This window comes from Lipophrys pholis, assembly GCF_963383615.2.
Source record: "Lipophrys pholis genome assembly, chromosome: 12".
Taxonomy (NCBI): Eukaryota; Metazoa; Chordata; class Actinopteri; order Blenniiformes; family Blenniidae; genus Lipophrys; species Lipophrys pholis.
In genome coordinates, this window is record NC_137641.1 from 20252441 (window position 1) to 20394878 (window position 142438).

General features: G+C 40.9%; 9 protein-coding genes across 14 annotated transcripts; 4 read left to right on the top strand and 5 right to left on the bottom strand.

Annotated features, from left to right (window-relative positions):
• Window positions 1-6987: 6987 nt before the first annotated feature.
• Window positions 6988-17197, bottom strand: nt5c2l1 (5'-nucleotidase, cytosolic II, like 1). Its single transcript, XM_080476570.1, has 17 exons — window positions 16894-17197; window positions 15452-15525; window positions 15231-15348; window positions 15039-15134; window positions 14302-14393; window positions 14092-14149; window positions 13100-13193; window positions 12935-12988; window positions 12754-12837; window positions 12599-12634; window positions 12390-12497; window positions 12215-12281; window positions 11756-11926; window positions 11612-11663; window positions 10445-10499; window positions 9769-9945; window positions 6988-9682 (listed from the first exon to the last, which is right to left on the bottom strand). Exons 1-17 carry the CDS (start codon window positions 16953-16955, stop codon window positions 9605-9607), a joined length of 1476 nt encoding a protein of 491 aa, XP_080332696.1. The 5' UTR covers window positions 16956-17197; the 3' UTR covers window positions 6988-9604.
• A 1550-nt stretch (window positions 17198-18747) lies between these two features.
• Window positions 18748-33201, bottom strand: slc2a11l (solute carrier family 2 member 11, like; the record flags this gene model as incomplete). The annotated part of the gene is given in 17 exon segments (XM_080477626.1): window positions 18748-18963; window positions 19604-19654; window positions 19749-19850; window positions 21073-21260; window positions 21356-21504; window positions 21662-21791; window positions 28239-28314; window positions 28386-28487; window positions 28764-28874; window positions 29059-29246; window positions 29391-29539; window positions 29955-30084; window positions 32217-32298; window positions 32302-32341; window positions 32439-32599; window positions 33000-33098; window positions 33187-33201. Coding segments are annotated over 17 exon segments (1989 nt in total).
• Window positions 33202-57715: 24514 nt separating this feature from the next.
• kcnn2 (potassium calcium-activated channel subfamily N member 2) lies at window positions 57716-87528 on the top strand (the record flags this gene model as incomplete). Its single annotated transcript, XM_080476573.1, has 8 exons — window positions 57716-58534; window positions 58945-59040; window positions 74573-74991; window positions 75256-75397; window positions 76824-76934; window positions 77038-77165; window positions 82120-82189; window positions 85464-87528. The coding sequence occupies 8 exons, from the start codon at window positions 57716-57718 to the stop codon at window positions 85737-85739; spliced, it is 2061 nt and encodes a 686-aa protein (XP_080332699.1). The 3' UTR covers window positions 85740-87528.
• Window positions 87529-89353: 1825 nt separating this feature from the next.
• On the top strand, window positions 89354-95991 carry drg1 (developmentally regulated GTP binding protein 1). The gene is made up of 9 exons (XM_080477708.1): window positions 89354-89527; window positions 91295-91418; window positions 91504-91679; window positions 91766-91835; window positions 92489-92658; window positions 92974-93104; window positions 94311-94478; window positions 94565-94687; window positions 95631-95991. Exons 1-9 carry the CDS (start codon window positions 89489-89491, stop codon window positions 95728-95730), a joined length of 1101 nt encoding a protein of 366 aa, XP_080333834.1. The 5' UTR covers window positions 89354-89488; the 3' UTR covers window positions 95731-95991.
• A 6512-nt stretch (window positions 95992-102503) lies between these two features.
• stard7 (StAR related lipid transfer domain containing 7) lies at window positions 102504-108301 on the bottom strand. Of its 2 annotated transcripts, none has more exons than XM_080477536.1 (9): window positions 108217-108301; window positions 107339-107792; window positions 106573-106733; window positions 106422-106471; window positions 105947-106057; window positions 105441-105523; window positions 105234-105333; window positions 105063-105147; window positions 102504-104699 (listed from the first exon to the last, which is right to left on the bottom strand). In XM_080477536.1, exons 2-9 carry the CDS (start codon window positions 107785-107787, stop codon window positions 104521-104523), a joined length of 1218 nt encoding a protein of 405 aa, XP_080333662.1. In that variant the 5' UTR covers window positions 107788-107792; window positions 108217-108301; the 3' UTR covers window positions 102504-104520. The 2 variants fall into 2 exon arrangements, with proteins under 2 accessions (XP_080333662.1, XP_080333663.1); XM_080477537.1 differs by having other exon boundaries at window positions 108253-108291.
• Window positions 108302-113524: 5223 nt separating this feature from the next.
• slc20a1b (solute carrier family 20 member 1b) lies at window positions 113525-125916 on the top strand. The gene is made up of 11 exons (XM_080477320.1): window positions 113525-113849; window positions 115221-115946; window positions 116163-116303; window positions 116952-117037; window positions 117323-117419; window positions 121232-121351; window positions 122556-122834; window positions 123256-123895; window positions 123992-124177; window positions 124308-124392; window positions 124986-125916. The coding sequence occupies exons 2-11, from the start codon at window positions 115598-115600 to the stop codon at window positions 125142-125144; spliced, it is 2142 nt and encodes a 713-aa protein (XP_080333446.1). The 5' UTR covers window positions 113525-113849; window positions 115221-115597; the 3' UTR covers window positions 125145-125916.
• A 695-nt stretch (window positions 125917-126611) lies between these two features.
• Window positions 126612-131411, bottom strand: LOC308118089 (uncharacterized protein). Of its 4 annotated transcripts, none has more exons than XM_080477322.1 (13): window positions 131301-131402; window positions 131108-131161; window positions 130989-131015; window positions 130453-130503; window positions 130338-130370; window positions 130217-130237; window positions 130097-130132; window positions 129963-129998; window positions 129817-129849; window positions 129674-129688; window positions 129501-129539; window positions 129380-129412; window positions 126612-128154 (listed from the first exon to the last, which is right to left on the bottom strand). In XM_080477322.1, the coding sequence occupies exons 1-13, from the start codon at window positions 131353-131355 to the stop codon at window positions 128141-128143; spliced, it is 447 nt and encodes a 148-aa protein (XP_080333448.1). In that variant the 5' UTR covers window positions 131356-131402; the 3' UTR covers window positions 126612-128140. The 4 variants fall into 4 exon arrangements, 2 of the variants coding, with proteins under 2 accessions (XP_080333448.1, XP_080333447.1); XM_080477321.1 differs by having other exon boundaries at window positions 129963-130001; XR_013935861.1 differs by lacking the exon at window positions 129674-129688 and having other exon boundaries at window positions 126614-128154; window positions 129809-129849; window positions 129963-130001; window positions 131301-131411.
• Window positions 131412-132283: 872 nt separating this feature from the next.
• Window positions 132284-137883, bottom strand: pcyox1 (prenylcysteine oxidase 1). Of its 2 annotated transcripts, XM_080476383.1 has the most exons (8): window positions 137681-137881; window positions 137406-137551; window positions 137027-137233; window positions 136748-136922; window positions 136444-136655; window positions 135366-135518; window positions 134788-135271; window positions 132284-132870 (listed from the first exon to the last, which is right to left on the bottom strand). In XM_080476383.1, the coding sequence occupies exons 2-8, from the start codon at window positions 137515-137517 to the stop codon at window positions 132855-132857; spliced, it is 1359 nt and encodes a 452-aa protein (XP_080332509.1). In that variant the 5' UTR covers window positions 137518-137551; window positions 137681-137881; the 3' UTR covers window positions 132284-132854. The 2 variants fall into 2 exon arrangements, with proteins under 2 accessions (XP_080332509.1, XP_080332508.1); XM_080476382.1 differs by lacking the exon at window positions 132284-132870 and having other exon boundaries at window positions 134430-135271; window positions 137681-137883.
• A 981-nt stretch (window positions 137884-138864) lies between these two features.
• fam136a (family with sequence similarity 136 member A) lies at window positions 138865-141700 on the top strand. Its single transcript, XM_080477689.1, has 3 exons — window positions 138865-139147; window positions 139241-139381; window positions 140990-141700. Exons 1-3 carry the CDS (start codon window positions 139061-139063, stop codon window positions 141176-141178), a joined length of 417 nt encoding a protein of 138 aa, XP_080333815.1. The 5' UTR covers window positions 138865-139060; the 3' UTR covers window positions 141179-141700.
• The last annotated feature ends 738 nt before the right edge of the window (window positions 141701-142438 follow it).

The window sequence follows — 142438 nt, forward strand, 5'->3', positions numbered from 1 at the left end:
CGGGTCCGCCTCCAGCACCGTGTGATCCGATCCCAGCATTGATCCCTCACATGCACGCTCATAGCCGCCTATTCTCACTTTCAGAAACTTATTTCATCATTACGCCTTTGTTTTGGCTTTTAATCATGTTTATTCAGACTTCTATACACTGAAGCATTTAGGATAGATCGGAATAAAGAGCCGCAATCCCCCCCCATGCACCTGTCTTATATTATATTAAATCGATCATTTAAATTTAATTTGGTCAATACGGGCCTGATCCTTACTTCTCTTCTGGGGATAAGCCGGGTTTAGTCCATATTCGGGCTAATTAATACTTCACTCTCCCCCCAAGAGACTAATTCCACACAAAGTGTAATCCCTTTTATTAGTGCACAAAAGATTTTTTTGCGGCCCAAAGTAAATAAAGTAATTAGTGATGAAGCGTGCAGATACTACAGTGCGGGTGGAGATGACGAGAAATTTGTGAATGGGACACATTTAATCAGGTATTCGTTGTACGGCGTGACGCGTCGCGGCGCGCGGCCAATCCGGAGCGCGCTGGAAATGTTGAACACGCAGAAAGCGAACCAATGGCGCGTCACATAGCAAAGACTAGCGCAAGAAGAGGCCAATCGGCGGGAGGCATGCAAACGAGGAATTTGCTCCGGCAGGCTCTGAATGTCAAGTAGTCAAAGATGGTGTCCGGATCTGCGAGGCCGTGTGCTCGTGCATGGGAAGACTTTGCCGTTTTCTCCCCCCTTTTCTCTCCCGCAGATTCCACCCGCGGCCCGGCGGGATGACGGCGTGGATCCCCGGAGGAGCGCAGCCGCGGACGGTGGTTTGTGGAGAGGGTTGCTTTTCTTTGTTTTACGGACAACTTTTTTTTTTCTCTCTCTCTCCCTGCCCATTACGGATCGTCCCTCCCTTGGCTTAGATAGTATTCATGGTTCTGGAGGAGGTCGGTGGTGGTGGTGGTGGTGGAGGGAGCAGCAGCAGCAGCAGCAGGAGGAGGAGGAGGAGGAGGAGGAGGAGGAGCAGGAGGAAGAGTGGTGGTCGTGGTGGTGGTGGTGCTGGGGGAGGTTGTGTCCGCTGTTGAGTTGTAACCGATTTTCCTCCCGTTTAAATTGCTCGGCGCAGGAAAAAACAAAAAAAAACAAAAACAAAAAAAACAACAACTTGGAAGTTGCAGAGGTGGAGATGCGAGGATCGGGCGCGTTGTGTTTCGATGCGAAGCCGCAGTCGGGAGTTGTGGGTCGATCCGCGCGCCGCTGCGCATCTGGAGGCGAGAAGGAGAAAAGAAAAAAAAAAAAAAAAAAAACTTGACCAGGACGCGATTTAACGCCGCGTCCAAACCGCGTCCCGCACCTTGATCGTGGCGCAAAGCCTCTCTCCAAAAGGACGGACATTTTTCGCTGTGATTGTGTGCGCGTACGTGCACGCGTTCGTGCATGCGCGGGGCGCGCATGTGTGCGTGTGTTGAGCCTATATGCTGTTGTGCAATCTAACAAGTCGTCAGTATTGTGCTGAGGGGGTTTGTGAGCTTTCAGAGCAGATCCGGTGGAGAAGGAGGCGCACAGGCCGCTCACTCCCCCGGTATGGCGGATAACGCGCAGAAAGCTCCCGAGAACAGGTAGTATCCTTGAAAATACTGCAACTTTCAAGCGTTGTTTTTTTTTTTGTGGTTGTTGTTGTTTCTTTTTTTTTTTTTTACATGAACTATTAAGAGGAATGAGGAACGGTGAGGCTTCGTGGTATTCTGGAGGATTCCAGCCCTCTCTTTTTTTTTTTCTGTCATGCTATAGATTCTGTAGGTTGTGTAACAACGTTATTGTGCAAAGTTGCAGGACCTCCTTTGCTTTCACTGTCAGGATTGTTGCACTTTATCTTAAAGCGTTTTCACTGTAAAGAAGCAAAGTAACTTTTTTAAATTTTATTTTATTTTACCCTAGTTGCCTAAAAAATAAAATAAAAAGTCTGTTAGGATATTTTCTGCTTTTGGTTGATTAATAATCCCAGTTTAGAGTCTTTTCTTCTTCTTCTTCTTCTTTTCCTGAAAATGTGTTTAGTTATATTTTCAACATGATGGTTAATCATGAGATTGTAAGCAGTCTGTAACTCCCTGAAAGCTTGTGAGAGTGTGTGCCCCCCCCTACCCCACACCCCACCCTACACCCCCACCCCCCCGGGTTTCCAACCTCCCATTTCTCCACCAAAATTAGAATGCATGTCATTCACTGCAGAGAATAGTATGGGCCCACATGCTGGGAAATTCCCATTCTCCCAGGGCGAGAGTAACCAATGCTGTTTAAAGTGAGGAAGTTCATTTAACTCCACAACTGAAAAGTGATATAGGTAATCTGTAACATCCTAACCTTTTTTTTTTTTTTTTCTTTCTTTCTTTCTTTCTTTCTGGTTTTCTTTCCCCACAGAAGTGTGATTACATTAATGTGCACATTATTAGCAGGGATGTGAGGGAGGGAGGAAAACTTTAAAGGCCAGTTTTCCTCTGCAGGATTCCAGTGTAGTTTCTACATTTGATCCAAATGAGCAAATAAGAATTTATAGGTACATTACTATGAGTTGGGTTTTTTTTTTTTCATTTTATTTAATTTTTTCTGTAAGTGAATGGATTTTCAGAGCGGTGGGTGGTTGAGTCAGTATGTGCGGTGGAGGCTGATGGTGTCCATGTTGTTGTCCACTGCCCTTTTTCTGTTGCACTACTGGACACTGAGATGAGCAGTGCAATATTAAAAGGGCATTGGCTGATAAAACAGAGACCCACACTTCCCTTCACTGCCTTAACTCTTTAATCTGAATGTAGATCCACGAGGGTGTGTTTTTATTCACCCCCTCATTGTAAAGAAAAAAGAAAAGAAAAAAACCTCCCTTGTGAAGATACATTTGTAATTCAGAATTTTTTTAGGCCACATTCCACAGCCTTTATAAATCAGACGTAAAGAATGATCAACTTACATTTAAATTCCAGCAACAATTTCAACGTTTCACCCTCTGCCTCCTCGTGGGTTTTAATCCTGGCGAACTGGCACTGTTGCTAATTTAAATGTAATGTGAGTTTGGCAGTGAAGAATGGCTGTCCCCAATGTCCACGTGCTGACACATGCTGAGGTCAGCTGCTTTGACAATGTTGCACTACTGTACCATCCATTCTAGCAGTGCAATAGTATTGTCATAGCATTTGGCCTCAGCTCACACTAAAGCGGTGCTCAAGGGCTCATTTCAAACCAGTTTGTGTAGATGTGGGGCTGGTGACTGATAGCAGGTGGTGGCTGAGAGCAAAAAGGAAAGAAAGAAAGAAAGAAAAGCCCCCTTCCTAAACTGTTTACTCAGTGCTGTATTTACAGAGGGGACTGTACACACATGTGTAGGCTGACATGGTTCTTAAATGCACTTAGTTGGAATAGATTTTAAAGGAGGAAAACACTTTATTGGGTGACTTATTTTCCTACTTAAAGCAGACGCACTCTGGCTCTGAAGTCATCATTTACACACGTCAAAGCAGAATGTGGGTTTACGCTGAATTTAGGTTCTAAGTACATTCAGATCCGTCTTTCCTGTATTCACACTTTTCTTTTTCTTTTTTTTTTTTTAAAATTCTCCAGTTTGTCAGTGGAGTTTTGTTCTTGTTTTGTCATCACAGCAAACACCGAGCCTGTATGTATTGATGGTGGTAAAATGAGCAGATGATAAATGGAGAGCGAGGGTGTGTGTGTGTGTGTGTGTGTGTGTGTGTGTGTGTGTGTGTGTGTGTGTGTGTGTGTGTGTGTGTGTGTGTGTGTGTGTGTGTGTGTGTGTGTGTGTGTGTGTGTGTGTGTGTGTGTGTGTGTGGGTAGGGGGGTCGATGTGTGGCTCTGAGCATCCTCGGTGGTGGCAGGTCGATGGGGGGAGGGGCTGTTTGGGAGGAATGTAGGGAGCAGGGCCCTCTCACCCCCTTGCGTTTTTGCCTTCTCCTCTTTCTCTCTTTCTTTGCGTGTTGAGATTAGGTGTCACTCTGTGTGTGTGTGTGTGTGTGTGTGTGTGTGTGTGTGTGTGTGTGTGTGTGTGTGTGTGTGTGTGTGTGTGTGTGTGTGTGTGTGTGTGTGTGTGTGTGTGTGTGTGTGTGTGTGTGTGTGTGTGTGTGTGTGTGTGTGTGTGTTTCTGTTTGTGTGCACGCCTCGTGCTTGAACCCTAAAGTAAGGGAGCAAGGAAGTTTGTTTGTTTTGATGACTGTCAGCAGAGCTTCTTTGGTGGAAATGTTTAACCACAGTCCAGTCGCTGTTACAAGCTGCCGCAGAAGGACGCGAGCAGTCATTATTAAAAACAGACAGGAAGCATATTTTTGGGGCACAGTTTGCCCCCGCTGCAGTGAGAGGTTTCAGGTGTAGCAGAGCCAGTCGCATTCAGTCTGACCGGCTTTAAAAATTTTTTTTAAAACAATTCTAATATTTCCCAACTTTTAGAATAAGTGAATCCGATGTTAAAAAATAATAATAATTAGAAAAGTGCTTTTAATGTGACGGCAGTCTGAAGGAGACCTCAGTCGCTTGACTGTGTGAAATTCTCCCTGAGTAAAGAACGTGACTTGTTTAGGCTTGCTTGCAATGCTTGCTGGGAAATCCTGGAATGTGTGGAATGGGGGACGGTGGTGCTTCTGCAGTTATCTGACTGCAAAGAGCAGCGAGTGTCCTGCAAGCGAAAGCCGACATGTCAGCGGTGCTCTGTGAATCACCGGCTGCCGATTAAACGGGTCGGAATACAGGCTAATGAGGAAAAGACATCTGCTTTGCATTAATTGCACAAACACAGCAGACTGAGAAAAGTCGCAGGACAAATGGTTTGCTTTTTGTCCTTTATTTATGGGACTGCTGTTCGTAGGGGGGGAATGTGGCTCACCCTGCCTGCTCTTAATGAAGAAACAATTCTTAACCAAAGAAATCCTTCTTTCTTTTGTTTTTTTTAAATAACATGTCACACTTTACTGTTTACTTATAAGCCGATTGTCTTTTCAATCACTTCTTTGTAATGGTTCATAAAACATTTCTGTTTTAAAACTGCTGTGATGATCATCTTTTCTCTCAATAAAACCAATTAAAATAGAAGTTGTTTTCTTTGTCTTCATTTTCTCGAGTTAAAAAAACACATCTAAGATTGGATATTTGATTAGAACCAGTTGATACAACCGTGAATCTACAGTTTATTAAAGGAGGAAAAAAAGAATTTCTCAAGACAATGTAGAACCTTTGCAGTTTACCTTCAAAATTTAGAAGCAGACAGTTTATATCAAGTGTGAAAATGTTTTGCTTTATTTCAAAGTGCAATGATCAGATTTTGTCCTTAGTTCATTTAGCGACTTTTTAAATCATTTTTAAGGTTGTCGTTGTGTAAGTATACATGTATATGCTCCTATAAACCTGCAGCTAATATTAGTTCAAGAACAGAACATTAAGATTGAGAAGAAATGACAAATTATTCCCAAAGGTGTGTCAAGTTTGAAATATACTGTTTATGATACAAGTTCCTCAAACATTTTATTGATGATCTGTCCCCACAAAAAAGTATTAAATTTAAACATTTTGGTGGGAAAAAAAAAAAAGAGATTTGAAGCTTCATATTTAGTGTGAAAGCAAAACTACTTATTTGTGTCAAAAATAAGACAAGGATTGTTTTGTAATAACTATATTGTAAATATGTGACATAAGTATTATCAAGAACACATGTGTCTTTATTAATAATCCTCCAGAGGATAGATAAACTGACTTTGTGCTCGCTGAGGCGTAGAAAGCTGCACAAAACAGCAACACAGTGCAATGAAAGTCTTTGGAGTCTGAGTTCATGTACATGAGAGTGTAATTTGGCATAAAACCGATTAAATGAGTGTGAATCAGGCCCGTGGCCAAACACATCGGGACTGAAATGTAAAACTGAATGTGAAGCTGCTCAGGTGTTTGAATGGTGTTGATGTTACGCGTCGGGTTTCTCTATCAGGACCTCAACGTTGTCATTTTAGTATTTCATTTCTACACCGCAGACATGTCTAATGACATGGTCGGTTTATGGGTTGTTATTCAAAGACTCAGGTTCATCCGTCATCTTAGAAGGTTAGAAATCTAAAAGGTGTGGTCAGGTAGAGAGCCGGTGTGATTTTAAATCCAAACGATTAAGATCTTTACTCCATGTGTAGTATTTACTGGACAGTGTCATTGTCCCAAGTGTCACCATTATTCCAGCTTGATTCATATCAGAGAGAAATGCAAATAGAAAGAAAGGAACAAAAACAAAACCTTTCGTTTGTAGCAAACATTCCTTCCAATATCCTCATTCTGCATTCTTCTTCCAGCCAGCATCAGGATGTTAAAAGCCGTGTCTACTACGCTGCAGATCGCAGCACTTGTTTGCAGACTAAATATCCCCAGCAGGGCCCGGGACATTTGTGACATTTGAAATGTAAAAAATGTCTTCCCTTCAGCTTGTCAGGAGACAAATGAGGATACATGGCTGCAGCAAAGTGTCTCCACACAGACAGAAAGCAGATCAAACTCACTTTCAAGCGCCGCATTGGGTTTTTTTCTTGAACCAATAGTGGTGGTTTAATGCCATCCAAAGGACATGGGCTGCGGTGCAGACTCCACTGCTGACCTGGACATCATTATTCACCACTGAATGAATAATGACTAAATAAAAGTTTAATCCCATGTCAGGCATGCGACTATTATTGGCAACACACTTTTTTTTTTTCTTTCTTACTAATGGTTGATGACAGTCATGAATTAAATAGTTTTTGTTGGCTTTTGTTTGAGTAAAATGTCAATCATTTCAGAAAAGAATAGAACAGGTGTAATCAAAAGGTTTTTTTTACAAAAAGAAATCTAATTTATTAAAATCAGAAATGTTGTGTAAATAGCACACAAGGGACCTCATAATTGAAATAACATGTCTCTGTCCAGATTTCTACTATCAGTGTGTTTCAGTGACTCTCCCATCGAGAGTTCAGGTTAAGCATGAGGGACTTTGTTTCAACAAACATCAATGGGTGAAGGATGATGAGGTTGAATACAATGAAACAGGGCAGAGAGGATCAGAAACCAAACAGCTTCAGTACTACAGAGGAGGGATGAAAGGTGAGAAAACAAAACACGACTCCGTGAGTTGGATGTATCAAGAAACCACAACAATAAATACAGGTGACCTGCGGACAATGGCGCGGGAAGTGCAAATGAAACCAAAATAGCCCCGATGCAAGAGATGAAATCATCAAGGAAACATTTGTGTGTGTTTATACAAGCAGAGGGAGCTGACGGCGTGAGTGAATCCACTCATATTTGATAGGAAAGAGCAAAACAATGCGGCTGCGCGTAGATACAGATCTGGAGGTGTTCACCGCAGCCCGTCTGAACACAAATTCACCAACAAACCTTTGATTTGTGTCCCTCAAGTACTATGAAGGTTTTTGGTTTGACTCACCTTTGTGGAGTTTGTTGCACACTTTTAACACAATAAAACAGATTCATTTGGTAAAGATTCAACTCAACTTAATTTATATAGCACCAAATACAACACCGTCATTTCTCGGTGCAGACAGAGTTAATGTGATTTCACTGAAGGCCTTATCGTCTTGACTTCAGAAGGTAGAAAGAGAAAACTGATGACATGTGTCCAGTTAAAGCAGTGTGAGGTTTGTTTCACTGAAATGAAGCACACCAGGTCTGAATCGGCATAAACAAGTGTGTGTGTTTTATTATCTGATGTTGTAAACGCTGGTTGATTCATCCTCGTGAAGGATAATAATATTACTCAGACTTCTTGCAACTTTCATAATAAGTGCAAAATTACTCAGTTTATACCAACAAGTCAAAATATGTTATATTGTTTGTATTGCTGTAGGTGATTACTGGCTGACAAAATAATATTGGCTGTATAGAGAAATATAAGACCGACAAGAATTTGTAACTTTATGCAGATAATTAAGGACATTTTTACTAATTTAATCCTAAATGACTGTGTTGATGAGGGGATTAAGCGCCACCCAGTGGACAAATACATTAGTGCAGAAATGTAAACCGAAAGGGTTAATTCATCCAAACGACACCTCATTACCAGCAGCACATTTACAACACTATACTAACTAATGTCAAGTTAATGTTCTACACTGTAGTTTGACTTTACGGATTTAATCAATTAAAGGTTTTACCCATTCAATATTTTTAATTAGTTTTTATAATGTATTTCTTCAGTAGCCACATATTTATCCTTCCAATTGTTTTGTGTTTGTATTTCACTGTTTGCCACCCTGAACTAGTTTTGTTTATTTGATGTAAATTGATATTTTATCTTTGTGTTTCATAAAACACAAGAATTAAATACTTCAAATTAAAGACATTTACGATTGAAATCTTTTAAAAAAAAATCTTTTTGAATCATTCTCAGTATACCCTAATATATTTGCAGAAACATTGCTTTGGGACAGAGGTCATGGAAAAAGATAAATCTGTAATAGATTCACGTGTAATGCATAATGTTTCTCAAAACAGTTTCATTCAAATTGTTTGCATAAATATCTAAACATCCCATTGAGATTCTTTAATTTCTGTTGGGACACGTCGTCATGACTTACAATGAATGTAGACTCCACCACTGCATGAATAGGAGGTTGAATCAGGTGAAGACCATGTATATAATAAACTGCATAATAAATATTCTCAGGGTCCATGTAAACACAATATCCCACATGGGACAACAAGCAGGATACTTCAGTGTAAGTTCAAGGCGATATCAGAAGCAGTGTTAGTATTCTATCCCCAAATCAAGAATAAATGTGGTTTGAAACCTTTCCGTCTTGAGTTTGAATCTTCTTTATAGGTTTTCTTATGGTGCATACCCAGAGTCCAAAAACATTTGGTTTAGGCCTTATTGCTGACTTTAAATTGGCTGTACGTGTAAATGTGAGAGTGGGATTCTGTTATTTGGTGTTTGCCTTGCGATGGACTCGTGGCCTATTCAAGATATACCCTGCCGTTGTCCGCAGTCCACTGGGATCAGCTCCAGGTGCCCCGAATTAGTTGTAGAAGAGGGATTGGTGGATGGAAGGACATTATAATGACAAATACGTAAACAAATATTAGGAGTTTATTAAAACGATTCTACTGAAGTTGCACAAAAAAAAGAAAAGAAAATCAAATTCTAAAAAAACTTCACACAAACTCGAAATCAATAATGCGCCACTTGATGTAAACACTAACTTCACTCATATATCCACTTCCCCTGAGATTCTGCTTCATTTAAATTCTCAGCATGGTGTAATAGAACTTTTTTTTTTTTAATATGTTTAAACGGTAGATGGCATACCAATACACATCCTGCAGGTGGAGCAGTGACTTGGTTTTTATTTTGGAAAGGATGTTCATCATGGCTGCACAGGAGCTGTCACACCTCCAAACAGTCCCTTTCATCAGCGGTAACTGCTCCCCAGAAGAAGAAAAAGATTCCCCTCCATGTTTTACGGTCCCACATGCAGCCTTTTGGCACTGCAAGATGGAAGCATGTCGAACATTTAACTTCTCTTATGAACAAAAATTGGGATTAAAAAAAGCAAACGTCTCACATTTCACGACATACAACCTCAGTAAATCTAGCGGGTGTGGTTGGTGACAGTATTTTCTGATGAAGCAAACTCCACAGAGTTTTCAGTAATGGCCTCGTGGGGCATCTGAGGGAGAGCAGAGTGACGCATGTTAGTGAGGGAGCGCGCTGTGAGCATGTATTGGATGGACAGAAGGCCGAGGAGTGACTGACCAGCACAGGAGGAGCCATGAAGAGGTAATTGAAGGGGTAGCGCAGCAGGTTGATGCAGGTGGAGGAGTAGAGGTCGGCGTAGCGCATCAGCTGGCTGGCGAACAGCGTCTGTCTGGAGCCGCTGCGCAGGAGGCTGCCCATCTGGCCGTAGGACATGTCCATCCTGTATGTCAGCACCTGCAGACATCCCAGCCCAGAAAACCCACAGTGGCTTTTTAGATTACACCCTCCTTCTGGTTGGAGTAGCAAGGAATGATCCTGTTTGCTATCATTGTATTTTAGGATCTGGCCAGGTTTCGCATGTAGCACAATAAATAAAAACTTACAAACAAAATGATATGCTGTCGCGTTTGGCTGTGTGCATCATATTTTCTTAATGGGATTTGAGCCGGTAGGAAAATATGCACAATGGAACCTTATTTTGAAGAGCCGCCATGTTTTCTCTAAAACTAAAAACTAAAAAATGTTAAATCCATTGAGGACTGAGACACTATCAGGACACATCCAGTGCAGCTACGATTAAGAGGAGGCTTCACTCAGAGTATGGCTCAGTTGTCTGTTTGCTTTCATGCTCTTCCAAGTTCAAAGCGGCAACTTGTGGCCGTAACTTTTTCAATTCTGGAAAAATAATTCGATTCAAATGGTGTCAACAGAGTCTTCTTTCTGTTAGACTGACCTTCATTCTCGTCTGAATGGAGATGATGTCTGGAGAGTCTTGACTGCCCCGGTGCCTTCACACAACACAAACACAAACATTAACAGCTACTTCAACACTCATCGAACTCTGTCCCTGAGAAGAAGAAAGCTTTATTGACATTTTACTGAAATGGCACAACATGATTCGCTGTGCAACGGCTGAAAGAACGCGACATGCACACTTTCTCAACTACTCGTCGACAAAAGCAGAGACTCGGCCAATCGCGTGGCAGCAACTCAAGGATTTCTGAGATGTAGGTGAAGTGAAAACAGGGTGGACTGAGTTTTTCCACAAACTGCTGATCTACTGGGAGGTTCATGCACATCTATTCGTGGGATTCACAGAGAATGGTCAGAAAAAGAAGAACTATCCAGCGGGCAGCGGCTCCCTGGGCCAAAACGCCTCACTGAGATTAGAGGACTAACAGGAACTGAAATAACCATTATATTTATAGTCATTATAATCAAGGAAAGCAGTGGGCCACCTCTGAACGCACAACACGCCACTGCTGCCAGCAAATAGCCGGAAACTGAACTGCAGTTCACACAGGCTCCGGGACATTGGAACAACATATGCACTCACTCTTCCACACACACATTCAGTAAATAGCAAATCAAAAGAAGATAAAAACATAACGAGAACACTTTTTTTGCACCACTGTGGTAATCATTTTGTGGCGTATAAATCACAGAATGAATAACTGATTGGGACATCAGTTGAGGCATCAGTCGTCCTATTTAATCATTATTGATTGTTTCAATTTAGGACGTAGAAACACTGTGGTAAAACAGTCAAACTACAAGATGACCTTGAAGACAAATCAGAGATCTACAGTTGCCTTCACTCAGTTTTAATGACCTCTTGTAGAGTCACAAATTAACCTCAGAGGCACGTTATTGGACGGGACGAGGAATCTGGAAAACCAGGAAGAAAACCTTCACATTTACAGGGAGAACATGAAAACTCAAAACGGAAATACCAGGACTATTCTTACCGCTATGATACTGTGTGCGAGCGTACTCCATTCTACTAAACGCAGATAAATTTCATAGCAAGGTATGATTGAAATGCTGTCATGCTGCATTTTATAAATACCCTTCAAATACCTAAGTAGGATTTATGATATTGTAAGACAGACGGACTCACTTGTGTATTTCAGCCAGATAGACATCAAGAAGTTTCAGCTCCTCAAAGATGCCTGAAAAACCAAAGCAGTCATGAAAAATTGGAAAGCCTTCGAATATGACAAAAAATAAAAATAAATAGATAAAAAAGAAGGAGTATTCTAACTTTTCTTCTCCTCCCACAGCTGCAGCTCCTTGGAGAGCTCTGGAACGACCAGAAAAGTCTTCCAGCCCTGGCGCTTCTTGGATTTGAGGATGTCACCGAAAATGTGATCTCCCACGTAGAGAATGTCCTTCCCTTTGACGCTGAGCAAATCACAGATAATATCTGAGGATCCTGAAACACAAAATGGGCAAAGATAGACAAAAAATAAATAAAAATCATTATTATATACATTTAATTACAACATAGTTTCATGCAACCTTTACACATCTAGTATCTATCTATCTATCTATCTATCTATCTATCTATCTATCTATCTATCTATCTATCTATCTATCTATCTATCTATCTATCTATCTATCTATCTATCTATCTATCTATCTATCGTAAGGCATTTGCTGTTGTTGTAGGTGTGAGCGCAGGTGAAGCCACCAAATTAAAAGTGAAAGTTTTAAATGTCACCTCCAGAGTAAACTGTGCCGTGCTGGAGGTCTCCGGTGTACGTCCCAATCCGAAGCTTTCCCGTGTTCTGCACCAAAAACAACACATGTCAATATAAAACTTCTTGTAGCTTAGCACGGGTTTTTTTGTTTTTTAACAATCTGTATATGGACACATGTTCTTCTTTTTTCCATACCGTGTCCACTTGTCTCAGTACAGTCCCTTCTGCAAAGAAGAGCGGCTTTCTGGTGTCTACCACAATGAGGTCGAAGTAGTTGCGCCAGGGCATTTTCGGATTACCAGGCTGAAGGGAGGAACAATGATTTATTTTTAATTTTTTAATCACAGGAATTGTCCTTGGTGAACTTTTATAAATAATTCAGATTAAAGTATGAAATGCTTTACCCTGATGCTACTTTCTAGGAGGTATTTCATTATGGCCTTGGTGAAGAAGAGAGAACATGCCGTTATAATGAGAGGTCTTTTCAAACATTTCCACTTCAGTTGCATTTATCCTCGGGAGACTTCAGTTATGCTACGATGGAGGTGTATGGACTTACCTCAGTGTAGTTGAAGTCACTATTTGTGGCAAGGAAGACCTTTGCCACTTCTCTTATCCGTTTCAAGAGCACAGGAAGGTCTGGCTACAAAAAAAAAAAAATTAAAAAAAATAATCAATATTGTGTTTAGTATTTCAGTCAGCTACAGTAAATCTAGATGCATTTTTCTCATTTTACTTACATCTTTGTTGACAAATTTATCCAAATTTTTGATGGTTCGATCTTTCAGGATTCCCTATGCAAAACATTACAAGCAATCCGACTGTTATTATGCAGACAGCCAAACACGCCGGCCTCATTGTTTCATTAGAAAGCTTCAGAATGCAGACTGAGCTTGTGAACTCACTGTGTCGTGGATGAAGTCCATCGCATCTCGAACATCCTGGAACATGCTTCTGAAGGACATGAGGAGGTCACCGTGCTGGTAACCTTCCTGCAGGCTGGAGGAGGTTATTTAGATTTATATTCACACAGATTTGGACGTGGCAATATGTGTATGTGTGCAATTAGATTTGTGTAAAGGCTCAGGGGAGCCTCTGAACTTTGATACTCTGTGGTGACAGAAATGTGTCTATAACTCTGGGCTCACTTTTGTCAAGATACATCCTGTTCATGTTCTGCAGTCTTTTGTTTGTAATCTCTAAGCTCTACTGCAAAGAGTTATGAAGTTAGTATTGCTAATGCACCACAAAAGGCAAGCACCATAATAAGCCCAAATAAGTCTCATTATAGACCCACAGACATTTTAAGTCACGGACACAGACACTTTCTCTCTCCAAGCGCATTAATAAGTCATTTTTGCTGCTCCACGGTATATAATTCATTATTTCTGGTGCCTCGCATTTAAAATCTTGTCAGAAGTTTTGGAGAAAAAAAAAGCTACAACACCGCCCCCTTCTGGCAGTCTATGCTAATTGCCAACTGCGGTATCTCCCTCTTGCTGAAAGTTGTTTGCTTGAAACACAATATGCACTTTTTTTTCTTTACTTTTTTTTTAAACAAAGAAATGATAACCTTTAATTGTGGCTATACTTTAATAAAACAATAACTGAGAGAGGGGGACACCCATCTGCTGTACAGAAAGAGTAATTCTTCCATTATATAAAAATGAACAGTTTGGAAAACTAATGTGGTGTGGGTTTTTATTTGTGTTTGTTTTTATTCTTCTTTAAGCTCTTGTTATGTCACTTTACTGTATTGTATCTTATTCTAGACACTTCCTTGAGGAAAGCACACATTAAAAAGACGAATAAAAGTCTGGTGTTGAATCACTTGGTTGGGGTAAGTAGTGAGTGGAATGGCCAACCTCATGAGTAAAAATCCAATATGTTCACTCACCTTCTGTATCGGGTGCAGCGAGTGAAGAAGTCGACCAGGCAGGCGTAGAGATAAGTCTCTGCAGGGTGCGTGGAAACAGTTAATCATATACTAAAGTTAAAAACAAAGGTTTTTCAAGCTGAGAACAAATTCCAAAGTGAGACTTTCAAATTTCTCATTTGAAGAACTCTTGTCTATTTCACAAAAGAACAAACGCACAACATTAAATACCTGAGAGATTGAAAAGAGTGTTGAGGATGTAGAATCGATCCGTGTCGTCTCTCTGGATGAACTTGTTGGGGTAGTAATTCTGAATTTGTTGGCTGAGAAACAAAACCACATGTCACTGATTCAAACAGACAAATGACACAAATCTAGAAAAAGAAAAAAAAAAAAAAAGATGCGTCGGTTAAATCTGGATCGTTAGGCTATAAATAGTCTGCTGGAGGTTTCGTGAGTCTACAAACGTACAGATTCAACTGCTGCTGTTGTTTGTAACCGGAAAGAAGCAAAAGCACGTAAAGTGTGAAAATCTCACCCTGCACTTATTGCTTTTTTTTGATTGTTCACGGATGAGCATGTCACCCCACACACACACACACCCACAAAAAAAGAAAATGGACAATCAGCATCACCTCAATTTCAACAGATAAAAGTCCTGAGTGCAAGTGTTAAAAAATGCTGATGCGGAAAAAACACTTAGATATACACTCATGAACGAAACACTTTTCAGTTAAGTACCTGAGTAGTATTATGAATGAAACTGCATACTATCCATGCTGCTCTTATTTCTGTTATTTTACCTATTTGTATTTACATGTTTGTTTGTTTACCTATTTATGTATTAACATACCGTTTTGCTCGGTTGGATTTGGGTCAAGCTGCTCTCTGTGTGCTTCTCTTGGCTCAACTCCAGAAGCTCATCAATGTGTTCATTATATAAAGAGCATGAACTAATATCTCTTTACCCTTTGAGGAAGCGGAAGCCGTGAGTGCAGACCAAAACGTTCCCGTTTGAATCCACCTTCAGGAGGTTTCCATAACTGGTGTCAACAACTAATCCGCTGTAATGAGAGGTTGCAACGGGTAAACAAAGTTACTGGCACCTGGTGTGGATTGAATTAAAAAAGACACGGTGAAAGACGTAAATACAGACTGACCGAGTGGCGAAACTGGGGTCATACGTGTAGCGGAGAATCTCATGAGGGTATCCAATAGAAACCATCCTGTCTCTTAACAGCTCAAACCCCAGGCTCTCGTAATCAGGAGACTTATACACTGCGGCACAAAGAAAACAATCAGTACACAACTACTAAATCTTGTGCAGTACAGTTAACCTCTGACTCAGGGAGCTCTTTTATAATGTGACGGCTTTACTCACACGCCAGTGTGTAGTCCATGTCGAAGCCATAGCACTGGATGCTTTCCAGACTTACACTCCGGGTCACAAACACCCTGCGATCAGACAGACGTGCAGACAAGACGAGACAATTTTGACAGCTTTAGTCTCAAAATGACTCAAAATGTGAGTTTACGCTCTTTCTCAGCTTTTCAGCATCACCTGTTGAAATGACAAGACCTTTCCAAGATGTGTTGGTTTTGTTATGTTCTCTCTCATTTTCTTTTTTTTTCCCAGCGCAGGAGCATTTGAAAGACTGTTTGTCTTCACCTTACTTTTCACCTTCTGTGACCTCACTCTACTTGTTCTTGTCTCGGGAGATAATTTCCTGCTGTCACACTGTTCTCAGTGGGGGTGGAGCAGGGTGGAGCCTCAAGATGTTATCGTCTCAATGCTGTCTTCAGCTCTACTTCAAAGGACATTTCCAAAAGAAGATCCTTCTTTTTTTTTTTTTTTATCAAATCAATAGTGTAACTGCACATGGCTTGCTCTATCACTCACTCACACATGATCTTTTTTTTTTTTAATGTGAGACATGAGGTCCTATATGCAGAAACCTCCAGTCTGTGTTGTCTCGAACTCTCCATAACAGCTTGTACATATACTGCTGCTGTAAATGATTGACCTGCAAGTTCCTGTTACGTGAAATGTGTCGCTGCCTTTCTCACTGATGAGATCAATTCAGCAAACAGAAAGTGGCGGGCGGGGGGGGGGGGGGGGGGGGGGGGGGGGGGGCACTTCAGTGTCTCCTGGTTTAGAGATTCAGTGATGTTGTGCAAAAGTAAGGATAAATCAGTTAAGAAGTGTTAGAAAGCATTTTAATTTGTGGGAAGAACATTTTTTACTGACTGATTTACAGTATTAATACGTAGATATTGGTTTATCGGGAGTTACAGATACAGAAATAAGCAATTTACTGACAAAATGCTGCTCAATAGAGAATAAAAGAAACCTGAACAAAACCTGAACATGAAAAAGTTTATGATTTCTATTAAAATGACTTATAATGTACTCATTTTCAAGTACTGCTGTTAAAAAATAATCACAATAAAGAATCTCCCTTAAAAAAAATGACTTTTCATTATATTAAATTTTTGTTTAATATTAGTCTTTATTCAGTGTGTCTGTATAAAATAGCTTTGAAATAATGACGTTATTGGTTAGAAAACTTCAGAATAAAAGGCTCTAATATTAATTCAAACTGTTAATTAAACACAGTTAGGATTAAAAATGTTGTTAAAACGCAGCAGAGCAGAATATGTGATGTGGATTGTACTAAAATATGAATACAATTTGTTTTATTTATCTATACTTGGAAAATACTATCTAAACTACAGGGCCATTTAAATATGGGTAAACGAACATTTATATAGTCCTGTCAGTGTCTTTGGATCTGTTTGCATGTCTGTGATGTTTGGACTCACTTCTGGTCAATGTCTCTCTTGGGTTTGGGCTCCTCACAGGAGATGCTGGCCTCTGTGTCCATCGCGTGCGTCGGCAGGAAGCAGCTGCAGTTCAGCTCCAGTCACGAGCTTCTCATTCACTCACAGCCGTCGGTCATTGGACGCAACTTTAAAGGGACAAATTCATACACGTTTCGAGGGTGTGGCCATCACTGTTTTTGTTTTGGGTTTTTTGTTTTTTTGCGGGACCCCCCGGTCGTGCGCAAGCAGGAGCTCCTCCTAAGCGTGTCCTTAAACTGCGCGTCCAGTTTGCGCTCTGCTGCGCGTCTGACGTGCCGATTATCTTATCAGAGGCGCACACGCGCGTCCTGCGGCCGCACGTCTGCGTAGCTGGAGGGAGTTTCCCCCCCCCCCCTGATGCCTGTCAGCCCCAACTTCTAAACATCTTTCACTGAATTGATCGTTTTCAGATGTTTGATTTATGAACCTCTGGGACCTCTGAGCGGTTTCTGGTGCCCACAGCACCAGAAGTACACAAGTAAATAAACAACAACAACAACCATCCTGCCTCGTGGAAAACACCAACATTGTAATAGTCATAGTCATAGTTTTGTCATAGTTTTACATTAACAGTTAACTTGGCGACCTTTTACACATTTCCTGACCCTCGTGTTGAAACAATCATATTTTGGTTACAAATTCACAAAAATATTAACTGCTGTTGCTATCATTATTTCTAATCTGTCATGTTAACTGAAGAAAAAGAACTTACCCATCTACTAAATGAAGTGTAAATATATTTGTTTGTTTGACTTGTTGTCTTTTAGAAGTTAAAACTTGTGTAAAACAAAAGATGTATTCATAGTTCACCAGTTCAGAGATTAATATGTTGCATTTGTGCCACTGTTGGTCAAAAAGGGATCATTTAAAACATGTAAAATCCCACTAAGTAACTTCAGAGACGTCTGTCTGAAAATCAGTTTGGCTCTAGAGATGGGATTTTGTTGCAAAATTGAATTTTCCATTTATACTGAGGAGGCATATATTGAAAGTCAGAATATTTTCACCTTGACTTTATTTGTAAAATTGGATGTAAATAAGTGGACAACATTAATTGCAGAGATTAATTGTAAGTAGACAACATTATAATGTTTACAAATGCTTGAGTTTTGCCTCAGAAGAGCAACAAAACAGTTTTTTAATTAGTCTGTTTTATATTGTTGGCGAAATGGCAGCTGAGCCATTTTAAAACATTTCACCGTTCTTGTGCGGCGGACTGTAAAACGTATTTTTTCTACATTGAGCTATCGCTGTGGTTATTAATTCTATCTCGATATAGAACTGGTTGTGACTGTTGCATTGCAGTTCAGTTCAGTGCCTCCATCCACTGAAAGGACATGAAAACAGAGAGTTTAACGCTGAGACAATGTGTGTTTCAGCTCTCATGTCAAACTAAGCAAACACCTTTCGTTCAGAGTAACACTGACCTCAGCAAGCTAAATCTACAAAACACGCAGAAAGTCACAAAACACACTGAACTCAGTTGATGATGCAGTGTCCTGTGCTGATTCCTCTGTGTCGACATGCTGACCTCATTGATAATCTCGATGACTGAGCCTCGCCTTGAGAACAGCATTGAACACGGTCATGTGAAGCTCATTTCCACTCAAGTCCTTTTTATTCACGTAACTACAATCGACCAAAAATACAAACAAAGTTCTTTCTGGTGAAAACAACACTCAAGTTTTGAATTTAAGGCGCAGCAATAATCTACAATAGACATAACGTGATCTTATTCTTTTCAATTCAAGCCTTTTAGAAAGCAAATTCTCTCTTTCAAGGGAATGTGTGTTGGAATTTGAGGAATGTTTTTGATTAGAATGTGGTCTCCTGTATTCTTATTCCGTTTGAATAGTCGTGTGTAGTTGTTTTGCCGTATGGTTCTCCAGATTTGTTGTGCATCCTCTCAAACTCTGCAGTGATCTCCAGTATCGTACGATTCTTGGTCTCAGGGACGTTGAAATGCACAAACACTCCACAGCAAGTGCAGGCGAGCAGAAATATGACAAAGCAACAATAACCCAGATTCTCCTGGAAAGGAAATGTTCAAAGAATATTAGTAAGTCAGTGTGAGAGACATTTCATCCCTTTCATTTCATACACGGTATGTCATTTTTTAACCTTTCTTATAAAGGTGCTTACCACAAAGAGGGGAAAGCAGAGCCCAACAATGAAGAGCCACATCCAATTAATAATGCCGGCAAATGAGTATGCAGACGTTTTGAATGACTGAGAGAAGATTTGCCCCGGGAAGGTAGATGTAATCGCAGCTTCGGGAAGAACACAAAGTTTTATTAAAAGCCAAGAACACCGATTGGTGGTGGTGGTGGTGGTGGTGGGGGGGTGGGGGGTGGGGGGGTGGGGGGTGGGGGGGGGGGGGGGGGTGTACATATATGTTCAAAGGATAAACTAAGCGCATAATCTTGCTTCTTTTCATATCACATAGTAACAATATCCCTCTAGAAACTATTTCACAAACAGTACCCTCATATTGGAGACCCCCAACAACTACAATATAATGACATCGGATGAAACAAATTAAAGAGGGGGCAATGCGGTTCAAGCTCTGTGACACGAGGCTCATCCTCACCCCGCTTTGAAAATCTCCTGCTATAGAAAATACTTGATCTAGTGAGAAAAACCCACCTGGTCCACAGGCAAACAAGAATACAAGGACAAAGGTGAGGACCATGCTGCAGTACGGGATCCACGAGATCTGAGCCTGGAGTATTAAGAATAAGTTGCTAATCAATAGATTTCGTGCAAAAAAATAAATAAAAAATCATAAAACATTGGGTTTTTTTTTCTGGACTCACTTGCAGATACAGAGTGGCAGTGAGGAGCGTCAGTATTACAGCCATGCACATGTGGCCTCTGGCCAGCAGGACCTTTCTGCTCACCTTTTCAATAATCAGGAGCTAGATAAAAAAATAAATTGTGCAATTTAATAGATGTTCATCAGTGGCAGGACAGAACTCGTCAAAAAAAAGAGCCACATGAGGTTGAATAGAGACAGAAGAGACATTTTGAGATGTTGAAAGAAAAAATATATGTGTATTCTTTTTTTTTTCAATCTTTAAGTCAACAACTTATGTAATTAGGTGCAACAAAACAGTGCATGAATACCAGGAGTGAATATTACGCAATATGATTACACTATTACTTACAGTGATTATAGAGCTGAACACTTCACAGACGCCTATTCCCACAGCAGCGTAAGGTATACTGAGTTCTGGGATTCCTGCAGCACTAAACACTTCAAAAGAATAAAAGTACACCTAGAGAGAAACACACACACACACACACACACACACACACACACACACACACACACACACACACACACACACACACACACACACACACACACACACACACACACACACACACACACACACACACACACACACACACACACACACACACACAGCTGATTGATTAAATGATTAATATCCATAAAGATTTCAATTATACAAGCGTCATTAAGCTGCAGCACCAAGAGTCTGGATGTCATCTTTTTGGGTCGACAGTAATTTCTTACCTCCAAATAAATAGGAAGTACATAGAAACTGCTTGACTGGAAGAGGGTTAGATGATACTGACACTTGATAAGACTTTTGGAGATGAATGATAGCTTTTGTTATTATATACAACATCGAGAAGGTATTTAAGCTATTATGGCTCTGTAGTCAGGGAGCCGCGCTTTGTTTTAGGATTATTTGCACTTTCAAATGGACTTAAGTGTTTTCTTTCAGTCTCTCATACTCCACGTAGGGACTGTCGACTCTGGCCCAACTGCAGCAGACCATCTGAATGAATCAGTCATCAGACTGACTCACGCACTGACAACTCAGTTAATGTTTCACAGCAACGCGACAATAAAAGAGCTGGGTACACAGTATTATAGAGAGAGAGATCTATGGGGTGAGTTTAGAGTTACTAGTAAACCCTACAAACAAGGCACTGCAGGATGAAACAAGAAACCCCTCGCATGCACAAGCCTTCAGCCTAGACTGGAGATCCCGACATATCCTCACTGTGAGGCACGAGTGGCAGCACGTTACAGCCCTGTGCATTTCTATGCATGTATTGTGCAATGTCATTTACATACACCCTTCTTGAGTTAGATATATAACTTACAGCAGAGATGCCACAGAGCTGCACTGCAGTGAAAACAACAATGAGGCTCATGAACTGCCAGCGGACCCTCCTGTCCACAACGAGTTCCAACAAAGAGCGGCAGCGGACAGTCTTTAGGGCCGCGTTCTCCTCCAGCATCTCCTCCACTGTCCTGCTGTGGTCTTTCTCCCCCCAGAGCCTCGTTAGAGCTGAGAGGGGAGCACAAAAAAGTGAGCCGCAATTAACACAAGGTTAGAATGTATCTTCAGAAGAAACTTCACAATGCACAAGTGTGTTTTCACACCTTTCTCACACTCCTGGCGGTCTCCTCTCTCCAGTAACAAGAAGCTGGGGGACTCTGGTAGGAACGGCAGAGTGAGGAGCTGCAATAATGCGGTGAAGCCATTTAAACCGAGCAGCCAGGGCCAATTTTTCTCTGTACCAAGTAACTCTCTGCAAGCACAACATAGGAATCGGACTTAAAAAACAGCAGATATTTTTTTAATTATGGAGTGTGTTCTGATTCTTCATCAATGTCAATATATCAATAAGTCTTCTACAACAGTACTAGACGTAACTCCACACAGTATAGGAGATGTAGCCACCTTACCTGAGCCCTAGCAGCTGACCAGTGAACCTCCCAAGTGCCATACAGGTGGAGACAGTCACACCCGCCATCCCTCTGAGTGTCTTAGGAGCGCAATCAACCACAAACATTGGGTGAATCACCAAACCTATCCCTGGAGGTGTATACAGCGGAGTCAGGCGTCCAGTTATGTTCAACAACGTGGCAAAATAATGTTGAGAAAAATTCAATAACAAACAACTGATAAATTAAAAATGTGCCATCTGCAGGATTGAATGTGGGAAAAACAAAAACAAACAAACAAAACAGCTTTAATGAGGTTTACCTGCATTGATGCCGTAGAGAAATCGTCCCACTATGATCATCTCAAAAGACGTGGCTGGTTGGCTCAAGATCATCAGCACAGCTCCTAATATAGCCCAACCATTGTTTAACAACATGCCTTTCTTTCTGTAAGATGGTGAGATGAAGACTTGGACAAGTGGAGGCCTTATGTATTTTTGGGCAATAACTGATATTTTCATGTATACACATACCTTCCAAGTTTTGAGAGCATTGGACCAAATATAAGTGACCCCACTAAGCCTCCGACACAAAAAATGGACACTGTGAAGGACCAGAGGAGAGAGACCTGCCACTGCTCCACGGAGAAGTTATATCTATACACACATGTTCTGTTCATCAGGTCCTGTATGAACTGTAACGATAACAATCACATGATCTGTATTCTGGGGGTTAAGGGGTTTGCCAATAGTCCCCTATAATGAGATGGTTTATCAGCATCCTAAAAGGCAAGGCAAGGCAAGGCAAGGCAAGGCAAGGCAAGGCAAGGCAAGGCAAGGCAAGGCAAGGCCAAATTTATTTATACAGCACCATTCAACCACAAGGCAATTCAAAGTGCTTTACAAAGAAATAAAAGAAAAAAGAAAAAGGAAATTAAAGAAATGCATTAAAACAAATAATGAAGAAAAGTATAATAAATAAGGTAAGAGATTTATTGAGATACTTTTAATCAGTAAGTAAAATCTATTTTTTATTCAAAAGCCTGTGCAGATAGGAAAGTCCTGATTTAAAAGAAGTGAGCGTGTCAGCAGTCTTCAGGTGTTCAGGAAGTTTGTTCCACAGGTGGGGAGCGTAGGAACTAAAAGCTGCTTCACCTTGTTTGTTTCTGACTCTAGGAACACTGAGTCAACCTCCTCCTGAGGACCTGAGAGGTCTGGAGGTTTGATATTCTACAAGTAAGTCTGAGATGTATTTAGGCCCGAGACCATTCAAAGCTTTCTAGACCAGAAGGAAGGTTTTGAAGTCAATCCTTTAATGAACAGGCAGCCAGTACAGGGATTGGAGCACGGGTGTAATGTGCTCCACCCTCTTTGTGTTGGTGAGGACTGGCTGCAGCGTTCTGGATGAGCTGTAGTTGTCTGATTTTGTACTGAGACCTGTAAACACACCGCTACAATAATCCAACAAACTGAAAACAAATGCATGAACAAGTTTCTCAGAATCTTGTTGGTCAGAAATCCTTTGATTCTTGCAATATTTTTCAGATGGTAGTAAGCTGATTTTGTTATTGTCTTAATGTGGCTGTTGAATTTCAGATCTGAGTCCAGCAGTACACCCAGATTTCTGGCCTGATTTGATGTTCTGAGTGACATGGAGTCAAGATGAGCACTGACCTTTAACCTTTCTTCTTTAGGGCCAAAAACAATGACCTCAGTTTTCTCTGGGTTGAGTTCTGGCACATCCACTCATTAATTTTATTTATGCATTTACTCAACCGGTATCAGGGGGCGTGGTCATTCACTGACACTGATATATAGAGCTGTGTGTCGTCCGCGTAATTATGACAAGAAATGTTGTAATGTTCCATGATCTGAGCCAGCGGGAGCATGTAGATGTTAAATAAAAGGGGCCCAAGGATGGAGCCTTGAGGAACCCCACAAGTGATTTTCATTTGTTCAGATTCATAATTAGCTATTGACACAGAATAGTCGCAATCTTGCAAGTACGATTTAAACAAACTTAGCGCGGTGCCAGAAATTCCCAACCATTTTTCCAGTGGGTCCAGCAGTGTGTTGTGGTCAACTGTGTCGAAAGCAGCACTAAGATCCAGTAACACTAAAACTGAGACTCTGGAAGTGTCACTGCTCATGTAGATGTCATTCAACACTTTAATAAGAGCTGTTTCAGTGCTGTGGTTTAATCTCAATCCGGATTGGAAAACATTTAGGTCATTGTTTTGTGCCATAAAATCATTAAGTTGTGTAAAAAATGACCTTTTCAATAATCTTACTGAAGAAAGCCAGGTTTGATATGGGCCTGTAATTACTAATTACTGAAGCATCCAGATTACTCTTTTTTTAAAAGAGGTTTGATAATGGCTGTCTTTAGAGTTTTAGAAAAAACACCCGTCTGAAGAGAGCTGTTGACTATCTGTAGTACATCGAGAGCTAGACAGTTAAAAACGTCTTTAAAACACTTTGTGGGTTTGAGGTGTTGAACAATGTGGGTTAGTGCTGCACAGTCTCACAGGTGAAAATAAATAAAGGTCAATGTATTAAAAAAACAACAATATTAATCTGAAAAAAAATTTTCTTGATTATTTTCTATATTTCAGGGCACCTCCAATATTGATTGGTGGAGTACAGACTGATTGACAGGAAGAACGTTGATTGTGGCATGATCACACTGCACCAAGGGCAGAAATCACTTCTCAACCCTGACACTCTTCCCCAAACCCCAGCGCTTTCTCCCTTGCACTACATGTCTGTTTATACTAGCCGGACGTAGCGCCAGTTTAGGTGATTAATATGAAAGTGCTGATGCAGCAGAAAAATAGATAAACCCCGATAAAAAAAATTCAAACTATTTACCGATAATACCCTTGAGCACAAGAATTATAGGATGCGATTATGGCTGGCCAAGCCTCATGGACAATCCACAAGTTAGGTATTACTTCCTAATACATCCCACTAACCCCCCTTCCCATCTCAGATTTTCATTTCTTTTTACATGGACAATGACATTTTGAGGTACGGCTACTCACAGCAGAGGGGGAGGTCATCACAGATAGATTGTATCCATACTGAAATGTGCCGCCAATACCAGACACTAAGATGGCAACAATTAGAAGAGGAAAGTCCAGCTGCAGAAACATGAAGAAAATAAATATACATACAGGTGGATTATTTTCATGATGAATACATTGAGTCAGTAATGATTCGTAATGAAAAAAAATCCTCATTCATGTTTCACTTTTACTAAAGCTCACAATAGGAGAGCAAATCCTTAGCATTCACATTTAGAGAAAAAGGAGAGGCAGATCAATAACTATGAAGTCAAAACAAAATTACATCAATATCCAATACCTACCAGTTGTGTTATGTACTGTGGCATGGTTGGGAGTACGACGGTTGCACCTGAGAAATCCTTTTGAAATCTTACATGGGCAGTGCTCATATTTAACTGAGCACTGAACTTATTAACTTTCTGCCAGGTCAAAGAGAAACAGCAATGTAGCGCAACAAAAAAAACAAACCAATCCCACATCTTTAAAGCATTGAGGCGTTCCATGAAAGGCAATTCTTAAAGGAGTCATCACCTGGTATTCTCACATATCCAGTCTCACTTATATTGTCTTTAAATCAATTCTTAAACTTTGTTAGGAAAAAAAATAATGAAACATAGAGCTTGTTTTCACCCTTTTTCACACCTCAACTTTCTCTCGCGAAGGTTTGTGCACGATTTTGACTGGTCAGGATGTTAGGTTTGATTGGCCCCAGGAACTGTCATGGATATTGTAGCACTGCTGTGTGATAGCATTCTTCTGCTCATACGGAAAAAGCGAATAAAAAAACAATTATGGCGCCGTCTACAAACATCCAATCAAAAGCTCCTGTTTTGAGGCGCACAGCCTGGTGGGCAATTCTGGTTTGAACAAGGAGCTCAAACAAAAAGAGGAGACCATATTCGCTGTGTGTGTGTGTGTGTGTGTGTGTGTGTGTGTGTGTGTGTGTGTGTGTGTGTGTGTGTGTGTGTGTGTGTGTGTGTGTGTGTGTGTGTGTGTGTGTGTGTGTGTGTGTGTGTGTGTGTGTGTGTGTGTGTGTGTGTGTGTGTGTGTGTGTTACCAAAAGTAGCCAACTTCAGGCACATTGGGAGTAGACCTCAAAGCATGTTGTAAATATAGAAATCACTATAAATAACAAATGATAATAGACCAGTCGAAATGTGTGACAAGTAGTCCTACTTAGTACTCGGTAGTCATGAAATAGTTCAACATGAAAAGCTTTGTGACATAATTCAACCCTGTCATTTAATATGCAGCGAGAGGAACTCAGTGGATGTGGTTTATGTTTGATTCACGATTTTTGCTAGGTCATTTGGAAATGATGGCAGACTTTGGACAGCCTTCTCCAAAAAAAAAAAAAAAAGTTACTGATTGCTTGCAATCTTTTTGAAAGCATTGAAACCCACTCTAAAAGTGTTCCGAGTGTGACACTCAAAGCTCTAGAAAGTTGCAAGAAGGCCTGATTTATGCATGCTCATGTTTTCTTTGCCGCATTTGAGGCAAACACCTCGTTGTTGCATTCGTCTAAAGCCTTGTTTTGCAATCAGTACCCATTGCTGGAAGATGAGATATCTCTTTTGGATATGAAAAGGAAACGTTATTGTTGATATCCGAATTTTTGGGATCCCTCATCTGAAGAGCTGTGTTTAAAGCAGCACAATTTGCCACAACTGACATTTTTACAAAAATGATCATTCACTTCATTAAACGTTCATTCACACAAAATATTCAAACATAAACCCTTTTGAGTTTGTCAAAATTGTCCACAAACTGCCAGGTGCTATTTATCACTTTTTAACCCTACAGGAGAAGAAAAGCACAGCAATGAACAAGTTGTAGAAGTTAATATCCACTTTAATGCATTAAAACGAGTAACGACAATGTTACCAGTTAAAACAAGCAAAGATTCCATTCAGAAAAGTAAAAAGTCAGTGTTTTATTTAATAGTGTGTAACGAGTCTCTGCTCTGTTCATGTTTTCTTCTCAGATGGTACAGATTTCCTGTGCATCCTCTCAAACTCTGCAGCAATCTCCAACGCTGACTTATTGTTGGTCTCAGGGACATTGAACCTCACATAAACGCCACAGACAACGCAGAAAAAGAGAAATATGACAAAGCAAAAATAATCCAGATTCTCCTGGGGGAAGAAAGCATTGAAAGGCACCGGTCAGTCCCTGTGAGTGACAAATGTAATATGAATTTACTTGCATAGTTGAATCAACTTGCAGACATTAACATTGTTATTGCTGAATATCGGCTAATATTTAGGAAGCTATGAATGAACTTACCACTATGATAGGAAACAGAATGCCAATCGTAAACAAACAAGTCCAGTTGATGGTGCTGGCGACTATGTACGAAGCACATTTAAACGGCTGAGTGAAGATTTGCGCGAGCAAAGCAGCCGTCCCTCCAGCTTAGGATGAAGAACACACGTGCACTAATGTAAATATAGTAAACAAAGCCCATGTAAGCTACATCGTAGAAAGCTTCACATTTTAATTAGATAAAAAAAAAAAAGGTGTCTGATAAAGTGATAAGATTTGTACTTTTTACTTTGGTAAATCATGATAACTGTTATGGCCTCCTAAAATGATATCAATAATATGTCCAGGCTAAATTTATATCGGAACATATAAAGGATGCCACACGGGACAATCTGGTTTGAAAAGAAAAGAGGAAAAGTACCAAAGACAAGTGAATCCCTAAAAGTATGAACCAAAAAGAGATGGAGACCCCGGCCAAAATGAACAAAAGAGAGGTAAGCTCAGGGCACCACACTTTAAAAATGATAGCACATTGCTTTGCTCCCTGACTCATAGTTCTGAAGTTCAGGATGCTGCTGATCCATTGCTCATGTTAAATTCTACTGCACAGTCAGCCATATCTAATGAGTAACATCACTTTGTGTGCTTAGAGTAGGAGTTCTCAAAGCTCGGGAACAGAGCATCTTGAACTTAAACTTCATTTATCAGTTCAACTTGGTGATGATGTGACTGCTGTTAAAAGAATAAAAACAAATTGCCAGCAATGGCAGAGAGTTGCTCTGTGCTGTGGCTGTTGCGACGTTTGCTTTGAAGAGTTCATTACTAAAGCTGTGGTGATCGAAAAGCCAAAGCTGGAGCGGATTGGTAGTATTGTTGAAATTAAAATTGTGGATACATATGAGGAAAGCTCTGGGGAGAAACACAGGGTTTCCTCTACATTCATTTAGGAGTGGCGGGCCGCCATTCCAAAAACACTTGAATTGGGCAATCCTGCATCTTGGCTAAATAAAGTGACCAACACAGAGAGAGGGACATCGTACATGAGCAACAGAATTACCAGCAGGTGCAGAGGGCAGGAAGAACAGATATCCCATCCTGGGCCCCAGTAGAATTGTCAGCCGGCCTGCATTTCAAGTATTTAGCTAAACTAAAGATAACTGTCCCAAAAAAAGCAGACAAATCGGCGTGCATGGACAGGTCTTAGTCCCAGAAAGCCTGCCCCCGCTGCTGAAAAAAATTCCCACAGGAAACACAGGAAACACTTACCTGGTCCAGAGGAATAAATGATTATGAATGTGAAAATAAGGGCCATGCTGCAGTACGACATCCAGGAGACGTGACTCTAAACAAAACATAAGGGAGTGAAGCCACACACATGTATAATGCATGACTGAGGATTGTCATGTGACTCACCTGGAGGTACAGAGTGAGGGTGAGGAGGATCAGTGCTGCTGACATGCCCACGTAGCCTCTGAACAGCAGGACTTTGTTTCTTGTGTGTGCAATGATCATGAACTGCAACATGAAGACAGATTCATTCTCACTAATCTGCCACCACAGGTCAAAAACTAACTACACCAATTTGAATAACTACAAGGAGGGGCTGTCGTAGCATATAATCCATTATGGATCAGGAAGTCATGAGAGAAGAATTACTTTTCCCAGAATATATTTAGTCACTCATCATCATAAAAATAAATTCATTTAAAAGTCATTTTAGAAATAAATGCTGCACCAAAACATTCTGGGAAGACACAAAACACCTTTAGATTTCTGTCAAATGGGACTTACACAGACTACAGAGCTGAAGAGTTCACACAGTCCTGTCCCCATGGCTGCATAAGATAATATGTGTTCTGGGATTCCTGCAGCACGAAACATTTCAACAGCGTAAAAACACACCTGCAGAGAACAGACTGAAATTAGAGACATTTGTGCTGCTTGATCAAATATTCAACCAGATGTCCGCTACTCATCACTGGTTCTATGGAGGTGCATGAAATTTACTCCAATAAAAGGCAAAATGCCAGAGGAATGCACCAAATCTGAGAGGGCCTCCTTCCTCATCCCATGACATACAACTTACAGCATTAATGCCGCAGAGTTGCACTGTGTCGGAGGTAACAATGAGGGTGAGGAGCTGCCAGCGGACCGTTCTGTTCTGAATGAGCTCCAACACTGAGTGGCTGTGGACACCCTGCTGAGCAGCTTTCTCCTCCAGCATCTCCTTCAGCTCCCTGCTGTGGTCTTTGTCACCCCAGAGCCTCTTTAACGCTGATTGAGCAGGACAATATGTGAGATTTGATGGAAATTCTACCCCATAACATCACATAGGGTTCACAAACCATCTCGGACGACAAAGACAAAGAAACCATCTGCTGAAAGGATACCATGAAACCTGTTGTTTCTTTTTCGCACCTTTCTCACAGGCCTTCTGGTCTCTTCTATCCAGCAACAAGAACCTGGGGGACTCTGGCAGGAAGGGCAACGTGAGGAGCTGGAATAATGCGGCGAAGCCATTGAAGCCGAGCAGCCAGGGCCATCTTTTCTCTGTACCAAGTAGCTCTCTGCAAGAGCAACATATTGTTAAACTGTGGCTTGAAGCCACTCATTTACCCTCCCAACATTATGTAAGTAACGGTCACAGGTGGACCGGGGTATGCCCCGGTCCACCTGTGACCGTTACTTACATAATGGTCACAGGTGGACCGGGGTATGCCCCGGATGACTCTGTTCATGAGGTTGAATACACTGACAGGCAATATGACCTGTTGCTATGTGTTTCGCTGGAAGATAGCTGAAATACAATATATAACAGGAAAATATAACGGTCTATAAAATGTACATATTCTATTATTTGAAATCATTTTTCTCTATTGATATATTATTTACACACTGGTCAGCCCACACCTTAGCTGTCATTTTAAGTGAACAGACTCTGACTCTTAGAGGACTCCAGGAAGAATGTTCTTGAAAGCTCACCTGATCCCCAGCAGCTGACCACAAAACTTTCCCAAAGAGGCATTAGTGACAATGGTTACACTCATCATTGCTCTCAGCCTCTTCTGAGAACATTCAACAGCGTACAGTGGGTGAATTGCAAGACCGACTCCTGCAGGTGTACACAAAGAAATCACTTCACAAGTTATTTATTCTTTTTTTTTCTTTTTTCCCTTGTCCTGTTCGGCAGCTTGGGCCAACAATATGATGTGATTGAGAGCCTTCGGAGTCAGAACAGTTTTTGGTCTTGCAACAGGGAGAGACCTGGAGTCTCCTCCTGTTGCCTTCTCCGTCAGAAGTTGGCATGGCTGCCGTACACGACCGGGGGGGAACGCACAAAGAGAGAGAGAAGAGAAGAGAGAGAAGAAAGTCGAGGGGGGAGGGGTGAGGGGGGAGGGGGGAGGGGGGAAGGGGATAACATACAATGTCCTTGTTGTGCTACATATATTATTTGCAATAATCACACTCATCCAAATCCTTTCCAACTGTTATTAGATTGAACCAGCCTGAGCAGCTCTATCTAGACAGTAAGATGATTTTCTAGATTAACCAGCCTGAGCAGCTCTATCTAGACAGTAAGATGATTTCCTAGATTTAACCAGCCTGAGCAGCTCTATCTAGACAGTAACGTGAAGCAGGAACATGAAATAACAAAGAGGCAACAACAAAAGAGGAACATGATTTTTAAAGTTTGGGCAAATGATGACAGACAACAAGCAACTTCAGAAGCACCTTTCGTGAGGAGTGAAAGTGTGTGTGTGTGTGTGTGCGTGTATGTGTGTGTGAGTGTGTGTGGCTTGTCCACTGGGTGTGGCCGGAACTGTTGTGGGGGGACCCGTGGTGACACTCCGGGGTCCGAGGCCACCGCGCCCGGACACCGCCACCCCGGCAGACAGAAGCCCCCCAGGCCCGGGGAGACCCCAGCGAACCACCCCAGAGAGCCCCGCCCCCGCCCAAAAAGCACCCGACGGAGAATGCAGAGAGGAATCCCCCCCAGGCAAGAGGGGCCCACAAGAGAAGGACAAAGGGCACAGGGCCCCAGGCCCCGACCCAAGCCGCCAAGCCGAGAAAAGGCCGGAGCAGGGCCCCCGGGCCGAGCGGGCCGAGAGCCCCCCCAACCCCGGCGGCGAGTCCCACCGCACCCCCGGGAACAGGCCCACCCACCGCCCCCCCCAACCCGGTAAGGCAGAGACTTCACAAGTTATTAACAACCAACACATATGTGGACCATCATAGGGAGAAAAAAAAAAGGCAAAAACACCCGAGACCGAGAGCAACTTTTAAAAATAACCAATTCATCTCAAGTACGTGTTTTTGGACGGGGGGAGATCTTTCCAACCCATTTGCCCACTTTGTGCTGTCAGTACAATATCTAAAAGTCAAGACTAAATCATTTGAACATATCAGGTCCGATTTTAATATTTCCCACAAAGATTTCTATCAGTACCTTCAATGGGTCTCTCTTGAGGATGGGTGAGATTTGCACAGAGCTGTCAGAGTTGTATAATACCATAGCTTTGGCTAAATCTCCCAAAGGGCTCCTTTCCAAGGTCTATGCATCTGTAATCTACTCTGACTCCTCAGGCTATGACTCTGAAACTGGTGTGGGAGCAGGGCCTGGAGGCGACGTTCAGTTCACCAGCCTGGGACAAAATTTGCTGTGAGGTTTTCACGACTTCAATTGCAATACATGAACAGAACTATAAATTCTTTCACTGAATTTTACTACACACCCGTTCGCCTCAACAGAATGTTCTCTGGCACCTCAAATCGCTGTTATAAATGTCAAATGCATAAAGGTACTTTTCTGTACTTATCGCAGATTTCTGCATTCATCCCTTTTGAAAAACTCACTCATGAGATTAATCATACTTCAGATACATTTTGGAGGATATGGAAACCATAGTACTCGCTCCTCCAAAACTATAACTCACCTTCAATCACTGACTGCTTTTCCTTTCATTTATTTTAAATGCTACTGTCTCCTGTCTTCTTTATCTGCATATTAATTTATTCAGTTTCTTATTTCTTGTAAAGACGTGTTTGCTGCAACGTTCTGTGATGTTTGGGCTGGGCCTTATGCTGCTAGTGTTTTTTCTTAACTTTTTTTCCCCATTGTCTGTTCTAAAACTGAAAAATCTATAAAAATAAATAAATAAATAAAGGCAAAATTTAAATGTATAGCAACAAGTGATGAATCAACCTAAACTAAACAAATCTCATTAGATTCCCCTCGAGGTTTACCTGCATTGATGCCGTAGAGAAATCGTCCCACCATGATCATCTCAAAACACATGGCTGGTTGGCTCAAGATCATCAACACAGCTCAGAATATAGCCAGTAAGTTATTCAACAACAGGCATTGTTTCCTGTGAGTGGGTGAAGCAAGGACTTCAGTTAATAAAAAAATTGAAGAAAAAAGGAGAGTCTTTCGTATTTTTTTGACATTGACGTTTGAGCACAAACCTTCCAAATTGTGAGAGCAGTGGACCAGATATGAGTGACCCCAACAAGCCCCCAATAGTAAAAATGGACACTGTGAAGGACCAGATACGCGAGACCTGCCACTGCTCCAAGGAGAGGTTGTATCTCTGCACACATGTTCTGTTCATCAGGTCCTTTATGAACTGCAACGATAACATAGACAATGACACAATGTGTTGTTCCATTATAGGCGCCAAGTCTGGGGTATAGTGGGTTTCCCCCTCAAAAAGGTATAGTTAATTAGTTAATGAGTTACTCAGAGAAAAAGCCATTTCTGTTGGAAATTGGCAGATTGGTTGGTTACCTGTTTAGATAAGTTAGGATGCATCAGCCAGATATAGCATGCTACTAAAAGTGTGAAACAATACATGTTGACAAAGGGCTTATTGTTGCATTCACTGATGGAATTTCCAGTCACACCAACAGACAGGAGCATTTCAATTTAAAGTAAATATTGTAGGCCTTCCTGATATATCCCACCGAATTCCCCACTCACGACTTATTTTCTTGTCTCCAATGACATTGTGAGGTACGGCTACTCACAGCAGAGGGGGAGGTCATCACAGACATGTTGTATCCATATTGAAAAGAGCCACCAATACCAGACACTAAGATGACAGCAATTAGAAGAGGACTGTCTAGCTGCAGATACATGAACAAAACGGAAAACACATACACCTGGATCATTTTCATGATGAATACACTGAGTCAGTCAGTCATGAAACAGCACCTGTTTTATACCCATTCTAACATTTACCAATGTTTATAGCGAGAGAGTAATTTAATGTTTACCATTTGTGTGTAGAGGGAAAAAAAAGAGGTAGAGCAATAACTATGAAATCAGAAATTAATAACCGGTACGTACCAGTAGTGTTAAATAGAGTGGCATATTTAGAGTCCGACCTTTGCATCTGAGAAGTCTTTCAGAAGTGGGCACAGCACATATATAACTGAGCACTTATTTAACCTTCAGACCAAATGGAAACATAGTGCAACAAAAGAAAAACAATACCGCAACTTTCAAAGCCAACCTTGACAACCTTTTAAGTCAAGTTGCATAACTTTACTCATTCCCAAGGGGCAATTCAAAAACACACCAAGTAGTTCATATAAAAGCGTCAAAAAAACATAAAACTAACTTTAACACTAGCGAGAGATTAAGTGAATAGCATTGACTATCTAGTTATGGCTCCTATCAAGAAGAGCACGTAGAGTAAAACTCAGTAAAACTTTAAGCAGCAGGTTGTCATCAATTATCCATCAAACATTGATTGGCTTTATTGGGCGTCACCTGGAACTACAAGCAGTGGTTTCCCAAGTTGTGGGTCGCCCCCTAGCGGTGGTTATTGTTTCAGTCGTCAGACGCATCCATACACTGCCCAAATGGAAGTATATATATATATAATTTAACACCAAATCAGCATGACATTTATTCAAAGAAAATATAAAATGCCATATCAGAAAGAGCAGCAAAAATGTCATTATCTCATGGAATATAACTTACAGCATTAATGCTACAGAGCTGCTATTGTATCCAAATTGAAATGTCCCACACCTCAGACCAATGCCGGAGACCAAAATTGCCAGTGATAATATTTGGTTAGCAAAGTATTCTCATCGATTATCCTAAATCTTACAACGTAGACAGAGTATTCTGATCTTTGAACATCACACGTAAAAGGAAATACTAAGAGGAAGAGACATCCGTATTATATAAATAAAGACACACATATTAGTGTTCAATATTACACATCAGGAGTGGTACGTACCCTGGCATATCTGTGGTCTGAAATGAGAAATCACAGTTTTTATTGTGTCAAAGTGCATATTTACCTGCAAACTGGAATTAATAACTTTCTGTTGGGTTAAAGAAAATATGCAAACTACAATGAGAAAAACAAACAAACCACCTAACGTACAGTCTCAACACAAACACCACAAAAAAAAGGGCCATGTTGATATTTAGACAGTGACACATCAAATGGAGATTATCGTATCAGCTTTACTTTTTTGCCGGAATTAAACACCCAGAGTTGATACTTCTCTGTACCGTAACCAAACGTAACATAATGCACAAGAGCTATCAGATTGTAAAGTATCAACAAGCCCCTTTAGTGCTTGATTTGACGGAGGCCGAAGGCACACACACTGTCCTGGTTTCAGTGTGTGTGTGTGTGTGTGTGTGTGTGTGTGTGTGTGTGTGTGTGTGTGTGTGTGTGTGTGTGTGTGTGTCATGACCAATTTAAATAAACAGACGATGTCCAACAACACATCAGTGAGGTACAGTAGGCTGCACGCATCTGTCCACATGTCAGCTGTTATTTGAACCCGCCACACCACCTGACCCTCACTTGACTCCACACAGTACAGAACCTGGTGGACTCTTCATCAGATCCAGAGCAGATGACTAAACCGTATGGCACCAGTCAAACCCATTTACACCCATTAAAACCCATTTACACCCCACTCAGTCTCTCAGGAGTGGATTCAGTGATGTTGATTGGATGAGCTTTAAAACTGATTCCAGGAAGCTCACATACAATCGCACATTGTTATCAGTAAAGAACGATCAGTCGGACTATATGAAGAGACTAAAACAGGTTTGTAAAACACATTTTTGATTAATAAAATCCAATAAATAACCAGTTCATTTTCTTCCATAACAACTTTCAAGAGCAGAACTGTCACACGGGGCTTTACAGTGTTATGTGTACTGTTACAAAAGCTGTGGGAATAACAGACTATCCATTTTATTTACTGGAAATGTTACAGAGTAAGTCTACTGTGTAACTTTTACACTGTGTAAGGTCATCCTGTGGTCCAGAGTGTTTGACAAAGAGAGGATGTGGCCTTCTTTTTAAAAAAAAATTAAAAATAAATGAAATTCAATGATTTCTCTTAGGTTTACCTGCTATGATGCCATGTAGCAATGGCATCCCATAATCACTTCAAAAAGACTTGGCTTCGCTCCAGAGAAGGAGAAACCTCAGAAACAAATATAATTTCATAATTGAAGAAAGCCGATGGAGATGCTGGTTCAGGTAGATTATTTAATTGAAAAGTTGTCAACACATTTCGATGTCATGTCAGGTCTCCTGACTTTTGCTGTTTCTTAAGAAATCATCATTTTCTGTGCAGACCAGAGTTTGTCTGTTATAGTAATACGATTCCTGGAAACATGCTTATATAAAGACTTCTGGGCTTACCTCCCAAGTTACAGTATAGTCATATAATACTCTTGTTTACATCTAGATTGTTTTTCCCTCTGGCCTACCATCTGCTTATCAGGTAACACCCCCCCCCCCCCCCCCCCAAGTCATTTATTATTTGTACACAAGCTTCTCATTTTTGTTATATCTTAGTTTGGCGGTGTGAACTCCATTTGGTCGATTTTGATAGTGTAATTCTTTTCTATAATCAATGTGATACATTTATATGATATAATATTGAACGCCTGCTATTGGCAAAACATTTACAGTTAAACAGTAACTGTTTCAGTAGCTTTTTGTTTTGTGTTGTGTTGTTTTTTGTTTTTTTGGGGGGGGCTTTGACCTTTTGACTTTACTATTTATTTGTAACTTTAAGCAAAGTAGTGGAACTTCAATTAAAATGTTCAGTACTCATCCCCTCCTTATCACCCAAATGAACAATAATCAAAGCTGTATTAATATTATTAATATCAATATATCACCACCTTGACTGTAACATTGTTTTCATACAACAGTAGAATGATTGAAATAACTAACTCTCTGCCCACGTTTTATTTAATACCATAGTTCATTGCCCACCTACTTGTTTTTTAACTTTAGATGGTATTCAACATTTTGGCCCAAAACTATAATGTAAGTTGAATCAAGGTCTGCGTGATTAAGCTGGCATATCTTCGCAGACAAACTTATTAAAATATCAATAGTTGTGTTAACGTGTGTCAACGTGTACGTGTAAATGTTTTGGACGAACAGCAGGCCTTCAGAGAAAAAGTAACTACACATGCCTTTTTGAAATTTATTCAATTGATTCAATACATTCAAAATAGTGTAATACATGTCCTGCACCACCCTCACACACTTTTCTGACACTCCTGACTTCCTCACACGGTACCACAGTGCCTCTCTAGGCACCCTATCATTGCTTTCTCTATATCCACAAAGACACTGTGCAGCTCCTTCTGGCCTTCACTGTGCTTCTCTACAAGCACTCTCAGCGAAGTACCACAATTATACAATAGAATCAATTAGTGAATATAGTTGTGATCATTTCATTATTTAAAATTTTTTTTGCAAACATAAAAAAGCTCACTTTGATAGTGAAAGTGGCTGAAAAAAAACAAAGAGACACGGTGATGTGTAGTGATGGCCAAATGAAGCTTCATAATCTTCTGTCTTTATTTGCTGAAGCCACTCGATGGTGCTGTCTGTTCAACAAATGTTTGAAAGCGCACTTCATTGCCAATCCTTAACCTCTATCTTCAAACCAAGAGTGCCATCTGGTGGAGTCAGAAAAGCAAAGAAAGTGGTTCGTGAAGCTTCATGAGGCTTCATTTGGCCATCACTACTGATATCTCGTTAGAAACGAGTATCCTGTGCATCGTTTTCATCGGGCCCGTTCTCTACAGATGCGGCTGGCGCTTCGATCCTTTGCATCTGGAAATCCGCGGTGATCTCCAGCACAGTGCGATTTTTGATCTTAGGAAGTTTGCACTCCACAAACACAAAACAGATGAAGCAGGCCGCCAGGAAAATGATGAAGCAAAAGTAATCTGTGGCCTCCTGAAAATGAAGCAGTTGCAAACCGTAAGCGAGCAAGTGTGAGTGACTTTAATCATATAATTTCAATAACATCCCACCAACGTTATCTAAAACACGCTGAATCAGACTAGGATATATTGCACTTACCACTAGGTAAGAGAAGGTCATCCCGACTATGAACAAGATAGACCAGCTGAGGAGGTAGCCAAGTGTGAATGCAGCTGACTTGAACGTATGGGTGAAGATTTGCCCTGGAAGAGGACCGGTCACAGCGCCTTGGGATGGAAAACATACAGTACAGCGGTGGTGTCAAACATACAGCTAAAGGATTAACGGAGTGTGTAACGACATTGCAAAGTGTAAAAAAAACCAACAAGAAACAACTGTATGTTGTAAATGAATGAAATTGCTTTTCCTGATTTCTAAAGGGGGTGGCTGTGTGTTTCGGAAAGAGCAGCGGAATTCAGACAACTCTGACATCAAATTCGGAACTTCAGATCGCTGCGTCGCTTGTAGCTGCATAATTTTCACAAAATCTTAAAATGACCTATAGGTGGCCCCTTCACAATAATGCCCCCATCCCCCGTAGAGATTATAAAGTGATAACTTTTTCATATTGTATTCATTCATCTTTGCACTAAAACAAAGACAAATTGAGTTGTCCGAATATTTGTATTAAAAGGTTATTATGCTGTCACACGCCTGTATGTGGCCCCTGGATTAGAATGACTTTGACACTCATGGTCTCTACATAAACCAGGCTGGTGGCTGGCTGGAGCCTAACTCAGCCGTTATTGGCTTGGATAGTTAAGATCTAAGATCTGAGGAGAACAATGTACCTGGTCCGACCGCACAACTGCCGACAAAGAAGTAAATGCAGGCCATGCTGCAGTACGGCATCCAAGGGATGAAAGGCTGAGGAAAACAGGAGGATTTGAGATGCATTAGTTATTATATATTCTGCAATAAGATATGGATCAAATGGGTGGCTGAATTTATAATGACTCACATGAAGGGACTGAGTAGTGATGAGCAATGCCAGGGCCAAACTCATGAGGACGTAGCCTCCCGACAGCAGGGATTTTGTGTCGGTGCCCACAAAGTACAGCAACTGCAACATTCAAACACAATTATCAGTTTAATGCAGCGTGCGTTCAGTCATAACTGCGAAAAATTAAATGACCACATGGTGGTGCTAAATTCACACAAGCTACTGTATCACTGGAGGTTTGAAGGCTGTGAGAGCAGATTTATTTTCATAACACAGTACAAGAAAGTTTGTTGACGCTCTGTAGGCTGAAAGAAACACATAAATCATGTGTGGATATCAGTGCAATGAGACTTACACACAAGAAAGAAGCGAACATTTCGCAACCCCCCATTCCCAACGCGGCATAAGAGAACATGCTTTCTTCCAAATTTGCTGAACGAAACACCTCGTAGGAGTAGAAGTACACCTAGATAGGAGCAAATGATACAATTATACAGCATAATGGAGAACAATAGGGCTTTCATTATACAGCACCTCTCATATGTGAGATTTTGATCAAAGTGCTTCACAATTACAAAGAAAGTAAATGGTTAAAATGAGAAAAACGATCAAAGAGAATGTTTATTGAAAAAAAGTTTTTCGCTGTTTATTAAAGCTAGTAACAGATAAACGTTTTCTTGGGTGTGATTAAGGAAGTGAAGTTAAATATTATGTATGATTTCATGCCTACCACTTATTTGTATTAATGTACATAAAGTTGAAATATCAGTCAACTATCAGAAGACAGAAGTTGTGTTAACGCCTCCTAATGTGTAAGATATATAACGTACAGCAACAACGCCACAGAGCTGCAATGATATGAACGTAATGATGAGGGTGATGAGCTGCCAGCGGACTCTCCTGTCCTGAAAGAGTTCCAACACAGAGTGGCTGCAACCAGCCTCCAGGGCAGCTTTCTCCTCCTGCATCTTGTCCATCACCATGCTGTGGTCTCCGTCACCCCAGAGCTTCTTTAGAGCTGAAGGAGCAAGATAATTAGAACGCTGGAACAGTTTGGGAATGAATAAGAAGTTATTCATAATAAGACCTGCACCTTTCTCACAGGCCGGTCGGTCTCCTCTGTCCAGCAGCAGGAAGTTGGGGGACTCTGGCAGGAAGGGCAGAGTGATGAGCTGGAATAATGCGGTTAGGCCATTGAAACCGAGCAGCCAGGGCCAGTAATCAGCGTTACCGAGTATCTCCCTGCAAGAGCAACATAAGAAACAGGAATTAACAAATGGTGAAAAGCAAGAAAACATCAAAACATCAGCAGAGCCATCAGGAAAACAGCATGCTCCGGTGCACCCACTGTGCTAGAACAACCCAAAACACAACTCATCTGAATGTTTTAGTAAATGGGTTTACTTCTTACAAAGCTGATGGTTTTACAAAATAAAATAATAAAAAAATTACATGTTTGTCCACAAGTGAGCTGTTACTTGAGCCTATCACACCACCTGACCTCACTTTATGGTGTCGGTCATCTCACCTGATCCCGAGCAACTGACCAAAGAACCTCCCGATACATGTGAAGGTGGCGGCAGTCACACCCGCTACCTCTCTCAGGCGCATTGGAGCGCACTCAGTCACATACAGAGTGTGAGCTGAAAGACTGATCCCTGCAAGTGTAGATACGCCAGCCCAGTAATGATTAATAACATGATGATTGAATGATTAAAAAAAAAATAAAACATTTCAGGAACACAGTCACGGCAAAGACAAAATTATATTGATTGTTTGTAGACTTAAGTAGAGAGACAAGCATGGGAGATCAGACAAAAAAAACCATCAGACAGTTAACAAGCTTCCACAGAGGTTTACCTGCATTGATGCCATACAGAACACGTCCGACAATGATCATCTCGAAAGACTTGGCGGGTCGGCTGAGGACCATCAACACAGCTCCAGCTATGGCCACAAGGCTGTTCAGCAACATGGTTTTCTTTCTGAGGAACAAGAAAAAGAGATGTCAGCATTACATTCATATGTTTGTCGAGGACTGTACTTTCACAAACACTCACCTGCCAACACGTGAGACCAGTGAACCAACCACCATTGACCCCATCATTCCCCCAAGGCTGAAAATGGACAAGGTGATGGGCCACAGGACAGAGATGGGACACTGCGCCGAGGTGACGTTGTATCTAGTCTCACATGTTTCATTCATCATGTCCTTGATGAACTGCAATGACAGTGACACAGACAGGTTATAATAATAATGATGATGTCAAATGTTTCTGCAACAGAAATATTGATAGGAGCTGAAACAATCAGTCAGTTTGTTCCAGCTCAGGAGGTCGTTTGATGGATAATAATGTGAACTACAGCAGAGAGCACTAACACTAATGTCTTTGGTGTTCCCGTTATCTTGTGAAGTACTCACTTTGGAGGGGGCATTCATCACAGAAATGCTGAATCCATAATGAAACGTCCCACCTATCCCCGAGGCGAGGATGGCCCCGAGGAGAACAGGATAGTTACCCTGCAAAAAACATGACAAATCATAGTTTCACATTTCTCAACATTCAACTTCAAAACTATTTTGTTGGTTATTCTGATTCAAGTAGAGTAATTTGTTACACCTTAAAATCAAATGGGGAAAACGATGAAAATCACTTTATAAAAAGTATGCACAAAACATTGAAAAATGATACAAAAAAGTTTAAAAAGAACAACATTAAAAACAGACAATCTGAAATATTTTGCTGAAATGTTGTGAGGTTATCTTGCTTTTTATTCACCGGTTTTTCCTAAATCTGTGAATCACACAAAAAAGAAATAGGAAAAAAGACCAAGTTCACTTACCAGCTGGAACGCAAGCGGTAAAGGCATCGTTGAAGTGAGAGTTGAAGTGAGAGTTGAAGTGAGAGTTGAAGTTCGGGATGCGTGCGCTCTTCTGGGACCCTTCTCGTGGGCACTGCCCTCATATAGCTGCCTGCTAAAATGATTAACTGTCCTTGGTCAGGTTAAAGGCAAAGTTTAAAGTAGGAGGAGAGAACCAGTTCAGGCTCATGTGCCTGACAAATGACTGGAAAGATTGATCAGGCAGTGAAGAAACTTGAATTAAATGAAATCGTATTCTTTGTTAAATAGCAACTTATAGCATTTTAATGCATTTCAGAGCATTTGGGGATGGGCACACTCCTGGTGCTGGTGGTGGGGGGGGGGGGTTTAATACACCTGATCGTACTGATTTGTTTGTTATCAAACTTTACGCGGAGCTTCATGATGATGGGTTCATTAAACTTTGAAAACATGTAGTTCTCAGACTGCAGGGCAGCAGTCAAGGTGGAGAAGACCGTCTTGTGAAGTCAAGGTTAGTTGGTCAAATCTGTCTCCCCGTGCTCAGATACTGGAGTGCGAGACCTCCAACCCCCCGAGCGTCTCCCTCTGTCAAGCGGACTGGATTAATTAGGGTCTGAGCAATGAACCTGCTCGGATTATTATTATACTTCCTAAACCAAGGGTAAACTCATTTTCAGGGCCTGTGAGAGCCCGACATGTGACATGTGACATGTAACGACCCAAATTGTAAGAAAATATAATACAATTAGACCCAAAATGTAATAACTGGTCAACAATGTAAAAAGATTTAACAAGAACTTAAATGCGATCTAATTAATGTTTAATGCTCATACATTATTTTGTACCGATGATTTTCCTAAATAAAGAAAAAGTCTTTATGTGCTTTTAAAAAGAGTCCGTAGAGTTGAGCATTTAAAAAAACAGGGTCAAGTCATTCCACAGGGTGGGGGCTCCAGGCTGAAACAACAGATCCCCCTGGGTTTTAAAACAGGTCTCAAGGACCTTCAGGAGACTCAGAGGATTAGGGTTAGGGTTATGAGGAGGGGCTCAGCATGTCAGCAATGTACTGAGGAAAGTGAGGGTTAAAATCTTAAAGTCAATTCAAAATTTGAGTGGGAGCCAGTGAGGAGCTGACACGATGGGGGTGATGTGGGCTGTTTTGTGTGAAGCTGTCAAAAGTCTTGCAGTAGAATTCTACTTACTGAAGCACGTGAAGACAGAACTGAAATAATCAATGCGAGTTAAAATGAGAGCATGAATGATCATTTTCAAAGTCCTCATTTTAGAGATATTTCTCTATTTACTAAGTATTTCTACTTACTTCCTCTGCAGGAAGTAGTTTTATAAAGCTTTTTGAATGACACCAGATTTATTGAGGAAATATTTAGATTTGTTCATCAGAGCCACACTGAAAACAATGTAGTGTGCTTCTGAGGACACTATTGGGTTCATTAGTATTGAGGCAGGTCGCAATGAGACGCGGAGTAATGAGTCAGGAAATCCATTCTGCGGTTTGCAGCCAGCGAGCAGGCTAACGTAGCAACACGTCGCTGTCTGGACGTATTTTACGCTCAAAACACAGCAAAGCAACACAGCAACGTGAATGTTTGCAAAGCCGTTGGACAGCGGAAAAGGCACTGACCGCGGCATCAAAACAATGAAAAGTAGCTTCTCCACGCTGCAGCAGGCGATTCACACCTCCGCGGAGCTGCGTCCTCCTCCACGCAAAACTCTGAAAATAGTCCCAATTGTTCGTGCTGGAAAATTGCTGTTTGAGCTGCATTGCTAAATAATTTCCCCAGGGATTAATAAAGTGATTCTGAGGTTTTAAAGATAGATCTAGTTTATTATGAGACGGTGACGTCACGCAGAACCCCCACATTGTCCAAATTTAACAAAAATAGTTTGTACTGTTTCCTTTTCTGACCTTATACTAACCTCAAGTTGCATTTTGAGAGAATACACGCATACATCAGTACATTACATACTTGCCTGTAGAGAGGAGTTTATTACAGTCTCATATAAAATCAACAATAATGATAATAACAATATTAAAGCAAACAGAGCTCTGGTATCGCAATAGTATCGGTATCGGCAGATATCCAAATTCGAGTAGTTTCCTCCCACAGTCCCCAAACATGCACCAATGTGACTACCGAATATTGGAGAAGGGGTAGGAGTTGATCAATTTTGCTTCTTCAGCCCTTTTCAGGAGTCTACGGATACAGCTACATCAGTGTACGTATGTGATTGCACACGTTTGAAATGTCACATGCCTGAAATGAATTACTAAAATAAAACATGCACCGTGGATCCCTGAGCAAGACCCCTGGCGCCCACCAGCTCCCGCTGAGCGCTGCTCTGTGTGGCTGCTACAGATGGCTCAATTAGGTTAAAAGGACTTTAAGGATTAAAAGAGTAGAATAAAATAAATAAAACATCAAGATAAATAAACTAATAAACAAACTAAACGTATTACAATTTAAGTGAGACGCCTATGTTCAAGTAATTCAGCGGCCATAGGGTTGAAAAGGCTTCAAGAAAAACCCAGGCTGAACAAAATCAACTCCAAAGCGTAAATGTTTAACTTGAAACTAATGATTGCTAACATGCTAAAGAATAACACAAATGAGGATATTTTTTAAACATTTGTCCTGCTGTGCACACATGTCTTCGTGTAAATGTGCACGTACGCCTTGTGTCGTTGTTTTAGGACCGAAATTCTGCTTTTTATTTGGAGTATCAGTAAGTTGCGATCTCATATTTGTCTCCTATAAAGACACAGTTTGTTTAATTCTGTAAAAACTTTAGTTTAAAAAAATTAAAACTGGTACAAGAATAAATAGTATCCACATAACCTCACCGTATCAGTAATTAATGTTGATTTAATGCAGTTACTGGCATTATTGATTTCATCACGACAATCACTCAAATGATTGGAAGACTGTAGCTGATTAAAAACCTTTCCAGATGTACACATTTATACATATCTTCAATAAATCTCATCATGAACACAGAAACCTCCAGTCAAGGACCGGTGGATTTAAAATCCTGATGTACAGGTATGTGGTGTACCAACAACTAAATGGTCCTGAACTCCACTTACAGCTGGTGGAGTTTCCTCTATAAAAAACTGTTGTAAAGATCTAGTTGATTCAACTTGATTCCTATAGCACCAAATACAACACAGTCATTTCTAGGTTCCTTTAACAGAGAGAAACCAAACAATCAAATCCACATGAGCAAGAAGAGCGACTATGGAAATGATAAACTTCCTCTAACAAGAAGAAACCTTTGCAGAAACCAGAATGATTTACTCCATTGTCAATGAGAACAGTCTTACCACATGACACTGCAAGTAACAGAAATAACCCATAATATTTTTTCAATAAATGTTGAAAGGGTTATTTATATGTAAATAAATATGTATATTGGATCACTTTTTAAGGGGAAAAAAAAGATTTGCAGAAAAAGCAGACTTAGCAGACGTAGCATACTTAGCTTAGAGACAATTAGCCCACTAAAAGCAGTCTCCTCTTGTTTTCATCATATCACAAAATATTAAACCTAATATTTTGGTTTTAAGTTTTAGATTTCGGCATTTCAAAGCTTCCAAAGTTTTTTTTTTTCCTTCTGGTTCAGATCAAACCAGGTTCCAAATGACGGTTTAGCCATTATTTGTTTTCTTCTTTTCAACATCAAAATTTTGCTTTTATCAGAAACCATAGGAAAAACAAAACAAAAACAAACCCGCAGACTCCAGCAGTTTGTAAGCGCACAACAGTTCTGCAAGCCTAAACAATTTACCAGTACAAATATATACATTTAAATATATTTAAAAAGAAAACACACCTTGCATGTCTTCTGACCAGAAGTTTAAGAGATATTAGTCCTCTAGCGTCCGTTTTCTCTCTTCATCAGCAGCATAATATTTCGTGAATCTCTCTGCAGCTCTGCCAAACTTTTTTTTTTTTTTTTTTTTTTTTCGATCACGTGATCGCAGCATGCCGTTGATCAAGCGCTTCATAAAACTCCACGGTAGGTGTCAGTCACACACCAAAATCATTGCACAAGTTTCAATATACGAGTCTTCTAAACGAACAAAAGAGCATCATTTTCTACCACAGCTGCAGAGCTTTGTTTGCTAATATGGAAGTGATCAGCTACAGGGGAGCACATCTTATTATTAAGTTATTCTTTAGTCATTCCCTGCATAAATTCACTCCTGTCACTATTTCGAGGTGAGAATATAAATGATATGATGTGCATGGTGTAAATGTGAGAAATGAGATTGACGCAATGAGAGCTGGCCACCTTCCTGCAACCAAAATAGCATGTAGCAATAGCAACATGGGAATTACTAAAACATGAAATGCCGCAGAAGCCTTGTGTGAAGAATATTGACGTTAATCTAAAGGCAAGAAAGGAAGAAAATGGGTTTGTTTTTATTGCTGTTATTTGTCTCAAGTACTTTTATTTTGCACTTTTCTTTTTTCTTTTGTTAAACACATACATATCATGGACTGTGTTTGAAAACAAATTCAACACCATGAACAAGATTGTTCTGTTCTTACTACGTTTACATTTATTAAATGAAGTCCTGGCAGGTTTCTGATTGGCCCCATGGAAGACTTTGATGAGTACGCTAACTAGTTCCAAAGTAAGAGAAAAAAATAAAAGCTCACTCTTTAAATGCAATGCTATTTAAGAATAGATACTGATTCTAAGTTTGAATTGGGGAATATGATGCTCCTATATGACTGCTTTTACTACCACAGAGTGAAAAAACAAATCTACCTAATAAATACAGTTTTTGTGAAAGCAAAAATGATTGTGCTAAACATCAATAAAACAAAACAGTCCTGAATGATAAATTCGATTTTGTTATCAAACTCTTTCCATATGGCACATTGTCCAAAGTGTCGGATGTGTTTCGGTGCACAAAGAGCAGCTGTTCATCTGCAAACCCACTGAACAGCAACTTTGCAAAGTTGAAAGTTATTTTGAGTAGCAGTGAGTCTTTCACACACTGCCTGCTGGGAGAAACCGTGTTGTGTGACAGCTACTCTTTCAAATTCCCCATTTGAAAAGTAACTTCCACTTCAGTCGTCTGCAAATCATATGTCGCACTTCTGTGTGTGTGTGTGGCCTGCGAAGTGTGAATCTCTTGTCTTTAAAGCAACACAACGTAACACACACTCTGTGGTGAGGGAGCTACGCGTCTATACTCAGATTTAAGTCAGTTCATCAGAACATTAACAGAATCAATACATTCAAACATTTTGTTGCACTGTATAATAATACAAGGGGCCCAAACTGAATAAGGTCGATTGATGATGAAATGGGAGAAAGAGTCAAGGAGGACAGAGGGTGAAAGAGGGCAAAGCTTTGCTGAGTTACAAATTGTGAAAACTAATGATGCCTCTTTAACTTGGGGACAAAAGTCCAGCTGAGAGGGATGGGAGGAGCTTGTGTGTGAGCCCATCGGGGTTACGCATTGCCTCGGCTCCTCGGGTTCAACAGAACTTTCTTGCTTGGATAAGTCAAATGGAAAACTACCATTATATGTAAAACAACATAAGCTAAGGATTTTTTTTAAAGGTGGAGAGGCATCTTCGGAGGGGAGGGTGAAGGGGGGGAAGGGGGAGGATGTGCCGGAGAGCGCAGAGCGGAATGACAGAGTTGAAATGTAAAGCAAAGCTCTCCGTTGACTGAACCGTCTCGATCCTGACTGTCCCTCATGGTCATAAACTTTAATTGAGTGAAAGAATGAAATCCTGAATACAAGCTTCATAAAGTTGGTTTCCTTCTATCTAATTGGGGTGACCTCTGATCAACATCAAATATTCTCCGCTGCCGTCCCGGCATCAATGCTTTGAATTGTCATTCTGGGCCAGAAGTCTGAAACGTGCGGCTCTGGAGTCACATGTGGCTCTTCAGGGCCCGAAATGTCTCTTTTTGTTGTAAAGGTTGCAGGACTCTCTTCTAAGAAGACATATTATTGACCTAGTTTTTCCATGAGCCCATCAGATTGTGAACTTGAAAACAAAGTGTATCTGTTTTTCGTTTTTTAATGGAAAACCCATGCCTCGGTAAGATTTTACAGAAATGAGAATGGCACCAGTTTAGGATTTTATCGAGATACGAGCAGGGCTTGTATTAATCTCCCTCTTATGAGCTCCTGAGTTTACAATGAGCCACTGGAGAACACTTTTAATAAAGCCAGCCTGTTATACTGCTCCAAAGCTTTCTTGGTGGAGATAATCAAAACACAAATTGAACGTCACTTTGCGTTTTCACAGGAGATGTTATTCATTTCTCTCTCGCAATTATCACAATGACATTTGCTTTTATTAGGAGTTTGTTTTAGCTCCTTCCTCAAGGAGGTTATACTCAAACACAATTGATTCAACCACCTTTTTTTGCCCGTTTTCTCCAAGTTTGGGGTCACAGGGAACTGGAGATTTCACCGACGAAAGCAGGGTGATACGCACGGTACTCGCCATTTCAGTGAAGGACAAATGCAGAAAGGCGTACGTGCTGTATTCAAGGTTACATTGGAGTCGCCAGTTCAGAGAGGGGCCCCCATTCCTGGAGTCTGTGCTGGCAAATGAATGACTCTATAATCTAAGAGCTGTCGTGGTGGATGCGATGTTTGTGCATGTGACCGTCCCCCTCGGGCCATCCTTTAATGAACATACAAGCTGTGTAAAGTATAACCTGCCATTAAAACAGATCAGGTGACAGGTCAACTCCACCGGAACCAAAGTCAGATAAAGCAGGCAAAGAAGATGGATAGAATGGAAATATTTCATTTAGATTCTATTCTAGGGCTTTCTATATGTGTTGTTTTTGTCCGTCTGTAAAAAAAAGAAAAAACGCAAACGCCTAACTCTTAAACAACGTTCTGCACGTACAACTTCAACATGTCACTCATTAACTTCGCGGCCGGGAAAGCATCCTTTCCCATCACATCTCTGGGTTGTTTTTCTTCTTTTTCTTGTTTTGCACCTCGGTAAAACATACATAAAGTTAGAAACATTTTAACTCAAAGTTATTGAAAAGACATAATATATGCATTCGTTACTTCCTGAATTGACTAGTCCGACAACATTTAGCAGGGAGTCCGAAGAACAACTTCAGAAGTCTTCAATTGGTTCAAAATGCTGCAGTATTGACAAGAACTAGATCACATCGCTCCAATATTGGCTTGTCTTCATTGGCTTCCGTTTGAATCTAGAATAGAATATAACATCCTTCTTTTGTCATCCTTCTTATAAAGCTCTTAACAACCAGGCTCTGTTATATCTTGAAGAGCTGTAAGTCTCATATAACCCCACCAGAACACTTCATTTTCAGAGTGCTGGCTCATTGGAGGTTCATAGTTTTTCTAAAAGTAGAATGGGAGGCAGAGCTTTCAGCTGCTTCAGGCCAACAAGGACCGTGTTCTCGTAAAGTTGCTAAAGGTTAGGACCACTGGGAGACCGACACTGACCTTCTTTCCTTTATCACTCTTCATGTTTCACTTACATGTCACCATCATTTGTGTTTCTCCCGTAGTCTTTGCACTCGCTCACTCGCTTTCTCTCGTTGTCTCTCTCTCTCCTCTCTCCTCTCTCTCGGTCTCTGAAGGATCTCTGACTGAACTGGAGGGTTGCGGTCGTAGCCTCCGCCCCTATCTGACTGCAGCGAGCGGATTCGTCTACAGCGAGACGATCCCTGAGAGCGAATCCCCACCCCTACCCAAACTCGGGTTTGAATCCCCACCCACAATCTATCCATCTGTCCTGTCGTTGTCTGTGTTTCTGTCCCCTAACCCCAAACGGAACAGCAGACAGTCTCCACCTCTAAGCAGGTTTCTTCCTGTAAAAAGGGAGTTTTTTTTCTTTCCACTGTCGCTTATGTTCGCTCATGTGGAATTGTTTTATTTTTTTCTTTACGAAAGTGCCTTGAAATAACTGTGTTGTATTTGCCGCTCTGCAAACAAAATTGAATTGAATTGAATTCTCTGCACAGGCTTTAGAGTTGCCATGAGGTGGCAGTTGCACAATTCATATTCCCAGCATGTGTCTCTACCAAAACACGGCATGTATCTCTGAGTCAGGACTCTTTGTTTCAAGCCATTAGAGAAGCCCTTGGCAGCAGCGGCAGATACCCAAGGAGTCGTGCCAAACTTGTGAGGTCCTCCCAAGTAGAGGGAGAGTCATGGCAACGCTTGATTGCAATGAATAATGAATGGCTCACAGGTTCACTTTACAAGGAGCTTTTCAGGTTCACAAACCCACACGTGCTATATTCTCATTATCCGAGTGTGAACTGCAGTCCACCGGACGGTGACTCGTGCCAGAAAGTGCTTCTACAACTTCTGCTGTCTGCTGAATGTCTCTGAGAACGCTGCGCCCTGCTTGACAGGAATCCTGACACGTCGAATGCGATTTCAGCGAGAAAATGAAAGACGTATAAATGCTTAAATTTGGGACTTTTCTATGAGGTCATCTGTTTAATTCATGCTGGGTATGAAGGGGAATCGCCACGCTCTCTTGAGATGCTCTTTGCAAAGTGAAACAGCTGGAATATTTCTCGGATGTTGAAGGGAAACCATATCTTTTTTGTGCGTCACTACTCAGTTGTTGGGCCAAACTGATGTTTCTTCCTACAGTACAAGAATACTGCATCCATATACAGCAAAAACTGACATTCCTTGATATTCACATCATAATCCTTCGATGTTCTTCTCTGCTATGGACGTTCTTGTTAAAATCACAACGGAATGAAAGTTTGCACTAATAATTTTGGATAGAATGGGATGAAACGTGTTGAAAACAGTCGATTGTCTTTCTGAGATCATTTTGTGGAGGAACGAATGCTTTAGCAGAGGTGGACAGATTGACATGAAATAAACGAGAAAACAACTATTCAAACATATGAAATTGATGGAATCAATCTCAATGTTGATGAAGCGACATTGTATTTGTCAATAAAATTTCATTTTTGATGCCGAAATAGCGGAAGAGCAGCTTTTGGAGATGCGTCCACGCTGTTTTGCAATGCCGTGAAATACTGGAACTGCAACTCACTTGTTTTTAAGTAAATCGCTTAATTATGAGTTATGAAATTGGAGGCCCAAGGCAAGTGGAAAATAGCAATAGTGCTAATGTTAGCCCACTAACATATTTATTGTTTAAAAAGAAAAGGTCAGTATACTGAATATATGAATATACACTCGAGATCGCCATGTTGGCATTGTCAATCTGATCATAGTCGCATGCTGACATTAGCATGTAAACTAGAATCAAATAATGTTGCTTAGATCCCATGATAGTCAAGCGCCTTAATTTAGCATTGACATTTAATCTGCTGCTTGAATTTATTGAAATTTAGGAGATAAACTCCCCTGCAGTCACAAGCTACAAAAGGCAGCCGAAACTTCACTTTGACATCTGTAGGAGGACGGCGGGACGATGAGCTACAGAAAATGGAAGTGGTGCAGCTTGGTGCCAGGCTTTAGGATAAACTCTCATGAAAACCTTGTCACCGGAGAAATGTTTGCGAAACAGTTTCTACATTCTCATAATTTGTATTTATGCAAAAGAAACTCACAACTCAGATTGTCATTGTCACGACAGACACACATTAGAATATGCACACGCACGGTTCAAAGACAAAAACATGCCAAGCTCGGTAAGAGTTGTCCTCAAAGTGCCAGTCACAGTGGATCAATGTTCTAATCTTCGCTGGCAGGAAAACTGACAGAAGAGCGGCTGCAAACAAAACACGTTTAACAAAAGAACTTTGCAAATATTGAAGTTAATAATAGCGCTCCGATTTGTCAAAGGCATTTCCTGTGAAGTAACCAGTACATTTTTCTTCCCTTTTGGGCTCTGGGAATGTAGGCCGCTGACAGAAGGCTCACTTTTCTCATTGGGTTTTCTATCCTGTGATATCGAGCCGCAAAACACGTCGGCGTGTGAAGTGCAAAGACAGACTTTCTGCCGGGGCATGATGGAGTGACGCCGGTTTCCTATCTCCCAGATGATACATTTTGAGACCAATCAGCGCTGCGCCTGTATATCATTGTGCTGATGGAAATAATCCCAAAAGTTGAGAATCAAAACCCCGTGTTGTGTAGCGTGCGACCGTGCCCTTGAGTGTGGCACTTAAACCAGATTGCCCGTAAATCTCCAGCTCAACACAAGAGGCCCTCCTGTCAGGTGTGACGCACCTCAAAAGCTCTCTGGATTCAGGTATCAGGGACATTAGAGTGAAAACAGGTGTAGGATGCTGCTGGAGGGTATCCAGTGTCCATATGACTCACAGCTAAATAAATCATTTTCAATTCATTTCTGTCACAGCAGAGACAGGTGGCATTAGACTTTTGGTGAATCTCGTGAGAAATAGATATCGAAATCCCATTGGAGATTTTTTTTTTCTTTTTAAAACTATTTTTTCCCTCTCTTTCACTAATCTGTCCTTTATTTGTCTTCTCCATGAATTCACTTCAAAGCAAATCCCTAGGGGAAAATAAGATGTAATGTGGAGGCCCGTTAACATGGAATTGAATATGATTTAATGTTCAGGCGAGGCTTTGAGAAAAACTGCATGCCTCGGCAGGCTCCTTTGTGATGACTAATAAATATTAAAAGCTGGTCCGCCTCGAACTTCTCATTTGTAGTGCTGTAAAAGTTGAGAACATACTTTGTAGGCAAGGTTTTTCCAATACCATCTACTGCACTAAAAATAAATCGTAAATTGATTTTTGTTTTTCTTTCAGGGAGAGATTCAGCAGAAAAGCCAGATTTTCAGTCAGTAATGTTTTGCCTGCTGCCGTTCAATCAATATCAACTTTGCATTATGAAGACAGATGTAACCGTCTTAAAGGTATTTATTTATTCTCCTGGTTATAAACGCCAGCTTCAGAGTCATGTTGGGAGAGAGAGGACAAGCCGTACAAATAGAATCAGACTTCAAGTCGGAGTTTCGACTTTACTTAAGCTTGGTGAGAATGAAAACCACACAACATGCACCCGAAGACAAAAGGCGTAACCATTCCATTGCCTGTGTGTCGCGTCTGTTTTGTTGATGGCATTGTGCTTTGCGTTGTGCTCCTCGCTGTTTTCCTTGTCATGTGCATGATTTAGAGAGCTGTTCTCCAGCGAGGGTACAGAAAATAGACTGACCTAATACAATATTCAGCGAGGTTCAGCTTTGAATTGACTATTAATGCAAATGTTGGCAGGGAGAGAGGCTGCTTTGTGCAAATGAAATGCAGACATTTAAATGGTACAAAAAAAAATCTTTATCAGAAAATGTATGTATTTTTGCTTATTTGTTCTTTACTTTGAAGGTGACAACACTCGTTCAAGGACCAGAGCGGGGGAAAAAAAGTAGTTTTATAGAAGCTTACAAACTGTAAACGTGAAAGAAGACAAAAGGAGACGCAAGTCATAACTTAAAGAAAAAAAATCGAGTTAACTAAAACAATTAAAAATAAACGGATAATTAGATATCAGTAATTTTCTTTCATTAAACAAGTGACTAAATAAAAATGTTCACAGTCAGCAATCTTAAGCAAACCTTTAAAATGTAATACCCAAGTTATTAGTAAACTCAAATTCCTTAATGTGAATTCGTGTTGTAGCGTTTTTTTAATTTGTCCACAGGACCCATGATTGAGGTATTTCTTTACGAAGGATATTTTTGAAGAAGCAGAAGCCTTTTCTCAGTTTGTTTTTGTATTCCTGACTTTGTCTTTTCCCTACTTTTGTCTTCACTAGTCATTGTCTTTTCTTCGTAACAGTGGATGTGGAAGTTGTTTTACAGTGGAAGTAGTTGCTCTGTGCTTCACCAAGAAACTATAGATCCGCAAAGTTTGCAACAAAAAATGTACAGAATCAAAATTTTACATTGATTTTTTTGTTAATATGTATGCCTTGTATTCATAGTAAGTTGCATTTAAAAATATAATATCTATAAACATAAATATTGAATACTAAACTATGCTTTATAAACACATTATTTCATGTCGCAAAGTGATGTTCCACAACACATGTTCATATTGAAATGTTGACATAGTTTTCATATTATTATTATTCAGACTTGAATGGATCGACCATTTTATACTATTGTATAATCATGTATTGATGATTTGTGACTATGTCTTACAGTTATTCCCACAAACTTTTGTTTTGGAGTGCAGATTGATGCAGTGCACATTAATGTCACCATTTTCTTCAAACTGTTGTTATCATTTGCAATCCTGCTCAAAAAGGGAACTCACCCGAGTGAACCTTCATACCACACGCTTTGTTGTCATCTCATCTATTATTGAGCACAATCGCATCGTTTAGATTCCGTATCTCAATCACTGCTTTGTTCTTCTCACCTGTGGTGTCAAAGTCATCGGAGGCCTCCAGGTTATTAAAACGAAGCCCCGAAGTAACATAAAACCTCTGTGCATAACAATAGTGCTGCAAAAGCAATTTGGAGCATTTTCAATGTGGGAATTACAAAACGATCAAAGTGTCTCCTATAATATAGATACACAGGGATTCGATTAGATAAATACATGATATTGTAAGGGATACAATATTGTTGGGGTGCAACTGAAAACCTGCCTTTTGTAGAACATACAAAGCATGGAACGCTATGGACAGTGCATGATGTACATACATGTAAGATAGCAAACAATATCAATATACATTATAAAGAGGAAGTTGATTGCAGTATATTCTAAGCAATGGGAAGGTATAAAGCAATAGTTTTTAAAGAGCATAGGAATAAGCACAATGTCAGAGGTTGAACCTCATGGCCGCCCCAAAGCCCCATCAACTCTCACACTGTACATGCCTCATACCAAGTAATTTACATTTTCTTTCTTATAATTCAAAAGATATTATTGATAATGACTGATAGGAATCATTGGCATTGGATAAATGGTTTTATCACTAACCTGTCCTTTATCAGAAATGTTCTGGCTGGGATGAGGCATCCCCCTGACCCCCAGGTTCGTCATGCAATGGGAGGCCACAATTTAAAACAAACTGATGTGATATTTATATTTACTCCTCCACATGTTTGTGGAGGAAAATAACCAAGGTTGAATAACACATTCAGCACAACCATCTCTAAAGTAAAAGCAGTCTGAAGTATGCTTTTCATCAAGGACACCCACAGTGGGAGCCGCCGGTGAAAAATGACCACGGCTCTCAGCAGGAGGTCAGTGAGGTCAAGGGAGTTGCTGATATTCTTGGTCTTAATGGAGCAGCTCAGTCACCTCGAGGAAACCAGGCAATGACTGCTGAGCCTCTGAGTGACCCTTTCTGTTGACTAAGCACAGTTCTTGCTTCACTGGTTCCTTTGGCTTTTTCTTTTAACCTTCTTGTCACAGTGATCAAAACACAGTCCAGTAGGTAAACACATGGAGTTGGGCAATAAAGTGGTGCTGACGCCGTACTTGTCCGAGGCAGAATTATGTTTCACCTTCAGGGTATCAGGGACAGATTAGAGAGCCACACAAAGCAGGACAGACGCTCATGCAAACTTTTTTTTTAAGCACATAATAGCAGCTGTCGTCAGTCTGATCCATTTACAGTGTGAACGAGCACAGATGACATTTATAATAGAGAAACGCCTACATTATTTACCAGGAATTAGAGTAAAAATTAATGACTCCAATGTAGCAAAGTGTTCATCTATTTTAATACACATGTTTTTTACATAATGTATTTTCACTTATATTGTCTATTTGATTTTAACAATAAAATATGGATTTCTACTTTAATAAGTGATTGTATATCTAAATACATAAATTGCATCCTGCTAAAAATAGTGTATATTGTTGATCCCCACACACATTTTTAAAGATTCTTCTTGGAAATGGAAAACAATGATGAATTGATGAATTTAAAGAAAATGTTATAGTGTTTTTATGATTCATTTTAATTCTCCTTTCTTCTTGTGGTATTCGTATTTATTGAAAAACATGTTATTAGTGTATTCATTATTATCATATTGATGTATTTGTTATGTGTATTTTAGTAAATATATTGTCATTGTATACATTGGTATATATGTACATAGTATTTCTATAAAGTTTATCTTTATATAAAACATGTTAAAATATATTGATGCCAATGTGCATATTTGTATCTCATTTAGAAAATGTATTGGTGTAATTTAGTGCATTTAATCTGTATGTCTTTGAAACATGAAGTTGTTTTTTTAGTGTATTTAGTTTGTATATATATAAAATACTATAAATAAATTATGTTGGTGGTTGTCGGCATTATTTTATTGGATGCCAGCCTCTGCCACCACTAGGGGGAGCAGTGATCACCCACACTATGAAAGACTAATGCTCCTCTGCTAATTATAGCGACACGAGAATAAATCTTCAAAAGAATGAAACTCACCCAGTGGGACAGCCATGCTTTGGAGGTCTTATCTCCACATGAAAATGTGTTATTTACAGAAATTAACTTTTGCTTTTGTTCTGATTTGGAATATAATCACTTGTTTGGTCTTGTCTTTATAATGTGTCGCACAGATGATTGTGAAGCCTGAGTTTTTGAAGATTTTATTGAAGTTTAAAACTAGTTGAATGCATCAAAATGACACGGGTTAATTGTTTTGGTCAATTATTGAATGCCGCTGAGATTGCAATCGTGTTCTTCAATTCCACAGACACAAAACAATTGATCCAAGACAGCCTCACATTTCCTCCTGAGAAAACTTCAGAATACAACAAATACAGTGTAGAAAGGATGAAGTGGATGCTTCAGACTAGAGTTAAATAGAAGAAAGAATAAACTCTCCCAGACACACTTAAAATTGCATACTCAACAGATATGTGTGCACTCATGTTTTGGTTATTGTGATAGAAATGTAACATGTTTTCTGTTGGTTTTAATTTGAAATGTCCTGCATCATTACTTCAAATGTAGGCAAGAAAGAAAAATCTGAATCTCAATGGAACTTGCCCTATTACATGTGATAATATATACTAGAAATATACTCCAGATTTTACAGATACATTCATGATTGCACAGGTACAGCAGTAAAATGCTGCTGCAACCAACTCAGAAAATGCATATTCTATACACAATAGTATAATAAAACATGTAAAGATAGATAGATAGATAGATAGATAGATAGATAGATAGATAGATAGATAGATAGATAGATAGATAGATAGATAGATAGATAGATAGATAGATAGATAGATAGATAGATAGATAGATAGATAGATAGATAGATAGATAGATAGATAGATAGATAGATACTGCCACTAATTCCTCGGATTGTGCACAAATGAATAAAGACAGACCCTGAGTAAGACACCGTGTCCATGCTTCATGTGCCTCGGAGTGAAGAGCACCCTGCTCATTCACTGGATTTTTAATACACAGAAAAAGGTGGACTCTTCCGCCTCGAGTAGGTGGGAGGTGTCACGTGGCCCGTGGCCTCAGCCAATCAGGAGTAAGTGCGCATTGCGATCCTGTGCAGAGGGGCTGTTTTATTGAAGGGGCTGTTTTATTGAAGGGCTGCTTGTGATCAATGAGCGAGTGGAGCTGTCCACGGTGCTGAAACTTACTTCTGCGCACACTGACTTTCAGCACTGTGGACAGCTCCACTTTTATCAGAATCCACTTACATGTGTTTACACTCCCCATATTTATAAATGTGAAACTTTTTTTTCTTTCCTTCTTGGAGCAATCGTGGGTATTTTCATTTATCCCTGCTCCCATGGATGATGTTCTCTTTATAGATCTACTTTTAAGGAGGCAACTTCACGACTTAAATGTAACTGAAGCAAAGAAAAGCCTTGTGAGCAAACGGTATAGCTGTGGCCCAAATCTCTACACAAATACAAAAAAACATAACTCCTACGTAGTCTAACAGCCCTTAGACTAAATTTGTTGCTCCTGCTACGCCAAGACGTGGGGATGATTGGGTTTTGGCCTCTGCTTTATGCCTCCACAGCTGCTCAATCTCGGGAAGTTGGCTGTATTTCCTCGGGGTGATATAACTCCTCTTTTCCATTAATAACCAGGCCACCAGCGGCCACATCAATCCATGGCTGCAGACACAGGCCCTGGACATAAAGGTGCTACAGTCCTGCATGGTCACACGATCAGCAGCCAATGAGCTGAATGAAATCAGCCGCGTGTAAATCTCGACTGACAGCCAGATACGTGTGTTTCCTATGAAGTCAATAAATGAGAATTCAGCAAGGGATTTATGAATAGAGGTGGCCGATGGCTGTTGTGTGCAGAGGCAGTATCTCACGAAGCTGATGTGTATTGATAAGTAACATTGAGTGGAAAGGCGGGGAGCATATACCTCTAATCCTTTTCTGGCAGGACATTGAGGGAAAAGTTTTGTAAATGTGTGAAGGTACAGGTGGATGTGTAAAGTTGGTTTTAAACAACACTAACATCCGTTTATTGTTGAGATTAGACCAGGGTTTACATCCCATGGTTGCAACCTGTTCATGACGTCGAGCCAGTTGTTTTGGTCCCCTCTGCCCAATCGGAGGCTCCTCTCACAATCTACCGGAGCCGAAATGGATCTATTCGTGCCGCGGCTCCGTCCTGCCGTCCGGACCAGAACGCCCTTTGTTAGGGGCTCCGCGCTACCTGGCCGCTGCCGCTGCTGCTTTAAACGGCAGCACTGACATGGGAACTCCATTACAGCTGCAGAGCGATTTCTTTCCACAGCAGCAGCAGTTCCAGCACTGTAAGTACCAGCACTACTGCGGGCGGGAGGATCGGCGCGGCCAGCAGCACGACCAGCGCTGCACCTGCAGTACCTGCACCGGTGATGCCGGAAAAAGCCTCGTCTTCCGCGGGACGTCGCCGACCACAGTGGGAACTTTGAGGACACCTTCGGAAACGTCTTCGAGGCAAGGTTGCCAGTACAGCGTCTGCGAGTTAACACCCTCTAGTCATGGTAGTTCATCCAGACATCATCATCCTCACCATCAGCAGCCGCAGCAGCAGCAGCAGCAGCAGCAGCAGCAGCAGCAGCAGCAGCAGCAGCAGCATTGCCGCGGTCGGCAGCGGGGCAGCCTGGGCAGCAGCCACAAAGACAGTAACTCCAACAATGAAATAGCCATGAGCAGCTGCAGATACAACGGCGGCGTAATGCGGCCGCTGAGCAACTTGAGCTCGTCCCGCAGACACGAGTTTGATTCCGAGTCCCAGCCTTTGCAGCCCATCTCAGCCGCAGATGCGTCGGACACTCTAGTATCCAAGCCGGAGAATAATTCCACCACCCTGATGCCTTACGCATCGGGAGACGGAGGGGGAGGATGCGGCCACAGTGGCGGCAAGTCGGGGAAAAAGAAGAACCAGAACATTGGGGAAAAGCTGGGACACAGAAGGGCCTTGTTTGAGAAAAGGAAGCGGCTCAGCGACTATGCTTTAATCTTTGGGATGTTTGGGATCGTTGTTATGGTTATAGAGACTGAACTCTCATGGGGAGCCTACGGAAAGGTGCGTATTTACTCCAAAGTGCACGTCTTTGCAGCATCACCCACATCGACACTAGAGTGAATTTGGTGACATGAGACTGCACTGACCAGAGCGTGTCTTTTGCATTAAGTAACTTTTGCAAAAAGTATGAATGGGGGGAAAAAACAAAAACAAAAACAAAAAAAACAGCGACTTTATGCAAGAACGTGCCGTGTCCCGTTTACACGCAGGCCAAAAGGCCCACCGCTGTCCAACCATGAAGGGGAGCCCCAATAATTCCAGAGGAAACTGCATTGTCAGAATATGTTGCAGTGCACCTGGGCAACCTGAATGATTACTGCTTTCTTACACATAGTAAATGCGTGTAAGAATTTGTTTTGATGCCTTGGTGTTGTGTCCTTCTTGGCTTTATTGTTGTTGCTCTTTTGCAGGAATCCCTGTACTCATTAGCCCTAAAATGCCTGATAAGCCTTTCTACAATCATTCTCCTGGGGCTGATTATCATATACCATGCAAGAGAGATACAGGTAATGTTGGACCACTTTCCTTTTTTTTTAACTGTTGATTTTCACCACAGGGAACCGTCAGCAATACGAGCACGATTTATTAAGTTCAGTAAATGTTTAGTTTAATGGGAAAGCTGTGAACATACACTTAATGTTTTATGATGGGCTTTGTAGTATTTACAGTAGGATTACATAGACTTAACAAAATGAACCGCTGGTAAAGGATTTTTTTTTTAGCATATTAAATGCAACATGAACATTTCAAAACAAAAGCTTTTAACAACTTGACAGGCCACATCTAAACATCAGAAAGTCTGTTCAGCTCTGCAACTGCTCAACAGTAAAGCGTTTTGCACTTGTAGACTGATTGTCATCTATTGAAGCCGCTCTGCTCATCCATGACACATTTTGATAAGATTTAGGAACTCCCTCCCTGGTCTCAGTAGATGACTGATTGTCAGCCTCTCCTGAGATGTTCCAACGCTGCAGCTTTATGACCTGGCCTTGAGGCATTGTTGCATTACTTACAGTTCTTCTTTCTGCACTTCCAGCACTCGAGTCTTCGTATAAGCGTCCACTAAATTAATGGTCCCACTTTCTGTATGTTGCCAGACAGGCTTCATGAATCAGAGACCTTAATTTCTGCTTTAATGAAGTGAACTTGAAAGGGGGGGGGGGGGGGGGACGAACTTGAAAGAAACACAACAAGCATTTTCTCAAATCTTAATCGACAGGATATTTAATCATGATAATGGATTTACTTTTACACATGATGGTGATTTTCAAAATGCTTAATTTTGCAAGCTCAACCGGTTTTATCTGCGGCAATGGACTAACTTAATTAAGTCTATGATTTAACATGTAAAATAGATTTTGTGAAACCAAAAGAATAGGATTAAACATCCATTATCATTTGCATAGAAAACTTGAACTAACTGCAGAATGTTGATCAGCTTTGTTGGTATATTTAGTACTTACAAGACCCGTGGGAATATCAGTCATTGAAATAGCCCAACAGTAAACTGTGTCACCCCCACTTTAGCTCTTGCATTGTAAACCTTTCTTTATAAAGGATGATAGAGAAGCACAGACATCATTACCATATTTCAATGCACAACAGAGGCCTTTTCATTTTCCCTGCAGACAGAACCCAGTAGCTGTTTATAAATTAGAATGCATCCTGTAAGTTTGCAAGAGTGTCAAAATCCTCCTTTCCTGCTAGAGTGCTGCGTATTTCACTCAAATACTGTGCAAATGACTACTTTCATGGACAGAGTTTCCTCACCTTTCGTTTGTACTGATCTTATTTACTGTAGCAGTTTAGACGTAATGCAAAGGCACGTTGTTTAGCAGGTTTCCACTTCAAGCAAGCTTTCTAATATGGGGCTTTATTAGTCTTGCCTTGGCTGCATGGTTGTTGTCCCTGTTCACATAAATCAGTTTGCATAAGAGCTGCATTGTGCTACATGTGTTTGATTAGAGTGGAAAACACATTCCTACTGTTGTGATGCAGATACAATGGATAGGAAACATGGATTCTGCATGTTTTAAGAAGGTTGGCACATTAAATATTGGTTCTCAAGCACCATTTCTTTCTTCATTACAGCCCAGCTCAACTTTTAGCTCAGAGTGAAAAGCTCCTCTTTCAATCCCTTTAATTGTCAGGAGCTGAACATTCACCCCACAGGAAGGCTGTTCAAACCTCTTTGATCCAGTCTCCTCTGACAGTCACGTCAATATCCCAAACATTTTTCACCCTAGGTAGCACTCTCTTCACGATAAAGACGTCTCCTCCTTTGCTGACCTAGAAAACTTTATTAAGGCAATTGTTTGCCTCTGAGCTAATTACTGCAATTCACTTCTCAGCACATACCCACAATAATTGAAGTTGAAGCCGGAGCACTATGAGTCACAAACATTCTCATGTCACTGCAGTCTGACTCAGGAACCCTTCCCCGAAAATGTATAAGTTGATTGCAAGGTCTGTCGTCAAATTCATCAAGTCCTTTTTGGAAGTGACTATCAGCCATTTCCTGAGACTGACTGTGTCTTACTATTTAAATCCAGTTCCGTGTTTACGTCAACTTCCACCACGCCAGCTGCTCTTTTCCTTCCCACCCTCGGGTCTTTTGTGCCTGTTGTTGTTAATCTGTCATTACTGGGTTCCTGCAGACTGACATAAGTGCTGGTGCGCGCGCGCACGCACGCACGCACGCACACACACACACACACCTCCATTTGCACGTTGACACACTATATACACACACAGATTGCACACATACACAGAGGAATTCAGTCGAAATCTATCTTCCTAATGACACACACATGCACACAGGGAACTGCTGAAATGTGTCTTTCCCTCTCATTTCGTCTCCACTCCTGTTTCATCTCGCTCAATGCAACACTGAGAGAAACTGTTTGGCTGGAAACATTTGATAAAAAATATAATCCAACTTCAATTGTGTAAAACTTAAAGGTTGATGGAGTTAAATGGGCCAGAATCCACCATTAAGCCCTCTGAAATTAAAATATGACAGAGTATTAAATTAATCCAGGAGTCTTAAATCAGACTTACAAGTCACTTTTTTTTTGTCAGTGGTAAGGAGCTATGTCAGGTGCAGGAGCCATCCACTTATCCCGGTGAAAAGCAAACCTAATATGCTTGTTCTTTTGAGAATACCTTCAAACAGACAGTTTCCAAATGATACCCTTGAAGTAGTCCTTATGGTTTAGTAATTTAGCTTCTATAATGTCAAGTGACTTGGTCATAATTAAAAAAGTAGAGAGGTCTTTATTTTTAGTGCTTGGAGTTAAACTTTTAAAAATGTGGGATGGAAATTGAGTGGAAATTAATTTGTAGGTCGCAAGTATTATTGACATGAAACAAGCTGTTGAATGTTGTTCATTTTTACCATTGTAATGTGTTAGAGTGAAGATAATTATAGCTTTTCAAAATGTGGGATGAGAGAGATAAGCAGTTTTAAAACTTTTGAAAATATTGATTCATGACGACAAAGCCAGGAGAAAGGTAGTAGCAAGTCTGAACACGGGAAACTGTTTGGATTTTGATTCAAACTCATAGAACTTTCCAGTCATCAGAGGGTTGATAAAGCCACGTTTCTCGCTCGGCTGTTGATTAGATGTTCCCTGACTCATGCACATTTCATTCGTCAGACTCCGTGTGCACAGTTTTGACAACGATAATTTGATGTCTTGAAAACTGAGACGCAAAGATCTCTGAGGTCATTTCTAAGGAAAGATTCTTCTGAATCACAGAGGACATTAAACAGCTATTTTCCCTGCTGGTGTTGTGTGCTCCTTTCAATTACGTCAAAGGCACTGATGTGTAAATCTGGCAGTGCTACAGGAAGCATAGCAAAAATGTTCTCATTACATGTATGAGTATGAATGTATGACTAAATGAGTGAAAACGTTTAATTCATTGTGAAAATCACACTGACAAGGTAGATGGTCTGATTAGGGGAAACTACTTTGAGTTTTGAATAGGGAAGAACTGACGCTGGTGAAATAGTCGTAAGATAATTATTGTTATTCCATGTACATATTTCTAAGTTTACTCTGAAAGTCTTAATTATATTACAAAATTATAAGTTTTCTGATTACTGTGTACTCAATAAAAAGCTTAATATATCTATTGTTTACTACTTTAATCTTTTACGTTCTATTTTATTTTTCTATCCCTCTATCTAGAAAATCGGGGATTAACACACTACCATTTATTGCAGCCAACCAGTAAATTAGTTTATCCAGGTCACCTGTAACTATTGTTTTTATATTTTGTCTTTTGTTGCTTTAGGTTACCTTTATGATGCTTGAACAAACTTTTAAGTTTCCTTTTCATGTCTTTTCCTGAAGTATTTCCAAGTTCTTCTGAAGCACCTCGACTTGCCTCTTGTCCAAATGCTCCAGAAATAAAGTTGCCTTGCAGCCTCTTATCAAATAAGATAAACAGCAACACGGTGAAGTAAAGCTGGAACCTTTACATCTGAAATGTTGCAGAGCGGAAGGTAAAGGTCATGAAATACAAAGTCCGTCAAAGGACAAATACTTTGAATGTGTGCTGCATTTAAGTTTAGATTCTTGTCACTTTAGATTATGGCCTCCAAACAGAGTCACCCCAACCGAACTGCCACGGCCATTTGAATCCATTTCTCCTGCTGCTTTACACAACCCTGCTTTGGATCTTTACTAAATTTTCACTGAGTTTCTCTGTGAGTCAAAGTCACTGGCAGCGTTGCAACACGGACTGCTATTTCTAAAGTGCACTTTGTGGGAAATTTTGCTCCTGCAGTGAAATACATTATGCATGCACATTCATGTGTACTCACAGATGCCTGTCAGATGTAGAAGCATAAGTCAGGATGATGAAATGTTTCCCAACCATTTCCATTACTTGTCAAACACAGTAAATGCCCTCCGATTTTTTTCTTTTTTAAGAATTTAAGTTTTTTCCTCTGAGTGCCTGGAAAACTCTAAAGGTCAGGTCGGACAGGATCGGAGTTGGACAACAGCTGTCATGTGAATTGTTTGCAGATGCATATGCAGTGCTGCACTGGCAGTGATGGGTGAACTCCTGAGCTGCAATGCATTAATGGGGAAGAACATTGTGTCCATGTTGTATTAAATATGACTGGATTTGTCCTATAGTAGGACAGGAAATGTAAAGTGGATTCCTCTTTCTTGGTTCATGAAGCTTTTTACATTTTCTTTTGAATAGTTCAGAGTCTGTTCCATTGATGTCTGTTGTTGACAGTTGGCGATCCACACGAGCCATTTTTAGACGTTTTGAGTTTATGGGGGTTTGTTGTGTTGGCAGGCAGCATCCTGCAGTACAGCACCAGTATAAATGGAGAGGTTAGCATCTGTGGCTTCTGCTAACTTTGATTTGTCATTGTCACGGGCTGATATGAAGTGCAAGCTGGGAGCCTCTTCTCGATCTGTCTGCTGCGGTGGTTGATGAGTTCAGTCTTTTTTCCCCGAGCAGGCAGAAACTGATGTTTTCAAAGTTTTCTCTCTTCTTCGCACATCAAAGTTTTTTTGTTTTTTTTTTGCCGGGGGGCCTTTGTGTTCGGGCCATCGCTGTGTCACCGTACCTTGTGATGACGGATCCGCTGAGTTTTCTTAAACTAATGCAAAATGCTGTGGGGGCTCTTGTGTCTTTGATGTGTGCGTTTGTGATAGAAGTCAGCGCCGACGCTTCACAGTCACATAATGTTACAGTTTACAATCTGCAGAAAGGATGAAACAACAACACATTGTCCAAACTGTGCCAGCAAAATCCTGCCAAAGCCCAAGTTGGCGGGGCTCGTCAGCTCGCCCCTGGGTGCTGCTGCGTATGTGTCAGAGATCTGGTGTAACTGCAGGAGACGCTCTGCATTTCTCACAGTGAAATCTGCCCTCTACCTTAGACTCCAGACTGGAGTCAAATAACCACCACTGGCTGGTGACCTCGGTGTTTTCGCTGAACATACAGGCTTTCAGGGGCAGAAGATACCCAGCCTCCCAAAGGGTTGAGAATCCCACAGATAATTTATTAATGGTATTTACCCAAAATGTGCCTTTCGTGTCACTTTAAGCATGCTGATGATTTTAGATTATTAATTAGCAGAGCCTCGGCAGCAGCCACAACATTTTACAAAATCGAGATTTATACAGGCTTTTACTTTGGCTCCAAGATGTTTCACTTTGCTAGAAGAGAAGAATTGCATATGGAAATGTGAGGCTTAATCTCAGAAACAAAAGCAAAACTCAATCTGCCACTGCTTCAGATTTACTCAGCAAAGTGGTCTCTTAGTGGCTCACTTTGATATCATAAATAAAGCATTGCATTAATGTGTAATTGGACTGAACCCCTCCACCTAATTCACTAATGAGATTGAGCGATTTCATTCTCAGTGACAAGATATATGTTCCCATCTCCACATTACACAGATTAAATATTGAGCTGCACTCCATTAGTTGTATTGGGAGTAGTGAAACCAGTAACCAACCCAGCTAACATCGCAGGTGAGCTCCTCGGAGATGGTGCCGCGTAGACGCGGGGAAGGATCCCAGGCCATCCACTGCTGTGTTGTCTCTCAGCCTGACATTAATGAAAATCCTATGATGAGAGTGGGGCATGCACTCTTCGTGATTAGACTGCATTTTGAGTTAATCAGAAAACAAGTCCAGTCCAGAGACAGAGGCACGAGTGAAATGTGACGCCCGGATTTGTCCTCAGAACCACTTGTCGTGTTGATTGTTTGTTCTGTGAGCTCCGTCGTACAAAGCAGGAGGTTATTGCAGGTGAGCTCCTGCACTTCAATACCACTGCAAAGAAAAGAAAACCAGGACACTTGGGAAAATTTTTTTTCGGAATCTCCAAAACAGCTGTGTCCAAGTTAAAATGAGAAACTAAGGCTAAAAAGACAAAGATGTGCAGGTCCATAAAATGACAGAGAGCTATTAAGTCATGGAGGCGATGTGGGCTGGAGCCAATATAGGTGAAGGGCAGGTTACGTCCCGGACAACTTGCCAGTCCATCACAGGGCTAACACAGTGGCAGACAACAACATCCACATTTTCACACCTATGGGAGATTAGATGACTCCAACAAGCATGTCTTTAACCTGTGGGAGGAAACCAGAGCACCTGGACAAAACTCACAGAAAGAACATGCAAACTGTCCACATACAGTGAAGATTCTAGAGTGTGCTGGGGCCCCAGGCTAAAATTCCCCTCTGACAAGCAACAAACATATTTATGAATAATTTGAAACCAACAAAAAAGGTCAGAAACTGAACGCTTGTCAGCCCTTGGGGGCCTCCTAGTGGTTTGGGACCCCGAGCAGCTGCCTGGCTTGTCTGTTGACAAGCTTCGCCTCTGTCCACAAAGACCCAGAGCCTGTGAGGGAGAACGCTGTTTCATGTAACCGGAACATGTTTGGCCAGTCGTCCACACCGCGCTGCATTTCAGAGGCCTGAAAACTTTTTTTTAACGGGTTCTAGAGTGGCAAAATTTTAAAACGCCGCCTCGGCTTTGAGGTGTGAATAGACGACGCGCACATTGCGGAAAACAATGACGTCATCGCTCCATCTCTCGACCTATAACCCCGCGACGCCCAATGCAATGTCACTTAACAACAACAATGGCGGACAACATGCTGCAGGTCGAGACACAAGATCGTTTTGGCTCGTGTGGGCAGAGCCTGAGTCTCCCTCCTGTAAAGCACTAACTACTTCTACTACTGTCCTGTTTACCAAACCATGTTTGGCTTGCTTTTTATTTGGCCAGCCTTCAAATGAAAACATTTTGGTTCATGAGCTTTCCATGAGGACGTGTTTCAGAGTCCATTCTTCACTCAACCAGAGTTCTACAGCAACAAGACGAATTTTCATGCGAGAAAAAATACATTTATAATCTGCAGATGAAAAATACACTCGTGGTACTTCAAAGTATGTTGTTTTTCTAAGTTTATTATCATTATTATTATTTTTATCAAAAAATACAGCCATTTATGGTCATTTTATATTAGTAAAATTTGCTAGACTAACTTATCTTACCTTCAGAATGTGTTAGATGGTTTTGTTCACTGAATTTTTCATTTCACACCATCATCTGGTCAACGTTTTAACTATGTTTTCAGGCCTCCTTCAAAATTAATGGCGTTCCCATCATCCACAGCTCTTCTAAACATGATGGCACAGCCCCTGCGACACAGCAGCATTTTAACACTTCACTAAAAACAACTTCACAGAGCTCTGAGCGTAGCAGTAAATGTTCCTCGAGCTCAAAGTTAATGCTGCGAAAACCGACAACTTCACTTACCCTCATGGTATTTGATTGAAGGCAGAAGACAAAATATCTCAGGACTTCATATCTGCATTGGTATATAAACTGACCCCTCACACAGCTAGAAAGAATTCATACAGAATTGAATAATTTTGGGTAAAACTGGATGAAAAAAAACAACTGGAAATCTCCAATGAAACATAAACAAACTGTCATGAAGCATTTCAATACTTAGTGGAGGGCGATACATGAGAGGGGGGACTAAATTATGAACATCCCTGTACAGGTACAACTTTAAAAACTTTTAGTATTTCAGTCTGTGGAGTGAAACTGTGAAACACTGTTGTGGGGGGTCAGGCAGAGTCCAACCACGGAGCAATTCAAACAGCAGAGTTCAGCAGGTAAAGGGAAGAAGAAAGTTGGAGCATGCACTCAATGTTTTTTAATTTTACGTTCTGTATATTTACTTGTTTATTTACTTGCTGGTTGCTTTCTTTGCTTAGTTTTATGGTTGTTTAAATTATGAGTATGTGATTGTTGAAAGAAACACACGCCCACACGCACGCCCACAGGAATGCAAACAGGCTGACTGGAGAAGGGGGAGGGTTTAATAAGCTTGTGTTTCTTCCTACTCCTTTTTGGGCATGTTAAAGTTCCTGATAATCATTATTTAGTTTTTATTTATTATGTTTGAAATAAAATAAAACTAATGAATGGACAGTTTTACCCTCAATTGAGCTTGTTCATCACAATTTCTAAGACACCATTTCAAAGAAATTCCTCCCTACCAAAAATGTTGGGAAAATTATTTAAAAACTTGTAGAAGAATACTGTATCTTTTTTAATGAAATTTGGATATACTTTACCAGTTACTCAAGTAGTGGGAGTCATTTTATATTTGAATGGTCTTTTTTTTTTTTTTAATGTCCCAGCAGTGGGCAAATACAGTATCATAGTGCAGCACCAAGTGCAACACATTAGCAGGGCCGTTTACTTTTTAACTCATTTAACTTCAGCTGAGGCGGTTTAGCAGTTAGCTGAAAGTTAAACAGTGATGCGCAAGCTCTATTGATCTGACTCGGATGATCAATCATTGTTGAAGTCTTAAGTTCTCAACTACAAGCTCCAGTGCACATGCCTCCTTATGAGAGATACAGTTCACTGGGGTCATGCAGAGCTCGACCTCAGAAAAACATATTAATGAACAAATAACAACGGTAAAAAGCGGAAAACAGCTTAAGCAAAACACCAAAATGTAGACGGCAGCAGACAGCTGTTAAAAGAGTGAGATAATGTTTGTTCTTTAACCGCAGATGGACCGGTGGTGCTGCGGAGACACTAAAGCCACAGGGTGCAGCATAGAAGGAGCCAGCAACTCTTCTAATGTTTTCGTTTACGTTTCATTTCATCATGGTAATCAATTGGAGCATCACCACTAAAAGTAGTAGGGTTACAACATTGCGCCTACGTAATACAGCCGTTAAAGGCCGACAGAGAATCGGCTCATTTAACCAACTCTTTTCACTGAGCAAGCTGAATCAGAAAATTAATTACTTCGTGTCACATTTGTGTAGTTTATGTTCGGTGCTTACCCCAGTATGGTTGGAAAATGATGCCAAGATTGTCACTTTATTTATTACAAAGTAAAATGTGGACAAGAACAAGTGCGGCTCAGTTCTGTGCCGCTCAGGAAACTTTAAATATCCCTTTGTGGCTCTGCTGCCCTCGACTGGGCTGCTGCCCCAACAGTCTGAACAGAGACGAGCAAATCTGATTGTGGTGAGGGCCCCAAAAATTAGATCCCCACAATAAGATGGTCAAACTGTGGCCGAGCAAATGCGTTGCAAAGACTTATTAGAATTATGGTAGTTAACGGAATTAAAAAAAAAGAATTAACCTTTATGTAAGAGTAATTTGTAGTCATTTCAATTGACACCTGGTTCAAATGTGCTTAATATGCCCAACATCCTCCCATTAACTGTAAAGCAAATGATTTATTAATGTTGGACATTAGCTTGCAGAACAGGCGCTTCCTTGGTGTTTGTTAAGGATCGCACACTTACAAAGTACTGACCTATAACTGACCTCACCTTTTCATGACCACATTTATGTCCCCAAGTTTTGGGGGTTCCAAGTCGTCGTCCATATCTTTGAGTGGCACTTTCTTCTTCTTCAAAACGGTTTTGAATGCACTTATGAAGGACAGATTTGTGGATGAGGGGGAGTTCGCCAAGTTCACTGATGAATTTGATGTTGCCCAGCATTTTGTGCTTGGCAATATCCCACTGCTCCTCCTCCTCCTCCTCCTGAGGGGTGAGTTGGCCCTCCTTTCCTATCAAATATTTCAAAATTCCTGGTGCAGTTTTCAAACTCGCCTTCTAAAAATAGTATTGTGATTCTGCGTTGCTTAGTTTTCTAATGGGCACTCAAAATACGATGCATCCTCTGCCAAGCGTAGACATAACTGCAGTACCTGGAGTAATTTCATTGATACTTGATTCAAATGTGCAGCCATTCACCACTGGGGACACATTTGGCCCACAGGCCACTTGTTGGGCACGTGTGAGTTAGTATGACTCCAAGCGTGCGCCTTACATGCTAAACTGTAAAAGCGGTTTAACCAAAAGAGCTGCAGTGCACCAGAGTGCTGCCACAGAGCCTTTCGGTGCTCACAGAGAGCAGCGCTCATACAGGAGGCTGGATATTGAACGCCTCGCTAACAGCTGGCTACTCACCTGCCAATGGTAATCATGCGGTTCCCTGCAGGTTGGAGTCACCCCAAACCCCACCTTTTCCACCCCCGCTGTCACGGAGCAATCAGCACCGAGTTTCACTCTGCCCTCAATGTTTAGACCACCTGCACCAAGTGGATAGTGACAAAGAGCAGCCATCTCCATCACTGCGAGCAAGGCGAACCAACATATGGCAGAGCGTGAAACAGTAGACAGCTTTTCATTTGAAATAGTTTTACTTTGAAATGGATACAGGAACGCACCACATTCAGCTGACCATTCAGGCTGCTGTTACCTTCCAGACAAAAACATGTGCTTGGAGTCTTGAAGTATTTTATTGTTTCAGTAAGTAAAAAAAAAAAAAAATTTAATTCATGAAAAAAAGATTTGTAAGATGTGCCTCTTTTATAATAAAAATATATATTTTATTACTGTTGTAATAATTCAATTGAATAGTAATTTAAGTGAATTTTCTTAGTGGACCACATTTCTATAGTTTATGTCCGAATGATGAGGTCATACTATTTTGGGTTCATGCTTTTAATTACTGTTTCTCTGCTCATAATATCTTGATTTATGGATCTATCAAAAAGCAATTAGGCAATAGGTCAATTTAATTCAATCTGACCAGCACAAATTTAACTTGATGAGGGATAATTTGCTCACTTTGCACCTCTTACTAATTGATTCATGCCGTTTTAAATGCCAATCCTCACACGTTGAAACAGTCTTTGTATGCGTCCTTGCAACAGTGAATAAGATCATTTCTTGTTATTTATTCATAGGCATTAATTTGTTAATCTTCCTGTAATCAATTTAAAACTTTCCTGGCTCAGCCACTTTCCTGAGTCTTCTTGGTATCGTCCCAATCTGACGTTTGTTCAGTTCAATGTTTTTCCACCGCAGATGTTGCTTCTTCCACCTCTTTGTCATAACTGCTTGTTCTGCTGCTTGCATGGAATATTTCATGCTCTGAGGTAAAGGGCCCTTGAGTATTGTGTTTCAGGTCATCCATTACGATAATTGCTTTTACTCACCAAGTAGGCTTTCCTTATGCAAGCTGCTTTTAAATGTTTAATTACATTGTTTTGAGGTAACAAACTTTGTAACTGCTTTTGAAAGGGCCGGTTTGCTGTTTGAAATGTAAAATAAAACGAGGCTCACACTGTGTGCAAACAATAGATTTAGCTGCTTTCAGAGCTCCAATTCTGTAAGTAACAAAACCGTAGTAGAGTGAAGTCACAGCTTGTGTTTCCGTGTCTACATTACACTCTAGCTGGAAAGCTGAACAGGACAAGCTGTGGTTAGAGTTACACACTTCTCTGACAGATGTCAGTTTGTTAAAGGGACTCGGTGTCGCTCATTTGATATGAACAACTGCCTCTGAAAGTTTAATTCATTTGTTGTTTTTAATCGTGTGGGGGGGGGGGGCTTTGATTGTGGCTTTTAAATAAATATAAACGGGCTGTGGAGGCTTTGTGAGACTGTTGTATCATTTGTTCAGGAACATGTGGTAGTTCTAGCGCCTGCCAGGTTTTTCTTTTCGGTAATTTGCCAATTTGTTGACAGTTGAAATGTCTTGTACAGTAGCTGTTTGGCTCCTAAGTGTCTCAGAAGCTATAATAAGCACAAAGTGCTCAGTGAAGTTTGTGTGTTAGAGTAAAGCGGCGGGCCCTTGGAGCTGTCAAACTGCAGTATGTGGAGCATTCATGTATGTCTGTGAGAGAAGAGGCATTGCGTGGTGTTATTGATTGTTTTTGTTCTTGTGTGCCGTTTTTGTCCTTGACTCCAACACTTTGACTGGGAGCTTTATTTTTGATATGAGAAATATGACTTTTTGAGCAATTCCATTTCATGAATCAGGGTGGATTTACAATCTAGATCATTGATCCCATTAGCCTTCCATGAGCGGGACCATTTTTTTTTTTATTCCTATAATGACAATTTCCAAATTACACTAAACCGAGAGGAGCTGGCACAATGCCGAGTCGTGATGCGTCCCCCCCTGTGTGTGCTGAGCTGTAGGAACATTTTATTCAGTCATAAAACTGCTGTTTTGAAAGATATATCACACATTTACTGAAATTGGAGAACAAAAAGGCTGTGCAGAAATTAACTGGACTTAATTAAGCTAAATATGCATTATATTGCATTACAGAAAGTTCACTATAGATCAGCACTTCTGGAACAGTTTAGGCCTCACACAGGGGACGTCAGAGAGCTTTAGTTGAAGTGCAAGCAGAAGAAAAGTGATTTCTTCTTTTTTCTGTATATAATCTATTACAACTGTAACGGAGATAAATTATGTTTGAATGCTACAAACCCGAACCAATCAACAGTTGTAGACCATCCATAAAGATTAACCAGATATTTAAAATTGTAATAATCTAATTAGCAGAACAAATGTAATGCTTCTTTTCCCCAATGAATCCAAACAGAGGTTTACAATAATGTCTTACGTTAAAACATTAGGAAGTCCACTATTCAAACGGTGAGCAGATACACAATTAGGTTGAAGTTTTATTAGAGGTGGCTCATGCTCCAATACTTCCAAAACGTCAACTATAGCTCTTGTCAAGTTAAGAAATGTGAATTCTTAATAGGAATTATTATCACTATATGCATCTGATGACTGCACTGATTGTTGAACCAATTTGTAAAGTGGAATATTTAAAGCAGAACAGCTATCAAAAGTAAATATATATATATATATAAATATATCAAAGTGAAAAATAAGCTTCATCAGAACTGATATGAAAAACAGTGCTTTAAGATGTGTAAGACATTGTTCAGACCATCGGCCCTGCTAAGACACAGTAATGCAAATATGTTTTCAAGAGTGATTTAAAAGGAGATAAGGAGCTCGCCACTCTGATCTCCTCAGGGAGGTTGTTTGAAAGAGTGTTGGTAATAACAGATAAAGTCAAATCTCCCTTAATCCGCAGCCTAGATTGCTGGATTTTGGACAGAGCTTTAGCCTGAGACTTTAGGTTACAACCAGGAACAGAAGGGGTCAGAAAATCTAACAGGCACTTAGCTCTAAATCCAGCAAAGGCATTAAAAGTTAAAACCTACAAATCAATTAAAAGTTTACTGGAAGCCAAAGAAGCAAAAGCTAAAATAGGTATGATGAACTCTCTTTCAAACTAAAAATTCATTTTACGCCGGCCGCGTCTGCAGACAAAGCAGACAAACCTCCCCCTCCAACAATATTGATGAGCTGAGGTGAAAAATGAACTGCATTGTGCACAGCCCTGTCTCCGGCTAGGTTGAGCTGTAGGCAAAAATATTGTACGGTGTACCTGTATAATTTTTCATTTTAAATCCTGAGGAGTCGCTGGACATCCCATAATTCATTACCAAGCACATTAGGGAGGTTCCCGACGAAATGTAATGGTGCGGTTTTTCTTGTCTTTTTTTATCCCCCCTTCACTGACGCGCCTGCTCTCATGGCATAAACAGCCGCCGGGAAACCTCGCTCAGATTTGCTGACAGCAACATTTTGTGAAATATCTACTGCCATTTGTGACGGCTTGGGGAGGAAGAGGACCTTGATGTGATTGAGTGGATGGAGCAGCGGCAGCTGTGGAGGAACGTCAGTGTGGCGTGTCAGAGAGAAGAATTATTTAACTAATACAGGAAAAGTTAAGATGATTTGATAGTGTTTAATTTGCATCCAACAGCAGCAAAGAGGAGTGGGATTGAGATAGTCTGTCTGCAGCTGTAGGCATGATCGGGGATCTCTGTGAGCGAGCTGGTGACGGCAGTCATGGCCTGAGCCCATTAGTTCAGGGTGAATACACTGTGCAGTGAATCTTCTGACGGAAGATAACTGTAGATTGGATTGAAAGTGATGAAGAGGGGAGCGGGGGTGAACAAGAGGCAGCAGCAGCAGCAGAAGTGACCATGTGAGGAAGCTGCTTTATACGGCAAGAGGACAGGCTGAGGAAGAGTGATGAGAGGCGCTGAAATTCACTCACTACAAGGTCCCCGAGTGAAAAGGCGTACCTTCTGGCCAGGCGATCAGAACCTAATGCTAATGTTGGGGTGGCAGATGTTCTCATCAGTATAATGCTTTGAAGTTGAAATTGCTCACTGCACGCTGCTAATGTAACACATTTTATCTGGACTGGATAAAAGAGACTGAAAACGGAGAGAAATAGAAGGTTGTGGAAGAATCTAAGCTCAAAGAAGTCCATCTCATCCATAGATCGCATCATTATTTTAAAGAAAATGTTTCATTCGTCACTGGAAGGACGCCTTGTAAATATAATCCACAGGAATTATGTCAAAAACATCCAAGATATCCATCACCATTAATCCTCAGAGTCAACAGATCACCCGGTGACCTTGAAATGTCTCGCTAGAAAATATAAAAACTCCCAAGATATTCAGTTAAGATGATGTATGAAACAAGGAAGGCAGCTTGAATTGCAAAGTGTTTCATCTTTATTTACTTTTTATGCTCCAAAAATACTCACTGGTTAAAATTAAAATGACAGCCGATTCCCTTGTTTTGCTTAGCAATAAAATGATATTCAAAGTTAATCTTCTGAACAGCCATTACAGACCAAACATTATACCATTTACTTCTTAAAACTCAAGAATATATAAGATTAGTACAAATCCATCCATCAGTTTAAGTTTCTTATAGCATGGTTATAATTGGACCCAACTAGATCGGATATGAAATCATAGCAGAATCAAGTTATTGATTCGAAAATGCATGTTGAAATACAAAGATGTGATATTTCAGTTGGGCGGCCTGCATCAGACTCTGCTGCTTCTACCTGAGGGGCTTTTCTGCCCTTGACAGAGGAAGCTCCCTACACATGTTGTATACGTTATCTTTGTTGTCTTGGTCTGCACCTCTTTTAAAAAATGGTGGCTCACAGTAGTGATTCAATAATTTGCTGGCTTATTTTTGTTTTAATGAGTTTAATGATTTCCTGTAGCTTGCTGTGTCAACATGATGAAAATGTTAGCTGTCGTTCACCCTCCGCTGGCCTCACACTGCCCTCTCCTTGCAGTTATTTATGGTGGACAATGCAGCTGATGACTGGAGGATAGCCATGACATATGAGCGCATCTTCTTCATCTGCCTGGAGATCCTGGTGTGCGCCATACACCCCATCCCGGGGAACTACACCTTCACCTGGACAGCCCGTTTGGCCTATTCCTATGTGCCATCCAAGACGGATGCGGACGTGGACATCATCCTGTCCATCCCCATGTTCCTGCGGCTGTACCTCATTGCTCGTGTCATGCTGCTGCACAGCAAGCTCTTCACGGATGCCTCGTCCCGCAGTATCGGTGCACTCAACAAGATTAACTTTAACACACGCTTTGTGATGAAGACCCTCATGACCATCTGTCCCGGCACTGTGCTGCTGGTCTTCACCATCTCGCTATGGATCATCGCTGCATGGACAGTGCGAGCTTGCGAGAGGTGCCTGGATCAGTTTCTCACGCTATGCCGTGCTGCTTCACATTAAACATAGATAAGGCATAAAAATAGATTGTGTACACACATTCTAGCAGTTTGAGTCCTGGCATCAAGATAGAGCAGTTTACTCAGAAAAGCTTTCACACCAACATTTTGTAAATCATTTTTAAACATACGTGTTGTTTTTTCTAAATTAAGCTGTAATGTCAGCTACTGCGAGTGCATTTAAAAACTGGTCAATCTATTACATTTAATTATTTATTGCAGATACCATGACAACCAGGACATAACCAGTAACTTCCTCGGAGCCATGTGGTTGATCTCAATCACGTTTCTAACCATTGGATATGGGGATATGGTTCCACACACATACTGTGGGAAGGGAGTCTGTCTCCTGACTGGCATCATGGTGAGTAAAACAGAGTGAGTGACTTTTTCAGTAGTAGATTAAGAGAGGCCTCATTGGTGGGATTGTTGCTGTATGAACCAGAGGTTTTCAGCGTGGGAGGAAGAGCTCCGCTGTACTGAGCTTGGAAAACATTTTGCTTCATCAAAACCCCCAAATATCACACTGCTTTGTCTCACACCACATAATCACAGTTTGGTTGAATGCCAGACAGATAGTATTTGGAAGTAAGAAAAATACACAACTTTCTCATGCGAATTACATGTTTTTCAAAATGATGGTAAGTCACAATAATATGTCTGTAATTGTCATAATTTGACTTATGGTAAAGTACAAAAGCTGATTTTATTAATTTTATTACACGAGAAAGGATTTCTGTCCTAAAAAAGCATCTATCATAATAACGATTAATAATTTTAAACTATAATTATGTATTTTTATTATGAATTAGTCTCAAAATAGGAACTTATACCTGTTTGATGTTGGCTGTTTTGCCTATCATTTATACCACAAACCTTATTTCTAGGTTTAATTGGCTCATATAAATGTGTAGCTTTTATCTTTGTAATTATAGAATATATCTTTTGTCTTGTTGTAGTTGCACTGTGAACCACAAGAGTTCTCTTTTTAATTGCATTGCACTTGTACAATGACAATAAACCATTGTATCTATCTTCTATCTAAAACAGAAAAATCCGGTTTGAAAAAGGCATCCCCCTGATCACTTGATTTTTCCTGCTGGGTCTCTGAAGCTCTCTAGCCCCCTCAAGAGGAGGCATGTGCCTCAATCTGAAAACCATTTAATGAATGGATGGACAAACTTCACTGTAAAACAGCAGCTAAAATAATCCCTTGTTCACACCTTTTACTCTCCATAATAATTTCTGAAACAAAAAGGTTTCCATGGCACACTCTAAGCACTGGATGTTTAGGTAAAAAATAAAAAAAGAAAGAAAAATGTCTCAAAGGGGCATAATAGATATTTAATGATCTATTACGCACACATTTCTGATATTACAGAAAACAAAAATTTCACTCGTGTGAGCGTCAACCACTGAGTTTTTATGAGGATCCTGCAGTGGGAAAAGAAGCTTCAATTGTGAGACTCTGGCGACTCTATAACTGTCACATCATCAACTTTACCTGTAGCTTAAAGAGGACGGTAATTTAGATAATAAATAGTTTCTTGTCTCTCAGTGCTGTTAGCAAACACTTGACGTTTGACACAAAACAATTCATTTAAAAAAATAAAAAAAGGCATAAGCTGCAATCATGTTGTAATTATTACAGGAATTACATCAAGTTATACTTGAAAGCGGCTCATACATTGATACATACATGATAATTCATGACTGGAGAAAATGGCTGGTAAGGAAATATCGATGAAAATCAACATGGTGTGTCTGTGTCTCTTCTCATTACTCCTCAGGGAGCTGGCTGCACTGCCTTGGTGGTGGCTGTGGTGGCAAAGAAACTGGAATTAACCAAAGCTGAAAAACATGTCCACAATTTTATGATGGACACCCAGCTAACAAAAAGAGTACGGAAAAGTTTGGGCTTGTATAACAAACTTAATAGCTTAACTTTCTGTTACTCTCTCATTTCATGGTCAACTAATTACTTCTGGGGTTTTTGCTCTTTAGGTGAAAAACACAGCTGCGAATGTTCTCAGGGAGACGTGGCTCATCTACAAGAACACCAAACTAGTGAGGAAGATGGACCACGCCAGAGTCAGGAAGCACCAGAGAAAATTCCTCCAAGCCATCCATCAGTAGGTGCCGCCATCTTGACCCTGTCAGCTTATGATGGTCTAACATTGATTTTTAACCGGCATCACTTTCATTTGATTCATCAGTGCAACACAAACCTGAAATCTGAATTGTTTGACACCTGTAGCAAAAATTATGTTCTCATGTTAGTGAGAATTTGATTACCATGTTTCAGCTGACTTGAAGAACCTTCCAGGTGTGATTATTAATTGTTCTGTGGATTCAAGTAAAATATGCATGGAAATTGGATTTATGTAAATATTATTCATTGATACACAGGAGGTTCCTTTAAAGTACTTATGAAGGTATGCGTTGTTTGTTTTGTTTGTTTTTAAAGAGACTTTGTTTATCTGTGTAAAACTCATTTTGCTTTGAAATATTCTGAAGTTACAGAATTCACAGCAGTGTAATATTGATTTCGCTCCCGCTCACTTCTCGCTGTCAGGTCGACTCTTGTGTGTTTGTTTGGCTGTGAGACGGGCGTCAGGCTGACCTCAGGGCCGACACATTTGGGTTTCTACTCCTCTAGCGGTTGGTCAGTCACTTACCTGTCAGCTAGTCTTTTAGTGGGTCCCCAAGGGCCCCAAAGTGCTATCTCACTCCAAAACAGTATTGATTTTAGCCTCACCTCACTGTTTTGCTTTCATCTACAGTACTTACCAGCACATTTACTCTGTGGCTTCTTTTATTAACTGGCTATCAGCACCAGCTTTATTAAAATACACGACTAAACGGAAAGTATATTTTTAGTATGTAGTTTTGTGCTCAACTAAGACGTCTGTTTGTACGTTTGTTTGCTTTGTGTGGTTTTCTGTTAGTATATGGGTCTCTGTGGTCTCCCATGTGCAACTTTGATTTACTCATGAATCTTTTGAACACATGTTTATGTTTTAAGGACATTAGGAAGTTGAATTGCAAAACAGTAATAACACAAATACACCTAAGCTGTCTGCTGCTGCAAACTGCATCTGGATTTGTGCTGGTTATTTGCATTTTCTTGCCCTTGCAACCCATTTGTCCATTGCTGTTAGGTTTGTGTGGTTTGCAGCAGTGACGACAATATCTCAGGTCCACTTTTGGCTCTTGAGGACAACATAACACCCTGAGCTAAAGCTAAATCTATAAAGAGCCTGATTCAGTAGAGGAAAGTCACGTCCAACTCTGTGTGACACCGGCTCCTCAGCATGGTCCCAACATCCTCCCGTCACACTTTGATGATACAAAGCTTTTGCTGCGTTCACAGGCTTATCTGTGGGGAGGGTTTGGGGTCTTGCCTGCAACCTATATATGCCAGGTGTGATGAGCAATCTCTGGATTGGGATTAAAGCAGGACAGGATGTGGCCTGACATGCAGAGGGTAGTAAATGGCCTACAGGTGTCCTTGACCCGTCAAGTGGCTGCAGTAAACATCAAATCAGATCTTATCATGTTTGCTTCCTCTCGTAAAAGCTGCAAGACAGAGCTCACAGTCATCATCAGTCACAGTAAAGAATGTGAAGTGTAAACTGTTGTTAAATGGAGCCATGGATGCTTCGAGGCACTGTCCGTGTCGCTCAGTGTTTGCTCACTTTAATGGAGAGGTTGTTTTTATTTACCGCGTCAACTGATAACCGGGATTAGCACCTGGAAAAAAAGTGTGCGTGTGGGAGGGGGAGGATTAGATTCAGAAAGCAAGCACAGCTGCAGCCACTGGAAAATAGTCCCAAAACAGAAACACCGGTCCCTCTGTGAGATAAGTCCCAGGTTATTGCTGCTCCTCCGAGGTGAGGCGATGGTATAAAGATGAGGGTTACAGCACCCAGACTCAAACAGATTCTACCATCTGAATATGTTGATCTGTTGTTGTAATAATTCATTTGTCTACTTCATGTTTCCTTTTTTTTTTTCCTGTTTGTGTCGACACAATGCAATAGAGCTCGAAAGTAAGTCTTCGCCTCACACATAGATACAGGCCTGTCGTGTGCATGCTAACGAGAGCTTGTCCTTGAACCCGATAATGTTACTAAAAAAATAAAAAAAAAAATAAAAAAAAATTACACTCCCTCATTTGATAAGTGAAATTCATGCTTTGAAAACGGTGCATCTAATGGCTTGATATGACAAGATGTCGTCATTTATTTCAAGCAGCTACAAAGGTTTATCTTAGTTTCAAAGAGACGCATGTCAGTTTGACAAAATGCACATTACTGTCTACATTTTTCATCGATTAGTCAAGTTACAAATAACCACTGCAAACAGTTCCTGAACAGATTTATGCTGCACATTGTATCCACACCCACAGATGCATATTGAGTGAATTTCAGTTATCAGTGATGGAGGGTGTTTTTCTTTCCATTTCTGCATGGATGTGATGAGACTTTGATCTTTAATCAGAAAGGCACTGATTAAACTCCAATCAACTGTGCTTTCACATACCGAAGGATGACAACTAGAGCTCTACAGAAGACGGACCTGCAGTTGCACAATATAAGTTATATTACCTCCAAAAGCCACATTATACAGCCAAGCTGTCATGCTCCTATGCAGACCGGGGCTCAGGGTCATCTTTCGGCGAGTGGAACCATTGTTACGCCTGTTTGACATTTGCAGCCACATTTCCTCCATTTCTCTGTTGGATGACACAGTAGCAGAGATTCAGTATTACCACGGCTAGTGAAACGGCACATGCACAAGGACATGCAGCTGTCATGCAGGAAGAATCAGGAGAGGTAGCAGCAGATGTAACTCAAACACTGCAAAGGTCATGCAGACGGTACGATGTTCCACGCTGCAGCTATGGTGTCGCACACGTGCATCCGAATGTCTTACAGCCCATAGCAGCTGTGAAATCGAGTGTCTCAGAGCAACAAGACTGTCCCCTCTGGGAACGCTGTCCCTTCCTTTCTACAAGGTCCAAGTGGGAATCATAGCAGGAAGCACAACACTGAGTGCTTGTTAGCTCAGAGATCAGTGAGTTGGAGAAACAGGAAAGTGACCTGAGCCGAAGGTCATGGTAAAGCCTCAGAGCAATTCCTCTCAGGCTGAAGAGGCTGCGACTGTGACCGACAGCGTAATGCTGTCAACAGGGACAGAGGAGTTAAAAAAAGAAAGAAAAAAAACAAAACTGTCTGGCAGCAGCAAAATGTTCACCCCGTCCATTACAGAAGAGATACATTTGCATTTCTGTCCACAATGAGGTAAACAGAGGTCGCGACAAAGAAAGCATGTTGAAAAGATATATTAAAAAAAAAAAAAGATATCGAGCTGCACTAACAGAGATTGCCCTTACAGATTTAGTGAGCTTTTGAAAAGCTTAGCGTAGCTGTTTTCCCCTGATGAATAGCAAGCAGATTCAGAGTGCCCATTCAGAAACAGTGCAGCCCACCAAGAGTGATTGACTGAAAGGAAACAGACGCAGAATGTAAAAGGACAGGATAAGGGGGTTGTCTCATCGTGACCTCAAGCTGCATCAAAACAACTATTGGTCATCCAACTGTGAAATGTATCAATCTAACAGGTCTTACATCAACTCCAAAACCATTTATCATTGAAGATCTAGTAATGTGTCACATTTTCAGGAGACAACTATTTTCCTTTGTTTGGTTTGACTATTTGAAGTATTGAAATGCTGTTTTTTTCTATCATATTCCGAACAGTCTTGCTGTGTAGGAAGCTGTTCAAGCTTCACTTGCCAGGCTACATTCCCTCCTTTGTAGATTAGTTAAGTGACAGTGCACCCTCTGTTGGTCTAACCTGTCATGGTCGCTCCACATTTGCTTGTCTTCAGGAAACAGAAAAGAAATCCTGTGCTGCACAAAAACTGGTGCATCTGGATAAATTAAGAAACTCCCCAGAGGTCCCCCGAATCCCTTCTGGATCTGGTCTAATGTTTACCTTGGATATGCACACAACATAATAATTACCTCACTAAAACTGCATTCACTTCTCACTTGAATAATGTTTTTGTTTTTTGTTTTTAAAATCTCATTATTATTGACAATGGTACTATTTTATCACAATCTGAAACACAGTGCCAGACCGGCCACCATGATGTTACTTTTTTTTTGATTGAGTTAGCTGTAATTTAACAGGCATGTGGTGTTTCAGGAGGGCAGAAAAACCTCTTTAATATCTCAAAACCACGTGTGGCTGACACGCTACAATACTGCACGGTTGCTGTTTTTGAGCCCCCTGAGAAGCAGAGTTAAACTAGGCTCTCGGAGCCTAATTAAGCAGGAGATGTGAATTATTTAAGCATGTTGCATGAAGTAGGTGAGATCTTTTTGCCAGATATTGTGAGGAGTTTCGGGGCAATGAAAAATGGACACTTTTATAGATTATATCTCACAAGCCACGTGTCATGGGGAGGTTATGCCATTTGTAAGCTTTATGGAAGAGTGTTATCTTCTATCCGGGAAAACATTACGAGTCAGATTGTGAAGACAAGTAGATTTTTTACCATTTTGTTGTCTTAAAATTAAAACAAAAGAATTAGTGTACCTGCCTCCTTTATGCTAATATTAAATGTATTTGGCATTTTAAAGAATAGTTTATAATCATAAGAGAGAGAAGTAGTTTTGTTGTTTGAAGAAAACACCCAAAAGCAACATCGAGCCACTTTTGTTGCTTTATATTCTTATTTGTCGAGTCGCTATAGGCCTTGGTGAATCCTGATTGCACCATGTATGCACTCTCTCCCCTCTTGTCTTTAGTGTTGGTTGAGTAGGATTCAGAGCTGCTCTCATGTTCCTCTGAGGCAGCTCTCCTATTTTCCCCTGTGGTCTCCTCTCCACTTGCATGCAGCTCAACCAAACAGACCGACTCCCCCCTGCAATCCCCGCATTCTCTACACACATCCTGTGCATGTCCTTAGGAGTGCTCTCCATGTGTATGCCCTGTGTGTGCACAACTTCAGAAAGAGAATGACCGCTTCTGACCGCGTTAATTCATTTGGGTTCTGAATGGTCTTGTGTTCAGATTGAGAAGTGTTAAAATGGAGCAACGCAAGCTGAATGACCAAGCAAACTCACTAGTGGACCTTGCTAAGGTAAGATAGCCTCCTGCTGCTTTGTGCAACAGGATAACAATCCTTTCCTCTGTGTGACTGAATTCAATGCATGCTAGTCCACACGCTGAATTAGTTGTGTTTTCTAATATCATCAAAGTCTACAGGTGTCAAATAAACAGACAGGCTATACATCTGGGTGATGCTTCTGGTTGACTGCGCGTCAGATTGTGTGGGTATTAAATAATAACGTCTCTTTATTTTGCAGCGTAAATTACTGCCCCCCGGACATGATCTCCTGAAATTTACTGACTGAAATAAACAAGAAGCCCTTTTTGCATATGCAAACACCCAGTACAGTTTTTCACTTCATGTATTCTCTGATGTTTGTCTCCAGATGCACTAAACAGAAGCCGACAAACCTTAGGGAAAGACCAGGCAGTGCGCCAGCCTGACACAGCAGAAACAGTAACCTGGGAAGGGAGACACACTGTGATCTGATGATTCAGCCAGAAATAAAGGCAGAGAAAAAGAAGCGAGAAAGGCGGGGCGCTTTGACATTCACAAGTACACCACAGTCAAACTGGATATTTTCCAGCATGTCATGAAAGGTATTAGTTAATATTGCCTAATCACCCGGTGGTGTAAAACAGCAGCGAGAGTTGGGATATGACATTGGATAAGGTGGCCGGTGGCCAGCGCGCCTCAGCTGGAGTTTTAATTGTTGCTATAACAGTCTGACGCCTTAAGAGGGCAGTGTGGATTCAGTCTTTTCATGCTCTCAGTGGAAAGATGGGAGCTAAATAGAGCTGAACATATCTTTGGAAGATGCATCGCCACTGCAGTGCTCTGTGAAATTCCTCAGATCACATTGTATCCTCTTCAATTCATCATCGCCACTGTAGTCCCTCTTAGACTCACTTTTCTTCCTTTCATTGTGAAAGTAGTGAAGCATTTGTTGAATGTCATTTTTCCTCCACAGCACTTCTCCCATTTACCATTCAGGCTGAATTACATGTCCTCAAATTGCAAAATTGTTCACTCAAGCTACAGTTTGAAACAATCTCAGCTGCTTTCCTCTCTCTTCTTCTCTTATCTTGTCCAGAAATAGGCTGATGGGACGATTTTAAGGATTTCTTTAATGGTTGAAGTGGATCTATATGTATTTTTACTCCCATCAGTTCCTCTATTTATAATACTTCATGAATCAATGGGCCTTATCTTTCACTCTAACTCTTTTGGGCAGTACTAGTCAACATGTGCTGGTCTTATTTCTATATTTACAGAAGATGCTCATACTTGGGTTTCTTCAGCTCTATATGTCGCTTTGTGACGGGTAACAAATCATGGATACTCTTATGAAAAGCAAAATCATGAGATTCCAAGATATTATGTATTATTATTGAACTCAGACATCTGGGGAGAGCTGCTTCTTTAGTTCTCATTGATTCACATAGACAGTCTATTCCATGGTTCCTGCTCCAGATAAGAAGAGGACAAGGTAAGTGATGGATCCCATCGCCTGTGAGCTGCCAGGGTTTATTAGACTGTACAATGACTAATACCCCAGCAGTCGCCTTCTTGCAGCAGCACTCCATGACACCAATTTTTGTATCTGTTGATGATCACTTTGGAAAATGAACTTCAGAGATTGTGGAAACCAGCAGCCACGGTATATTTTTTTAAAGACTCTTAACAGATGGCTGATGGATCAAAGGAGCAGAAAGCATCACGCTAAGTCAGCAGGCACCTTTCCTGTCTCCTCAAGGTCACTGAGTAATATACTCCCGTCTGCTTGGAAACCCGACTTGCTGTAAATGGTATAAAATTTGCCCTTGCAGGTCAGTTTCTAATGGAGATTGTGCTTGAAATGGAAGCTTAGCATTTATAGCTAAAAAAGAACATGAACTGACGTTCGTCTGACCTTTTCTGATTGATGAAGGAAGGTATTTTCCTCTGTGGGGGAGTTCCCCAAAAGCCATGCAGGCGGCCATAGAAAAAAATATTCATTAACGTCTTAAATCCCCTGAATTTTAATATTAAAAAATGATTAAATGTTTTTTTTCTGTCACCATTAACATTATCTGTTTATTTGCAAATTGACCAATATGTAAAAAAAAAAAAATAATCTATTTAAAATGATAACCCCATGAATAAATAGCCACTCTGAAAGACTTTTCAGTACTAGCTCCTCTTGCTTATAGTGTACAGTACACAAAGAAAAAAAAAGGAAAACCCCTTTTCTTAGTGGGGAAATGCTGAAATGATTTAAAGATAAACAGAGTCTGCACGTTCCCGAGCGTGATAAGGGAAGTCTCCTCACAGACACTGAACACCGACTCAGACCAGCTCTCACAGCAGACATGCAATTTATCATTCCAAGAAGTACATACAATTTCTTTTTTTTTATAGATAAATTGATATGATTGTGAACTGCTGTTGAGATCCATAGGTGATAAAAATAAAAATAAAAATAAAAATAAAAATAAAAATAAAAATAAAAAATCTATGTTGTTCTGGTGTTTTAACTTTAAATATTTGCTAAATGTTTACATATACTCTCCAACAATGACAACTGTAACAATTATAAAGCTTTGTTTTTCTCATTTTCATTTTTTGAACTCATTATCACACAAAAATACTCTTTAAAATAAGTGTTTCAATATAATAATCAATCATTTTACCCTGCACTTTTTTGAAAATAATGACTTCTTATCATAAAGGAGAAGAAACAAATCCTGCAGGGGAGGGGGAATCGCTTCTCCTGCTGCTTATCCTCCCTTCAACTCTCTGGCGCTCCCCAGGAGAGACCCACCCACCACTTTGAACAACTATGTTTTACAGTGTTGAAGCTCATTAGATTAAACTGAACTTTGTGTGCAATTGTGATATGTGATAAATACTTGGAGACACTTGAGCATGTGAGTGAAACTATACATGACAAATGTGAATGTATGTGATATTTTGATGGTTGTTTTTTTGTTTGTTTTGTTTTCGGTGCCAGGCGGTTTTTGTTTTGAACAATTTAAAGTAAGTCTACAGTCTGCATTTGATATGTGAAGACAAAGAGAGCATTTCAATCTGAATCTCACCATTTCTTGTTGTTCCTTTCCTCTTCTTTTCAGAAATAACAGAGCATTTTCAATTTCACATTCAATGAAATGTTGACAAAGTTTCTATTTTTGACTTGAATCCTGTTTTTGTTTGCTTATTTATTTGTTAATGGAGGAACCCAGCACATCCAGGAAGCCTTTTAAAGGTGACCCCAGTCCGGAAAACGATCCCCATTGAATGTGTTTCCTCTCTCCTGTTCCAGACTCAGAACATCATGTATGACATGATATCGGACTTGAACGAGAGAGGCGAGGACATGGAGAAGAGGATTGCCCTGCTGGAAACAAAGCTGGAGACTCTACTGAGTAACTTGCAAGCTCTGCCTGGACTCATCAGCCAGGTCATCAGCCAGCAGCACAGGGACTTCCTGGAGGTGCAGCTCCAGCCTTATGACAAACACAGCCCTGAGCGCTCACAGTCAGTGTCTCGACGGAGGTCGTCCTCCACAGCACCACCCACCTCCTCCGAGAGCAGCTAGAGTCCAAGGGGAACGCCTCCACTGAAGACTTTTGCCATCATATGGCCAAGTTGCATTTATCGTAAAGCCTTATGGTTTCAATAAGTATTATCCAAATTCTGATGACAGAATCCAAGATACTGGGGACAATGCATTTTAATGGATAACTTCATGCTGTTATTTGTTTTTTATTACCTCAAAAGATGTTGTTATCCTTGCTCTGGTGACATGACCACAACCAATGGCGCTTCCCTTAGTAAAAGGCCTGTCGACGAGGCTATGACAAGAACTCTACCACATCTCTATGCAGAGGTAGCCAGTTTTAGGTGGCAAGATTACCAAGTGTGAAACTATTGCACTAAAATAGTGCTTCTCACAGGACGTTGTGCTTCTGCTGGCTTGATTGGGTTGCTGTGTTCCTCAAAGCAAACTGAGAAACCACTGAGAAATCAGCCAGGAAGCATGTCAGTGACAGTGAGGAACAGTGCTGCGTTTTATGGACTGGAGTGAGCGGAGAGCAGAGGGCAGTCAAAAATCGCTCCTACACACTGTCACTCAGAGAGAACTTAAAAAGCTTGAAATGAGGAAAAAAGCATATATCTTTAGGTTAGAAACAGCATCAACTATAGTGGTTTTCTTTTTTGCAGAGTGCCCCTGTAGAATGACTATTTTTGGGGCGACGTTGCAAATAATTTATTCCTCTAGTCAAAATGAATGCATCAAAATCTGTACTTGCACTTACTTTTTAATCAATGCACTTCAATGCTGACTGACATATGATATAAAGATGCGTTGCTCATTAAAATAAGAACATTTGAGATGTTTGGGCATGGGTTTATTATTGTCAATCCTCAAGTTGTGGCTAAGTGTTAATGACGTAAGTAAAAGCCCCCTTTTTTTCCACAAAAAAGCATCAACAGGAACCAGTTGCAGTTTATAGAAATGTTCTGAGTAACCATAAATTCAGTAATTACCCCACGTCTTGCTGTGTCTCACCTCCTGTCCTTCTCTCCTATGCTATTTATGCTTGCTGTCATTCGAGCTGGGCACCAAGAAATGCTGAACAACAACAACAACAACCATAAACCGTATCTACCTTTTGAAAATAAGAAAGCCTATTTTTGTATACTATGATGAGGACAAGCACACCTCTTGCAATTAAACACAAACAATAGGATCTAGAAAAGGCAGATTCAGCATATCTAGCATATGGTTTAAGACATTTTGGACTGGAGATCAGATACATGAAGTTTTTTATGAGGTTATTTCCTAAACCATAATTATAAACCGATTTAAAAACTGCAATATTCTTCAGACTGTATTTATTTTTTACAGAAAATGCTTTGGATGGCACTGTTGGTTGAGCTGGAAGAGCAAAAAGTGGTCATCCCTATCTTAACTGACTGATATTTACTGGATTTTGAAGTTTGAATGTCCAAAATTTGTATTGAAATACTTTGACTTGATTTAGATGTCTTCCTTGGCCATTTATTCAGTCTGTCTCCATATAAACTGTTTGAAAAGCCCTGGTGTGCCCAATATACCCTCGAGGCATCAATATTCAGTATATGACTGTAGTTGTTATTGTAACCTATTCTAGGTTCACAGAGCATCGCATGGATCAGAGGAGATCTGACGGCCGCTCATCCAGACAGTAGCACTGATCTTGTTCGACCAGCTCACCCTCCAACCAATAAATCAATCAGAAGGTCAACACAACAGCAGATGATCAGTCCACACACTTTAGCAGCATAGAAACCAATGAGAGATTATACTGTATGCGACTTAAATGATAAACAATTAAACAATTTAAAAAAAAAAAAACTATATTGCACAGGCCTGTGTCCTTCTGTTAATGTGTGATCATTTGTATTGAATATGATGATGAGGAAGTAGAGTTACGCTGTTAGATATCTGTTTCAGTCATTTTGTATCCCTTTGGTTCAATTTTATTATGCAACCTTTCTAAGGTCTCACTGAATGAACACGTGTGCCTCAACCTGTGGAAGAGGGTAAAATTTGCCCCTGTTCTTAACTTGTAGGCATGACCATGTTGACTGTATTATGCTTAAGGTGCATGGTGGCCCAGTAGTTAGTGCTCTTACCTCACAGCGAGAAAGTCATGGGGTCAAATACCAGCCGGGATTTTTGTGAGGAATTTGCATGTTCTCCCTATGCATGCATGGATTTTCTCCAGGTACTCCGGATTTCTTCCATAGTCGAAAAAAACATACACGTGAGGTTAATTGATGACCTTAAATTTGCCCCTCGGTTTGAATGTGAGGATATGGATTTTTTGTCTCTCTCTGTTTGTCCTGTGATGATCTGGCGACCTGTCCAGGTGTCTCCTGCCCTCACCCATAGTCAGCTGGGTTCTGCTCCAGCACCCCGTAACTTCGAACAGAATTAAGTGGTATACAGTATGGATGGATGGATGGATGGATGGATGGATGGATGGATGAATGGATGGATGGATGGATGGATGGATGGATGGATGGATGGATGGATGGATGGATGGATACACTCTCTGTACATTGGGGCAGTGGCTCAAGTCTGGATTGAGAGTTTACATGTTCTCCCAGTGCATATTTGGGTTTTTGTCCCACAGTCTATAGACTTGAATTTTAGGATAAATAATACATGGAAATAACCATCAAGTGTGACTGTCTATCTCTCTATGCTTACCCTTTTACGGACATGTGAGCTGTCCAGGCTGTAGCCCGCCTTTGTCCATAGTCTCGAGGACCCTACATTGGATAAAACTGAATAAAAGCTATGGGATTGGTGTGTGTTATGCACTGAATCCGGTGACATACACAGTCATTGGTCAATTTACCGACAGAGAATAAATCCAAAGAATACAGGATATTGAAAGCACTTGTGAAACAACCAAAGTGACTAAAAAACAAACCAAAAAAAATGCATTCATAAAGAGGATTGACCTGGGGGGTACCCAACTCAGATCCTGCTAACACAAAAACAAAGACGTACACGTACACACAATCATGTAATTTGGTTGTTTTGAGAAAATCCAGGAAAGTGTCCAGGAAAGACCAAACACTCACAGGGACAACATGCAAACACCATAAGGAAAGGCCCTGGGTCGCCAGCAGAGGTAAGAGTGTTAACCATTGCACCTCCATGAGGCCAGCATTTACAGTCGGTCTCAAATGTATTTACATAGGAATTATGTGACAAAAATGTAGTCTTAAAAAATCCAAGATGTAGATAACAGTTAAATGTTTGTAACCAGGAAAAGAGCAAATTATCCAGATTAAGTTAACTTTTCAAGATTAAAACACAAAACCTGTGATGACACGTGCTCAAGGATTTATAATCAGCTGTGAATTCCTAAACTCAAAAAATCATGATCACAATGCAAAGTAGGAATTGATTAAAAGCAAGCAAGTTGAATCATTTAGACAGAGAGAAGGTTTTTAGGAAAGCATGCCACATAATAAATTGCAGTACTCACCCAGTGCTTTACTGGATATGAGAAATGTACCCAAAACTGTACTTTTTTGCACGGAGATTCATTTGTTTGAAATCCTGCCACACGCGCGTATGATGTCCTGTGAGCCACCGCACTGGGCAAAGCGCGACTACGGGAAACACACGCAAGTCTCGCGAGATTCCCGGCAAGCCGGCGCACAGCCGCAGTGGTGTAGCGTGCATGTTAGAAAGAGCGCACAACTTTCCCCAACTTTCATGAGAAATCTCCCCGCTTCCTCTCCTTGTAACGCAATTCCTGCCCAGGACTCGCCGCCAACATGAGTATCCTCGCCAAAATAGCAGAGATTGAAAATGAGGTGAGGTGAAAGTAGATTCATTGAATCAGTCACGTTGGAGCTAAAACTGCTGAAGCTAGCATGGCCGCCGCTCAGCAGGGCCTCGTCTTAAACTCCAAATATTTCTGTTTATTGACACTTTATAGGAAATTGAGAAGAGCTGTTCTGAATTGGTTCATGAAGCCAGACGGATATTTTCTGTATTGTCCACGTAGACCGATGATATTTATGGGGGTGACCCAGCTTCAGAGAACCGCGTTAAAGCTCGGTGTTGTGAGAAAAAAATAGATAAATCAGCTTCCTCTATAAATCATAGCACTATCCTGGATTATTAATATTGTTGTTTTGTGTAATCCAGCTTCCTCAGTCCAACGATGCATCTTATGACCGTGGTGTGTTTAGGATATTTTAATGTAATCGTTGGGGACCCAATAAAACATTAAAACAAGTGATCAATATATTGATTTTACTGAACAAAGTGCTGGGAGTCAGTAGAAGATCCTGATCAATAAGTTTGGCATGAAAATGCTGTTTGTTTTCTGAAAGCTCTGGTGTGGACAATCAATTAACATTTTTTTTCTTTCTAAACCTTTTACTTGTCTTTTTACATTAATTTCCTCTCTATTGTTCACTAAAAATGTAAATGTTTGTGATCAGCCATTAAATAACTTGAAGCGTGACATTTATTAATAAAACATAAGATCTGCCCTGACAATGGGTTAGAAATACTGAAAAAAAAAAAAAGTATGGAGTTTATCTTGGCTGCAGTGTCACCAAAAAACACTAGTCCTGTTTGGTTGTGTACTTTATTAGGAACTATTACAGTCCATGGAAAATACCACATTATTCAGACAGTTTGTGACATAATTACCTCAAGTTCAATCATTATTTTGTTGTTATTTAACAAGACTACCCCAAATTATGAGTCTTATCATTCCAGCTCTCCTTTCATACAGACTAAGGAAGATGGAATACTTAACTCAAGTAAAAGTTAAGAATAAGCATCCATAAAGTACAAGTCAAGTTGAGAGTAATTGTTGATTAACATTGTTAGATGAGCATTTGCATCTTCAGATTATTTTTGAAAATGAAAAGGTGGTTACTTAAGACTGCATTTTTGAAGCTGAACGTAATTCAATGGCTAACATAATAATCTAACTGTGAGTAAACTATATTGTACTCAGTCACAATGATAACTCATCTGTTAATACTGAGGTTTGTTGTTTTTTTCTTGCCACTGTTGGAGAAGCACCGTGTGAATGTGTAGCTTCGATTAATTGGTCACATGGAAGTCTAGGTAATGTGATTTATTTTTGAAAAGTTCCCTTCAAAGCTAATTGTACTCAATTAAAAGTAAAATGATTGTTGCAATGGAACTACTCTCACAAGTACAATTTATCTAAAAAGTTACTCGTCTGAATGTAATGTGTCGCTGTACACCTCGGCACACGTATCATAGTTCTTCCTTCTTGTCTTTAAATACTCCTCAATATACACTGCAGAAACTGCAGTAAATTTAAACAACAAAATTCATGTGCTTCATGAACATTTCAAGAGTATACATCGTTTGCATCCTGCCTGTTGTGATTCAGACCTGTCGGTGGCGCTAATCTTTCCAGCGCATTGTGGCCAAAACTCTGGAAAGCAGCACTAAACTAAGTCTTAACTTCAGTAGTTTTGTGTAATCTTATTTACGTCAATATAGGCAGCACAAACTGCTGACCTGCTTTTTTTGTTCTCTGTATATTACATAACTGACGTGCAGCCCGGTCTTGTTGTGTTTTGTAGATGGCCAGGACGCAGAGGAACAAGGCCACAGCTCACCACTTGGGTCTGCTCAAAGCACGTCTGGCCAAACTGAGGAGGGAACTGATCACACCAAAAGGAGGCACTGGTGGAGGAACAGGAGAAGGTAAGATCACAGCACTGGTTAGTCACACTACCTACTTATAATTGAGTGGTCTCGCCTCTAAAGATATTAATGGTCTTATTTTTAGGTTTTGATGTGGCGAAAACTGGTGACGCTCGCATCGGCTTTGTGGGTTTTCCTTCGGTCGGAAAATCTACCCTGCTGAGCAACCTCGCAGGCGTCTATTCAGAGGTTGCTGCCTACGAGTTCACCACTCTGACTACTGTTCCTGGAGTCATTCGTTATAAAGGCGCCAAAATTCAGGTGCAGGAGATTCTTCTATGCATGATACCTGATTAAATAGTATACAGATGGTTCATTACTTTCTTCTTTCCCCTCCCCCTCCCCAGCTCCTGGATCTACCAGGAATCATTGAAGGGGCCAAGGATGGCAAGGGCAGAGGCAGACAAGTCATTGCAGGTGAAGAAGGATTCAAAAAAGTTTCTGAAATCTGAGACTGAAATCTGTATATTTGACATATTCATGTGATGACATTTTTAAGAAAAAGAAAAAATCTTGACCAAAATGCTAAAATGATCAGTTTGCCAGGAGAACCCTTTCTTTATGGTCCTCTCGCTCTCGATTTGCTTTATTTGTATTTTAATTTTCAGAAGAATGAACGCAATTTAACTTTAGTCTCGGCCAGTTTGAGCCTAAACATACATGTTTTGCAGCATTCATTAGTTTGTGACGATGACTGGCTCGTCATGCTACATTAACGGCTCGTTTGTGGGTTCATGCTATTCAAAGGCACAGAACCCAGGAACCACGCCACTGTAGTGTCAATGCATTGAATTTGCGCCCTTCTCTCATTGCATAGTAGCCATTTTGTCTTCAAATCGTGTTTTCTTTCTGACGCTATAGAACATTTGCAGCTTTTCTAATGCATAAATGTAAAATTCTCCTGGTGGGACTGTGGGCATCAGCCAGTATTTTGCCTAAATTGTAGTAAAAGAACTGCATCACTCACTATTCCATTGAATAGGGCATGCACAATGAAGAAGGGACTCCTTCCTCCACTGCGTCAGTCGGTGTCTTTATCTCTCGCTCCTCCCTCTGTCTCCCTCTGCTAGTGGCTCGGACCTGCAATCTCATCCTGATAGTGCTCGATGTGTTGAAGCCTCTCGGTCACAAGAAGCTAATAGAGCACGAGCTGGAAGGTTTTGGCATCCGACTGAACAAGCAGCCGCCCAACATCGGTTTCAAGAAGAAGGACAAAGGAGGCATCAATTTTACTGCGACAGTATGTGTTACTGTACTCTGCACGGCAGGACTGTATAATACCGAGAAGCAAGCATTTCAATGTTCCCCTCAGTGTGAGCCACCAAAATAAAACTGCATATTGCCAACAGCAAAAACAAAAAAGCTTGCTTGTTCAGCATATAACTGTTGCCCCTACGGTGGAAATTGAAATGGTCTGGATTCCCCTTGCAGTGGGCAATAATCATATTGCACTTGCTCCTACAGAGTGTAAATTATTAAGCAAGGCAGATCTTTATCTACGTGAAGTATTCACACTTTCATTCCCTCCGTGTGTTTCGTTTCTCTCCCTCGCCAGTGTGCACAAACCGAGCTTGATTCCGAGACGGTGAAGAGCATCCTGGCAGAGTACAAGATCCACAACGCCGACATCACTCTGCGCAGTGACTCCACGGCTGATGACCTCATTGATGTGGTGGAGGGAAATCGGTAAGCTGCTGAAGTGCCAGAATGGGCCCTCCTCCGTCGGTGGGTGTGGCCTGTTGGAATCTAAAATCTCAAGTGAATTCCCACCACACCAATGCAGATATGCAGTCGAGAAATGCTGCTCGTGTGTCCCACTGCAATGTAGCCGAACGGGGGAATGGCTCTCTGAACGTGATGCGTGGATGAATCAGATGCATCAAAAAGTAGAGGAAATGTGCCCATTAATGAGGTATGATTCATGGGCAAACAGGAATCGTACATACTATCAACTGTAGCTTTTTATTAATGTATTTATTTATTTTTTATTGCGTGCGGCAGTAGTAGCTGGAGTGCAGCTGAAGAATTGCAAAGCATTTGCAGAGAATGTGCTTCTGGGAACATTCTGCGCCGTTCCAAATAATAACAGTGAATGTAAAGAGGAGCCTAACACTTTCAGAAACATACTAATATAACTATGTTTCATAGTGTTTCTCTCTTTTCTTTTGTGTGTGTGTGTGTGTGTCCCTGCCTCACGCAGCTTTAAAAAAAAAAAGAGAATTCAGTTTGACCTTGTTGGCCACAAGAAAGGAGAACTGAATTTTTGACTTATGTTCAATTGCAATAATGCAGCCGCCACCATACTGCAGTAACATTAGGAACACTCAGCTGAAGAGGATGAAATATATCAGGCAGCGAGTGAACCGTTTGTCCTCGGATTTTATATGTTTGAAGCAGAAAGACACACAAGTGTGTGTGTGTGTGTGTGTGTGTAGTGGGGCGTCTCGTAAACTACAGCTTTTTTGGCCTGTTCCCAGTGGTCAGTATTTGTCCAAAGTGGTGAACTGGAGACAATGTCATGGGAGATCAAGGCTCATTAATGCACACACAGGTCCCGCCTCTTCGCTTACAGGACTTAAAATATCTGCTGCTCACGTCTTTGTGCTATAAATGGCGGCACACCTTCAGAGAGTTGATGGATTTGCGCTGTTTTTGCAGAAAAGGGAGGAGCCGCCCACTATTAGGAAAGCACTCTTCACGTTATGGCTGATTGATGTCCTTGCGCAGCATTTCTTCAGAGGTTAACAGAAACGGTCTTGAAAGGCTTGCGGCAGCAAGGACACCCTGCTCTCACTTTCTGTGACGAGAAACCCGAAGTAGTCGAGACTGAGCTAATTTTAGTCTCTTTGGAAACCAGCATGCTTTCACACTCTTGTCTTTTTTCCTCTATAGAGTCTACATCCCATGCATTTATGTGCTCAACAAAATCGACCAGATCTCCATCGAGGAGCTCGACATCATCTACAAGGTGCCCCACTGTGTGCCCATCTCGGCCCACCACCGCTGGAACTTTGACGACCTGCTGGAGAGGATGTGGGACTACCTGAAACTTGTGCGCATGTAAGTCAGGGTTTGTTTATGAGGGTTTTTTTTAAAGTGAGGTAGTATTTTGAGGTGTGTTTCTTGACTTTCTGTTCTGTCTGCAGCTACACCAAACCCAAAGGCCAGCTCCCCGACTACACGTCTCCTGTCGTACTGCCTGATGAGCACACTGCAGTGGAGGATTTCTGCTTAAAAATTCACAAAAACCTAATCAAAGAGTTCAAGTAGTGAGTATCCTACACTTGGCTACAATAAGCGTCAGAGTAAAGTGTGTGTTTTTGTACACCACGCATCGGAAAGGTTATATTCTTCCACATATCTCTATATATATATATATGATATATCAATTTAGGACTGAATACTGACAATAGAAATGGCAACTTCCCCAAATCTATTTTTTGAAGGTTATTGCTGATATTTATTAAAAGTAAATGTTCAAAGTAAGACACTAAGATACATTAAAATGCTACGAACTAACACAACTTATACAAATGCTTTTTTCTAAAATCCAGTTATCCGGTTAATAAAAACATGTGTCTGAGGTACTGCCTTCCTGATGGTGAAATACACAGTTGAAGAGTATAGTTTAAAAAAATATATATAGTCACTCGTCTTTGTTCAAAATCTTAAAGGTAGATTAACCTTTAATATCGGGGTACATTCTTGCTCAACCAGGCACTGCAGATAAGAATCCTTATCTGGAAAGTACACATTTTAAACAAATGTCAGCATGATTTTTTATTTATTTTTTGTCTTACCCCATCTTTGGGAGAGATGCATATAATTCTGTTCATGTGCAAACTACTACCAAGAAAGAGCTGTTTGGGTTTTTTCTCCTGCAGTGCATCTGGTCTCCTGAGGGCCGATTTCGAGGCGTTTTCTTAACGAGCTGTTTGTCTTTATGGACACGACATGCTCTGAGACATACCATGCCAGCATTAAATGTGCAGTTTTGATTTGAGATGATGAACGATGAGCGGTTGGATCATCAATCAGTCGATGCTACGGAGCATTTAAAGGGTCAAACATGCACTTTAGTGCCTTTGTTCTCAAAAAGGCGTCATCATACAGTAACGGTGACAGGATTAGTGTCTGCTCTATAAGATGAGTAGAGTCGTTTTTTTGGTTTGTTTTGTAAAGCTGTAAATAACTCTGCCCTTTGTTTTCCAGTGCACTTGTGTGGGGCGCATCTGTGAAACATAACCCACAAAAGGTGGGCAAGGACCACGTGATGGAGGATGAAGATGTAATCCAGCTGGTGAAAAAATAAAGAAAAAAAAGGATGTTTCACTTCCTGCATGGCCTGTGTGTCAGAAAGTGTTCTGTACAGTCGAAAGTCACCAAACAGAGCCCGTTTTCTCATGTGGTTTCAGGTTTTCTTTTTTGGCTTTAATTTCAGAAGAATGACCTAAATGTCCCAGTTAATAAGAACCCACAGTACTTAACACCATGAATAGTTCATATTGAATATTTGTTAAGGCTTGCAATAAAATCTGAATATAAACTACAATAAACGCATAATAAACCCGTCTTCTCTGCACCTTGTCATTTATTAGAGCCGTCTGCGTGAATGTTGGCATGTTTTTTCTGAATTGAATGCATTTGGTTTGAGACAAAAGCGTCGTAGAGTCACAAGCAACATCATATCAGCAACATTTCAATCTGGCTCAGAGAGAGGAGGGTGGAAAAAAAAAAAAAAAGTCATTTCAAAGCTCTGTCCAGCTCAGTGATTTATGTGACATTGATGATGAAGGCAGTTATTCAGGCCGGTCTCCCACTCCCTTTCGGTGGTGGGGACGGCCACTCAGGTTAATCAGTTCATTCACTCAGATGCAGTCTGGGGTCATCAGATGCCAGCTGTTCACAAGTAACTCCACTGAGTAAAATAAAAGTTTTATCAGAGCCTGGTGCCGTTGTGAAAGCTGGCATTCTCCAATATCAGTATGTTGCAACCAGCCTGCGGTGAAACGGCCAAGGGGCCATTTTGTGTCTGCTTACGGCATATTAGTCCGTGTGTGCAGTGGATAGCGCCACTGCATACGCAATATGAACTGTAATACGATGGAGTTCGGGCTGGAAATTTGCAGAACAAGATTGCCGCAGTGGTTTTGAAGCTCCATTCAACTACTGCAAAGATGTAGAGGGTTTTTCTTTGCTAATATATTGAGAAACTGCCTTATGGAAACAACATATTACAGTTACTCAACAGAGATCAATGTAAAATATTCCATAAAAGGATTGTAAATCACATTATGGAATATCTCGGTACCTGATGGCCAGTATAAAAAATGTCCTGGTTAAAAACGTGTTTCACGGACACTATCGTTATGTGTGTCTTTAATACAAAGCCAGGTCATTGTCAAAATGATCGTTAACACAGCGGTCACATTGTGTTTGACTCTGAACGTCAACGGATGGAAGGATTTTGGCTTGTATGAAGAGTTGATTCAATGAATCGCCAACCAGCTAATGTAAAACAAGCTCACGACACCTGCAACACTTTAATGGCGGAATAAGGATGCTCTCAGGGGCGTAGATGGTACAGTTCCTTTAAAGCAAATAGCCGCTTTTTACTAAAAGCTGCAGTGGTTGAAGGTAATGCCTGTCTGTCCAGCAGTAACAGCAAGATCGACCCTCCTCAGACACCGCCTCTTCCCCACCCCCTTTTACCCTGTAAATTATAGCAGCACTTTAGCTAATGAAAGAGTTGAAGACTGGGCACTAATAAAAGCCATTAAGTGAATAAAGCACTTCCCCCTCTAACAAAATTAAAGAATCTACCCATTTGGAGAGGGAGGACTCTGTATTAATATTTATGAAATGCGGAACCCAAGCGGCCCCCCCAAACTCCCCAACCCACATCCAATCCCAGCCTGACCAAGTCCTCCTTGCCAGTGCACCTATCCCAAGAGAACATCACCAACCCCTCCTAGCTTGAAGGAGGGGCGGTAGATAGGGACTTGAAGGGTGCCGAGGACGCAGTCGGGACAGTCCGTCTCCAGTAGAGCTGACTGGAAGACCCCAAGACTCAGCTGCAGAAGCGCCCAGTCGTCTCCGACGCCGCTCTACCGCCAGCACCTCACATCGACTCCGGGGCCAGCGGAGGGGAAAAAAAGGTGGGTTCCTTGGAAAGACCACATGCATAGAGGTAGCTTTTCACGGAACGCAACGGGAAGTTGTGAGGAAAATTTTGAGTGTTAAGAATAACTCTTGAATTTGTAGGTTTTCATTGTTAATTTAGTTGGTTGGTTTTCGTGACCTTTGGTAGGAAGAATATTTGATGTGATTGTTTTTGCTTTATATCATAACTTTCTGCAGTTCTATTTGAAATTTCGCTCAAAATCCCAGAAGAGTTAAAAAACATTTTATGACAACTTCTGTGTGATCTTGAGTATGAATGGCCGTGCTGATTTTTGAAGGAAGACGTATCATCAAAAAACGAGGTAAGAAAGCGTCATAAAGTATCACAATCATCTGTGCATAAAAAAAAAACCATCCCGCCATCCAACCCCCAACATCGCATCCCATCGAAACGTCCTCATTGTTCTGTAAAGCGGTCGTCTGTTTCACCGCCACCAACGACCGCCTTCACCCAAAGAACATCCATTTTCATACCATTTGGTCACAACAAATGCTTGGTTTCACTCTCGTGCATAAATCTGCATCATGGCATCGTTTCATCTCACAAAGTGGTCTAGTTGCCTGAGCTCTAATTTGGTTATCGTACCATACGCTCTCATTTTGGTAAGACGTCCCCGGGGAGCTGAAAGAGACACAAGAGAAAGTAACAAGATTGTCCGACCTCCAGGAGAAGCGGCTCTCTTAGCCTGATGGGATCACGTCTCTTGACATTGCACTCAGTGACCGTTAACGTGGTTAGGACTGAAATGTCACAAACGATTGTTTTTAGTCAGAGGAATAGACAAATGCCATCGAATGGACCTCAGTGAAAAAGAAGACATTACTGTAGTTCGTGGGGTCATTGGCATCTCTGCCCACCACGGCTCATTTTTAGTCAATTACCAGCAACATTTCAGGGATTGGACTCTATGAGATGCAGCAGTTCTTAACAAGATGACCAATGAATTGTCTAACTCTGTTTCCATTGATCACCAGGAGAATGCCCAGTAGACTGATGGTGAAACAAATTTAATTAAACCCAAATTTCATTTCTTGGGCCAACTATCGATGTTTCAGTCTTGAAAATTTTAAATATTTGAACGTTTACATTGTAAAATAGATATTTTAGGTTGCTTTTTTCCCCCTGTGTCTCGCAGAGTTGGGCGTGAAGGGCGAGAGGGTGGGGTTTGTCGCAGTTTGTGCGCAGGAAGGGTGTAGCCTCTTTAGCCGCAGTGAGCCATGACCTATGACTAATACTTTTTTTTTTCTTGTATTCTCCAGATTTTTTATTTTTTATTTTTTGACCTGCATTGTGTTACCAATGGTTCACTTCTTTTAAACAACCAACCCAGATCTTTTCCACCCTATCTTTTAGGACTTTATGCAATTTTGCGGATGCAGCTGAACGACGGGGGGCTGACCTTCAGCAAAAACCGAGAAAACGCTGTGATAACTCACTACTTCTTTCAGCTTTGCCATTGGCACCAACAGAGAACGAGTCGATTATGGTTGATGATTGAGAAAATGCATGTTCTCTTCAATCCTCCTGACTTAACACTGACACATGAACTAAGTTCTTGTGCATCATTTTGCGTGGGACCGGTGTAATCTGTGGAGGGTTTTGCCCAGGACCCCATTGTGCTTGATCTAACCATGCAGTGCGTCTTCTGTCCATGGTTGTGCCAAGCACCTTGGAGGCTTGCGAGCACTATCTGCTGTCTCTTTTCAACATTTGAGGTTTTTCCTTATGACATTAAAAAGATTTATTAGTTTTTGAATTGTGACAATGGTTGTGTTTTTTCTTTTTATGTAGAAGTATTTTCATATTTACTGGCCTAAAACATAATTTTGAATACTGTGTGAGATTTTTTTTTGAAATGTCTTTTCATTGATTTCAACTCAAGACGTACTCTTAAGATGTAGGACAATGACCAATAAATACATTCTAAACCTTCTGTGTGATTTTCTGGAGGTGGATTTAGTCAAGTGTTCACTATAAAGAAAAGTGGGTCTGTTTGTGTCATTCAATCTGTGTGGATAAAGCTGTCGCTTTCTCAAAGCTTGATGGTCAAAATATGACAGATTTGCGGGGGACGATCAATTACACTAAGTGCCTGGTAGCTTTTAACCGTGTTCAATAACTTAACCAGAGGTGACATGTTGAAGAAAATGTGTCGCCTGTTAGGACTGCAGATGCATCACGGACCTGTAAATCAAACAGCGAGACGCTGCACAGCACTTTAAGCAGACAAGGCACCGTGTTTGAGGGTCAAGTTATGTTCTGATGAAATGATGACTTTTTAATTCAGTCGGTGTTGTCTGATCAGTCAAGTGCACCAAACCAATAAATTTTTAAATGTGAAAACAAGACTCCTCATTTCTTTGTGATTAATTTTTTTTGGGGGGGGGGATAAATCAAGTATTTCATGAAAATACACTCTATGAAATCTTTACTTCCAACATCCTGATGACCAAACGCAACTGTAGCCATGCCTTGACCCAATGATCTTTATTCTCCTGCAATATTTATTCCTGTTTTTATGGTATTTAACTCAGAAAATGAACCTTTCATGAAAGGCAACCTTGCCTTCATTATATCACACACACACACAAATATTCAAGCGGTATCGCAATTTATTTAACCTTCATCAAACTGCCACTCCCACCAATAATGAAGTGGCGCGCTCCTCATAAATCCTCAACTGTAGCTGCTATCTAACAAAAACTTATTACATTTATCATTGTAGTTACACTTATTAAAGCAGCGGTGTCAGTGAGGACATAAACGTTGACTTTGTTTTACTCAGAATTTGTGAGTACGCTGTGACACTGAGGCCGGGAGCCGCTGAGACAGGCGCAGCAAACCGACAACCGATTTAGCCTATCATGGAAATAAGCCGGGACATCATTGATTTTATCGTTTGTAGCCTCCTTTGTCCAGCAAGTCTAAGTGCTGTAGGTGAAATAAATTAGAGGAGTCAGACTGGGGAATCATGAGACGAAGAAGGCTGAGTTAAAAGGAAGGCTGAGTGAACAGCGCTGATAAACTGGCACGCTGTTCAGAGCGAAAACACAACCGGATGTGCAATATTAGGAAAACCTCACAAACTAAATCCACAAGCTTCTTTTGTATTGACAACCTTGTTTAAGACCATCATAAGGCGAAGTTGACTTATTTCTATGATTCTGATATGGTGCAATATTCTCATAATTTAGTCACAAAACTTGACCAATTCATCTGCAACCAACAGAAATTGGTTGAATTCATTGAAAATAAGTCATCATGCAGTCATCATTGGGTGTAGAAATACTGACTGAAGTATGAGTTATAACTAAAAAGCGGTGTGCACTGAACGTATGCATATTTAAAAAGTATCATCAAGTTGAAGGACATTTCTATTGATCGTGAAGATGACATCTTTGTAATTTGCATTAAAACAAGTCAATGAATGAGTGCTCTGTTGCTGTAAATCTGCTTTACCTTCTCTGTTACCAGGTTCAGTCAACTGACTTTGTTCTTTTTTGGGCTAACTCTTTATATATATATGATATGACCAATAAACATTATGTACAAATGACTAGAATTGTTCTGTTTTTGTAGTCTGAATGTGACTTGCTTCAAGAAAGATAACATCAAATTAATCTTGACTAATGTAATGAAGTTTTTCAGTCAGTACAATAATATGCATTGAAAAGTTAACTGTTATTTCAGCAGTCCGAACATAAACTACAAAGTTGCAAGACTTCAAAATGTCATTGATTATTGTGGTCTTCGTGTAAAAAATAGAAAAACCACTACCGTCAAATCATATCATCAAATATTTTGAGATACATCTGTCTTTGATATTTGGTCCTTGTAGTGTAGTGGTTAACGTCCTCACCTAATAGCCAGTGACTTCACGGTTCAAGCACAGGTTGAATCTGGGGAGCCTTTCTGTGTGCAAGTTCTCCCTGTGCAACCCTGTCTTGACAAAATGACATTCATTTCCTGTTATTTATTTCCGACACAAATCTGAAAAAAGTTCAAAAGTTCGTTGTCAAAGAAACTACATTCTCAGTTTCGTTGGCTGGGGACGACTTTTGTACGTTATTACATTGGTCTCTAACATAATATGGCAGTTCATACAAACAGTATATGTATATGTATATGCATGCAATGTAATAAAGAGGGCAGTTTTATTGTCTTGGAACAGTTTGTTGGAGACAGGGTTGCCCTGTGTGAACATGGGTTCTCCCCAGGATGTTCCACAATCCAAGAACATGGATTCGCATTTGACAGGCGTTTTCTTAATTGCAAAAAGGTGTTGATGAATGTGTTTTTCTTGCAATAGACAGGTGATCTGTTCAGCCTTTACCTGGCCTTCAGCTTTAGTCAGCTAAGATTGGCCTGAGTGTCCTATGACCCAGGGTTTGAACTGCATATAGAATTTATTTAAAAAAAGACGTACAACATATGTTTATGTGCAATACATTAAGAACATATGAACTTCCTTCATCTGTGTCACTGTTCAAATTATGGAAAACATTTATTTTTCCACTGAAGTCAGATTTTGACTTTTTCACTTAGAGGAGCTGCAATCAAGCTCCATTCAGCTACAGACAATAGAGATGGGAGGTTTTCTTTTTTCACAATGGTAAAAGTTTGAAACGTGCTAGAAAACACATTTTGTTGTCGTGCATTACATACACTCAGTATGTCACGAGTTTGAGTGACAGCCAGTAATCTTGTTCCACGCGAATCTGCTAAATGGTGCGTTGCAGCAGATTGCCGAGTGACCTCTCACCCAGACAATGAATGTCAGGGTTACAGATCATCTCATTAGACTGGACTAAAGTCGCTGCTTCGCCCAAACACAATACCAATCAGATTCTTCCCCGACCGACAACCAGCAGTGCTCTAATCAACAGGAAAATTCAGCACAAAGCACATAAAGATGTCTTTATTTGATTCCATTAGTCACTCTTCCATTAAATCATACAGATTACAAGTGCACCAGCTCATAGTCACACAATCTTATTCAGCTCTTAAAGTAATTCACAACAACTATTAAACTGCCTGCAGAAAGAAAACAAACCATCATGTGACAACTCTTTTGGACTACTGCAAATGGCACACAGGTTGTCTACACGTGGCAGAGCAGTAAAATGTTACATTCGCACACAAATTTCACATCAGCAAACATTGTCTAATGTTAAACTGGGGTAATGTCATCTTGACGGTCCTATTTGTCGTCAGGGATTTTCCCCCTCACAGCTTCCTTTTAACATTTTATATCGTTCATTGCCCTGTATTTAATGAAACAGTAGGAAATATCTTAACAGGAGAGGATTATACATAATTTTTTGACACAGTAAAGACATACTTAATCATGGGAACTCCTTCACAAAAGCAGAACCCAGCATCATCGACTCTGAGGCAGCTGAACCACCTGACATGAAACAATTTAGGTGAAAGATGAAATGTTTTTTTTTTTTTTAAACACAACAGATTTTAGGATAACTAGTGCCAGTCTGTCAGGCTGTAAACAGTGTACTTTATTAGGCGATGTTTGATTCCACAGCACGTGGTGCTTTACATTCAAAACACCCCCTGCATATATAGTATGTTACAAATGCAACAAGGGAGACGTGAAAGGACAGATTCTATGAAGTTTCAGATTAACGTTAACAAAAAATGTAGAAATAACAATTTGAGGAGGAAAAAAAAGACATATTAGAGAGGTTGCTTAAAAGTAAAAACAGAAGCTTACAGTACTCGGGGGATAGTTTTATGAATGTACATGACCTACAGTAACAAATATAATGCAAACCCCCAAACGTGCAAATTATACCTATGAACACTGGAACTCCAAAGATCAATTCAGAGATGAAATGAGACAATTTACTTTAACTCAAACAGAAGGAAAATTAATCATGAATGTGGCACAAAATAACTACCATACATTAAAAAGGGCACTGTTAGTTAAAGATGTGTCTCTGTGTGATTGCCTTGCTAGAAGCACATTAGTATCATTGCATGTGAGGAAATACGTGGTTGTTATAAGACACTTTGCCCCGAATGCTGAAGGACTGGTTTGTCTTCACAAGGCTGGCAGCTTTCAACGCTCACACAGGCACGGTGAGATGGACAGCCTGAAACCTCAACAGTTCCTGACAGTTAAACCAAGGAAAAGCCTTCAAAAAATGAATATAAGCCCTAGTCAGTTCTTGTTCAATTATATGGACAATTCCTCCAGTCATACTGCTGCTTTGCTTTTTAACCTGCAATGTCCTGTCATGTGATTCAGTCGTGTAGCAGGCAAACAAAACAACACTAAATCCATCACGTGAAGACACCTGTTAACGTGATCCTTGGACGGGCCTCAGATCATCACCTGTCAGTGCATACTGTTCGTTTGGCCAAGAGTTTACAGTTCAGCTTGTCACACTTGCCGTTCAATGTCAAATGCAGCAGAAATCACTTGCACACACTCGCACCGCTGCTGACGGTCTGAAGGTAGTTTTTAACTTTTGTTAATCACTGGAAGACAAGCCAGAGAAGGATAAAATGAGAGAAACTGTGCTTTGGCAGAAGCATTTTTCTACAATTAGGAAATTTGGCTCGGAGTCAGCGAGTACATCGTCACTGAAAAGAGCAAAAATGTTACATGGCATCGGCTGGGAGAGCAGAACTAGTGCCGAGACCGGCAGTCTGAGCGACAATGTCCAAAGCAACACTTTCTCCAGAAAACAGCAACACTGTCAACAGTTCAGTCCATTCCTTTTCCACGTCTCACCTCAGCCCAGTAGAAGCACATCTGTTTATGAAAATCCATTTTTAATGCAAATTGTGATCTTCAACTGATATATCATAAGGTACCCATGAAGTTGGAGGGTTTGATTTGGACTCGAGTGCAATGAAAACACAGCAAACAAACCCCTGGTCTAAATAACATCCGGCCTAAGCATAGATCTGCCCAGAACTGCCTGTGTGTGTATTTTCTCCGGTGTGACGCTCCTGACTGGCCTGCCGGTTGGAGTCGCTCGATTTTATGACTCCAACGTAGTCGTGAATTCCTACTTCCAGGTTTTTGGCCCGTAAGGCAGCAGTATGCAGCTTGTCAAGAAAGTCTGGCATGCCTGAGAAGTACAGAAAGGAGAGTCTTGTCATAATCAGAATCCTTTAAAAAAATTAAAAAAATTAAAAATGCTCAGAAATCTAAACATATACTGAGCTTCCCCATGTGCATCTCACGTAATTTATATAAAGTCAATAATGTCTAACATTTACACTATTTTCGCATCAATGATCATTGCAGTTTTAATTAATGACTTGGAAAAAGTAGAACATTTTGTGTTCTAATATTTTTGCGATGCACTCATTTAGCTCCAGGATTAAGAGTTAGGATATGAGGTTTTCCATTACTCAATAATGGAAAAAAATAAATAAAAAAATGAAAACAACATTTAGTCTCAACAAGTTCTAACCAATAACAAGCTCACCACTTGACACCATCCAGCTCACGCAGTATCGTGGAAAGACGGTTTGAGGGTCATCACTGTAGACAAGCATGTAATCGAATCCGTTCTGGGAAGAAATGAAAAACACCAACTTCAGTGGCTGCAATGTGCAGAATACTGGATAACTTGAGCAGCATCACATCGATCACAAACCTCATCAAAGGACTTGTGTGGACGAATAACCATCTTTGACTGGTACGAATGGACTCTTACAAACTCCTGGGTCTCTGGGACTCGGGGATGCTGCACACCTCTACATGGCATGATTACAAAGACAGGAAATAGGAACAAGTTATAGACCAAGTACCAAAAGCTCCATTATAGTCGATTCTAAATAGAAATGATTTCTTGTGGACATACCTGGATATCAAAATCATCAGGTTACTGTTGACGTCAACATCATAGCGACGGACATACACATAATCTCTTGAATACATGGGATACTGTGAAGGAAGATTAAACAACAATCAATAACTGACATTTTCTCAAAAGTTGGGTCAAAGGTTCTTTTGACCAGAGTTGGAAAGAGCAGATAAATTGTAATCAAGTAGGAGTTGTTCTTCAACTGTCTGATAGGTAATTACATCGTAAATAGTTGCCATTTGATTCATTTTACCTGTAATAAATAACAATCATAAAAAAATTTGATCTTTCAGACAATTAAATAAATAAAAGAAATACACCAACCCGACAGTTTTGTAACAAAATATAGATATCAACAAGGAAAAGTATACTTTGTTTCAACAATGCAGATGAAAAGGTTAATTGCATTAATGAGAGTCTGTAATGCATCAATTTCCCTCATACTATTCACCCAACAGTAAAAGATGAGTAAGAAATGAATTAAAATCAGTTGACAAACTCACAGGAAAATGTGTTGCCCAGTGCACAACTTCAGAGCCTGTATTGGCATCTCTGTCCACCACTTCAAGATTGATGACCAGAGAATCCCACTTCTTCCTGTACTCGGTGTCCAACTGGAGTAAAGGTAAAGGTGCAAGTTAAAATAGCACAAGGGTCATAGTTGCTTACGGCCTGCAGGCATTGAGGTATGGCGACAGCAAACAAAGCTGAATACTTCAGACACATAATCAAAGAGCAAACACACATAAATGAATCATAGGTAAAGGACCACTTGTACCGTCAGTTAAAGTACCAATAGTGAACGTATGATGGTTCAGAGGGCAAACCTTCTGAGATAAAAAGAAGGCCATAGATCTAATTCCATAAGGCATGACCAATAGAGCTTTTCCTCATTCACCTACATCTGAAGAGGTTTTACATAATTTTCTCAGAGATTAAAAGTGACATAATCTAAATTACACAAAGGTTTTGAAGTACCTGTACGTTAAAGAACTGCCTTGGAGTGACATCGTTGTAGGAGCCCAATACTGAAAAATAGAAATGGAATAACAAAGGCAGAGTCTTTAGACATGCCAACTTCAACATGTGCTTTGTGTCCACACACTGTTAAAGATGTCAGGAAACTGACCTCTGTATTCATAAAGGTGGCTGTTGACAATCGGCCGCTTCCACACTTTGAAGTCTTTCTTATCTACCACAACCTCCCAGCCATGTTCTTGTCCTGACACGGGCCCCGCAGATGGGCTGAGGCGTTTTGCGTTCTCCAGCGCCTGTAGTTCAAGTCCACACCTTTGAGAGGGATGCAGGTATCAGGACAGGTATATTACACTGCACAGCCCGGTTCAGCAATAGAAAGATTAAACATTGTACTGTACATACAAATCACAAATAAGCTGAATGCTATACAATTACAGGGGTGTAGATATGACCTTAACTGCAAAGACTTTATCTTGCAAGTGTCCCTCATCATTTAACGTTATTCAAACGTTATTGCAAATTTGACCCCTCAAGTATACAGTACTGTGTAAAAATATGAAGATATAATAGAAAAACTACAATCCCTTCATGCAATAAGAACAAGCAAACCTGCTTGGGTCCAGATTTACTCTGCAGCAAAGTACAATAATCCCAAACATAAAGCAATCATAGGCCCCCACAGAGTCTTGATTGCAACAATATAGAATCTGAAAGATTACAGAATCAATTTCATGACAAGAACAGATCAATGCGTGACAACTTTCCTGTAGAATTGCTTAAACATATTGTCTAAATGTTGACCCAAAGAATTGATGCCATTCTGGCTGCTAAAGGTGATCAGACTTCTATTTAATGACTTTTTTTGTTAGACCCTGCGCGGTATTGAATGCAAAACGAAAACGAATGCATGCACCAACCTGCTCATTTCCTCGTCTTGGATCTTCTCGTTCTCCCACATGAAGACACCAGTCAGGGCCGCGATGAGCTTCCCGTTGGAGGAGTGCTTGCTCTGAAACCTGCGCCATAAGTTCCCCACCAGGTTCCTTTTGGTTCGCTCGGAGTACAGGTTGGAATAAAGCTCGCCCATCTGGCAGGCCCGCCGGAGCCTCTGGCCGGTCACAAAGCTGCAGTGGTCCGCGAATATCGAAAGCAAGCCTTTCCTCTTCGGAGCAGAGCCCGCGGCCTCGGCAGCTCCCACACCAGCCCTCTGCAGCCAGGACAGCAGCAGGCCCATGCTCCTGCCCAGCCAGGGCAGCTTCTCTCTGCCCTCCTCCACAGTGCGCCGGAGGGACCGGCTGCTCTGCTGGAGCCTCATCGTTGTGACGCCGATGTCGCAGATCGTTCGACGGGGCACCGAGTGAAACATGACAGCTGTGACCGTGACACAAGTCCCCAAAAGAACACGATCAATCTCAGAGGAAACGGCAGCAGCAAGGTTAGATCAACAACCCGGGAGCCAAAACAAATACCCTGCAAAGCTTAAACGTGCACCAGCTCTGGATATGTAATAATGACGGCGTTTCGATTGCAAAGGTCATAACTTTAGTGGCTGGTTGTCAAGCGAACACGCGACGAGCAGCGTTAGCGTTAACCTCCGTTTACTGGCTGTGGTGTCCCATACGAACAGCGCCCCCTGCTGCGCCGGAGGACGTAGGCGCTGGTTAAGTCACAGCTATGTTATTGTTATCTCTCGACATAACTACATCTTCAACGCACCAAACTACGATACCTGTCAGTCCCGTGATGACTTACATGCACGTCTTAACGTTATTAACCGTGTTGTGAAAAGTCTTACTTTGTCACGTTGCGTATCGGTCGCAGTGATCCTCACGTTTTTCAATGCGTTTGACCTCCGCCTTCTCCTGCAGCCCGTTCTGCACAGACACCCCTAAAGCCCGCCCTACACACCGATTCGATCGCTCATTGGATGTTGTTTTCTCAAGATAACATGTTATTGGTCTAAGAAGTAGTCAGTCTTTCCCAAGGCACCAGCATGCATGCTTCCAGTGCGCCTCAAACAAAGCTGCCGTGGTCCGAAACGCCCCCCATAGACGCCCCCTACCAGGACCCTAGTGTGTGTGTGTGTGTGTGTGTGTGTGTGTGTGTGTGTGTGTGTGTGTGTGTGTGTCCCTGCACAAGAGCCAGGTTACACACATCAGATTATCGAACAAACTGTCACGAGTGAGGGTGAAGACAGCAGACGGGCGTCCTCCAGCGGCGCATTTCAAAACCACATGGTGTGGTATTAAGTAATAACCTGGCACGTGTTAAATAAATTGATAAAGCATGGCTCAAACGTTATATACCTTGTAACGTCCCTTTTCTAAGGAACCCAGAATTAAAATTGCAAGCAGAGTTGATGAAGTCTCTCGCTGACAAGTGTGGCAAACCTGTAGTGGTTAAAAGTTGGAGGAATTTGAAGGGAGGTTGAAGGGTTTTCCCATCCACTTCAATGTTAAAAATAATTTTTAAAAGTTTAAATATTTTAAAAAGTTTAAAAGATATCAAGAAGTTAAATAGTTTTATAAAAAGTTGAATGTTTTAAAAGTTGAATTGGTGACGGTTTTAAAGAGGTATAGGCTAAAGAATAAAAAAAAAAGTTCCCCATCTGTTCACATGTAAAAAAAATTTTTTTAGAAAAGTAAAAATATTTTAAAAAGTCTAGAAGATATTCCAAAGTTAGAACATAGCGAGAATGTTTTTAAAAAGCTGCATATTTTGACATTTGAATAGTTCAAATTGGTTAGACTGCAGGAGCCGAAAGTAGTAAAAAAATTCAAATAATTCTCAGAATCAGCACTCACATAATCAAACGTCAATAATGGCCTGGGTGAAAATCACCCAACATTAGTGTTCCAGGCTTAAAAAACACTAACGTTTATGCTTCTGTGTCAGCAGATGCCACATCATTGTAGATGTCACAATATCTGCACAGTGGGGATATTTGTGTATGAAATTGTCACAGTGTAAAAAGGAACACTCCTCATGATGTGTCCATCGAAATTGTATTTGATGTACACATGAAGGTACCATACCATACACCTAAGTGCACTTCCTGAAGTACTGCAATGACACAAACAGAATTTTAGGTTTATCTGAAAGCACATATCCTTTATGAGTCATAAGCAATATAAGTCAAGCAGACCACGTCAAAGACACTGCAAGTCTGAACCTGTTTATTTCTGTTGTCTTCAACCACTGGTTTTTCATTTCCTCCAAGATTAAGAAGAACATCTCAATGGATCTTTATCCTTAAATCAGGTGATTGGTAGTGTGACAAAGTATAGACCGACAACCAAAACGCATAATGGCAGTAATGAAGTTATGAATTCAAGGCATTAGATACAAATCACTGTTCTGGTGGATACCGTGCTGTTAAATAACTGTTAAATGTGAATTCTTAGTTTATCAATTGACTTGGAATAACGATGATAGGATGGAAAAATAGAGCACACTATCCAAGTTGTTAGTACAATTACAACCGCCAGAGGGCGCTGTTGAACCATACAGAAGAGAACAGTCCTGATGGCCATATGTAATAAACCGTTTTCTAAGCTGGAAAGAAAATAGTCGAAAGAAATTGTTACACCGTCGATATATTTCAAAGGATTTTAGTGACGAGAGGAACAATTGATGCACTGAACTGCACCATGACAGGACCAATAACCAGAACAGTATAAAAAGTGAACATTAAAAACATTTCTACCGAAAGTGTTGGTGTACTCGTGTAGTTTTATCATTTAGGCCTTGTGACCATCATTTCTTATGACGACAGTTTGTTTGGATTCACGTGTTAATGAGACATGGACTGCACACAAAATGTTAACAGCGATGAGACTTTTGAATAACCCCGTGCATTATGTTATGTACTGTGTTTGAAATGAAAGGGGAAAATAAAGGCATTCAAATCATAGATTAGATTCCAACAAGTTTCTATCACCGCGGGCTGTTATTGAACAACTGTATTCTGTAATTTCCTCTGTCTGCAAGAATTAGGTCAGTGTGATACACTGAAACTGAAAGAAGAAAAGCTCCACAAGCAGTCACTCTTCTCTTCTCCTTTCCTGAAACCTACACTTCAGTCTTTAAGTGGAGATCACTTTTTCTGTCTGTGGCCTCTGGTTCTGGTTAAGGGAGTAAACAAAAGATGCTCACGGTGTGTGACTGGAGGATGTGGGCGTGAAGAAGACGTAGATGGCGTTTGTACAAACGGAAGCAGCTGTGGAAAATGAAGGAACTCCCATTCAGAGTGGTTATGAAACACATTCACGAGCCAGTCACGCCCCTCTGAAAATCTTGCGTTTATGTGCAAGGACAAAAAGGAGTGATTGTATCTGATCCTGGACACTTCCTAATAGATTGGGGGGGTTCCTCTGTTCCTCAAAGAAGTGACGTAAGACAAACGGTATAATGAAGGGAGTGTCTAAAATCACCTCCTCGAGCTCCTGTTGCAGCGTGCACTCTGAAATCCTGTTTACACCACAGCTCATTATTTGTCTTCTCATGGTTGTCATGCAAACCAAAAGACAGCTATTATTATTTTGTATTTCTACTGTGCGCACTGAGCGCTTCTTCCAGTCAACACAACGCATCGGCCTTAATGCGCATAATGACGGAGGCAGTGAGCAATGAAGACGACTTTTGTTCCGGGATGAATGCTGTTTTTCATTCACGACTAAGTGCACCTCAATGAGCGTGAAGTCCTCTGTAAATGCGGTTATCGCGATGACAAACACTGGGTGTTTTTCTGCGCCGTTTTAACGTGGCATTGTTTCTCTGAGAGGGGAAAACAAAAGATAATAGCTGTTATTGCTTCAACAAAAAATGTGTGTGTTTTCCTGCCAGACTTCATATGATAAATACGAGTTATTAAGTCATATCTTTTTAACAATGCAGATGTTATGTAATTTACCTTAATTGCATAGGCTGTACTGAAAAAGCCTATCTCAAACCTTTATAAAGTACAAAAACTACCGATTCAACTTCTGTTTACTGCCATATTGTCTGTTTCTTTTGTAGACCCGTGTGAATTTGCTGCTGTGCACAGACATGTAAACAACTCCGCCAAACCTGAAAGAGACACCAAACTCCCATAAACCACCCAGACTGTTTGTTCCATGCATTCAGTCTTTAATAGATTTTCCATCCATCACTGAGAACTGTTTTTATGTCTGTTTCACTACTTTATTTCTTCTTGTTGTGGCTTTATGGGCCAGGTTTATGTCTTTTTTTGCATTCCTGCTGGCTTAGTGTTACTTTCCCTATTTTGGTTGGATTCCTTATGTTTGTAGCCATTCTGTGTTGATTGTGTGTCGAGCTATTCATCTTAGTTTGGTTATTTGAGACAATTTTCTTTCCAGCATTGTTCCATTTAAAATAAATTTACTTGTAGTCCCTCTGTGATATCTCACAATTGTGATTTAATTTGTCATATTATGATATGACATGTTATCAAAACTGTCTTTTTTTTTGTTATTTTTTTGTTACGTCTTCTGTTTCTGCTCATTTGTGTCTCTTTTAGGGATACGGTTTGTGGGATAAGCTCAGTGGAGCCTGAACTCCTTGACCAGCTGGTTTGTGTTTGGTATACACATTCAGTCTTCTGTCCTTAATATAACTATTCCACAAAGCCTTGGAGCAGGTGTAGGGCATTAAAACCTGTATTAGAAAACTTGTTTTACCTTTGTAGGGCAACAGAAAAGTCTTGTACTGTATCAAACTGAAACTTTTTATTTACATGATCTTCAGTGACTAGAAGTCATATAGAGGATTATCTTCTATTTTTGTTTCTCAACGGCTGAATAAAAATGTGTCTTTAAAGCTGCTGTTTAGATGCTCGACCATCAAAACCAGCTTTGCATTTTTTCACAGAAGTACAGTCTATTGGTGAAGGATTTTACAGGTGAGTATTTCGTCATGAAATCAATTAAAATCATTAAAAAGGTTAGTAGCTTAGTAATCTTGCTAGACAATTGAGTGAAATTGTCACTTTGCTGGTGCATGCAGTTGAGTCTTCTTCACCTTTAATTTGGAGAACTTGCATTCAAATATCAGTTGTGGCGAGATGCAATGTCATACAATGTTTTTATATATGAAGTACCTTCGCCAACGAAATTAGGCAACCAACGAAGATAGACCAAGAAGGTTACGTTTTTGTCTGCATGTATTTATTTATTGGTTTGTATGTATGTATGTTGCCAACTTTGTTTAGTATGTATTATTATTATTTCACACAGTGATGTAACTACCCGACCTACCTAGTTAGGCTCTGCAAACAAATGTGGCGTTAGTGAAGGTACGTGCTCTTCCAAGTGGCCGTTGTAGTTATTGATTTATTGGTTTGTTTGCATGTATTTCGCCAACTTTTTGCAAAAACTACTCACTCGAATAGCATGAAGTTTTCAGGGATGATTTGTCATCATCCAAGGACCAATCGATTGTGTTTTATGTGTTTTAAAAAATGTTTTATTAGATTAAAATTAAAAAAAAAGAGATTGCCTGAAAGGTAAGGTCTCTTGTGAACTACCCAGAGGCTACTTTTTCCACATAACATTTTACTGGTTGGAAAATCCCTTTGGACCAAACCACTCTGAGAAATAAATGGGTGGATTTATATCCCTTTAAACGAAAATGTTGTCTTTATCATTAGTGTTTCAATCCGCATGACTTCTTGAAACCAAGAAGACATGCGGATTGAAACATGTTTACCAAAGATCATCACATGGTGACTACTGTGTTCAGCCTATGGATGCACTTGAGATATTGCACATTACTGACCCCCAACAACCCAAACTGAAGGGAAATTTCCACTCCTGATTCTTGATGTCACAACATCCAGCCTGTTTTTTTTTTTTTTTTTATGGAAGTGATGTGTCTGAAGCCTTTTTTTATTGTCGGTCTGTTGATACACAAGTTAATGAGTGAATGTTTTTATACGTCGCGATGTTGTAAAAGAAGGCTTGTCTATGAAGCGGGGTCGAATTAAGAGAGCAGCGGCAGTACACGGACCGATCACATGGTGAGTGAAAGGAAAAGCCGCCCCCTGCCGAGGAGGAGGAGGAAGAGGAGGAGGAGAAAGAGGGGCGGGGCTCTCCGAGGGGTGTATCCAATAAAAAAAAGAACCCAGCCCAGCCGGCACGAGCAAGTTCTACACACATGCGACAGAGAGGCTTTCATTCAAACTAAGACGCTTCTGGATTTATCTCTTAATTACTCAGATCTTCGTCGATATCTGATTTTTTTTGAGACGGTCACATATTATTTTTTTCACTCAAGGCAGCTTTTTCGGGGGAATTATTTCATAATCAGTTTAATTTTTCATTATCCCGCGCGCGCTATCGTAACGTTTACGCTCGGTGCGCGCGCGCGCTAATTAGCTTACTGACGAGCAAGAACTATTCTTCACCGGACTGAAAACTGCATCGTGCGGTAAGCTCTTTTATGTATTTACTTGTTGTTAAAGATCGTCATCGTGTCTGCGTTTCGTGTAATGTGAGTTAACTCGCGGTGCGATGTAGGGGGTCAAGCTAATGCTAACGACACCTTCAGAATGAAGCCATTGTACGTTCAGTCCGGATGCAGCGACGTGATGCCGGTGAGCTCGCTCGGATAACAATGCCCGAGATCTCTGATAACACTGTGAGTTAAATACTTTAGTTGGACCGTTTCACCGCGCGCTCCAGTTAACGGCAGCGAGAAGGAGTGCCGAGGACGACGTCATCTATGTCGACGCTAAGCTGAAGTTGGCAGCACCGGCCATCTGTTTGGGTCACACACACACTCCACAATTTTAATGAAACTGGCAGACATACGCACTTCACACCGAGCACGGGGGGCTGCCACACGGCCAGCCGGTGGAACCGTATAGGTGCCCTGCGCGTTTTCCCCCAGATTGAGTCACATCCGGTTGCGCCCCCCTCTTGACGAGAAACCACGTCAAGCGCCACTAAACCACATTTTAACGGCGGCCTTAGCGGCGAATTACCGACTTAACGACAAGTGCGGAGCTGCGCACTCGGGCCGTGCTCGTGCTCTTGTGACCGCGTTTCATGAATGAATGACGACACGTGCGCAGATAGGACACGATTATAGCGTCTTTTCTAATGATAAAGACACGTCTAATTTCCCTACCGGCCATCAGTGGATCCGGTCATTACTCGAACTGCAATAAACAATATGATGCTTCATGTGTCTGGAGGTTAAAAGCTGCTGTGTTTCTCTCGTGGTCCCTCATGCGCCATTTACCAAACATGGCTCCCTCTTAGGTTTTCAGGAAAAGCAGTGACTTCAGGTCCTCTTTCCGGAGGGAGCCTTTTACTACTGGTCCAGCTTGCTTGGTTACATCATCGGTGTAAACAAAACAAAGATCACCACAGGATGAAGTGAAATAGAAGTATTTGCATAACTAAACACAGATAATAATACATAACAAATATGCATAGTCCTTATTTCACTTTAAAAACATTTTAATATGTTGTTGTAACATGTTTTAGTGCAGCAGTAACGGAGTTACATTTAGACTAATAGGACATTTTTTCAACTCAAGTCCACACAAAAGCTGTAGGACGGTATAATATAGTCCCAACTGAGAATGTTCAGCCTCTGTACTTATTGAAAAGGTTGGCTTAAAAGGAACACAAAACTCCCCATTAAGAAGTTTGACCAAATTGTTCTGTGATCATATATTATTCTATCCTATGAGTTTATTGTGTTTTGAAATATGCTTCAATCTGAAGTTGTTTTGAACTACTGTGGAGCCACAAGTAAACATGTTTTGTCTTTCTGTTTGTTGTCTTTCAGGATGTACTCCCGCTCATCTGCTGTCACAGTTTCACGATGGCTGGTTGTTATCTCTGCCTGTTAGCTCAGTCCCCAAAGAACAGCAACATATTTAGTATAATTACAGGATAGCAATAAATCTTCACTTTACCTCTGGTTTATCTCAGTTGTCTTCACGCCAATTTCCGATAAGCCCTTTTTTTTTTTTTTTAAGTTTGCACTGCTTAGTCTAAAAAAATCCTGTTAAAACAGGTGGGCCTAAAAAAAAGAAAAAAGCGAATTTATTTATTTTACTTCATACCTCTAATATTTTAGTAGCTGCTGTTTAGGAATAGCCATTTTGTCAGGCATTAATTTCCTTTTAAGATTGTGAAGCAATTCCTATTCAAACTACAATCATGGTTTCTACAACGACCGTTGCAATAATACTGGCCTCTACTGCAGGGGTGGTAGCCACCGGTCCTCTCACAGATTACATGTGGTTGCTGATTGTTGGCTTCATCATTGCCTTCATCTTAGCCTTTTCCGTGGGTGCCAATGACGTTGCTAACTCATTTGGTACAGCCGTGGGCTCCGGTGTAGTCACCTTGCGACAGGCTTGCATTCTGGCTACTGTGTTTGAGACCCTGGGCTCTGTGCTGCTCGGGGCCAAAGTGAGCGAAACCATCCGCAAAGGAATCATCGACGTGACCATGTACAATGAAACTCAGCATATCATGATGGCTGGATCCGTCAGTGCTATGGTTGGTGAGTATCTGTAAACAGGTCTGGCTTCTGTACCTTGCAAGCAGAGATCTGCATGTAGTACTTGTCAAGCAAGAAAATGGAGCAGCCAATGCAACACACTGCTGTGATGGCATCTCTATTTAGGATTGCATTCAAGTAATAACCTAAATCACAAGTTTTTCAATTTATCGAAACATCAGTTTAAATGTATTATTTTTGTTTCTCTGTTGTCTTTAGGTTCTGCTGTGTGGCAGCTGGCCGCCTCTTTCCTTAAGCTCCCTATCTCTGGTACACACTGCATTGTTGGTGCTACTATTGGCTTCTCGCTGGTTGCCAAAGGCCAGCAGGGAGTCAAGTGGTTCGAGCTCCTCCGTATTGGTAAGTCAGTCTAATCAGGTGACCTAGAAACTTTGCTGAAGTGGCATCACAGGTTGTGGCAATGTCTTTGTCGGGTGCAGCTGTAAATGCTGTCTTCCGTCTATTGGGAAAGGTTTGGAAAAATCCACAACACAGAAATGGAAGTTGTGATTACTGTGAATAATGTTTCAGACTTGGCTGTTTTACAAAAAACAAAAAGAAAAACGCGAGAATTCTGCTTGGAGTTTACAAAATTGTTGGGTTGCATTGGATTAACATTTTAAGGACTGCAACTCCGCAAACTAGGATTTTCCTATTGGTATAATCTCTTTATAAAAATGTGTTTTAAGTTTTACATTTGGCTTCCTACGAGAGCCCCTAAAGTATGAGAAGTGTTGCATTTACTTTATTGTTGAAATTGAGATGGACTGTTTCAGAAGCTGTGTTTGAGATTAATCCTGATTTGTGAGGGTTTCTTCCTTTCAGGTGTTCTCTTTCTGAGAGAGAAGTATCATTTTTGAGTAAAAAAAAAAAAATCTTTAGATGAGGTTTTATGTTTTCCAAAGTGGCATATCTCTGTCAACAGTATGTTGTTGTTTTTTTTTGTCTGAGTTATTTGATCTTGCTTCTCTGCTAAATTGTAATTGCCTTCTCCATTTTTATTTCCAGTTTCGTCCTGGTTCCTGAGTCCACTTTTGTCTGGAATAATGTCTGGCATTGTTTTCTACTTTGTGCGCGTGTTCATTTTACACAAGGTAAGTCTGTTATAAGATCATTGGTATTTTTTGAAAGAACATCTCTCTGGTTTTATGCATTTAGGACACTGTCATTACTGTACTACCCAGGCCAAAGTGAGACTAAAGAAATTCTTGTTACACAAGCTGAAAACGGGCCCTGTCCTCTGAAGCAGTTCCTTATCCACACATGACTCGGGATTACTTCTGTATCCATGTTGTGCCATCAAAATAGGACACTTCCTTTCAGAGTGTCATACGTTTTTTTTTTTTTTAATGAATTAATGTTTTGTTTTGTCCCTGTAGAAAGACCCCGTACCCAATGGATTGAAGGCTTTACCTGTCTTCTATGCTGTGACCATGGGGATCAACCTGTTCTCCATCATGTACACTGGAGCTCCGAGTGAGTATCATTGTTTGCTTTTGCTCTGCCTGTCTGCCCACAGCCACAGCTTAAAATAAACAGCTCAGACAGCCGGATGCCCACACATATTCCAGAATGAACCAGGCTGCTTTTACCAGTTTTAACAGATGTTGTGTTTATTTTAACATGTTTTTTGGGGGGGGGGGACTCTCTCTTGACTGTGGTTGTATGTGGGTTGTAGCTGCAATGAATTTTTTTAGACTGGACCACAGCAGGGAGATGGAAATAAGATTTCACTTAACTCTTCACGTCACTGCCTGTGCCCTTCAGACATGTTGAAGGAAAAGAGAAGTAAAGAGGGTGTTGTTGAAAATGGTCACAATTGTCTGCATTGGTTGTTTTCTGTAGCACTGCTCTTAATACTTGCTGGTCTTGGTTCTTGAAGAAACTCTTTTATTAAATGAGCTACTTTTGCTCCTTTGTTTTCTTGTCTCTACAGGGCCTTACAGTTCAAGATGTTAGCTGGCCTGGGCCTTTTAAGGGCCGCCACAGGCCAGAGTTTGTCCACATACGGTGCGCTGATGTGTGCATGCACATCAGCACACCGACAGAGAGGAGATCACTTGCAGTCCCCGCATAGCTCAGATCACTGGTTAGTCAGGCACATTTTGTAAAGTTGTGTGAAGTCTCTCACACATGAACACAATGTACACGTGAAGCTGTAATTTGGGCTTCTTGCATAAAAAGGTGTGAGACTGTACATTTGACACCTACACAAACTTGTAGCAGTCTTTCTCAAGGTGCCTGTGATTACTGATGCCTACTTTCACATCCATTTGTACAAACATTTCCATAATCTATCTACTGTACACAAGGACAACGTTTCCACACAAGGAACACTGGAAATTATAGAAGCAGTGTAACATTTAGCCTTCATATACATTTCCACTTGCTCAATAACACTAATCATGTTACATCTAATTCAGAATTTGATCATTATTAAGAAACCATCCTTGATCCTCAAAGTTGGGCACTTTCTAGGGATGACAAGCTCTGATATGTATATTACTACTCTGGCACGTCGGGCGACAGCAGCTCATTACTGCTGATATATGCAGTCTAATGCAGCAGCAGTATCTGCAGCAGAGCACACTACGTGTTTGGTTTCCTGTGAGAAGACTCAGCAGTGTCCCTGCTCCACACGCTATCACAGTCGTGCGTTCCGACACTCTGACGTCCCACAGCACATTCCTATCCTCAATATATACACCAGCACCAGAGACCTCAAGTCAGCATTTGCAAACATGATAGTGATATGGAGCAAAGCATTTGTGGATCATCTGGTGATGCCTTAGTGTCTAAGTTTCCTCGTACCTTATAAATCACTCAGTTGCTGTCACTCTACCACAGTCCCATTAAATGCAAACAGCAGATCTACGCTGAAGCAGATTTAAAATCTCATCCCTACTTCCTTTTTAAATGTCATACAAGTGCTTGTCACCTGTACACAAGTGTTGATGCTTCCTACATTGGAATGAAATTACTGCCAACTCATCTGAACTTCTGAAAAAAATGAGGAACTGCCCTGAACTCTACCCATGTTATTGACTTTCGGAGAAATGTCACCGATCCTGCCTCCATATGCACACTCAATCAGAATACTTTGTTTGCAGCATACCAGTGTGTATTTCAAAGTGCTGAGTGTCACGGCGTCCGTACATTCTGACCCCTCGCCGCAGTCTGAATTGATAAAACTTCAATGTGTTTAGCTGGATACAAATTTTCTGCCTGGGTTACCCCCTGAAAAACAAACACCCGGTTGCGTTGGTCACTCTAGTGAAGCCAAACAATTGGAACCATCACAGCACGCATGACTTGTTTTAAACATGTGATACCGGTCTGAAAAAATAGTAGAGGTTGATAGTGCTATTGTTTACTGACTATTCTATTGGGAGGCTTGAATGTAAGGCTTATAGATCTCCTCAGCGCTGACAATTCTATTATAACTGCCATGTAATCCAAATACCCTCCCTGTTTACGGCTCATCTCGTTCTCCACAAAATCATTGAGAAATGGTGAGAGGCTCCTTGTTGAGTGAGTCATCAGTCGTCACTTTAACAGCCATTGTAATTGAGACCAGTGGTTAACTGCATGTACTGAAAAGTCAAAATAACACATTATTGTGTAATGCAGGCCACAGGATATACGGGCTGCAGGGAGGGGTTTGGAACGCAGCCGTGGTTAGAGTTCATTTCCTGCACAGTCCCACTCATCCCACTGAATGGTTGTGGTTCAAGCTCACCCCTTTGTGTAGGAGAGATCATCATTTCATTTTTTTTTTTTTTTTTTTTAAAGAATAAGTGGCCTATGCAGATTGTGTTTGGCATCTGTCCATTTTTAGATGGGCTTACTATACCCCTTTTGTTTTTATTTTATTGATTTATTTTTTAAGTCCACAGTTTTGCCAAGTTGCATGGAGCCTCCCTGTTTAATGTGGACCGGGCCCACACCTGCACCTGGGTGTCCAGCCACATGAGAGTGAGACATCCAGTCTACTCCAGTCATAGACGGGAGGTTCAGCTGTTACTGTGCTGCCTTCTGGTTTTTCCTCCCATGTCTCCTGTCCTGAGGGGAGTGAGCCTCCATTGCATAACTAAATAAACATCAGTTAGGTGCTCTGCAGTCTCATGCTGCAGCGTGACTCAGTGGAAAGAGGGCAAACTGTGTGGACTCTGTCCTCAAATAAGCACAGCGACCAAGACATTTATCTTATACTGTACCCATGGCATCCATTTGCTTTATCTGTATCTTGCGCTTCTTAGACAGTCTTAAAAATGTCGTAAGTGCTTTTGTATTTCAATCATGTGTGATCAAGTTCGCTTCACTAGAGGTGGAGCAAGACTCTTCAGCTGCTGTTTTTTTTTTCTCTTTGTTTGTTTGTTCTCAACCACATTGCTGACTCGCATTGTGTCTGTATGAGAAATATGACTATGTCCCATGGGAAATTTAAATAGTAGCTTTCTGCCAGCATGCATTGCACTACATCTCCTGCTGCTGCACCAGGTTTGCTGCAGTCTTGGCAAGAGGTTGCACTATTGCTACAGGGAATGGCTGCCCACTTTCTATTTAGCTTTTTCTCCTTAAGATCTGTCTCCTTTTAAGGGAAGTCATTTTCCATGTGCTCTTGGTAGCTGGGCAGTTGGGGGGTCATGGTGACATTCATGCTCTCACCTGTTAGTTGTTACATAACACTTCACATTCAGGGGTATACACACACACACACACACACACACACACACACACACACACACACACACACACACTTTTCAGTTTTAACTATGTGGCACAATGAAGCTATGCAGCATCGCTTGTCACAGTTAGAAGAAAGATGGCACATATAGCTCAATGTCATTGGTAGTTATTGTCCTGAAGTGAATTTTCACTCACCGGTGCAATTTATGTGTCAAGTCTTAAAAACTCAATGCTCCCTGGAGAGTCTGCCATCTTGTTTATGATCCATGTCCAGTGACTTGTTTGTGAAAGAAGTTAAGATGATTTACAAGCAGTCCAAAGAGATACACACAGATAACAAAGGGAGACATGTCTCTGGTCTTAACCCTCAGCATGATCCTTTTTAAAGCTTAATTTCCTTGATATAGAACTGTAGTTGCTGTCTTGACTTTTCTACAAATTTGCAAGGCTGTTTGGGCATTTTTGTCTTGATGTGATGTAACTTTGTGTGCCGTCAACCAGTAAAGGTAGCATCTGCTGCCTTGTTGTGTTTTAATTTTTTTAAACTGCCTTTCTCTATTTGCCTTTGTGTTTGCGTGCGCCCCATGGAAACCCTTCAGTGCTAGGATTTGACAAGATCCCTTGGTGGGGCATCCTGCTCATCTCTTTGGGCTTCTCTCTGCTGGTCGCCCTTGTGGTCTGGTTCATTGTCTGCCCTCGTCTGAAGATGAAGATCGAACGTAAGTGCTGTTCATATTCTTTCATTTTTGCCTTCTGATGACTCAATTGTCCTCTGCAATAATGGGTTATGTGCTTTTAACCATTTAGACAAATGGGAGGTGTAGTATTGCTCTTGTAACAACAAGCTATTGTTAGCATGGACTAATTTTATCCATCAAATGGAGCCCAGGTTTTTCATCACAATGCACTCGCTGTAATGAAAATGATCTGAAAATATTGTCACTAGGGTTTTTTGTTCCATCATCCTGGATTAATGGACAAACCATTGCTGAGTCACAAGGATTTACATGGAATGTGTCTGATTTTGGTTTTTAAAGTGCAACACACTGCACTTAAACCTTCATGAGTGTAATTGTCGTTCCTTTCTTTGCTGAACAATACAGCGCTTACACAAGAGCTGTCCTTATGTTACAATGAAACTCACAAAAGTCAAAAAGGAGACATTGTAATACCTTTTAAAAACAAAGTGAATTATAGAGATTGGGTTTTAGTTTTTCTATCTAACAAACTTGATTACTGGTGTTTGGTGCCATAATTTGTTTTTATACTGTTGAGCAAACCTGACTTCACCTTTCATCTGCTTAGTAGTAGTAACGGCAGGTTTATTTGATAAAGCGTGATTCTGTGTAGATTAGCCTCCATTCAGTAGACAAGCTGACTAATTAGGTCATTGGGATCCACTAATTGGTCTTTACCTGCTCGACTAAAATAAGACCAGGTTGACTTAAGGTGTTGATGTGGCATTTGCAGTACACAGTAAGAGATTGTCATGGCTGACAAAGGGCTCCGACTCCAGCCCTGACCAGTTTGGGTGGTGCAATGTGGCCACCTGGTCAGAACATTTGTACAGTTATCCAGGAGAAAATATTAGTGTTTAGTATCTCTTTCACTTTAAAACTACAAACAAATGTCATGTGAAGCTCAGGCTGCCTTCTTACCTTCCATAAATTAGGGCGCTTGCGGTAGTGTAAATATGTTCCTTGTAATCCATTTATCTGATCCTGTGAGCATAGGGGCTCACTTCTGAACATTTATAGGACAAAAGCTTCTCCGGCTCTGGTTATGCAATTCTTATGACTCCCGACAGCTAAGGTTGAAAAGCAATGGACATGCTGTACTAGGATTTCTCTCTCCTGTGCCGTGTATGTGTTTGGACACGATCCAAGCAATATCTCACTCACTCGCAACTTCTCCCCCTACTAGGAGATATCAAGTCTTCCAGCCCCTCTGAGAGCCCCTTGATGGAAAAGAGGGAGCTCAAGGAGGCCCAATGTCCAATCCTGAAACAGACTGCCATGGATTCGTCCGCTCCGACGACACCAGCTGACAATCAAAGCGCCGCCGCTCAGCCCCCAGCCGCCCCAGAGGAGCGCAGGGTGGCGTTTAACATCGGCGATTCTGACGATGCTGATAACAATAAAGAGCGCAAAGTAGCTTTCGACATCGGAGATTCTGATGACACAGAGTACAACGTCAGTGATGGTAAGTATGCCAGCAGGCAGTGTTGTTAATGGTTTGATATGTAATTAAAGTATTTTACTGACAGCCACATGGCTGCAGGGCATAGAATTTTATGAATGCAGCCATTAGTAAAAGTTGAGAGAAAAAAGAACATATATGAAATGAGCTTTAACACAAAACTGTTACTGGGTGAAGATGCTTCCAGAAGGAATGCCATCTCAAACCTGTTCTCAATGTGAAAATTGGCCTTGGATAAAAACCAGATCCAGGATTTATTTGTTGAAACTTGCAACCGGGCCAAGTCATTGAAAGTCAGCGGTATTTATTATATAATCAACTTACAGTTTTGTGCAAACCATAAAACTTAATGAAAGTGTGAAATAACACATGAGACACAGTTTGCAAGTTTAAATGACTTTGTTTGTTCTTGTTATTTCTGCAGCGCCAAAACAGACTCAAACAAACGATCAGGTCCAGCTCAACAACCAGCAATTGCAGCATAGCAACGGTGTCGCAAATACTCCCAACCAGGTCCAGTTCAACAACCACGCTCAGTTCAACAACAGGCCGGCACAGATTCCGAGCAACGGTTACAGCCAGTATCACACCGTGCACAAGGACTCCGGGCTCTACAAGGACCTTCTGCATAAGCTCCACCTGGCCAAGGTTGGCGACTGCATGGGAGAGGGCGGCGACAGACCCATCCGCCGTAACAACAGCTACACCTCCTACACCATGGCCATTATCGGCATGCACGGGGACTTCAAGCACAAGGAAGGGGATTTCCGTGCCGGCGAGGACGCTGACAAAGCCCCCGGTTCAGGCGCTCAGGAGAGAAAGCGCGTTCGTATGGACAGCTACACCAGCTACTGCAACGCCGTTGCAGAGCACACAACTCCTGAAAGTCTGGTAGAGAGTGACGTGACACTAGAGGTGGGGAATCCGGATGCGGGGAGCAGCAACAGCTCTTTGGATGAGGACGGACTTGAAGCGGACAAGCCAGAAGTCGCGGCTCTGTTTCAGTTCCTCCAAATCCTCACCGCTTGCTTTGGATCATTCGCCCACGGAGGAAACGACGTGAGGTGTGTAAATCGATGACATGAAATTTGCCTTTCTGGCAGCTTGTCGGCGACCTTTTTGCTTATCAGATTATAATGATGTCCTCTTTTATCCTGCAGTAATGCCATTGGACCTTTGGTAGCTTTGTGGTTGGTTTACGAAACGGGTAGTGTGACCTCGAACGCGCAGACGCCCATCTGGCTGCTGCTGTATGGAGGCGTGGGCATCTGCATTGGACTCTGGGTGTGGGGGCGCCGTGTGATTCAGACTATGGGCAAGGACCTCACCCCCATCACCCCTTCAAGGTACAAACTCCTCAGACAGTACATAATCTGTTTCTCTTAGTCATGCTCACCACATCCTCCCCAGACATTACCAGAGTTTAGTGAGCTGCTCAGACAAATCCGTGACTTTATTTCCCCCCCTATTCTGCAGTGGTTTCAGCATTGAACTGGCCTCAGCTGTGACTGTCGTGGTTGCCTCAAATATTGGCCTGCCTGTCTCCACCACCCACTGCAAGGTAAGCCAGTCAAACCCTGTGGTTCGCGACCACATTTAGTGTGAGCGAGGCTCTGTAAACAGTCTGGAAAGTCTGTATTTAGGGAATTTTTTCTTTAAAAACAACTTGCATATATTTGAATGTAGAGGGCCTGAGAAACTAATTCCAGGTTTTTTCCCAATAGAAGAAAACATAAACAAAGTAGAGGGAGTGCGTGTCTCAATAGTGTTGCACAGTGTCGTACATCATTATTAACATGGGAGGATTAAATAGGCTTGAGCAAAAGGAAAAGCTAAAAAAAAAAAAGATATATAGAGGAAAAACACTTTGGTGCGGGGGGGGGGGGGGGGGGGGGGGGGGTAGTGTTGGTATAAGTGTACAGTTTTCATTGCCCTTAAGTTTAACAGTCACACCCCCGAAAGCTTTATTGGATGCAGTGCAGGATGAGTCATCAGACATTCGACACCATATTACAGGACAATGTGCACAATACAGACAATAAAAGCTGAGAGAACAGATGGCTTGCAAACATGAGATTAAGAACTTCATATCAGCAGGCCTTCAAAAGAAATTGGGAGTATATTTATTTTTCAAACACTTATCTGTGTTTCCAGGTGGGCTCGGTGGTCGCTGTCGGATGGCTGCGCTCAAGAAAAGCCGTGGATTGGCGTCTGTTCAGGAATATCTTCATGGCGTGGTTCGTGACGGTGCCCATCTCCGGCCTGATCAGCGCCGCCGTCATGGCCCTCTTCACCCAAGTCATCCTCGTGTGAGCGAAGAGCTGCACCCCGAGTGGGGAGTGAGAAAGAAGCCGCTCCAGCGCGGACCAGGAGAAAGGGAGGAAGAAAGAAGTTGGATGGCCAAAATTCTACCGCTTACCTCAAGCCGACAACTTTGGAAGAAAAAGGAATAAAAAAAAGAAATGTGCTCGAGGACTTGTGACCTGGGCCTGTGGTTGATGGCTGCATCATTTTTCAACCTTGAATTTGCTGTTTGTTCCATCGTGGTCACACAACTTCCGGTGGGAAGCTTGCATTTCTTTGTTCTGGATTGCTTTTTCATATTTCATCTTTCTGTAAAGAGTTAAATCAAAACACATCAAGTGATTTTTGTTCTCTTTTTTTTTTTTTTTTTTACTTTGCGATTGTGTATATACGACCGTATTGTTTTTGATTTTATTTCAAGCATTAGGCAGAAATGAACAATTGAGATGCAGTATTAGCCTTGTAACCCCATTCAGAACACATACTGAAACAAATGTAGATGCAGAAACAGTATTTCTCAGCTAAACCAAGATTACTTTTGTGTTTCACCCCAATTCCAATTATTATTTTTTAATTTACTCTATCTGGACTCCCAGTATCCCCTAAAAAGGACAACAATCATCCTGAAGCTGACAAAAACGACCTTTTCTTTTTGGCCTCTATTATTGTACCGGTATTTTCTACCAGAACACATCACTGCAGTTTTAATTTACAGTGATGTAGGTGAATGTACACCTGCAAACACGCACAAAAATGACCTGTATTGGTATTAATTTTTCTATTAAAAAAAAAAAGTCATTGCAATTATCAGAAATGACAAAGGCCAAACTGCAGAAGCAAGTGATCTTTATCTGCTCTTCATGAGGCTTTCTGTTCACGATCAGCGTTACAGTAGCTGCCTGAGCTTCTTTACTTCAGTTTGAAAAATCGAACGGCAGAACGTCACCCCGCTACGTGCTCTCAAACAAGACCTTAAGTCTCCTGTTAAAACTTGATTGCATCATCTTTGATGGTTAAATGCTTTAGGCCTGCGTCGTACTTGTATTTTTTTTTTCTGAATTCATCTTGTACCAGCTACTTCCAGTGAGCGTTTCTTTCTGCGGAGTTGGCGCCGGCCTGGATTCTGGGGTTGTGATGTTTCCTCTTTCTCCAATTATCAACTGTGAGGAGAAACGGGAAGCTTTGAAACTGGAAGTTAAATATAACTGGGTGGTTTGCCGTTGAGCAGTTCTGTTCTCTTGTACGATGAGCGCAGATACATACTACATTGCATGCCACCAGCGTGTGGTCATTTGGCTGCAGTACTAAATGCATTTCAGACCTATAGATGCTGTAGTTGCCTTAATTGTTTTATTTTCCCTTAGGTACCAAAGAGAAAAAAAATTTCTTTTGTCTTTTTTAATGCACATCAACATAATTTGCTCCACATTTGTGGATTTGAATTTAAAAAAAAAAAGAAATAAAAATGGGAAAATACTGTTGTTGACATTTTTATTGTTACACATTTGCATCAGTGGAGAAAATACACACATGACTTGGAAGTACAAAATATTGCTGAACCCGTCAAAAGGCACTCGCTAAAGAACATTTCCGGGCTCAATTTTACTCTTCAGTGACTTTGAGGATATAATTGAAAAGCTAACATCTTTATGACCCAGTGATTCATAATGAAGGGGGAAGTAAAACTGCCAATGATTAAATCTGATGTCACTCGGCATTAGATTTTGTAACAAAGCATTAATCACATTTTTTCACACCAACTGGGAGTAAGGGGATTTTTCAAGATAAAAAACCTGAGTTTTGTGTTCATGTATGAGACGTTTAAAGTGAATTTTAAAATTCCCACACAAGCCGTCACAAGTATTTTGTTCATGTCTTTTGTGAAGTTGAGTAACTCACATTGTTAATTTGGATGAAACAAGGTTACCAAGCATGGCCACATGCCAGGTTTGAAAAAAAAATAAACGTTCAAAGGTGTAGCCAAGCTCTCTCCCTGAGGCCGTGGACGTGCAGCACGTTATCTGGTTCTCTGTCATGCGGCAGCTCGAGAACGTCCAGTTCGTTATCTAGTCTCCCTCAAATGTTTGTCTTTTTAATGTCTGGTATTTATAAATCATGAATAAGACAGTCACATTCTTTTAACCAGACTTGGGAAGGCAAAATGCTTCTTTTGCTGGGGGATATATCAATAAATGATATGTACTGTTAGTGTGCCCCCCAAAAAAGAAAAAAAAAAAAAAGGATTTGCCCTTTGCGCTCTCACTCAATGTACAAGGGAAGTGGGAGGTAAGGACGACCTCGGCACATTTGAATGAATCAATATTTGCATTCTGGGAACTGGCAGAGCCATTAAAGGGTCATTTATAGTTTTGTGATTTAGTGGAAGAACAATCTGTGTTATTGCAGAGAAAAACAGCAACTTAAAAATACAGTTTGTTGATTTTTATTGCCCAATTACTTCATTCTATTATTTGCTCTCATACTCCAGGGTTGTGCTGTTGTTCTAAATATCATCCATCAATTATCTACACTGCTTCTTTCAACTGGATCCTGGAGCTAAATCCAGCCGACTACTTGTGAAATTTAAAAAAAACAACTGGACAGGTCAGTTTCCCATCACCGGCCAAAGACACACACTGAAATTCACACCTACAGATAATTTAGAGTCATCAACCATCACCGTGTGGCCGCCATGTTCTAACAATTTCCCAGAGGGTGGGTTTTTTCCTGGCCGTCATTAGATGCAATGCCGATATTCATCACAGCAGCACTCCCTCAAAATGTGGGAAGGTATCTATTTCTGATCACAAGTCCCAGCAGCAGTTACACAAACACTGTTGTGAATTCGTTCCATGAAACAACTGTGTGAAAGCACATGACAGCCGACAAAAGGAGACACAGAGGTTGTACAGACAAGGTGGGATTGTTCCCATTTTTTTATTGACAGTAAGCCCGGTGCAGCTCAGGCACCGGGTGTCGGGCGAGCGCCGGGATGGGCCTGCGGCTTACTCCAGTACATCTGTGACACACACACACACACACACACATCATGTTTCAGTGCCTTATGGGGACAATGCGCTTGTTTACGTTCATCTCTGCAGATTTACACTAAAATCAGTTGTAATTTACTCTCCTAACTTCTATTTTTACCTTAAAAAACGTCTGCACCAAAAGAAATCTTATTATTTTCAGTAGTGGGGGTCTACAACATGGTGTGTGATGAGAGGTTTAGGTCCCCACCGGAATACAAAGACAGAGTCACACAGGCACACAAAGGATTCCTTTACGCTATCTTTACATTGAAAACAACTCGTGATTCAGTAGTTTTCCAGAGCTCTCAATAGTGAGCGTATGAATCACATCTCGCCTGAGCTTTTATGATGGTATGACTCACTCCTCCTTTGCGGCTATTGATGAGAGACGAGGCATCAGTGTGTGATTTTTTACAAGTGCAAAGTGAGAAAGTGCCTACCATACCCCCAAAGGAGGAAGATACAGAATGACTGCAGGGGAACATTCTCTTTCTTTCATGGATCTTTGCTCCTTTTCAACCTTCATAAAGTTTGTATTGACGCATCGGCCAATTTATAGACACCTTATTTCCTCAATATCAAACCAGTGCATCTTTTAGGGCAGGGACAACGCATCCTTGGTCCTAAAATAACCAAAGGAAGATGATACAGTATAAATCAAGCACAATAAGCACCCAGGGACAGACGTCTCAGTGTCCTGGATTCTTGTCCTAGATTTACTCACATATATACGGAGGCCTGCACTCAAATAAACAATCCTTTTTGAGGTCAAGAACTAAAGTTGGTCTATGTGGTGATTTGGATTCATCTCCAGAATAACCCTTTTTTTATAAGGGTAAATTAAAGTGGCAAAAATATCACTTTTTTTTTTTTTTTTTTTTAACAAGCTTGCAAGTTGTAAATTTGTAATTGACTTTGAAGCAATTGACTATAAAAGGTTTTTTTGTGACACTATTTCAATCTAGCTGGGGCCGGCTGTGACCGGCTCTGTTTCTTTCAAAACAACTCGTTGCATAACCTACAATTTAAACTTAACTGCAGTTGCTCAAAACATTTCAGCACAGCTTGCCTCAGCAGGTACTTTGGAGCGAGCTCACAATCTTTCCACTGAACATTTGAACTATATGGACAATAAAATCTGAGGATGATGTTAACCGTGCGTGCGTGTGTGTGTGTGTGTGTGTGTGTGGGGGGGGGGGGGGGGGGGTTCACCTTGTTGCTTGGGTGCGTCTTGGCTGGCCTCATCTGCAGAGGATGTGTCAGAAAATTGGAAATTACCGCAGGAAGCCACAAGTGCTGTTTTCTCATGTGATTTCAATGCAATGGATCTCACCCAAACTGCTCACAACCTCTGTCACAGCCGCCTGGTGCTCTGAAAAGACATTTACAATTGATCACAAGGTTGCATGCAAGCCTGTTTGGGGGAAAAAAAAACAACAAACAAATATGTGCACTTTACTAATGTGTGTTATATGGACTGTTATTGTATTGATGCACAACACTCACCCCGCCTCTGTCTCCCTGTCAAAAACAATGAAGACAGATATTAACAGAGATAGAAGAATAGAAGCTGCAATCACAGCTTTAATGTGCTCAAATAAATTGCCTGGAAAGAAAGAAAAAAAAAAGAAAGTATGCCACAAACTCACCGTCTCTCTCCTCAGAGGACTCAGACTCAGACTCTGTCAGACATACAGGAAGCCACAATTTACAATTCACTGTATTGTTGCCTTTTGCTACTCTGTCCTTTATTGCCATCTGCAGGTCTCCTGCTCAAACAGTGAGGCTTTCTTACCCTCCTGAGCTGCAGTGTCAGGACTCCCGCCTCCCCCTGCTGAGCACAGAGTCACAGTTATGCAATGTTTGTATTTGAGGTGCAGAAAGGCCTGGTGGTCTGTGCAGAAAGCTGCATGTTATGCGAGTACACACCTGTCTTGTTACTCTCGGCTTCAACGTGCTCCTCCACTGTGGGAAACGTTTCAACAGGTGACTGATGGTATCTCTGTTACAGTACGTGCAGGTATCCATGAGGCGTGAACAGGAACTTACCGGATCCATCCTGAGCAGCCTCTGGAACAAACATTTGAAACAGTATTTTAACAAGTGAACCTGGGTTACTTGTTATTAGTCTCACAGGGAGTCAATATTTCTTTTTTTTTTTTTTCCTCACCGTAGCGGGAATCTTCATTCTGTTCCTCTGTAACTGGATGGAAAATTTAAAACGGGTAATTAATAAATACATTTTAGTTGAAGAAAATCATTACGCTGTTTGGGTTTGAACCTACCGTTCATCTGAACTGCTTTTTCCTTTTGAGCAGCATCAAACTCCAGCTGATCTGAAAGGATGAGGGGAGGAATTTATGCAAAACTAAAGATAAAACTTTATAAGTTTAGCAATATTATAATATTATATATTATAATATTCAAACATTTTGAGGTATTGCATTTTTGATTGTGACGGCTTATAAGCAAGCTAAAATTATGAAAAAAATATTAAAATGAAGAATTGATTCAAATACATTTTAAATGTTTCGACGTATGTCTAATAAAACAACATAAAATGTAAGTTTGATTGAGTGTTTCCTCTATAATCTATTGGTTGATGGAATGTTTAAAAGTGCTATAAACTTGGTGGACAAAAAGGAAGGAAACATGAAAATCCCCGTTTAAAAGTGAAACTGTGGTTTTACTGTACAAAGAAAGTCTTTACCGTTTGTTCTATATTATGTGTTATCGTATGTTAGGGTTGTTTTTTATTTATTTATGGTAATAAATAAAAAAACAAGGCACTTTTTGAAAAACCCAGAGTAGTGCACTATACCTATTTTCTTTAGCTCTGCCAGTCCATCTGCGTATAAAACAAACCATCATCAGGTTAACCATGGCAAGGACGATTGTTTTTGATTAGAAGCATTTAAGAATAAAAAATAAAATTCTGACCATGTTCAGCAGCTTTTTCCTCTTTTTCTGCAGATTCCAGAGAAGCTGAAAGCACTACAAGACATCACAACACCCGTCAGGCTCCATAAAATATAAATCTGATAAAACAGACGCAGTCACATATGTCATTAAAAAACAACAATTTAACTTAAATCGTCACGTCTTTATAGGCTTAGTCAGCTCTTGTTCTTACCAGAGTCAAACCCTGCCACAGCGAGGAAAACAAAGAGCGGCACCACGGATCTCATCTTGGCCGACGGTCTGGTTTGCGGAGGATATTTCGGGTGTCACAAACCGTTTGAATGCTTGTTGACAATTTTAAGGCCTTTTATGTCTTCAGTCAGATCACATGTCGAAGTAGGACAGGCGGCTCTGGTACCATTGTCCCCCCCCACCCAACCCCACCCTACCTGAGAGGACAGCTGGGTGGCACATCAGCACACAAACGTATCCTTATTCAGTCTGTCAATGCCGCCCATTGTGGGCTCCTCGGTCACACGGGCCTTTATTTGGGGTTTTTGATTTATGCAACAAAAAAGGAAAAGAAGAAAAAAAAAAAAAAAAAAAAAAGCCTCTCTATGGATCTGAGCTGAAGACAATGTTGGCTCCCTTTTATGAATGGAGGGTGATTTCACTTGGCTTCTGACTGATGCGTCACACTGAAATTCTGTAAAGAAAACTACTTATTTAATCAGAAACATTGAAAATATTTGCATTGTGCCGGTAAAATCTGCTTCCCACAAAATCCAGCGGTGAAACATAGAAAACATTAAAGAGGAATTTAAATCTATCAGGAAGGATTCAGTGTGTGAGTAGGAGCCCCCGACAGAGCTTCAACCACATCAAACCTCTGTGTCTTAGGCTTTCTCAAACTTTTACCATGCTGAAGGCTGAGTTTTCTAATGTTTCTCAAATTATGATATTATTGGGATCCATAGGTTATAAGAACCTTTCTCAGTCAGTCAGTGCAGTTAGATTAAATATTATCTTGTATTTTTAATTTGTTTTCAACAAACTTCTCAAAATGATTAAATTTGACCTTACTTTTTTTTTTTTTTTTTTGCTTTATCACAGGCTGAAATTGAAGAGTGCACCAAAATATAATAACCACAAAAAATACAAGTACGTGTTTGAATTCTGATGCTGAAACATTTGGAAACAGACAAACTACTAAAACAGTGTGACAAAGTTTCATCATTTATTGCGATTGTAAACACTTTTTTTATTTATTTATTTTTAAACAGTGTAATGTGGAAGAGTCCAGTTATTCTATTTAAATCAACTGGAATAAGTGTAAAAGTTTTCAGCTTGTCTGTTAAAGTGCACAATTATTCTTACAAAAATGTAGAAACACACATCTCTGAAACTGAGAAAAGAAACAATTAGCAAACTAGTGTTTTCTTTAAATACCTGAGGAACCTGAAAGCGGCCTCAGAAGGTAGAGTTTCTTTAAACATTACACAAATACAGAATACAGAATACTCTCCCAGAATTCACAACAGAGCAGACATGTACCAGTGCAGTTTAGACTTAATGTGGGAATTTATCTTCTCATTTTCCTAACTTTACTCAAGAGATCATTAAAGGATGAGTCCGGTACTCCGATAGCTTTAAGGCACAATCCATTGTCGGGAAATGCTGGATTAATAAAGATTTTAGCGGGATTATACGGTCTAATTAAACTCACATAAATATAAGTAGAGATGAAAATAAGGATTTTCAAAACTTACACCACCACATTGCTTCATCAGAGGACATAAAACCTACGGTGGCCCAGAAGGGACAACAAAACGCCACAACGGAAGGACGCAGCAGTCGGAGAGCTTTTAAGAACTCCTGTTGTTTTGTTGTGTTGTGGCTCATGTTGGTGTGTCGTGTTGTTGGCCCTTCTGGGCCACCGTATAAAACCGATCACAATAGAAAAGAACAAAGAACTCGCTTAAGGCAGATTTCTTTCATACACGTTGTGGTGCCACGTTAATAACACAGTTAAAAAAAAAACCGATAAACATTTGCTGAAGACACTTGCGTGTGTCCACCCTGCAGTTTTCACAGTGTTTATGCACTTCAGTTGTGACGAGATCTGAGACGGAGTTTTACTTTAAACTGGCAGCACTCAGTTACCGATTTCTTTTCTCCATTCAGCTTTTGTTTGCTTGTTGTGCCATTTAGATTAGTACCACAGTATTCTTGCAGTGACGTGCCGAGAGGCGGGAAAAGCAGCAATTTTTCAACACAGTAGTCTGATAGTGTGGAGAAAGAGAGGGAGATTGGTTTTAAAAAAAAACAAAATAAAAACCCTGAGATCAGATTTAACTGCTTATGAGAGAAAATGTTCAAATGAAACATGGTCACATTGGTGAAGCTGTGTCTTTGATAAGGTGGGGGGGTAATTCACTGTGAAAGGAGTGTCTCAATGTGTTGTTCAGTAAATGTTCCATAGTTCTCCAGAAAGATATCATGTTAACAGAAGATCAGAATTATCGTTGAAAACCCTTCATAAAATAAACACAAGATTCAAGTTTAACCAAATGATTTTGAAGTAAAAGTATTTATGTCCCAGCAGAATGTTTTCATTTGCAACAAGAAACACTGCAGGTTCTTCAGGAGCTCCGATTTGACTTCCAAATTATTATTCATCAGTTCGGTTTATTGTTTTACAATCTAGTTTTGCATATACATCTAAAGATCATTAAAAAGTTGATTCTTTGTTTTCCTCCTCACTCACAACTTAGAAAAGAAAAGGCTTCCAGCATTTCAGAACTTTCATTCTGATCATTTTTGTAATACTGTATTTTTTTCCCCCTCCATTTTACTGCGGCTCACTTTGACTTAGAAGCTGAAATTATAAACAAAACAACTAAACACTCCTGAAATATTTCAGTTTAAAATATATGTAGTGAAGAATTAAAATTGAGGAAAACTTTTAGCTTAAATCCCTTTTAGATGGACCTGCAGCTTAGATCAGTACAAAAAATACCAAAATAGCATATTTTTTTCCAAGTTAAATTTGAGCCTTTTCATTTTGATCTTCACGACCAATGGACTAATGGTTACAGAGCACCTTCAGTTGAAGAATAAAAAAATCATCTTGGTGACTAATTTCATGAAAAGAACTCGTTAGATGTCTAAATTAAGTTTATCAAATAAATGAAAATACATTAATAGGATCTTTTATTCCCCCACAATGCACCTAGTAGCACAGTAATTAGAACCATCAAGTCATTATACCTTTCCTCCAATCATCATTCATTTTAACAAACTGGTGGACAGGCTATAAAAAAAAAAGAAAAAGGGGCCAGTGCAGCATGTGACCTAATTGTAATCCATCTGATCTAAGAAGGGAAGCAAGAACATTTTGAGGACCATCAATTATGCAGAAAGGAAAACAGATTCTAAGGCCCGCCCCCACCCCCCCCACCCCCCCAGCCGCCACGGGCTTGATTGATTTAGTTTTTATGATTTTCTGGAGTCGCAGTAGTTCTCACGTGTTTCAAAGTTCTCCTCTCAGTCGAGTGTGCAGGTCCTCCTGGTCGATCTTCTTTCCCTGCTGGTGCCAGCGGTGGTGGGCCAACAGAGCCACGTTCCGGGCGGAGATGGAGCTCATCTCCATGGCACTGGCCGCCCACTCCACGGCGTTGAGGTAGTACATCCGATCGTGCAGGATGAAGGGAGGCGACCTGCGCTGTGGTGGACGGTAAGACGGATAAGCCAGCCACGGCGTCTCGGACACGGAGTCGCGGGAGAGGAACATGTTCTCCAGCTGCTCCTGAGTGAGCGGCTGAGGGGAGAACACCTTCCACACTTTAGCCTCGCTGGCTGGCGGCCGCCTGTAACCCTCGGGTATGTGCACGGGGTCGAGGGCGCTCAGGCTGTAAATGACGGAGCCCTTGGAGTCCACCGTGAGGATGTCGGACACGGTGAAGTCCCGGGCGGGCTCGGCGGCGCCCAGATAGGACATGTTAAGCAACCCGTGCACCAGAGTGGCCACCGTCTGGTGGTAGCGCCCCGGGTAATGTGACGGGATTGAAGGGGAGAAGCCCGAGAACGTGATGTCAGATTTGCCCTGGTGAAGCGGCGTCGCTACGATCACAATGTCATACAGGCTGTGCGCTGAGCCCAATTCCCCAACATAGCTCACCTCGTAGAAATTGGCCGTCGTACCTATAAAATAAAAAGATTTAGATTAAAATGTGTGATCTTTTTTAGGGGAAATATCAAATCTGGTTTTTCCATATAGAAGGAAAAGGAAATGTACCTCTTTTGGATGGTCGGACCTTGTAGGAAACAGAAGTCACTTTGCCAGAGATGAGCTCACTTTTACTGTGGTACAGCAGCCCTGAACACACCCTCTTATTGCCCCCGTCCACTGCCCACAGGCCTGAATCTGCCCCCGCCAGTGACACTGCACCTGCACAACAACACACAGGTTCTCAGCATTGCTGTAACTCACAGCTTCAGGCAAAGAAATACAGATGTCCAGAATAACATGTAAGGTAAGCAGTTATGGTAATCCCCAAAAAAATAAATAAAGAAAATGCAATAAAATACATTCATACAGTCAGGTGGCCATACTTTGATTTCTAAGGAATAAGATACTTGGTCTGACCTCACAATACTTGAAATTGAAAGTTGACCAAACTTCACCCCATCATGCAGTAAAGAGATAGTTTTCTCAGTGTCCCTGCTTCAACACATCTTTCAGCACACCGATATCAGATTCTGGCACGTTGACGACAGGACATGCAGGACATGCAGGACACGCGGGACCGCGGCCCCACAAGAATGAAATGCATATTTAACATGTACATCCAGCTCTGGACTCCCTGAGAGACAATAAGTATTTGACGTGTGGAAAGAATTACATGCTCTTAACAGTACTGTGTGTTTCACAACATTCTGTCAGGAAAGTAGGCGAAAGGCAACGGTGGAACGAATCATTGTGCAAAAGTGGTAGAAAGTACCAACTGTAGAAGCACATCAGCTCTTAAAATATCAAACAAAGCGCAAAAGAAAACCTGCGGGTTGCAGTATCAGGTGAGATTAGGAAACAGGATACGCTTCACTGAAACCCAGAACTAAACAGCTGATTGCTGCAAAACACTGCAGGGGAGGATAGATACTTTATCACTAGAGAAATGACAGTAGCATCAAATTCATCAGCTAATTAGATTTTATAGTTGAACAAACTGTATTGTTGAGGCCAACAAGAACATTTCTGAAGATTTTCTAAACGTTGCCTTTCTGTGCAGGACCGTGAACGTTAAAATACGTTAAAACAAAAACAACACCAGCACTTTCAGACACGCAACATATTCTCACATTGTGAAACTTACCCACAAAGCCATTGATGCGAACACTTTGGCCGTAGTTGACACGAGTTATTGGAGCGACGATTTCGTTGAGAAAGACCTGCGAGAATCCGTCCGCCAGCATGGCCTCCTCCAGAGTCTCATTCATCAAGGTGAGGAAGCCATCGCCGCCCATGGCATGCAGGAGCTGCTCCACACTGGAGAACGAGTACCCATACTGCTGGTACTGGTAGATTCTGGAGAAATTAATAGAAAATATGTGGATCAACACTCGTTGATGCTGCAGGGATGAAAAGTATCAACTGTGAAAAGTGTCAAATCAGCTCACCTCATGAATTTGTCTAAGACACCCTCCACCCACATCTGCATTCGAATAAAGTTGAACCCATATCGCCAGAGCATTTTCAGGAAATTGATGATGAACCAATCGCTCTCTTCAAACACCAGCTCCTTCCCATCAAAGATGGCCATTTTGGAAGGGAGCTCCTTCCTCGGCGGGAGACCTGAAGACATAAGAAATATAAACTGCAATTCAATACTTTATAAAAGTTTTAAACCTCCGCGTCAAATCTTTGATCGAGCAGGATTTAGGGTACGTTGGCTTTACCTAATTTTTCAATGAAGTGCTTCATGTGTAGGTTCAGAGGATGAATCACCGAGCCTCCAGTCTCATACTCGTAATCTCCCATCTTCACCGTGGCCAGTCTCCCTCCAACAGCGCCGGATTCAAACACATCGATCTTCACCGCAGGTCCGAACTCTTGTCTCAGGTAAAAGGCTGCCGCTGTTCCGCCGATGCCTCCTCCAATCACAGCTGTATGAGAGCAGTGAAAGACGGATTTGAGAAAAGTGGAGCCAACAGGTGACTATTTTTTTTATTTTGTACAGCCAACCCACTTTTCTGGCTGTTGCTGCAGACAGTCACACTTTTTTTTTTTTTTACAGGTTCAGTGCATCAAGAGGAAACAAGACAGAGTTGCCATTACCTATCTTCTTGGGCTGATCCTGCAGCTGTGGGGCTGAAGCCAGACTCCTCCTGCCGGAGTGCCAGAGCCCCAGGAAGAGCAGGGCTCTCAGAGACAGCGTGTGTGGATTCATGGTGGGTCTTCTACAGCTCTGTGCCAGGAAGCATCTGCACACACAAACAACGCCAGCCAAGGGTCAAACGTGCCACTCGGGGGAAAAAATAACAAAGTGACAAGTGGAGTAAGTTAAAGAGCACTTTCGTAGATAAGGTGTTCAGAGTTCAGCGGGGACTCACTTTCAGAGAGGCGCACTTCCTGGAGAACTTTAAAACTCACAGAAACTCCAACCAGACGGTCTCAACAAGTCATCCAGCTGCTCATATACACACCTGAAAAAGACTACAATGAAATAATAACTGACTAAACCCGTTCGAAGGATGAATCAGGTCGGAGTGGACCGAGGACGTCTTCAAGTACTGACACACACACTTCCGGTCATGTTGGAACTTTCACAATAAGAAGTAATGCGCGCAGGGTGGCCTTTGTGACTTTAAAACCCTTCTACGGGAATTCACTAATTGAGTCTAATATATATATATACATATAACCGATGCATAATTAATATACCAGTGAAATACTATTCGCTTTTCAATTGCAGCAAAGTTAATAAACACTGCAACAATTATTTAATGTTTCAAGGTCAAAGTTCACAAAGTTGTGATGTGCTAACTAACTTGTAGTTGTCTGCTTTTTCTATAAAACAGTTTAACTTATTGGGGTGTACTTTGTATAGTTGAGGTTTCTGAGTCATGTGACTGAAAGATGCACATTACAAGCGTTAATAGCTTTATCAAATACTGTTTAAAATTACAGATCTCCACATCAAAGTGAGCGCACAGAGGAATTTCCCCTCTATAATACATATATTTTATGTACTGAAAATATGTTAGGGTCAAAATAGCTCAATTAACAATCATGAAGACAGTCTTCGCCATAGTTTCATTTAATATACTCAGGCGTAACAATCTGTTTTAATTGAGCTTTATGAAAAATACTGTCTTAAGGTTTGTACCTACAGTGAAGAATGGAAGAATTATCTTCTGCACTAACAAAAGTAAATGACATGATCTCAAGAGTCAAGCGATAAGAGTCTTTCATGTTGATTATCTTTTGCCAGTAACAGCAATATGTTATTAATTCCAAATTCAGAAAGTAAGATCGACGTTAATTCATGTTTCCATTTAGCGGTGAGGTACACGAATGTAAAATACAAAACGTAGATTTTTATTTTGAAGGATGAACTGAACGGAAGTAGGTTTTTTTATTTTCTTACAAATATATTTAAAACATGTATGTTTCATACCAAAGCAACTGATTGCAATTTTTTATATTAATATTCATGTGAGTTCCTACCAATCGAGTATTTCTTCTTTTTTATTAAATCCACTAAACTAGAAAACGGAAACGTAAAAAACTCGTTACCGGAAATAAACCGCAAGTGCCGCCCTCGTCAGTCGTCTTGCACCATGCTTGAATGGAGGTGACCTTAGTTTTCAGTAAATCGTAGAATCAAAACGCTCAGCTACATTTTAGCCGTGTACACCACAGGCAGGGGTAGCGGGGCGGTTTGTGGATGAAAAGCGGAAGTGTTTAGAGGAGCAGCACAGTGATCAGACATGGCAGAGGGACAGCAGGCGCGCGTGCAAGCGGTGGTTGAAGACATGGTGCAGAGTCTGGAGAGGGACCACATCCGCAAGATGCAGGTAGGAGTCACGTGGCTCAGCTCCTAAGTTTCTGCACACAGTTTTGGAATCTGCACACTAACGTCTGGATTGTGTGACCCGTGTCTCGTGCAGGGTCGCATGTTCAGGTGCAGCGCGGAGTGCTGCGATCGCTCCTCCGACTCCATGTCTACGGTGCATAACTGCATCGAGAAGTGTCACACTCCTCTGGCCAAAGCACAGGGCCTGGTCACCTCAGAGCTGGAGAAGTTTCAGGTGAGGACCTCCAACTGTCGTGTCAACACCTCGCTCAGGTTGTAGCAGTGTCTTGACTGGAGTTCAGTGAGCACATGAACACATCACACACTATTATTTATATGGAGGTTTGACTGCTGTCAACCGACCCACACTGTTCACTGTGTATGGAGCAGAGAAACACACCACAGGACTCATGGAATCAGGTTTATTTTTATTTTATAGCTGTAGAATTGTTCACAACTGCAATAAATTAGTGTTTCCAAACCTTTATTCAAGATAACATCCACTTTTAATGTCTGACTATTCCTCATTGATACGTTGATTTTGACTGTGCAGAGAAGCTGTTCCTGGGGATCCTATGTACTTACTAATCTATTAACACGTTGCCATTTTTCCCTGCTTTCTATAAGATTGAATGTATTAGAGTTCTTGAACAATATACTTATTGTGGCTATGAGACGTCCACATGTCTTGTAGTCAGTGGTGACAGTATATGATTAAAAGTGTTAATGTGCCTCAGACCTTTCTCCCTGCTTAGATTGTATAGATCAGTGGTTTTAAACTTATTTTTGCCTTAAAGGCCACCTCAGGTTGTCTCTAATAAAGGCTTCAACCTCCTCTGCTCACTAATCTGCCAAAACTCACAGTGAAGGCCAACACTAGTAGACACACCCACTTAAAAAAAGCTACCTTAAAATGAGCTTTCCAAATAAATGTGATTTTCACACGTCTGCTCAAGATTGTAGAAAGTCTCAACCTGGTATTCTTTTACTTGTTTTCAAGGTATGGGAGGATGAGCCTCCCATCATCTATAACCACATTGTCTCCTCTCAACACTCGCCTCACAAATGCTTTGTCCCACTCCACATAATCCACAGATTATGTTATTTGGCAGATTAGTTTTGTGGATTAATTCCCAGTTTAAAACCAGAGTTTCTATTTTTTTTTTTTTATTGATAAACTATTACCGTTTAGAACTTTTGAGATCCATCGTCTATATAAAGTGTAACTTGTCTGTGTGAGAAGATTTTCATTTGAAATATATGGAAGTCTCTTCAAGTGATACATATTTGCACTTTTCTCCCAATTACACTTCCAATAAATTCAGTTCTAGAAATTCTCTCTGGTTCTCTGTCGGAGCGCCCTACCCCTCACTTTTAAAAACCACTGCTCCAGAATAAAATGGAAATATATTTTGCTTGTGTAGGATGATATAACACTAAGATGTCACTCTTCAAATATAATTTCTAGTGTTTGTTTCTACTCTTTAAGTCAACAACTTGAGATGCTTGAGTAAATGAAGAGGACTGACTTTAAGCCATATGACTGCTAATTACAGTCATCGCATTTAGTGTATGTTGAACCGTGTACAAGTACCAGGACACATTTGTACAATATCAAATACATGGCACAACGTATTTTTGTACAGTGACACTTAAACAACAACATATTAGTGTTTACTTTGCATGCTGAGGTCTTATCAAGGGCTGTGCTCACCCTGTAGGGTTGACGTTACACCTTATGGAAGTCATGTGAAATGATTTTAGTCCAAATGTTTGTGTAAAGTTTGTGTCATTTCTTTCCTTATTTGGCTAAAATGACAAAACCCTCTTCACTCCCCGTCAGGATCGTCTCACCAGATGCACGATGCATTGCAACGACAAGGCAAAGGATCTTTTTGACTCTGGTGCCAAGGAGCCGGCTGTCCGCGCGCTGATGGACCGCTGCGTGGGCAGTTGTGTGGACGACCATGTTAACTTGCTCCCCAGCATGACCCGGAGGCTCAAAGACAATTTGGACTCTATAGAGCAGTGAGGGTCGGTACGGGAGCCTCCCGGGCCCATTAGACAAAAACACACAGAGCAGAGCAGAGCTTGGTCCAGCAACAGATGACAAGCAGGGCAGAAACACCTCAGCAGGTGGAGTGTCACACCCTGTAGGTTTCTAGAGATATTAAACTGCCCACGGTGAGATTTGGTTTTGGAGCTGGAAAATCCTCTGCTTTATCTGCAACAAGAAAGAATTTCAGCCGTGCAAACTGTGTCAAGTTATTTAGTGTGAATGACGTATCAGCTCTGACATTGTGTGAAGTGACCTGTTGGTGTGTATTTTTTAATAATTGCAGATCTGAGCATTACAGTTCTAACTAGAGTGAAAACCGTCATCACACTTCACTGTCCACTCTGTGGTGATATGCAAATCGGCAAACTCTGCATTTGTCATATATGTTCCTTAAAACTATAAAAATGTGAAAACTGGATTGTGTCTCTGATGCTTCAGGATAACATGAGGATGTAGCCGTGTTTGTTGCTAATAAACGTGACTGCCATCTGCTGGATGTTTATATGTATATTTCTTTCAAAACGCTTTTATGTTGTAATGATGAGAACCTAGAAATGATCAGTATCTGATTCATTCTCAATAAGCATCAATGTAAAAACACTTGAAACACTCTGTTCCAGATTAGATTGACATTTTGACTTGCCATGCAAGCTTAGGTTACACACTTGCCAGTTTAATCTGATGCTGCTTTTCAGGTACCTCAGTACTCCCAAATATCCCTGAAACAATGTCACTTTCTCAGAAAACCCAAGTTGTAGCATTCAAAATTCACAACAATGTAAGTCCACATAACTGTATGGCTGCTTCCTGTTAAGCTGCTTTTGCTTTAGTTGAGATTATCTAAAAATATTACACAGTATTTCACAGGAACAGAATGACATCATTTAAACGGGACACAGAAGCAGTAGTGTACAAATCATTTAAATAGGTGACAAATGTCTCCACTGCAAAAACAACGCTGTGCTAAATATGTCGTGCTACACTGCTGGTGAGACAAGACAACAGCAGGAACTCGTGACGACACTTGGAAAAAGGCAAAATATCTTCCGACACGTACGACCGAGTCCAGTTGGCCTGATTCAGTTTCCCTTGAGAAGCATACACCTCAGGGTTTGTGAATCTTCCACGAGTTACTGACCAAAATGGATTACATTTATTTTAGGATTGGTCATCCAATATTTGACACTTGTTTTACAAGACCAGTAAAAAAAAAAAAAAAAAAAAAAGAATTTC

What these genes read in the sequence shown, in the direction of transcription:
- nt5c2l1 (XM_080476570.1), bottom strand. Translation starts at nt 16,955, where the DNA reads ATGGACACAGAGGCCAGCATCTCCTGTGAGGAGCCCAAACCCAAGAGA. An exon ending in GACCCCAGTTTCGCCACTCG is followed by an intron (nt 15,135 to 15,230) that starts GTCAGTCTGTAT and finishes CTCTCATTACAG; the next exon opens with CGGATTAGTTGTTGACACCA. An exon ending in CGCTGCACCCGATACAGAAG is followed by an intron (nt 13,194 to 14,091) that starts GTGAGTGAACAT and finishes AACCTCCTCCAG; the next exon opens with CCTGCAGGAAGGTTACCAGC.
- drg1 (XM_080477708.1), top strand. Translation starts at nt 89,489, where the DNA reads ATGAGTATCCTCGCCAAAATAGCAGAGATTGAAAATGAG. An exon ending in TAGCAGAGATTGAAAATGAG is followed by an intron (nt 89,528 to 91,294) that starts GTGAGGTGAAAG and finishes TGTGTTTTGTAG; the next exon opens with ATGGCCAGGACGCAGAGGAA. An exon ending in TGGTGGAGGAACAGGAGAAG is followed by an intron (nt 91,419 to 91,503) that starts GTAAGATCACAG and finishes TCTTATTTTTAG; the next exon opens with GTTTTGATGTGGCGAAAACT.
- stard7 (XM_080477536.1), bottom strand. Translation starts at nt 107,787, where the DNA reads ATGTTTCACTCGGTGCCCCGTCGAACGATCTGCGACATCGGCGTCACA. An exon ending in CAAGACGAGGAAATGAGCAG is followed by an intron (nt 106,734 to 107,338) that starts GTTGGTGCATGC and finishes TCCCTCTCAAAG; the next exon opens with GTGTGGACTTGAACTACAGG. An exon ending in CACACAAGTCCTTTGATGAG is followed by an intron (nt 105,148 to 105,233) that starts GTTTGTGATCGA and finishes ATTTCTTCCCAG; the next exon opens with AACGGATTCGATTACATGCT.
- slc20a1b (XM_080477320.1), top strand. Translation starts at nt 115,598, where the DNA reads ATGGTTTCTACAACGACCGTTGCAATAATACTGGCCTCTACTGCAGGG. An exon ending in GCGTGTTCATTTTACACAAG is followed by an intron (nt 117,038 to 117,322) that starts GTAAGTCTGTTA and finishes TTGTCCCTGTAG; the next exon opens with AAAGACCCCGTACCCAATGG. An exon ending in CACGGAGGAAACGACGTGAG is followed by an intron (nt 123,896 to 123,991) that starts GTGTGTAAATCG and finishes TTTATCCTGCAG; the next exon opens with TAATGCCATTGGACCTTTGG.
- LOC308118089 (XM_080477321.1), bottom strand. Translation starts at nt 131,355, where the DNA reads ATGAGATCCGTGGTGCCGCTCTTTGTTTTCCTCGCTGTGGCAGGGTTT. An exon ending in GGCTGCTCAGGATGGATCCG is followed by an intron (nt 130,133 to 130,216) that starts GTAAGTTCCTGT and finishes CGTTTCCCACAG; the next exon opens with TGGAGGAGCACGTTGAAGCC. An exon ending in AGAGGTTGTGAGCAGTTTGG is followed by an intron (nt 129,413 to 129,500) that starts GTGAGATCCATT and finishes CATCCTCTGCAG; the next exon opens with ATGAGGCCAGCCAAGACGCA.
- pcyox1 (XM_080476382.1), bottom strand. Translation starts at nt 137,517, where the DNA reads ATGAATCCACACACGCTGTCTCTGAGAGCCCTGCTCTTCCTGGGGCTC. An exon ending in GGATCAGCCCAAGAAGATAG is followed by an intron (nt 137,234 to 137,405) that starts GTAATGGCAACT and finishes GCTCTCATACAG; the next exon opens with CTGTGATTGGAGGAGGCATC. An exon ending in GGTCCGACCATCCAAAAGAG is followed by an intron (nt 135,272 to 135,365) that starts GTACATTTCCTT and finishes TTTATTTTATAG; the next exon opens with GTACGACGGCCAATTTCTAC.
- fam136a (XM_080477689.1), top strand. Translation starts at nt 139,061, where the DNA reads ATGGCAGAGGGACAGCAGGCGCGCGTGCAAGCGGTGGTTGAAGACATG. An exon ending in ACCACATCCGCAAGATGCAG is followed by an intron (nt 139,148 to 139,240) that starts GTAGGAGTCACG and finishes TGTCTCGTGCAG; the next exon opens with GGTCGCATGTTCAGGTGCAG. An exon ending in CAGAGCTGGAGAAGTTTCAG is followed by an intron (nt 139,382 to 140,989) that starts GTGAGGACCTCC and finishes ACTCCCCGTCAG; the next exon opens with GATCGTCTCACCAGATGCAC.